The sequence below is a fragment of the Archocentrus centrarchus genome, chromosome 19 (genome assembly GCF_007364275.1).
Source record: "Archocentrus centrarchus isolate MPI-CPG fArcCen1 chromosome 19, fArcCen1, whole genome shotgun sequence".
Lineage (NCBI taxonomy): Eukaryota > Metazoa > Chordata > Actinopteri > Cichliformes > Cichlidae > Archocentrus > Archocentrus centrarchus.
The window spans coordinates 19,094,323-19,234,186 of NC_044364.1; the positions used below are offsets into that span (position 1 = coordinate 19,094,323).

Below are 139,864 nucleotides of genomic sequence, written 5' to 3' on the forward strand. Positions count from 1 at the left end.
TCCAATAGAAAATTTTCCAGCCAGACACACGTCTTGGTTTTAATAAATAAATAAATTTGATCAATAGCCTAATGCTATAGGGCAGTTTTACGTTTCCTTCATCACTTAAAATCCTTTTCTCACTCATTTCAACTCTTATCACTTATTTTGTTTCTTTTACCCATTATTTATTTTTCTTTAATGTCAATCCCTTTTTGTTTTTCTGACACTTTAATATTTTCAAGCTTTAAACAGTTTAACAGATTCTCTAAAATTTGTTTTCTCAAGACCTTACCTCCTCCTCACTCACAAAAAATTTTAACGTCCAATTTTGCAGAATCCGGTTATTTAAAAACAACAGGTTTCTGCTTACCTTATTTATGAGGCCTCCTGTGAGTGTTTTGAGGAGTTAAAGTCCCAAGGTGAGTCCTGGAGAAAATATTCCCCTTTGTCCTCTTTTGCCAATCGCCCTCCTTCACAAATCACCTGTCATTACCTGTTATCAGTCCTTATCACGTCAAGGTCACCATCTGACAGGTAATCAGTTTTTTTGTGAAGGAAGACACCCGAAACACTTTGATCAAAAAAGTAAGACGTTTAATGTATTAAAGAATCAGAAAAAATACACATATGCATGTGGGGACTCAGAGGAGACAGGCCTGTGTGTGCTCTCTCTCTCTCTGAGCCCGTGTTCCTGTCTAACCATAACATTTTTATACTGACAGTCTCTTATCTATACATAACAATCTCTGGGTGCTACGAGTTGACCTTCGTCACTCAGTCTTGTTGACGCTGGTTTTCATGACTCATGATTCCTCAGCTGTGAAGTCATAAAGCACATCACCTTCCTGATGTTTTAATTATGCGTCCTTGTGGCCGGTGCTCAAGATAAGATGCACTGAAACAGAGAAGTTAGTCTACTACTTTCTGATCAGTTGCTCTCTTTCTAATGTATTATTTAATTTTTATTATTTGGTTGATCCACTGTTTATTAATTAATTTACTGGAGTTTTACCTTTAAACTTTTGTCCTTTATTCATTGAGTAAAAAATAATCCCTAACACTTTGCAGGCCATTACTTTGCTCAAAGGAAAATCTGAAATCTCCTTTTACAGGTAACTACAACCTGGTTTACGCCGTCATCCGTAAGCGAAATATCTTCCACCAGCTGGCCAACCTGCCGTCTGACACGGCGTCTATTCAGAAGGTCCTGCAAAAGAAGAAGAAGACCGGGATCTCCAGGACTAACTCTATAGAGCATGAGTCCATGGAGGGCTCCAGACCTGCTGTGCCTGCTGAGCCCGGCACACTTAAAGCCAGCTTAGAGGCCACTCCAGGTAGGAAGTAAGATTACTGCAAACCAGCAAAGGGTTCATGATGGAACTCTAACTCATTTTATTTTTGCTTTTTAGTAGATGTTAAGTAGATGTGGCTCTTTTGCTCTTCTGCATGTTGGAGTCCAGGGCCCTCTGCTTCTATTACCTGAAACAGGCAGGCTGTTTCACTCTGCCTCAAATCTTTATATTCATGTGTTCCTTTTACCTCTGAAGTTGGATTTTGGAGCTGGGAATGACATCACACCCAAGTTGACTGCTTGGAGTTGGATAAAGAAGCAGTGAGTGGTTTGCTCCCTAGCCAGGTGGAGTCATTCATGCATCACTGGCAATACCTGCAGTACATTGCAGTACTACCTGTTTGCACCTAAAACATACTGCATCTCCACAGATGGTGCCTATTCAGTGCTCTGTCACAAATACACAACAGTGGTAAAACAGATTCAACAGCCTTACTGCTCTTTACACGAGCTGCTGCCATCTTGATTTGCGAAGACACGATTGGTTTTGGTGGTCCGACTTTCTGTGCAGGAAGTCTGACTTCAGGTGCTGTTGCAGCTAAAAATTCAGACTGGGAAGCCAGGATATCTGCTTCCAAAGGAATGCAGTAATAGTTAGCACATTCGGATAAGACGGTGACTGCGGGCTCTTGAGCTGCCTGCCTTGCATGGTGGCAAGCCTCTGCTTGCAAACATAATAACATACAGTATATGGACAAAAGCACTGGGTCACGTACTTGTTATACCTACAGGAGCAGCTCAGCCATGGAAATCCATGCCATGAAGCTTCCAGAGCATCGCCTCAGCCCTCAGCAACCCTGCTCTGTGACTGGCTGTGTTGCAGTGGTTCCTAAATGCTTCCACTTTGCAATAATACCACTTACAGTTAATGCTGGAATATCTTGGAGGGAAGGCATTGCATAAAGTGACACTGTTGCAACAGTGGTTTCCTGTTACAGGACCACACTCAATTTCAGTGAGCTGTTTAGAACGACCCGCATTCCACAGACTGCATGGCCAAGTGCTGGATTTATACACCTGTGGCAGCGGGACTGTAAACAGACTGTATGGCCCAATACTTTTACCCATATAGGCTGACTCATTACTTCCTGGATTATCCAGGAATTTTTATGTTATATAGGTGTTATATAGGAGACTAACACTGACTTTTTCATACAATACAAAGTCTGTCTAAATGAATGAGTTTGTTTTTCCCCCTTTGGAGTGTTATGGACTTATTACCACTCTATATCTATAGTTCATGTCTACAATACAGATGTGAAAATACTGTGAGTGCCTTCATTTAACTCTCAGTGGGAAAGTGAAATACAAATTTCCCAAAAACATCAAAATATTCCTTTAAACCTGTTCATCACTTCATTGTGCTTCAGTGCTTCCAGTGAAATTCATCCTTGTAAAGTGAGATTGTGTTGTGTGCTGTAGGAATCGATAAGATCACCGAGAAGTCTCAGGTGAGTCAGGATGGAACGATGGTTGCTGTGCCACATTCAGACTCTCCACAGACGCCGACTGAAAGCTGCAGCACAGCTGGAGCCAGCGACACCGAGTCTCACTCAGAGAGAGATAAGGAGGTGAGCAGATGGCTCGTCTCACACACACAGCACACAAACACACAAATTTAGTTGTTTCCTGCTGCAGTTAAAGTGTTTTGTTATTCTGTCATCAGGCCAACCGCACACAATCAGAGTCAGCGAGGAGCCGACTGTCAAGTGTCTCATCGACGGCTGCGTGGAGCGCTAACTCAGACTGGGTCAGAACAAGTCTTTGATCTGTTTACCTTCTACCATCTGTTCTCTGTTTTCTGACATGTGACATCATCTACCTGCTCTCAGATCTCTTCGTGGAAGGCTAAACTTCCTCTGCAGACAATCATGCGGCTGCTGCAGGTGCTGGTTCCTCAGGTGGAGAAGATTTGCATTGACAAGTAGGAAATCATCTATATCTGGGGCGTCATCTACTTACAGTAAATAAACCCGTCTTTATTATTTGGGACATGAAGTGTGCACATAGCTAAACATGTGAACATCTTTTCATTCGGTGAGTTCGTCTTTGGGCTTTTTGTTTTTTTTCTTCTTACTTCAGCAACATCGATCCTCCAATCTGGTACGACACCGACATACGGCTGTTTGAGATCCAGAGGATTTAGAGGAGCTGCTGAGGATCCAACAACAACAAAAAGGCTCTGACACTTTATCCTCCTCACACCTGAACTGTGCTTGAAAATCAGAGGACAGCTCAGTCTTAATGCCAAATTATATAAAGATTGAGAATCTTTAAATGTGTCCATAAAAAGGAAAATGCCAAAATCTGATTTATTCATACTTATTTTTTTATTGAACATTTATTCATTTTGCCCAAAAATATCAGTGTTTGGTGCTCCAGTGAGTGACCGCAGGGAAAGTGTCATCATAGACAGCGTGGCCCTTAATCTGCCGCTCACACTGCTTGGATGATGGCTGCAAGAGCCTCCACTTTTTTAATGTGAACCAGTCTAGTGTAACCGGGATGAGTCTGTGCTCTTTATGCAGAGATGAGCAGCTCCATTAAAGCTCCCACAGAGTGCATCCTGTAGAAGACACAGAGCGGCTGACCCAGATTCACCATAACGAGCCAAGCGCTGAAGCCGAAAAACTGTTTTCCCGGGCTGTTCTCGAACTGTGGATGGACTCCGAACGCAGGAATCACCCACAGCTGTAAGAAGAGGGAACAGTTACACATTATATAAATACAGATCAGCTATGAATATTCCTTCATAACAAACTCATGATACTACCATGATGTTCGAGAGAATGAGGAAAGCACAGATGTCTTGTGTTGCTCTTCTGGTCCAGGATTTCTTCCCATCATGCTCTTCAACAGTGGGGGATGCTGATGTTTTGATCTCCAGGAATGAAATCTCTGGCTTCTTGTTCTCTTGCGCTGGCACAGCGACCTTCATCTTCAGCTGTTGAGCAGTTTTTAATGTAAACAAAACTTTTTAATGTCTCTTTGTACACCATTCATATATATACAGTGCAAAATATTTTTATTTATATTTTTATTAATACTTTTATTTAGCACAAGGCACAATGACAGTATTTCTGGATTGTGTTTTGCATCTCATTGAAACTGCACGAGAAGAGATGCAGGTACCTTTACATTCCTGCTCCACTGCTTTTCCTTCCTGATGAGGTTCGGGTGCCTGTGGAGGCCGTCGATGATGAAGATGTTCTGGAGGACGACCTCCAGCAGGCTCAAGAGGGAGTAGGACAGATCCAGGTCCCCCAGAAGATCGCGGTTTCCCATAGCCAGACCCGCTACAAGGGAAAAATAGGACAGTACAAGCTGGCCCAGGGACGCTGCCAACAGGAGGATCACATCCAGACTACGGGTGGGGTTGTGCCCCCCTTCGTGTGCCCTCGCCTCTAGTCTGTAAATTAGTATCCCGATCAGACAGCAAAGAGACATGAGGGGCATGACCACTGCATGGTAGCCATAAAATATGAGGAAGGCGGTGAGGCGAAGGTCCGGCTGGGTCACCCAGACCTGATAGAGAATGAAGGCAGTCACTCCTGCAACAAGGACCAGGCCCCCAAACACGAGGCCGAATGTGATCCCACCTCTGTAGAAGATGCGTAGAGTCAGCTTCTGAGCAGCGTGGTGGTGACCTGGACTTATCCTGCGGCCCACGTTCTTCCACATCACATAGATCATCCCGCCTGCCATCAGGTAGTACTCAATGTTGAAGGGATAAAGGATCTCAAAGCCCTTCCTGAAGGCGAGGCAGGCTGTACTCGCACTGCACCAACACAAAGTTAAATTCCCTGCAGGAAGGAAAATAAATACAGTATTCTTTAAATTCCTCCTGCTGCAGGAGAACGAGCTCAAACATAAAACCTCAGGATGTTCAGTGAGTGTTTCTTGCAGTACCTACTGATTAACTCCAAGCTGTCATCTTCAGATGAGCTTGTGGTGTTTGTTTTTTCCATCTCAATCTCCGTGTAGATGCTGTCGTCTGTCACAACATTCAGCCACAGCAGCAGGTCAGTGGAGAGGATCGCCATCAGTCCAAACCTGTAAAGCTGAAGTTAGAGATCTCTTTCTAAAAAACAACATGTATTTATGCATGAAAGTCATGCATGAACTATATAATATATAATATAGCAGTGTGCACCTGGTGGATATCTTGTGTGTGTGAATGCAGTCTTTGGAGTGACTCCACACTAAATATGTCTACAAAAGGAACAAAAGTGTTATTCAATGATGACACACCTGAAACAACATTACAAGCCTGTTTTTAAGTCAGGTAGAGTGGAGAGGGCGGAGACTGAGGAGGAGAGGTAAAGTTATTTAACATAGCTGACATATGATCTGAAATCTTGAAGTAAAAGCAACCGTGATCAGGTTGCTAAATTTTATTAATTTAGCTTCAAATTTGACCACTTTTTCTAAAGTGTCCCAATATACGCAAAAATTAAAATATTTAAAAATGTTTACACTGTTGTACAGATTTTGCTACTCTGGGGCTATTCCAGGTCAAATTTGACTCAAATGTATTGAGATGATGTTTAGATCCACCAGTGGGGGTCTAATCAAGGAAAATGGTGGTTTTAAGGAATCTTGAAACTAGGAAACTGTACGTGCCATGTCTGTGTGTTTTTTTTATGGGGCAGTGGTGACGGAGTTCAAGGGGAACGCTGACACTGTCACAAGAACCATCTGTGTTCACATCACATTTGCTCAGGTTCCTGCAGAGAGAACCTCCAGAGTCTGAGAGTAAAACAGCATATCAGTGATCGGCTCACAGCAAGAAAATTTCTGGTTCACATCCTGGCCCTGTGTGGAGTTTGAATGTTCCTCACACAGCCCAAAGAGATACACATCAGGTGACCTACCTCCTGTAGTTCAGGTGGTAGGTCACTTACTAATCGAAAGTTTGGTGGTTCAATCCCTGACTGCTCCTGTCGGGTCGTGGTGCGGCTCTCTCTCGCTGCCCCTCTTACCAGGTGGAGGTGAGACCAATGGAAACAAGTGCACTTGGATAGTAACTCCACACTTCACAAAAACTCACTGGAGATGAGCAGGTTTCGTTGCCATGATTTATTGAGGCACAAAGTTTAACAAAGTACAAGACAGCATAAAGCCCTCCCGGGAGTGAATGCCTTGGAGCCACTGCAAAGGTGATAGAGGAAGAGCAAAAAGTGTGCTCCCTCCTGCCTTTTATTGCCCAAACTCACACCTCCCCCTGCTGTTATCAGGGCCAGTGGGCATAGAAGGATGCTCCCAATCCACTATGAACCATACTAGTTCGATCCTCATGCAATGGCTCCATGACTTGTTCTCTGGGGGCTGTCAAGACAAACAACTTTCCCACATGAAAATACCTCCCACCGGAGCACTACCCCACCCTTCTATCCATATTTTGACATTACTAGAAACACTTCTAGGGCGGTCTTATCTTAGCACTCCCTTACATTATTACATTAGCTCAGGTGGGACTTCAGGACACACAACTCCCAGCTACTTGACCTTCACACTGGCAATACAGTATCAAAAGTGCACGGTGTACAAAGGTGAGCCTCTAAATATGAAGGAGTGCAGTTCTACTAGTGGAAAAAACCCAAGGCCCTGGGCTGAGCAGGCCTCAGTCCTTTCCACTCACCTAAAGCATGCAGTGTTCCAGTGTGTGAGTGACAATATAGGTGACAAACAATATATAATGTGACCATTAATCCAGTGTGTGTGATTAATATAGGTACTAATAAATTATATAGTAAAATACCAATATCAGAGTGATAAAAATATCCAACACTCCTGTCTGCAACGTACTGAACCCCAAGTTTCTCTCTGGTGTGTTCATTGGATTGTGAATGGGTGAATGAGGCATGTTGCATAAAGCGCTTTGAGTGCTAGTCAAAAACTCTATATAAGAACCGGTAAGGGTTAGAGTTGTTGTGATGAGGAGTCTTTGTGCTCACGTGTGTGTGGTGAGTTCAGAAAACCTCTTGTACACCCGGAAAAAGTGCCGCACCCACTTTTTACAGTACGCTGTTCAAACAGAGGTATTGTTTGTGTTTTTATCATGTTCTGGCTGAGCGAACATAACTGTGTAACTATGCATTGCTAGTGTGCCATGAAGGATGCTGTCTGTGTAGATTCTCAGTCATCCAGGTCATAGTAGTCTCTGGAGCTTGAAAAAGGCGACTGGACTTCTTTTTGTTTCTTGAAGACGTTTCACCTCTCATCCGAAAGGCTTCTTCAGTTCTCAACCAAATGGTGGAGAGACCCAGGTATTTAAACCCCTGTGGGCATAGTCCCCTGGAGGTGGTTATGACCCTCTATTGATCATGTGCGTGAACACATGTGCCCAGGTGTGAAGGGGGCGTGGGTCATATTTAATCAGTGGTTTCAGTTGAAACCAATTTAGGACTCCGCTCCATTGTTTCCTGTGGCCTATTGAGGTCACTGGAACAAAGGTGTGAATGGGGGTTGAGACGTCTGGGAAGGGAGCTCAGGACAGCACTGTAAGCGGGGGAAAGTTGGTGACGTAATCCACCTCCTCTGTTCAATGATGGTTGTTCACAGTGGACATAGATGGCTTCTTTCACTCCTCTTTCAAACCATCTGTTTTCCCTGTCCAAAATGTGAACATTGGCATCCTCAAAAGAGTGCCCTTTTTCCTTCAGATGCAGATGTACTGCTGAATCTTGTCCTGTCGAGGTGGCTCTTCTATGTTGTGCCATTCGTTTGTGAAGAGGCTGTTTGGTTTCACCAATGTAGAGGTCCGAGCACTCTTCACTGCACTGAACAGCATACACTACATCGCTGATCTTGTGTTTGGCGGGTTTGTCCTTGGGATGAACCAGTTTTTGTCTTAGGGTGTGACTTGGTTTGAAGTATACTGAGATGTCATGCTTGGAGAAAATTCTTCTGAGTTTCTCTGACAAGCCCGACACATATGGGATGACAATGTTGTTCCTCTTGTCCTTCCTATTCTCTGTAGTTTGTGTTTGGCCTTCATTCCTGTGCATCTTAGCTGATTTGATGAAGGCCCAGTTGGGGTAACCGCATGTTTTGAGGGCTTTCTTAATGTGTGTGTGTTCCTTATGCTTCCCTTTTGCCTTAGAGGGAACACTTTCCGCACGGTGTTGTAGGGTCCTGATCACCCCAAGTTTGTGTTCCAGAGGGTGGTGGGAGTCAAAGAGGAGATACTGGTCTGTGTGTGTGGGCTTCCGGTAAACTTCAATGTTGAGGCTTCCATCTTCCTCGATAAGCACCGCACAGTCCAGGAATGGTAACTTGTTATCTCTGGTGTCCTCCCTGGTAAAACGTATGTATTTATCCACTGAGTTGATGTGACGAGTGAAGGCTTCTACTTCATGGGTTTTGATTTTGACCCAGGTGTCATCTACATATCTGTACCAGTGGCTAGGTGCCATCCCTTTGAAAGAACCAAGAGCTTTACTTTCCACTTCCTCCATGTAAAGGTTGGCTACAATGGGAGACACTGGGGAGCCCATGGCACATCCATGCTTCTGTCTGTAGAATCCATCATTGTATTTAAAATATGTTGTGGTAAGGCAGAGATCTAAAAGTGCACAAATCTGATCTGGGGTGAGGCTGGTTCTGTTCAGTAAGGAATCGTCTTCCTGTAGTCGTCTTCTGACGGTCTCCACTGCCTCAGTTGTGGGTATGCAAGTGAAAAGTGAAACCACATCAAAGGACACCATGGTTTCATCTGGATCCAGTACAAGATTCTGGACCTTGTTAGTAAAATCTGTAGAGTTTTCAATGTGGTGGGGTGTGATGCCAACAAGCGGTGATAAGATGGTGGCGAGGTGTTTGGAAATGTTGTAGGTGACCGAGTTTATACTGCTGATAATGGGTCGAAGTGGGACTCCTTCTTTGTGGATCTTTGGGAGTCCATAAATGCATGGAGTGGCTTCTCCAGGGTACAGGCGGTAGTAAGTGGGGCGGTCAATGGCTTTTTCCTTTTCAAGTTGTTGCAGGCAGCAAACAACTTTTTTCTTGTAGTTGCTTGTGGGATCACGTCTCAAGACCTCATAAGTATTGTTGTCACTGAGGAGTGTAGTAATTTTGTTGTGGTAATCCGATGAATTCAGCACAACCGTGCACCTCCCCTTGTCGGCTGGCAGTATGGTGATGTTTTGATCCTTGCTTAGGGCTGTGATGGCCTTCTTCTCCTGAATGGTGAGGTTGGATGGAGGAAGTCTTGCACTGGAGAGAGTGGCTGAAACTTTCATCCTGATCTGTTCTGCTACAGGATGAGAAAGTTTGTTATTTCTTATAGCGGTTTCTGTTGCTGTGATGAGGTCTACTATAGGAAGCTGTTGTGGGGCTATGGCAAAGTTGAGTCCTTTGGCTAGCACATTTTCTTCTGGTTTGGTGAGGACCCTGTCTGATAGGTTCTTCACCCACTTTCCTTGGTTTCCATTGCTTATCGTGTCGTCCTGTTTGTTAACAGATGAATGGTATGCCTTGGTTTGCAGAGTTTGAAATTTACGTAGTTGTCTTTCCTTGCCTTTGATGTGTTGTGCGAGCTGGGCTTTGTCCACAAATGTAGAAACTTCTTCTGCGATGGTGTGAGGTAAGAGTGATGAGAGTTTCTGCTGAGTCTGGTGGATTTTGTTCTGGAGTGCATCTATGGTGAAATGGACCTGTCTTATCCTTTCACTCAAAAGGTGGTTCTGTGCTCTCCATAGAATTTGGTCAGCTCTATGTCCTTTTACTGTGGACCCAAGGTGCAAACTCTTGGGAACCAGTCTGGACTGTCTGCATCTCAAGTTGAAACGAAGGTGGTTCCTGTAGTCCGCTAGCTTTCTTGAGTCCCTTTCATACTCCCGCACCAATTGAAGGGTGTTCCTCCCAAAGTGCAAGGCAATATGTCTGTGTAGATTCTCAGTCATCCAGGTCATAGTAGTCTCTGGAGCTTGAAAAAGGCGACTGGACTTCTTTTTGTTTCTTGAAGACGTTTCACCTCTCATCCGAAAGGCTTCTTCAGTTCTCAACCAAATGGTGGAGAGACCCAGGTATTTAAACCCCTGTGGGCATATGGACTCCCAAAGATCCACAAAGAAGGAGTCCCACTTCGACCCATTATCAGCAGTATAAACTCGGTCACCTACAACATTTCCAAACACCTCGCCACCATCTTATCACCGCTTGTTGGCATCACACCCCACCACATTGAAAACTCTACAGATTTTACTAACAAGGTCCAGAATCTTGTACTGGATCCAGATGAAACCATGGTGTCCTTTGAGGTGGTTTCACTTTTCACTTGCATACCCACAACTGAGGCAGTGGAGACCGTCAGAAGACGACTACAGGAAGACGATTCCTTACTGAACAGAACCAGCCTCACCCCAGATCAGATTTGTGCACTTTTAGATCTCTGCCTTACCACAACATATTTTAAATACAATGATGGATTCTACAGACAGAAGCATGGATGTGCCATGGGCTCCCCAGTGTCTCCCATTGTAGCCAACCTTTACATGGAGGAAGTGGAAAGTAAAGCTCTTGGTTCTTTCAAAGGGATGGCACCTAGCCACTGGTACAGATATGTAGATGACACCTGGGTCAAAATCAAAACCCATGAAGTAGAAGCCTTCACTCGTCACATCAACTCAGTGGATAAATACATACGTTTTACCAGGGAGGACACCAGAGATAACAAGTTACCATTCCTGGACTGTGCGGTGCTTATCGAGGAAGATGGAAGCCTCAACATTGAAGTTTACCGGAAGCCCACACACACAGACCAGTATCTCCTCTTTGACTCCCACCACCCTCTGGAACACAAACTTGGGGTGATCAGGACCCTACAACACCGTGCGGAAAGTGTTCCCTCTAAGGCAAAAGGGAAGCATAAGGAACACACACACATTAAGAAAGCCCTCAAAACATGCGGTTACCCCAACTGGGCCTTCATCAAATCAGCTAAGATGCACAGGAATGAAGGCCAAACACAAACTACAGAGAATAGGAAGGACAAGAGGAACAACATTGTCATCCCATATGTGTCGGGCTTGTCAGAGAAACTCAGAAGAATTTTCTCCAAGCATGACATCTCAGTATACTTCAAACCAAGTCACACCCTAAGACAAAAAACTGGTTCATCCCAAGGACAAACCCGCCAAACACAAGATCAGCGATGTAGTGTATGCTGTTCAGTGCAGTGAAGAGTGCTCGGACCTCTACATTGGTGAAACCAAACAGCCTCTTCACAAACGAATGGCACAACATAGAAGAGCCACCTCGACAGGACAAGATTCAGCAGTACATCTGCATCTGAAGGAAAAAGGGCACTCTTTTGAGGATGCCAATGTTCACATTTTGGACAGGGAAAACAGATGGTTTGAAAGAGGAGTGAAAGAAGCCATCTATGTCCACTGTGAACAACCATCATTGAACAGAGGAGGTGGATTACGTCACCAACTTTCCCCCGCTTACAGTGCTGTCCTGAGCTCCCTTCCCAGACGTCTCAACCCCCATTCACACCTTTGTTCCAGTGACCTCAATAGGCCACAGGAAACAATGGAGCGGAGTCCTAAATTGGTTTCAACTGAAACCACTGATTAAATATGACCCACGCCCCCTTCACACCTGGGCACATGTGTTCACGCACATGATCAATAGAGGGTCATAACCACCTCCAGGGGACTATGCCCACAGGGGTTTAAATACCTGGGTCTCTCCACCATTTGGTTGAGAACTGAAGAAGCCTTTCGGATGAGAGGTGAAACGTCTTCAAGAAACAAAAAGAAGTCCAGTCGCCTTTTTCAAGCTCCAGAGACCATGAAGGATGCTGTTTATCATTTAATTTGTGGTGTAACCTGTTAAGGTTGCTTTTGTAAATCTGCATCTTCATCAATAACCAGTGATTCTGTAAATCAGCGGTCACTGAAGGCACAGTTGTGTACTTAAGTGACAGTATGCAAGGCTCTCTATCAGGCTTTATTAAAAATGCCTCCTGTCAAAGTCAAATCTGTCTTCTTGAGTCCTGAGTGAACCTAAATGCTTTTCCTTATTTCCTGTTTGTCCTGCTCTGATGCTCAAAGTTTCAAATAATAAGTCCATGTATGTACAAGCAATCCCTGTGTGCTAAAAGCTCAGGTTTCAGGCTGCTCCTGTCATGGTGTGCTGTGTGGCAAATGAAGGCAGACCCCAAAACACAGGACTTACAAACAAACTGAACAAAGGGTGGTTTATTGAGCAGTGTGACAGAGAATACATATAACTGGGCTGGTCAGGTGCCAAAACTAAGGGACACATGAACTAGATAGACACACAGCAGAAATCATAGATGACAACACAACAAAGAACAGAAGAAAACTGAGGGCTTAAATACACATCAGGTAATCAGGGCAAGAGGAAACAGCAGGACATGACAGGTGGAACACATGAAACTAATAACACAGGGGAAGCAAAACTAAACACAAAGTACAGGGAACACGAGACTGTCAAAATAAAACAGGAAACACCTAACAAGGTACACGCAGACTTAACACAGGGGACTGGCACACAGAGAAAACTAAACAGGGACCAAGGCACAGGGAAACAAAGAGAAACACGCACACAGGACAGAGATGCCGACTAGTCACAAGACTGAGAATACGAAAACACAGGAGGTCCGGGACCTGACAAAAGGACAAAACAGACACAAGAACACAGACGCAGGGGAGACGGGGACAAAGGGAACTAGAAAAGCACAACTGATAACACAGCCAGAACTAAGATGAACAATGAAAACCCAAATAAACTAGGAAATAATAAAACTCAGTGAAAACAGAACTAAACACAAAATGCTGGGCACACGGCCCAGGACCATGACAGCCCTAAATACTCGGTGTGTGACAGTTCATCCAGCTCTTGGCTCTCTGTAATGTCAGTGACTGCAGATATTCCTAATATAGCTCATTATATGGCTCATTATAAGACATATAAGGATTATTTTGAACCTAGAATCATGCAAAGCTACTATAGTAGGATTCAAGAATGAAAATATGGAGCTAGAAATGAACAGGATAGGTCTCAGAGTATTCAAATAAATATTCACTGGTATAACTGGGAACGTGGAAATTATAAGATGACAGATAGTTACTGCCAATATCTGCTGTCTTTGACACACATTTCCATCTGCTCACTGAAGGAGCTGCAGTCTCTTGTCTTAGTATAAGTTAATAAGTTTGTTCATTCAAAAGCCTAAATGAAAACTACATTTTGTGTTTTAGATCCAGCATTTTCCTGCACTCTCTTATGGTGTAGTAACTGCAATACTCTTTGGTACTGTGAGGTGAGACTACAAAATGGCAATAAATTTAGAGTTTTACAATTTTGTTAAATAGTTCTCCACTCTACCTTCAGACTTTACGGTGTGCGACAATTTACCAGAAATCAAACAGCGTTACCTGTACAGTGAGAAAAAGAGCCTCTATGAACGGAGAAAGCAGTGTGACAGCTGGCTTGCACTCCCTCATACTCATCAAATAACCAACCCTGCAGATGAACAGCAGCAGGCTGAAGGCAGAAAAGAGCACGAGGGCCACTGTGACACAGCATGAAGATGAAGATGTTAGAAACAAACAAACCCCGTGAACAGTCGGCTTTAATGATCAAACACAGGAACTTACAGATGATAGGGATTCCCCCAGCATGATGGTCTTTATGTGGGGATATACCCGACTGTTTCCTGGCCCACAGCAGGTACCAGAGCATCCAGATCAGGCTGACCCCCATCAGCACCAGCAGGAACACCTCAGGCTCCTGGTGGGTCAGGCCCTCTGGGTTGAAGGCTTGGCCGGCCACCAGAGCGGCCCCCAGCACCATCACATTGAGACCCAGTAAACCAGACATTATGCGTCTCCCACTGGGAACCCACACCAGCACTGGTTCCACCTCCTGGTCATGGATCTGATGATGCTCTGAACTGCTGAGCGGTTCTTCAGTAGTGGGATTTTTAGGCGTCTCACAGGAAGAGTCCAGCACTGAGAGTCTAACATCAGTATCCATGTTCATGCTTTTTCTTTTTTTTAGTTCCCTTTTTTTCTGTCTTTTTTACTCACTTTTTCTTTCCTTTTAGTTGAAATCCCTAAGTTCAGTGTCTGAAAAGCCCTGGCACTTGTCTGATCTGCCTTCCCACGCTGCTGCAGGTGTGGCTATCATTATAACACACCTTCACGGGAAATGCATCATGTTTGCAATTTGACCTTTTATACACCACTAATCAGTCAAAGTCTGCTTAATTTAAAAAAAACAAACACACTATAAGCCTCTAAGGAGTGTATGTCAGCCTGCAGCACTGAAATCACCAGAGTTATTTTACTTTAGCTTAAAGGTATCAGGAAATATCCCAATTTACAAACAAGTTGCAACAGGAACTTAAGCATGAAATTGTACTTTTCACTTCTCTGCTTTGAGTAGCAGCAAGTAGTTCAGTGAGACGTGGTAACCTGCTGCTGCTGTCAGGTATTATATTTTTGCCAAAGGTCACGAGCAAGAAAAAAACAAAATCATGAGCAAGTCGCTTCAAATTGATCTGAATTTATCTATTCTGTATTCTCTTTCCACATGCACATGTAAATAGCAGCTATACAGTTTGATATCAGACCTGTATGAGTGATATATACACTGCTCAAAAAATAAAGGGAACACTCAAATAACACATCCTAGATCTGAATGAATGAAATATTCTCACTGAATACTTTGTTCTGTACAAAGTTGAATGTGCTGACAACAAAATCACACAAAAATCATCAATGGAAATCAAATTTATTACCCAATGGAGGCCTGGATTTGGAGTCACACACAAAATTAAAGTGGAAAAACACACTACAGGTTGATCCAACTTTGATGTAATGTCCTTAAAACAAGTCAAAATGAGGCTCAGTATTGTGTGTGGCCTCCACGTGCCTGTATGACCTCCCTACAATGCCTGGGCATGCTCCTAATGAGGTGGCAGATGGTCTCCTGAGGGATCTCCTCCCAGACCTGGACTAAAGCATCTGCCAACTCCTGGACAGTCTGTGGTGAGGTTGTGGATGGAGCGAGACATGATGTCCCAGATGTGCTCAATCGGATTCAGGTCTGGGGAACGGGCGAGCCAGTCCATAGCTTCAATGCCTTCATCTTGCAGGAACTGCTGACACACTCCAGCCACATGAGGTCTAGCATTGTCCTGCATTAGGAGGAACCCAGGGCCAACCGCACCAGCATATGGTCTCACAAGGGGTCTGAGGATCTCATCTCTGTACCTATTGGCACCTGCGTTCACACTGAGCACATGAAGAGCACAGGGCGACAGTGGTGAATTTGCCAATCCTGGTGTTCTCTGGCAAATGCCAAACGTCCTGCACGGTGTTGGGCTGTGAGCACAACCCCCACTTGTGGATGTCGGGCCCTCATACCATCCTCATGGAGTCAGTTTCTTACTGTCTGTGCAGACACATGCACATTTGTGGCCTGCTGGAGGTCATTTTGCAGGGCTCTGGGAGTGCTCCTTCTGTTCCTCCTTGCACAAAGGCAGAGGTAGCAGTCCTGCTGCTGGGTTGTTGCCCTCCTACAGCCTCCTCCACATCTCCTGGTGTACTGGCCTGTCTCCTGGTAGCGCCTCCAGCCTCTGGACACTACGCTGACAGACACAGCAAACCTTCTTGCCACAACTCGCATTGATGTGCCATCCTGGATGAGCTGCACTACCTGAGCCACTTGCATGGGTTGTAGAGTCCGTCTCATGCTACCACAAGTGTGAAAGCACTCGCGGTAGCATGTGGGTGCCTTCTAGTTTCTAGAAGACACCCACATGTCAACTAGTCTACTCAATTGAAACTTGAGTGCACAGAATGGCCATGACTGGTCAATAGATGAACTTTTTATTTGGCCCTTTTACCTTAATACACCTGTCACACATAAGGACTGCACTCCCTTCCACTATACTTGAAGCAGCTAAAGGTGAGTTAATTTTCTTCCCAGTTAAATTATCAAGGAACCTGGAACACGGAGAATCCAACGTGAGCAGAAGGCATTTAACTCAACCCAAAGAACATAAGTGAGTCTGACTATAATACCTCAGTGGGTGAGTGAACGAGACAAAGACAAGTATTATTAGAAATCAAACAGGTGTAGTAGCCTGTGATCCACGAGGAATAGGTAAGCAGACATGCCCGAGACATGCTCTGACAGATACAGGGCGCCATATTACCACACTGAGACAAGCAGAAAAAATGGGTGATTAATACAGATGGTAATCAGAGACCACAACAAACCAAAAATAAAGTAATCACCGGATTAAGACTGAGCCAGTTGCTCCCCAGAAATGTTTTGGTGGGGGTCACCTGGCAAACTTTGTAGTGTAACATGTCATTTTCTTCACTTTGGTAATGAACCAGTTTGTGCCTTATCTGTATAAAATTTCATGTAAATATCAGATCTCTGTGTTTTATTTAAATCGTTGTTTTCTGTTAAATCTATTCACAATGTTTCCACAGCCAAAAACAGAAAAGCTGTTACTTTCTAGTGATAGGTCGGTCGCGAACGATCCGGCTCTAAGAGCCGGCTCTTTGAAGTGAACGATGGGAGTCGGCTCCTGATAGTGAGCCGTTTCTTTATTCTTTTCATTCATTTTTAGTTTTTTGTTTTTTTTGTGGAAGCCGCACGTGATTGGTTAAGAAGTGTGGCGGAATCTGCGTGTCTACACGGAGCAACAGGGCAGAGACACACCACACAGATCAAACACAGAGGGAGCGTCTCCTGCAAAGTTTGCTCAGAGGCTGGAAAGAGTAAGAGGAAGTTGCACTTTACATAGAGGCTACATGCAGGAATGGTGAGGAAAAGTAATTCATTTTACACATTTTTTTAACTACAATCTTTGGAGCCATTTGAGAGCCGAAAGAGCTGGGTCTTCTTTGGGTGCTGAGCCAAAAGAGCCGGCTCTCTGAAAAGAGCCAAACTTCCCATCAGTACTACTTTGAGGCTGTCAGCCTCTGAAATATTCACTACAGTATATTCACTGCAATGACTGTTTAAGCAAAACTATTCTGCATGAAAACACAAAAGGCTGATCAGTATGTTAAGTAACACTGATGTTACAGCCTTTAGGTTGGAGATGTGATTGTTTCAGTGAATATGCGGCTGAAAGTTCTTTGAAACTGTATAAAATTCTAAAGTTTTCATGTCAACTTTTCCAAATGTAAAATTAGGTAGGATCATAGCCTTATCTAATAAGGAAAACTTCAGTTTGGGTAAAAATAAACTGGAGGACAACACTGATTAAAATGACTGAGCTTCTGTTTTTTAAAATCAATATCATGCTCAGCACTGACTCATGTTCACATGCCTCAGCCCACTGGATTTAAATGGGTGCTTCATGTATACTTGGACTTGACTGAACTCACTCCATCTGTTCTGGAGCTGAAGGCTCAGTTGCCAATCTCAGAGTTAACCAACTCAGAATTTAAAGTTAGACTCAGAATTAAACCTTAGCTTTAAAGGAAACTGATGATTCACCACATAACAGTTTGGAAAGCCTCAAAATGAAATTTAAATTTGTAATCAAACAGACAAGATACCATTTATGAGCACACGACAGTAACACAATAATTGATCTTGCGACTTTCATAAGAAAACCTGTTTTTAGGTTCAAACTTTGACTTGTTGGCAGCTGTTGTACATTTGTTCAAGGGTTGGTCAACATCAGTTTGTGACTACTTCAAAGTCTGAATATCTTTCCATATGAAATCCTGTCAGAACACATGCAGAAATCTGCAGCCTGCATTCAAAAACGCACTTTAAACAATGTTTTGACAAGTTTCTTTTTAATAAATTCAAAGTTTGTTTAAAACCTTGGGTTTCTTCATTCCAGGGTTAACAAACTCAGATTTTTAGCTAAACCTCAGGTGCTGGGATAGGACCCAGGTTCAGTAAAATATAGCATCCAAATATCCACCGTACATAGATTTTTATTTCAGGCTGCACCCTCTGCCATAGGCTGGGGGCTGATAACTGACTTCAACCCTAAATGAGAAGAAGAGTCTATTACAAGATGCTTTCAAACAAGTTCAAGAGTCTTACTCATTAATCTGTAGGGCTTTCATCTCTTTTGGATGCCTCCTGATCTAATCATGTGGCCAGTCTCCTAGTTTCCTAGTTAGGATTCTGATAACTGCCTCTGAATAGCTTCATCAGCTTGCCTTGGCCGTGGTGCCTGACTTCAGTCTGGGGAAAACAACATGGAGACATTTTTAAATGAGGACAAATTAAAGTACTCATTAAGTAATTAGAGTCCTCATTTTATCAGCTTTTCTTGCCATTTTTCAGAATTTATTAATTGCTTGAACTGATTTATATTCAACTGCCCAACAGCTCATGAAATTTCCACATTGTGCTCGTTTTAATTAAAAATAGTCATTGAATCTTTAAAGCACATTCACAGAATGAAAAAGAAATTCACAAAAATTCCCTCAGATGTCAGAACGAGTTGAAATCCATGTTACTTCACATCCATATCTTACTTCATTTTTCCTGGTTGATCATCTTCCTCATCCATTAAGTGGCTGAAAAGAGAGAGGTCAAATCAATGAAATATTTTTATATGGTTCCCAATCACAACAACAGTCACCTTAAGGTGCTTTATATCGTGAAGTAAAGACCCCACAGTAATACAGAGAAAACCCCTATGAGCAAGCATTTGGCAACAGTGAGAAGGAAAAATAATGTACCACATTATTTTTTTTTTCCCATTATTTTGCATATGCTTTTACATCTATGGGCACTCTCTACATTCCAGTACAGGAAAACAGAAAACAGGACATGAAGAAGACGTTATGTTTTCAGCGATGAGGAGATGAGCTCACCCATCAGTCCCGTGCTGCCATCTACTGATGCGTGTGTGGAGCAACATTGGATGATTTCTGTGCTTGAAATAATTCCTTGTGTTTGATAATTAAAATGCACGTTAAGAGTAATTCATCCATAAATATAATGGCACACTGGTAACCATCTATTAAAAAATATATAATAATTTTCAGGCAACTCAAAACTGAAGAAAACTGAAAGAGACTGACTGCACCATCATTCACTAAACTTGTGTTAGACAGTGTGATCATTGTGACCATTAAACATTTTATGTTTTCTGTGTTCTGTTGTGAATCAAATATGAGTTTATTAAATTTACAAATCAACTCTGTTGTTATGTTTTTCACAGCAGTCCAACGTTTTCAGACCTGGGTTTGGATTATAGAGGGTGATCGCATGAAAGCTTTCCGGTGTCTTTTTCTGTGGCTGCAGAGCTGAATCAGTCTGCTAGAGAATTAAGTGCTGCAGAAGGTGGTCAGGAGTATCCATGATGGGTGACAGTTTGTTCAGTGCCTTCCTCTCCACCGCAGCTTCAGAAGTGCAGCCAATCACAGAGCCAGGTTTCTCTAAATGAATGAGTTCATTTTTTTCCCCTTTGGAGTGTTCAGGACTTATTACCACTCTATATCTATAGTTCATGTCTACAATACAGATGTGAAAATACTGTGAGTGCCTTCATTTAACTCTCAGTGGGAAAGTGAAATACAAATTTCCCAAAGACGTCAAAATATTCCTTTAAACCTGTTCATCACTTCATTGTGCTTCAGTGCTTCCAGTGAAATTCATCCTTGTAAAGTGAGATTGTGTTGTGTGCTGTAGGAGTCGATAAGATCACCGAGAAGTCTCAGGTGAGTCAGGATGGAACGATGGTTGCTGTGCCACATTCAGACTCTCCACAGACGCCGACTGAAAGCTGCAGCACAGCTGGAGCCAGCGACACCGAGTCTCACTCAGAGAGAGATAAGGAGGTGAGCAGATGGCTCGTCTCACACACACACAGCACACAAACACACAAATTTAGTTGTTTCCTGCTGCAGTTAAAGTGTTTTGTTATTCTGTCATCAGGCCAACCGCACACAATCAGAGTCAGCGAGGAGCCGACTGTCGAGTGTCTCATCGACGGCTGCGTGGAGCGCTAACTCAGACTGGGTCAGAACAAGTCTTTGATCTGTTTACCTTCTACCATCTGTTCTCTGACATGAGACATCATCTACCTGCTCTCAGATCTCTTCCTGGAAGGCCAAACTTCCTCTGCAGACAATCATGCGGCTGCTGCAGGTGCTGGTTCCTCAGGTGGAGAAGATTTGCATTGACAAGTAGGAAATCATGCAAATTGTAAAAATAATTAATTAATGATGGTCTGTGTTAGGCAATAAGCAACACCAGGCAGGGTTAATTTTCATCAATTAAAAACACGACTAAACATGGTTTCTTAATGCAAAGTCCTGATCTGTGACCTGGAATGTTTTGGGAATCTCACACTGCAGGTCCAGATTTCCTGAAAACAAAAAAAAAACAAACAAAAAAAAAAAGAAGGTAATTTCCAAAAAAAGTTAAATAAAATTTTAATAGTGCAAACAGGACAAAAATTTCTCTGGAAAAAAATGGACCGAAATACACTTTTAATAATTAAAAAACAGCAATATTTGTAGCATACAGGTTTAATAACTCAGACTTCAGTGTGACTCAGTTTATTGGGTATTGAGAGTTGTTGTCGTCCTCAGGGGTCTGACTGACGAGTCTGAAATCCTCAAGTTCCTGCAGCACGGCACACTTGTGGGCCTCCTGCCCGTCCCTCACCCCATCCTCATCAGGAAGTACCAAGCCAACGCCGGCACGGCCATGTGGTTCCGCACCTATATCTGGGGCGTCATCTACTTACGGTAAATAAACCCGTCTTTATTATTTGGAGCATGAAGTGTGCACATAGCTAAACATGTGAACATCTTTTCATTCGGTGAGTTCGTCTTTGGGCTTTTTGTTTTTTTTCTTCTTACTTCAGCAACATCGATCCTCCAATCTGGTACGACACCGACATACGGCTGTTTGAGATCCAGAGGATTTAGAGGAGCTGCTGAGGATCCAACAACAACAAAAAGGCTCTGACACTTTATCCTCCTCACACCTGAACTGTGCTTGAAAATCAGAGGAAAGCTCAGTCTTAATGCCAAATTGTATAAAGATGGAGAATCTTTAAATGTGTCCATAAAAAGGAAAATGCCAAAATCTGATTTATTCATACTTATTTTTTTATTGAACATTTATTCATTTTGCCCAAAAATATCAGTGTTTGGTGCTCCAGTGAGTGACCGCAGGGAAAGTGTCATCATAGACACTTTGGACCTTAATCTGCCGCTCACACTGCTCGGATGATGGCTGCAAGAGCCTCACTGATGGTGACTTGATTCCAGTTCATCCAGAAGATGTCAAATGCTCACACTTTTTTAAAAATCCTTACACACACATACATCACCAGTCTCCTGGAACATTATCAAAAAGGTCTGACCTAAAAATAACTTCACATTAAATCCACTTTTTTAATGTGAACCAGTCTAGTGTAACCGGGATGAGTCTGTGCTCTTTATGCAGAGATGAGCAGCTCCATTAAAGCTCCCACAGAGTGCATCCTGTAGAAGACACCGAGCGGCTGACCCAGATTCACCATAACGAGCCAAGCGCTGAAGCCGAAAAACTGTTTTCCTGGGCTGTTCTCGAACTGTGGATGGACTCCGAACGCAGGAATCACCCACAGCTGTAAGAAGAGGGAACAGTTACACATTATATAAATACAGATCAGCTATGAATATTCCTTCATAACAAACTCATGATACTACCATGATGTTCGAGAGAATGAGGAAAGCACAGATCTCTTGTGTTGCTCTTCTGGTCCAGGATTTCTTCCCATCATGCTCTTCAACAGTGGGGGATGCTGATGTTTTGATCTCCAGGAATGAAATCTCTGGCTTCTTGTTCTCTTGCGCTGGCACAGCGACCTTCATCTTCAGCTGTTGAGCAGTTTTTAATGTAAACAAAACTTTTTAATGTCTCTTTGCACACCATTCATATATATACAGTGCAAAAAAAAATCTTTTTTTTTTTTAATTATCTTTTATTTAGGACAAGGCAACAATATTTCAGAAAACGACAGTATTTCTGGATTGTGTTTTGCATCTCATTGAAACTGCACGAGAAGAGATGCAGGTACCTTTACATTCCTGCTCCACTGCTTTTCCTTCCTGATGAGGTTCGGGTGCCTGTGGAGGCCGTCGATGATGAAGATGTTCTGGAGGACGACCTCCAGCAGGCTCAAGAGGGAGTAGGACAGATCCAGGTCCCCCAGAAGATCGCGGTTTCCCATAGCCAGACCCGCTACAAGGGAAAAATAGGACAGTACAAGCTGGCCCAGGGACGCTGCCAACAGGAGGATCACATCCAGACTACGGGTGGGGTTGTGCCCCCCTTCGTGTGCCCTCGCCTCTAGTCTGTAAACTAGTATCCCGATCAGACAGCAAAGAGACATGAGGGGCATGACCACTACATGGTAGCCATAAAATATGAGGAAGGCGGTGAGGCGAAGGTCCGGCTGGGTCACCCAGACCTGATAGAGAATGAAGGCAGTCACTCCTGCAACAAGGACCAGGCCCCCAAACACGAGGCCGAATGTGATCCCACCTCTGTAGAAGATGCGTAGAGTCAGCTTCTGAGCAGCGTGGTGGTGACCTGGACTTATCCTGCGGCCCACGTTCTTCCACATCACATAGATCATCCCGCCTGCCATCAGGTAGTACTCAATGTTGAAGGGATAAAGGATCTCAAAGCCCTTCCTGAAGGCGAGGCAGGCTGTACTCACACTGCACCGACACAAAGTTAAATTCCCTGCAGGAAGGAAAATAAATACAGTATTCTTTAAATTCCTCCTGCTGCAGGAGAACGAGCTCAAACATAAAACCTCAGGATGTTCAGTGAGTGTTTCTTGCAGTACCTACCGATTAACTCCAAGCTGTCATCTTCAGATGAGCTTGTGGTGTTTGTTTTTTCCATCTCAATCTCCATGTGGATGCTGTCCTCTGTCACCACATTCAGCCACAGCAGCAGGTCAGTGGAGAGGATCGCCATCAACCCAGACCTGCAAAGCTGAAGTTAGAGATCTCTTTCTAAAAAACAACATGTATTTATGCATGAAAGTCATGCATGAACTATATAATATATAATATAGCAGTGTGCACCTGGTGGATATCTTGTGTGTGTGAATGCAGTCTTTGGAGTGACTCCACACTAAATATGTCTACAAAAGGAACAAAAGTGTTATTCAATGAGGACACACCTGAAACATTACAAGCCTGTTTTTAAGTCAGGTAGAGTGGAGAGGGCGGAGACTGAGGAGGAGAGGTAAAGTTATTTAACATAGCTGACATATGATCTGAAATCTTGGAGTAAAAGCAACCGTGATCAGGTTGAGGAAAAGCACCTCATTTAGAGTGGAAGAAACTTTTAAGGTGAAAAGTTTATTTTGACTTCCTAAACCCTTCCATTCTGCTCGGGTCAAATTTGACATGTTTTGATGTTTGACAGGAGCAAAAATATCATAAATTTCATTAATTTAGCTTCAAATTTGACTTTTTCTAAAGTGTCCCAATATACACAAAAATGAAAATATTTAAAAATTTTTACACTGTTGTACAGATTTTACTACTCTGAGGCTATTCCACGTCAAATTTGACTCAAATGTATTGAGATGATGTTTAGATCCACCAGTGGGGGTCTAATCAAGGAAAATGGTGGTTTTAAGGAATCTTGAAACTAGGAAACTGTACGTGCCATGTCTGTGTGTTTTTTTTATGGGGCAGTGGTGACGGAGTTCAAGGGGAACTCTGACACTGTCACAAGAACCATCCGTGTTCACATCACATTTGCTCAGGTTCCTGCAGAGAGAAGCTCCTGCTGGTGTTTGAAGGATCGTGAGCGAACCTCCAGAGTCTGAGAGTAAAACAGCATATCAGTGATCTTATATGGTGCAAATAAGAAATAATACCTCTGTGTGAGGTTAGATGCTGCCTTGACACAGACACACGATCAGAAAATAGGTGGTGGGGAATTTAAGGCTGTCGGCTCACAGCAAGAAAATTTCTGGTTCACATCCTGGCCCTGTGTGGAGTTTGAATGTTCCTCACACAGCCCAAAGAGATACATGTCAGTTGACCTACCTCCTGTAGTTCAGGTGGTAGGTCACCTACTAATCAGAAGGTTGGTGGTTCAATCCCTGGCCGTTCCAGTGTGCAAGATACTGAACCCTAAGTTGTTCTCTGATGCGTTCATTGGATTGTGAATGGGTGAATGAGGCATGTTGTATAAAGCGCTTTGAGTGCTAGTAGAAAAGTCTATATAAGGGTTAGAGTAGTTTTACTAATCAGTTTTAAGGCCATTAGTAATGTATACTAAAGACAAATTTGGGATTAACTAGGTAAATCATAAGCTTAAAAAATTATGAGGAAGAATGCCAAAGAAAGATGTTGTGATGAGGAGTCTTTGTGCTCACGTGTGTGTGGTGAGTTCAGAAAACCTCTTGTACACCCGGAAAAAGTGCCACACCCACTTTTTACAGTACGCTGTTCAAACAGAGGTATTGTTTGTGTTTTTATCATGTTCTGGCTGAGCGAACATAACTGTGTAACTATGCATTGCTAGTGTGCCATGAAGGATGCTGTTTATCATTTAATTTGTGGTGTAACCTGTTAAGGTTGCTTTTGTAAATCTGTATCTTCATCAATAACCAGTGATTCTGTAAATCAGCGGTTACTGAAGGCACAGCTGTGTACTTAAGTGACAGTATGCAAGGCTCTCTATCAGGCTTTATTAAAAATGCCTCCTGTCAAAGTCAAATCTGTCTTCTTGAGTCCTGAGTGAACCTAAATGCTTTTCCTTATTTCCTGTTTGTCCTGCTCTGATGCTCAAAGTTTCAAATAATAAGTCCATGTATGTACAAGCAATCCCTGTGTGCTAAAAGCTCAGGTTTCAGGCTGCTCCTGTCATGGTGTGCTGTGTGGCAAATGAAGGCAGACCCCAAAACACAGGACTTACAAACAAACTGAACAAAGGGTGGTTTATTGAGCAGTGTGACAGAGAATACATATAACTGGGCTGGTCAGGTGTCAAAACTAAGGGACACATGAACTAGATAGACACACAGCAGAAATCATAGACGACAACACAACAAAGAACAGAAGAAAACTGAAGGCTTAAATACACATCAGGTAATCAGGGCAAGAGGAAACAGCAGGACATGACAGGTGGAACAAATGAAACTAATAACACAGGGGAAGCAAAACTAAACACAAAGTACAGGGAACACAAGACTGTCAAAATAAAACAGGAAACACCTAACAAGGTACACGCAGACTTAACACAGGGGACTGGCACACAGAGAAAACTAAACAGGGACCAAGGCACAGGGAAACAAAGAGAAACACACACACAGGACAGAGATGCCGACTAGTCACAAGACTGAGAATACGAAAACACAGGAGGTCCGGGACCTGACAAAAGGACAAAACAGACACAAGAACACAGACGCAGGGGAGACGGGGACAAAGGGAACTAGAAAAGCACAACTGATAACACAGCCAGAACTAAGATGAACAATGAAAACCCAAATAAACTAGGAAATAATAAAACTCAGTGAAAACAGAACTAAACACAAAATGCTGGGCACACGGCCCAGGACCATGACAGCCCTAAATACTCGGTGTGTGACAGTTCATCCAGCTCTTGGCTCTCTGTGATGTCAGTGACTGCAGATATCCCTAATATAGCTCATTATATGGCTCATTATAAGACATATAAGGATTATTTTGAACCTAGAATCATGCAAAGCTACTATAGTAGGATTCAAGAATGAAAATATGGAGCTAGAAATGAACAGGATAGGTCTCAGGATAGTATTCAAATAAATATTCACTGGTATAACTGGGAACGTGGAAATTATGAGATGACAGATAGTTACTGCCAATATCTGCTGTCTTTGACACACATTTCCATCTGCTCACTGAAGGAGCTGCAGTCTCTTGTCTTAGTATAAGTTAATAAGTTTGTTCATTCAAAAGCCTAAATGAAAACTACATTTTGTGTTTTAGATCCAGCATTTTCCTGCACTCTCTTATGGTGTAGTAACTGCAATACTCTTTGGTACTGTGAGGTGAGACTACAAAATGGCAATAAATTTAGAGTTTTACAATTTTGTTAAATAGTTCTCTACTCTACCTTCAGACTTTACGGTGTGTGACAATTTACCAGAAATCAAATAGCGTTACCTGTACAGTGAGAAAAAGAGCCTCTATGAACGGAGAAAGCAGTGTGACAGCTGGCTTGCACTCCTTCATACTCATCAAATAACCAACCCTGCAGATGAACAGCAGCAGGCTGAAGGCAGAAAAGAGCACGAGGGCCACTGTGACACAGCATGAAGATGAAGATGTTAGAAACAAACAAACCCCGTGAACAGTCGGCTTTAATGATCAAACACAGGAACTTACAGATGATAGGGATTCCCCCAGCATGATGGTCTTTATGTGGGGATATACCCGACTGTTTCCTGGCCCACAGCAGGTACCAGAGCATCCAGACCAGGCTGACCCCCATCAGCACCAGCAGGAACACCTCAGGCTCCTGGTGGGTCAGGCCCTCTGGGTTGAAGGCTTGGCCGGCCACCAGAGCGGCCCCCAGCACCATCACATTGAGACCCAGTAAACCAGACATTATGCGTCTCCCACTGGGAACCCACACCAGCACTGGTTCCACCTCCTGGTCATGGATCTGATGATGCTCTGAACTGCTGAGCGGTTCTTCAGTAGTGGGATTTTTAGGCGTCTCTCAGGAAGAGTCCAGCACTGAGAGTCTAACATCAGTATCCATGTTCATGCTTTTTCTTTTTTTTAGTTCCCTTTTTTTCTGTCTTTTTTACTCACTTTTTCTTTCCTTTTAGTTGAAATCCCTAAGTTCAGTGTCTGAAAAGCCCTGGCACTTGTCTGATCTGCCTTCCCACGCTGCTGCAGGTGTGGCTATTAATATAACACACCTTCACGGGAAATGCATCATGTTTGCAATTTGACCTTTTATTCACCACTAATCGGTCAAAGTCTGCTTAATTTAAAAAAAACAAACACACTATAAGCCTCTAAGGAGTGTATGTCAGCCTGCAGCACTGAAATCACCAGAGTTATTTTACTTTAGCTTAAAGGTATCAGGAAATATCCCAATTTACAAACAAGTTGCAACAGGAACTTAAGCATGAAATTGTTCTTTTCACTTCTCTGCTTTGAGTAGCAGCAAGTAGTTCAGTGAGACGTGGTAACCTGCTGCTGCTGTCAGGTATTATATTTTTGCCAAAGGTCACGAGCAAGAAAAAAACTAAATCATGAGCAAGTCGCTTCAAATTGATCTGAATTTATCTATTCTGTATTCTCTTTCCACATGCACATGTAAATAGCAGCTATACAGTTTGATATCAGACCTGCATGAGCGATGTATATTTCTTAGTTTCTAGAAGACACCCACATGTCAACTAGTGTACTCAATTGAAACTTGAGTGCATAGAATGGCCATGACTGGTCAATAGATATATTTTATTTGGCCCTTTTCCCTTAATACACCTGTCACACATAAGGACTGAACTCCCTCCCACTCTTTACTTGAAGCAGCTAAAGGTGAGTTAATTTTCTTCCCACTTAAATTATCAAGGAACCTGGAACACGGAGAATCCAACGTGAGCAGAAGGCATTTAACTCAACCCAAAGAACATAAGTGAGTCTGACTATAATACCTCAGTGGGTGAGTGAACGAGACAAAGACAAGTATTATTAGAAATCAAACAGGTGTAGCAGCCTGTGATCCATGAGGAACAGGTAAGCAGACATCAGGGTTATTATAGTTAACGAAAACGAACAAAATACCGAAAACTGAAATTGAAACATTTTCGTTAACTGAAATAAATGAAAACCATATTTAAAAGGAAAAAACTAACTAACTAAAACTGTATTGTGAGTTTATAAAACTAACTGAAATTTATAGATAAGCAGGACATGAAGAAGACGTCCTGTTTTCAGCGATGGGGAGATGGGCTCACCTGTGTCGAATTATCCATGACCTGACAGAACGCCCAGGAGCACGTGCTTCTGCGTGACCTTACAAAGTTAATCCACAGTCCTGTGCTGCCATCTACTGACGCGTGTGTGGAGCAACATTGGATGATTTCTGTGCTTGAAATAATTCCTTGTGTTTGATAATTAAAATGCACGTTAGGAGTAATTCATACATAAATATAATGGCACACTGGTAAACATCTATTAAAAAATATATAATAATTTTTAGACAACTCATGACTGAAGAAAACTGAAAGAGACTGACTGCACCATCATTCACTAAACTTGTGTTAGACTGTGATCATTGTGACATTAAACATTTTATGTTTTCTGTGTTCTGCTGTGAATAAAATACGAGTTTATTAAATTTACAAATCAACTCTGTTGTTATGTTTTTCACAGCAGTCCAACGTTTTCAGACCTGGGTTTGGATTATAGAGGGTGATCGCATGAAAGCTTTCCGGTGTCTTTTTCTGTGGCTGCAGAGCTGAATCAGTCTGCTAGAGAATTAAGTGGTGCAGAAGGTGGTCAGGAGTATCCATGATGGGTGACAGTTTGTTCAGTGCCTTCCTCTCCACCGCAGCTTCAGCAGTGCAGCCAATCACAGAGCCGGCTTTCCTGATCAGCTGACCGAAGAAAACCTCCAACATCTTGACCTTTTTTTTGTATACTGCCTCTGTTTTGATCATCCAGTTCAATCTGTTGTGTATGTGTATGTGGGTGCCTGCATACTTGTACTCCTCCACTACATCACATTGAAGGGTTCACTGTGTTATAATTTTGTCAAGATAATACACACTGTAGCCCATTTCAGAAAGAAGTCATCTGGACATAACCAAGAAACAGTATTATTAATTTTATAACTTCTGACCTACATTATCTGACCTAGAGTGCTCAGTATTTTGTTTTCTTTATTATACTTAGAAAAATGTCAAAATGCATAGTGGGATTAATACATAAGTAAAGACTGTGGCAAGGATAACTACAGAATAGATCATAATGCAGGCCAAATCAAGCAATCACTTTGCAAGTGAATCTGTGATGAATTAGTGTGGTCTGAACTTCATCTTTTTGACTGGGTGATTGAAATTTAAATTAAGTGTATGAGACAACCATGGAGGAGGCATTGCATAATTTAGGAAAACGCTGTCATATCTGTCACTGAGCACCTGAAAAAGCAGCATTCAATGACCAGATATAACGACATTTTTCCCATCGCACATAAACAAGTGTTCCAGAGGTCAGAATGTTCTCACAGCTACAAAAAGAGGCATTAATCTCAGCGCTCAGCCGTGAAAATATGTCCTAAACAAGAACCTTGACAGACCCAGACCCCAATGATGCAATAATCTTGTTGTTCAGCTGTCATAACTTGGAAAACATGCCTGGTATTTATTTGACTGGGGTGGCTGTAGCTCAGGAGGTAGAGCAGGTCACCCACTGATCAGAAGATCGGCGGTTCGATTTCTGGCTACTCCAGACTGCATGCCAATGTATCCTTGGGCAAGATACTTAACCTCAAGTTGCTCTCTGACGCAAGCGTTGGAAAGCAACATTAGTAGTGAATGTTAGATAATAAAAAGCACTTAGCTCAGTTAATCATGGAAGTGCTTGTGTGAATGGGGTAAATGTAAACATGTTGTATAAGCACTTTGAGTGCTCAAAACAGAGTAGAAAAGCGCTATGTAAGAACTAGTCCATTTATCATTTTACTTTCATAACTTCATTCATTTGTTTATTTTGTATTTTGTGTAATTTGTGTATCTTTATTGGTCTTGTTCTGAATATAACACCATGTAGTGCAGTCAGGCAAAATCAAAGTCAGGTGAGTCTGAAATGTTATGGTAATTCTCGGGTCAGAGGTCATACTCACACTTCCCTCCTTTGTCGATCTTTTACACAGAGCTCACAGCAAAATTATTTTCTTTGATCATCTAACTGAAATCAAGACGTGTCCCTCCTTAGACTTCATGTCAAGAAAAAACAATCATTAGTGTTACCAGAAACAAAGCAGATTATATTCCTGTGGCCTTCCAATGATAAATTATTGAAACAAATTATGAGTCAGACTACTGAGAATGTTCAGACTGGAATTGAAACATTGCAGTCAGTTGTTATTTTTCCTGCAGTTCCTTGACCTTTGACCACTAATGTGTTTTAGTTCTTCACTGAGACCTGTGACTGAGCGTGCTTAAGGCCTAACACTCCCCACGTCAAAGAGGTCTCCTGTTGATGATCCTCCTCCTGGGCTCAGACTTTACACAGAGGTCATGGGTCAAGGAACTTACAGTTTACCTGTTCGTCTGACGTTGGGCCTTCTTATTGAGGTCGTGTGGAACCAGGAGCCTTTTTCCTGAGTCTTTAGAGCTGTCAGTCTGTTCAGGAGAGCTTGGTATGATCTTGAACACCTCGATCTGCACCAGTTTCTTTATTGGTAACTGATCAGTCCAATCTCCTGTTACAATGAAACTGAGAAAACTTTATTAGTTAAATCTTTAATTTTCTCCCAGTCTATATCCCTCCTTTTGAGACATAAACTCTGTTTGTGTCTCAATAATTTACCTTAATTTACCTTATTTATCTAAAGGGCATACTGATTTTTATATTATTAGCTTTTTGGATTTTTTTCTTTAATGCTTGATTTAATATCAAATTGTTCAGACATTCAAAATCCAAATATTCTCCGCTTCTCTCTTATAATCTTAGCTTTAAACAAATCTGCCAAACAAATAAATGTAAATGCACAAAAGTGTAAATCGGGTGATTTTATTTTATCCTAAATTTTCATAAATAGGTTTTTTAGTTCTCTGTGTTTTGCTTTGTAACAGAGCGGCAGCTCAAGGTTTGGCACTTTGTTTTGCGTCTTTGATTCAGCTGTGTGTCACAAAGTGTTCACACGCACTGATTTGTTTAACCTTTCTTCTTAAGCTTTCACTAAAACTGTGTTCCTCATGGAAACTGTTTCTTGAAATTTAACAACAACTTAACATAAAATACCTCAATTTGGGATGACTAAGGCATTAATCTGTTATACTGGCTTTTATTTTAGGAAAAGCAATTAAGTTTAGCTTTTCTCCACTAATTGTCTCTAATCTGATAGAGCCAGGGACCCACGAGTGTGCTTCCCCTTTAAAATAAAAGAAATAAAATTTATAGAGTAACGTTGAAATTAAGTCAAATAAAACAATAAGAAGAAATAATTAAATAAAGGAAAAATAAAGGGAAAAAATATCTGCTTATCCATGTTTATAAGGGGTTTATGTCAATGCTTGCAATCAATGAGATCATTGTTCTATATATTTATGTGCATATATGCATGTAGACACACATATGTTTATGTAGGCACACACACACACACACACACACACACACACACACACACACACATATATATATATATATATATATATATCCCCACCCCAAATTTTATTCAGGATTATTTATCAAACTACTCTGTTAAGAATGTGCAAAAAATAAAAAGAAAAGCAATGAGGGTGAAATAATAATATTTTGCTCCCCAGGGGAACAAAATAACTAAGCAAAGCCCTAGACAACCCAAAAAATAAGAGAGAAAAAGGAATAAAAAATAAAACACGTAAATGATAATCTCTGAAAACAATGAACTCCTGACTGCCCCCCCCCCTTTTTTTTCCTTCAATGGTAGGCAATATTCACTTTGTATCAGGGGTAAACCTTATCCCTGAGTGCTCTTGACTCCCACTCCCTAACTCTACCATCCATGCCAAAAACAAACAAACAAACAAAAACAAAAAGGGAAAAACAAAACAACAATTTATAGCACTCATAACTCATTTGTCTCTCACAGACACACACAAGCTCTGTGTCTCTCTGACACACAAACTTAGATTCACACGCACGCACACACAGCAACGCTGTAAGTGACACTCACACATACTGCACACATACCGCACTGCTCAGAGAGACGCACACACACTTCAGTTGCTAAACATTACAATCATTTTTCCTTTCTCTCTTTCTCTCTGTGTCTGTCTCTGAGCCACACACACTCACACAGATGCAAATACAAACACACAGCAACTCTCTGCGTCCCGTTCTCACACACCGACTCCAGTTGTTTTCTTTCTCTGCAAGGTGCACACACACTGACTCAGATACACACACAGACAGATAGTAACAGACACATGTTTCCTTTTCCTGTGTGATTCAGCTTTAGAGTTTTTCCCAGATTCCTGACTTTTTGTTTTTCAGTTGCATAGTTTAAAACAAAGAGTTTATTTAAGCTTTTGCTTTATCTAATAAATTAGCGGGGGACGTCTCCCTCATAATTGTTTATATTTACTGCAACCTTGATATTTGTCCTCTGGACTTTATTCACCCTTAATTTTGTCTTCACCGGTTTCTTTAGGATTTCATCCCCTTTTTTTTCACTGCAGTATCAGCCCACTTGTTCCCCCATACACAGATACACACATATACACACAGAGGCCTCTTCATTCACACTTTTAGTCGCAACTTTTACTAACAATTTCATGCCAATTTATTAGTCTCTATTTATTCTATAGAGGTTTGAATGACTACAGGCCAGTAGCACTCACACCAATTGTTATGAAGTGCTTTGAAAAGCTTGTCCGGGCTCACGTCATCTCCAGTCTCTCCCCCAGACTAGACCCCCACCAGTTTGCCTACAGAGCCAACCGGTCCACAGAGGACGCCATAGCCACGGCCCTCCACTCTGCCTTCTCTCACCTGGAGCAGGGGGGGAACTACGCTCGGCTGCTCTTTGTGGACTTCAGCTCGGCGTTTAACACCATCCTTCCTGGCAGACTGGTGACTAAACTGTCAGATCTGGGGATACCACGCTCCACCTGTCTTTGGATCAAGGACTTCCTGACAGACCGTTCCCAGAGGGTAAGAGTAGGTCCCCACCTCTCTTCAGCCATCAGCCTCAGCACCGGCTCTCCACAGGGCTATGTGCTGAGTCCCCTACTCTTCACCCTCTACACACATGACTGCACCTCCATACATGCCAGTAACTGCATCATTAAGTTTGCGGATGACACCACTGTGGTGGGGCTCATATCAGGCGGGGATGAGTCAGCATACCGGGATGAGGTGCAGCGGCTGTCAAGGTGGTGCAGTGAGAATAACTTGATCCTGAACACCACTAAGACAAAGGAGATGGTAGTAGACTTTAGGAGGACAACACATGTCATTCAACCTCTGTTCATCGAGGGGGATGAAGTGGAGCTGGTTTCAGATTTTAGGTTCCTGGGAGTACATCTGCAGGATGATTTGACCTGGAGTATCAATACGACCAGCATTGTCAGGAAGGCCCAACAGAGACTGCATTTCCTGAGGGTTCTTAGGAGCAACCATCTGACCCAGAATCTGCTGGTGTCCTTCTACCGTTGCTCTGTAGAGAGCATCCTGACCTACTGTCTGTGCGTGTGGTTCAACAGCTGCACAGCAGCAGACAGGAAAACACTCCAGCGAATCATCAACACGGCTCAAAAATCATAGGCTGTCCCCTGCCCTCCCTCCAGGAACTGTTCAATGCCCGCTGCCAGAGGAGGGCACAGAACATCCTCCAGGACCCCTCACACCCTGGACACTCCTTGTTTCAGCTACTGCCATCAGGCAGACGTTTCAGGACAATGAAGGCCAGAACAAACAGACTGAGGAACAGCTTTTATGCCAGGGCTATCATTGAACTGAACTCTGTGTGGTTTGGACAGTGATGTGGGGTGGTAGTGCTGACTGTGTGCGTGCGTTGGTGTGTATTGGGGCTAGATTCGTCTGTTAATTTACTATTGTGCACTGTATTTTAGTAATCATTTTTATCACTCATATTTTTATTATTTTATTATTTATTGTCTGAGGCACCTAGAAAGGAATGCATTTTAAATTTCGTTGTGCAACTTCTGTGTACAATGACAATAAAGATTCTGATTCTGATTCTGATTCACAACACTTTTGTTAGAATTTTTATTTTCTGCCAACGAAAAGATCGCCCGAAATATTTGTTACGTTCAATTTTATCTAAAAACAGCCATGAGTCTGTATCAAACAAGCAAGTCATTGTTCTCAAGTCTTTAATCCGGCATCATGCTCCCGGTCAAGCCCGACATAAAGATTAGCTCTATTTTGTCTGCAGCGGTTTCAGCACGCCACCGCTTACGGCGCGACTCTAGAATAGACAAAACTCTTTAGACTTTGCTGCACAAATGTCACTACTCGTCATGTTTCATGGTATAAAAGTCAATTCTCACACACCATTCTTCATGCTGTGGATATTAGGAGTTATCTCTATCCAATAGAAAATTTTCCAGCCAGACACACGTCTTGGTTTTAATAAATAAATAAATTTGATCAATAGCCTAATGCTATAGGGCAGTTTTACGTTTCCTTCATCACTTAAAATCCTTTTCTCACTCATTTCAACTCTTATCACTTATTTTGTTTCTTTTACCCATTATTTATTTTTCTTTAATGTCAATCCCTTTTTGTTTTTCTGACACTTTAATATTTTCAAGCTTTAAACAGTTTAACAGATTCTCTAAAATTTGTTTTCTCAAGACCTTACCTCCTCCTCACTCACAAAAAATTTTAACGTCCAATTTTGCAGAATCCGGTTATTTAAAAACAACAGGTTTCTGCTTACCTTATTTATGAGGCCTCCTGTGAGTGTTTTGAGGAGTTAAAGTCCCAAGGTGAGTCCTGGAGAAAATATTCCCCTTTGTCCTCTTTTGCCAATCGCCCTCCTTCACAAATCACCTGTCATTACCTGTTATCAGTCCTTATCACGTCAAGGTCACCATCTGACAGGTAATCAGTTTTTTTGTGAAGGAAGACACCCGAAACACTTTGATCAAAAAAGTAAGACGTTTAATGTATTAAAGAATCAGAAAAAATACACATATGCATGTGGGGACTCAGAGGAGACAGGCCTGTGTGTGCTCTCTCTCTCTCTGAGCCCGTGTTCCTGTCTAACCATAACATTTTTATACTGACAGTCTCTTATCTATACATAACAATCTCTGGGTGCTACGAGTTGACCTTCGTCACTCAGTCTTGTTGACGCTGGTTTTCATGACTCATGATTCCTCAGCTGTGAAGTCATAAAGCACATCACCTTCCTGATGTTTTAATTATGCGTCCTTGTGGCCGGTGCTCAAGATAAGATGCACTGAAACAGAGAAGTTAGTCTACTACTTTCTGATCAGTTGCTCTCTTTCTAATGTATTATTTAATTTTTATTATTTGGTTGATCCACTGTTTATTAATTAATTTACTGGAGTTTTACCTTTAAACTTTTGTCCTTTATTCATTGAGTAAAAAATAATCCCTAACACTTTGCAGGCCATTACTTTGCCCAAAGGAAAATCTGAAATCTCCTTTTACAGGTAACTACAACCTGGTTTACGCCGTCATCCGTAAGCGAAATATCTTCCACCAGCTGGCCAACCTGCCGTCTGACACGGCGTCTATTCAGAAGGTCCTTCAAAAGAAGAAGAAGACCGGGATCTCCAGGACTAACTCTATAGAGCATGAGTCCATGGAGGGCTCCAGACCTGCTGTGCCTGCTGAGCCCGGCACACTTAAAGCCAGCTTAGAGGCCACTCCAGGTAGGAAGTAAGATTACTGCAAACCAGCAAAGGGTTCATGATGGAACTCTAACTCATTTTATTTTTGCTTTTTAGTAGATGTTAAGTAGATGTGGCTCTTTTGCTCTTCTGCATGTTGGAGTCCAGGGCCCTCTGCTTCTATTACCTGAAACAGGCAGGCTGTTTCACTCTGCCTCAAATCTTTATATTCATGTGTTCCTTTTACCTCTGAAGTTGGATTTTGGAGCTGGGAATGACATCACACCCAAGTTGACTGCTTGGAGTTGGATAAAGAAGCAGTGAGTGGTTTGCTCCCTAGCCAGGTGGAGTCATTCATGCATCACTGGCAATACCTGCAGTACATTGCAGTACTACCTGTTTGCACCTAAAACATACTGCATCTCCACAGATGGTGCCTATTCAGTGCTCTGTCACAAATACACAACAGTGGTAAAACAGATTCAACAGCCTTACTGCTCTTTACACGAGCTGCTGCCATCTTGATTTGCGAAGACACGATTGGTTTTGGTGGTCCGACTTTCTGTGCAGGAAGTCTGACTTCAGGTGCTGTTGCAGCTAAAAATTCAGACTGGGAAGCCAGGATATCTGCTTCCAAAGGAATGCAGTAATAGTTAGCACATTCGGATAGGACGGTGACTGCGGGCTCTTGAGCTGCCTGCCCTGCATGGTGGCAAGCCTCTGCTTGCAAACATAATAACATACAGTATATGGACAAAAGCACTGGGTCACGTACTTGTTATACCTACAGGAGCAGCTCAGCCATGGAAATCCATGCCATGAAGCTTCCAGAGCATCGCCTCAGCCCTCAGCAACCCTGCTCTGTGACTGGCTGTGTTGCAGTGGTTCCTAAATGCTTCCACTTTGCAATAATACCACTTACAGTTAATGCTGGAATATCTTGGAGGGAAGGCATTGCATAAAGTGACACTGTTGCAACAGTGGTTTCCTGTTACAGGCCACACTCAATTTCAGTGAGCTGTTTAGAACGACCCGCATTCCACAGACTGCATGGCCAAGTGCTGGATTTATACACCTGTGGCAGCGGGACTGTAAACAGACTGTATGGCCCAATACTTTCATCTATATAGGCTGACTCATTACTTCCTGGATTATCCAGGAATTTTTATGTTATATAGGTGTTATATAGGAGACTAACACTGACTTTTTCATACAATACAAAGTCTGTCTAAATGAATGAGTTTGTTTTTCCCCCTTTGGAGTGTTATGGACTTATTACCACTCTATATCTATAGTTCATGTCTACAATACAGATGTGAAAATACTGTGAGTGCCTTCATTTAACTCTCAGTGGGAAAGTGAAATACAAATTTCCCAAAAACATCAAAATATTCCTTTAAACCTGTTCATCACTTCATTGTGCTTCAGTGCTTCCAGTGAAATTCATCCTTGTAAAGTGAGATTGTGTTGTGTGCTGTAGGAATCGATAAGATCACCGAGAAGTCTCAGGTGAGTCAGGATGGAACGATGGTTGCTGTGCCACATTCAGACTCTCCACAGACGCCGACTGAAAGCTGCAGCACAGCTGGAGCCAGCGACACTGAGTCTCACTCAGAGAGAGATAAGGAGGTGAGCAGATGGCTCGTCTCACACACACAGCACACAAACACACAAATTTAGTTGTTTCCTGCTGCAGTTAAAGTGTTTTGTTATTCTGTCATCAGGCCAACCGCACACAATCAGAGTCAGCGAGGAGCCGACTGTCGAGTGTCTCATCGACGGCTGCGTGGAGCACTTACTCAGACTGGGTCAGAACAAGTCTTTGATCTGTTTACCTTCTACCATCTGTTCTCTGTTTTCTGACATGTGACATCATCTACCTGCTCTCAGATCTCTTCGTGGAAGGCCAAACGTCCTCTGCAGACAATCTTGCGGCTGCTGCAGGTGCTGGTTCCTCAGGTGGAGAAGATTTGCATTGACAAGTAGGAAATCATCTATATCTGGGGCGTCATCTACTTACAGTAAATAAACCCGTCTTTATTATTTGGAGCATGAAGTGTGCACATAGCTAAACGTGAACATCTTTTCATTCGGTGAGTTCGTCTTTGGGCTTTTTGTTTTTTTTTCTTCTTACTTCAGCAACATCGATCCTCCAATCTGGTACGACACCGACATACGGCTGTTTGAGATCCAGAGGATTTAGAGGAGCTGCTGAGGATCCAACAACAACAAAAAGGCTCTGACACTTTATCCTCCTCACACCTGAACTGTGCTTGAAAATCAGAGGACAGCTCAGTCTTAATGCCAAATTATATAAAGATTGAGAATCTTTAAATGTGTCCATAAAAAGGAAAATGCCAAAATCTGATTTATTCATACTTATTTTTTTATTGAACATTTATTCATTTTGCCCAAAAATATCAGTGTTTGGTGCTCCAGTGAGTGACCGCAGGGAAAGTGTCATCATAGACAGCGTGGCCCTTAATCTGCCGCTCACACTGCTTGGATGATGGCTGCAAGAGCCTCCACTTTTTTAATGTGAACCAGTCTAGTGTAACTGGGATGAGTCTGTGCTCTTTATGCAGAGATGAGCAGCTCCATTAAAGCTCCCACAGAGTGCATCCTGTAGAAGACACAGAGCGGCTGACCCAGATTCACCATAACGAGCCAAGCGCTGAAGCCGAAAAACTGTTTTCCCGGGCTGTTCTCGAACTGTGGATGGACTCCGAACGCAGGAATCACCCACAGCTGTAAGAAGAGGGAACAGTTACACATTATATTAATACAGATCGGCTATGAATATTCCTTCATAACAAACTCATGATACTACCATGATGTTCGAGAGAATGAGGAAAGCACAGATCTCTTGTGTTGCTCTTCTGGTCCAGGATTTCTTCCCATCATGCTCTTCAACAGTGGGGGATGCTGATGTTTTGATCTCCAGGAATGAAATCTCTGGCTTCTTGTTCTCTTGCGCTGGCACAGCGACCTTCATCTTCAGCTGTTGAGCAGTTTTTAATGTAAACAAAACTTTTTAATGTCTCTTTGCACACCATTCATATATATACAGTGCAAAATATTTTTATTTATATTTTTATTAATACTTTTATTTAGCACAAGGCAACAATGACAGTATTTCTGGATTGTGTTTTGCATCTCATTGAAACTGCACGAGAAGAGATGCAGGTACCTTTACATTCCTGCTCCACTGCTTTTCCTTCCTGATGAGGTTCGGGTGCCTGTGGAGGCCGTCGATGATGAAGATGTTCTGGAGGACGACCTCCAGCAGGCTCAAGAGGGAGTAGGACAGATCCAGGTCCCCCAGAAGATCGTGGTTTCCCATAGCCAGACCCGCTACAAGGGAAAAATAGGACAGTACAAGCTGGCCCAGGGACGCTGCCAACAGGAGGATCACATCCAGACTACGGGTGGGGTTGTGCCCCCCTTCGTGTGCCCTCGCCTCTAGTCTGTAAACTTGTATCCCAATCAGACAGCAAAGAGACATGAGGGGCATGACCACTGCATGGTAGCCATAAAATACGAGGAAGGCGGTGAGGCGAAGGTCCGGCTGGGTCACCCAGACCTGATAGAGAATGAAGGCAGTCACTCCTGCAACAAGGACCAGGCCCCCAAACACGAGGCCGAATGTGATCCCACCTCTGTAGAAGATGCGTAGAGTCAGCTTCTGAGCAGCGTGGTGGTGACCTGGACTTATCCTGCGGCCCACGTTCTTCCACATCACATAGATCATCCCGCCTGCCATCAGGTAGTACTCAATGTTGAAGGGATAAAGGATCTCAAAGCCCTTCCTGAAGGCGAGGCAGGCTGTACTCGCACTGCACCGACACAAAGTTAAATTCCCTGCAGGAAGGAAAATAAATACAGTATTCTTTAAATTCCTCCTGCTGCAGGAGAACGAGCTCAAACATAAAACCTCAGGATGTTCAGTGAGTGTTTCTTGCAGTACCTACTGATTAACTCCAAGCTGTCATCTTCAGATGAGCTTGTGGTGTTTGTTTTTTCCATCTCAATCTCCGTGTAGATGCTGTCGTCTGTCACAACATTCAGCCACAGCAGCAGGTCAGTGGAGAGGATCGCCATCAGTCCAAACCTGCAAAGCTGAAGTTAGAGATCTCTTTCTAAAAAAACATGTATTTATGCATGAAAGTCATGCATGAACTATATAATATATAATATAGCAGTGTGCACCTGGTGGATATCTTGTGTGTGTGAATGCAGTCTTTGGAGTGACTCCACACTAAATATGTCTACAAAAGGAACAAAAGTGTTATTCAATGAGGACACACCTGAAACAACATTACAAGCCTGTTTTTAAGTCAGGTAGAGTGGAGAGGGCGGAGACTGAGGAGGAGAGGTAAAGTTATTTAACATAGCTGACATATGATCTGAAATCTTGAAGTAAAAGCAACCGTGATCAGGTTGCTAAATTTTATTAATTTAGCTTCAAATTTGACCACTTTTTCTAAAGTGTCCCAATATACGCAAAAATTAAAATATTTAAAAATGTTTACACTGTTGTACAGATTTTGCTACTCTGGGGCTATTCCAGGTCAAATTTGACTCAAATGTATTGAGATGATGTTTAGATCCACCAGTGGGGGTCTAATCAAGGAAAATGGTGGTTTTAAGGAATCTTGAAACTAGGAAACTGTACGTGCCATGTCTGTGTGTTTTTTTTATGGGGCAGTGGTGACGGAGTTCAAGGGGAACTCTGACACTGTCACAAGAACCATCCGTGTTCACATCACATTTGCTCAGGTTCCTGCAGAGAGAACCTCCAGAGTCTGAGAGTAAAACAGCATATCAGTGATCGGCTCACAGCAAGAAAATTTCTGGTTCACATCCTGGCCCTGTGTGGAGTTTGAATGTTCCTCACACAGCCCAAAGAGATACACATCAGGTGACCTACCTCCTGTAGTTCAGGTGGTAGGTCACTTACTAATCGAAAGTTTGGTGGTTCAATCCCTGACTGCTCCTGTCGGGTCGTGGTGCAGCTCTCTCTCGCTGCCCCTCTTACCAGGTGGAGGTGAGACCAATGGAAACAAGTGCACTTGGATAGTAACTCCACACTTCACAAAAACTCACTGGAGATGAGCAGGTTTCGTTGCCATGATTTATTGAGGCACAAAGTTTAACAAAGTACAAGACAGCATAAAGCCCTCCCGGGAGTGAATGCCTTGGAGCCACTGCAAAGGTGATAGAGGAAGAGCAAAAAGTGTGCTCCCTCCTGCCTTTTATTGCCCAAACTCACACCTCCCCCTGCTGTTATCAGGGCCAGTGGGCATAGAAGGATGCTCCCAATCCACTATGAACCATACTAGTTCGATCCTCATGCAATGGCTCCATGACTTGTTCTCTGGGGGCTGTCAAGACAAACAACTTTCCCACATGAAAATACCTCCCACCGGAGCACTACCCCACCCTTCTATCCATATTTTGACATTACTAGAAACACTTCTAGGGCGGTCTTATCTTAGCACTCCCTTACATTATTACATTAGCTCAGGTGGGACTTCAGGACACACAACTCCCAGCTACTTGACCTTCACACTGGCAATACAGTATCAAAAGTGCACTGTGTACAAAGGTGAGCCTCTAAATATGAAGGAGTGCAGTTCTACTAGTGGAAAAAACCCAAGGCCCTGGGCTGAGCAGGCCTCAGTCCTTTCCACTCACCTAAAGCATGCAGTGTTCCAGTGTGTGAGTGACAATATAGGTGACAAACAATATATAATGTGACCATTAATCCAGTGTGTGTGATTAATATAGGTACTAATAAATTATATAGTAAAATACCAATATCAGAGTGATAAAAATATCCAACACTCCTGTCTGCAACGTACTGAACCCCAAGTTTCTCTCTGGTGTGTTCATTGGATTGTGAATGGGTGAATGAGGCATGTTGCATAAAGCGCTTTGAGTGCTAGTCAAAAACTCTATATAAGAACCGGTAAGGGTTAGAGTTGTTGTGATGAGGAGTCTTTGTGCTCACGTGTGTGTGGTGAGTTCAGAAAACCTCTTGTACACCCGGAAAAAGTGCCGCACCCACTTTTTACAGTACGCTGTTCAAACAGAGGTATTGTTTGTGTTTTTATCATGTTCTGGCTGAGCGAACATAATTATGCAACTATGCATTGCAAGTGTGCCATGAAGGATGCTGTTTATCATTTAATTTGTGGTGTAACCTGTTAAGGTTGCTTTTGTAAATCTGTATCTTCATCAATAACCAGTGATTCTGTAAATCAGCGGTCACTGAAGGCACAGTTGTGTACTTAAGTGACAGTATGCAAGGCTCTCTATCAGGCTTTATTAAAAATGCCTCCTGTCAAAGTCAAATCTGTCTTCTTGAGTCCTGAGTGAACCTAAATGCTTTTCCTTATTTCCTGTTTGTCCTGCTCTGATGCTCAAAGTTTCAAATAATAAGTCCATGTATGTACAAGTAATCCCTGTGTGCTAAAAGCTCAGGTTTCAGGCTGCTCCTGTCATGGTGTGCTGTGTGGCAAATGAAGGCAGACCCCAAAACACAGGACTTACAAACAAACTGAACAAAGGGTGGTTTATTGAGCAGTGTGACAGAGAATACATATAACTGGGCTGGTCAGGTGCCAAAACTAAGGGACACATGAACTAGATAGACACACAGCAGAAATCATAGATGACAACACAACAAAGAACAGAAGAAAACTGAGGGCTTAAATACACATCAGGTAATCAGGGCAAGAGGAAACAGCAGGACATGACAGGTGGAACACATGAAACTAATAACACAGGGGAAGCAAAACTAAACACAAAGTACAGGGAACACGAGACTGTCAAAATAAAACAGGAAACACCTAACAAGGTACACGCAGACTTAACACAGGGGACTGGCACACAGAGAAAACTAAACAGGGACCAAGGCACAGGGAAACAGACAAAGAGAAACACACACACAGGACAGAGATGCCGACTAGTCACAAGACTGAGAATACGAAAACACAGGAGGTCCGGGACCTGACAAAAGGACAAAACAGACACAAGAACACAGACGCAGGGGAGACGGGGACAAAGGGAACTAGAAAAGCACAACTGATAACACAGCCAGAACTAAGATGAACAATGAAAACCCAAATAAACTAGGAAATAATAAAACTCAGTGAAAACAGAACTAAACACAAAATGCTGGGCACACGGCCCAGGACCATGACAGCCCTAAATACTCGGTGTGTGACAGTTCATCCAGCTCTTGGCTCTCTGTAATGTCAGTGACTGCAGATATCCCTAATATAGCTCATTATATGGCTCATTATAAGACATATAAGGATTATTTTGAACCTAGAATCATGCAAAGCTACTATAGTAGGATTCAAGAATGAAAATATGGAGCTAGAAATGAACAGGATAGGTCTCAGGATAGTATTCAAATAAATATTCACTGGTATAACTGGGAACGTGGAAATTATAAGATGACAGATAGTTACTGCCAATATCTGCTGTCTTTGACACACATTTCCATCTGCTCACTGAAGGAGCTGCAGTCTCTTGTCTTAGTATAAGTTAATAAGTTTGTTCATTCAAAAGCCTAAATGAAAACTACATTTTGTGTTTTAGATCCAGCATTTTCCTGCACTCTCTTATGGTGTAGTAACTGCAATACTCTTTGGTACTGTGAGGTGAGACTACAAAATGGCAATAAATTTAGAGTTTTACAATTTTGTTAAATAGTTCTCCACTCTACCTTCAGACTTTACGGCATGCGACAATTTACCAGAAATCAAACAGCGTTACCTGTACAGTGAGAAAAAGAGCCTCTATGAACGGAGAAAGCAGTGTGACAGCTGGCTTGCACTCCCTCATACTCATCAAATAACCAACCCTGCAGATGAACAGCAGCAGGCTGAAGGCAGAAAAGAGCACGAGGGCCACTGTGACACAGCATGAAGATGAAGATGTTAGAAACAAACAAACCCCGTGAACAGTCGGCTTTAATGATCAAACACAGGAACTTACAGATGATAGGGATTCCCCCAGCATGATGGTCTTTATGTGGGGATATACCCGACTGTTTCCTGGCCCACAGCAGGTACCAGAGCATCCAGATCAGGCTGACCCCCATCAGCACCAGCAGGAACACCTCAGGCTCCTGGTGGGTCAGGCCCTCTGGGTTGAAGGCTTGGCCGGCCACCAGAGCGGCCCCCAGCACCATCACATTGAGACCCAGTAAACCAGACATTATGCGTCTCCCACTGGGAACCCACACCAGCACTGGTTCCACCTCCTGGTCATGGATCTGATGATGCTCTGAACTGCTGAGTGGTTCTTCAGTAGTGGGATTTTTAGGCGTCTCACAGGAAGAGTCCAGCACTGAGAGTCTAACATCAGTATCCATGTTCATGCTTTTTCTTTTTTTTAGTTCCCTTTTTTTCTGTCTTTTTTACTCACTTTTTCTTTCCTTTTAGTTGAAATCCCTAAGTTCAGTGTCTGAAAAGCCCTGGCACTTGTCTGATCTGCCTTCCCACGCTGCTGCAGGTGTGGCTATCATTATAACACACCTTCACGGGAAATGCATCATGTTTGCAATTTGACCTTTTATTCACCACTAATCGGTCAAAGTCTGCTTAATTTAAAAAAAACAAACACACTATAAGCCTCTAAGGAGTGTATGTCAGCCTGCAGCACTGAAATCACCAGAGTTATTTTACTTTAGCTTAAAGGTATCAGGAAATATCCCAATTTACAAACAAGTTGCAACAGGAACTTAAGCATGAAATTGTTCTTTTCACTTCTCTGCTTTGAGTAGCAGCAAGTAGTTCAGTGAGACGTGGTAACCTGCTGCTGCTGTCAGGTATTATATTTTTGCCAAAGGTCACGAGCAAGAAAAAAACAAAATCATGAGCAAGTCGCTTCAAATTGATCTGAATTTATCTATTCTGTATTCTCTTTCCACATGCACATGTAAATAGCAGCTATACAGTTTGATATCAGACCTGTATGAGTGATATATACACTGCTCAAAAAAATAAAGGGAACACTCAAATAACACATCCTAGATCTGAATGAATGAAATATTCTCACTGAATACTTTGTTCTGTACAAAGTTGAATGTGCTGACAACAAAATCACACAAAAATCATCAATGGAAATCAAATTTATTACCCAATGGAGGCCTGGATTTGGAGTCACACACAAAATTAAAGTGGAAAAACACACTACAGGTTGATCCAACTTTGATGTAATGTCCTTAAAACAAGTCAAAATGAGGCTCAGTATTGTGTGTGGCCTCCACGTGCCTGTATGACCTCCCTACAATGCCTGGGCATGCTCCTAATGAGGTGGCGGATGGTCTCCTGAGGGATCTCCTCCCAGACCTGGACTAAAGCATCTGCCAACTCCTGGACAGTCTGTGGTGAGGTTGTGGATGGAGCGAGACATGATGTCCCAGATGTGCTCAATCGGATTCAGGTCTGGGGAACGGGCGAGCCAGTCCATAGCTTCAATGCCTTCATCTTGCAGGAACTGCTGACACACTCCAGCCACATGAGGTCTAGCATTGTCCTGCATTAGGAGGAACCCAGGGCCAACCGCACCAGCATATGGTCTCACAAGGGGTCTGAGGATCTCATCTCTGTACCTAATGGCACCTGCGTTCACACTGAGCACATGAAGAGCACAGGGCGACAGTGGTGAATTTGCCAATCCTGGTGTTCTCTGGCAAATGCCAAACGTCCTGCACGGTGTTGGGCTGTGAGCACAACCCCCACTTGTGGATGTCGGGCCCTCATACCATCCTCATGGAGTCAGTTTCTTACTGTCTGTGCAGACACATGCACATTTGTGGCCTGCTGGAGGTCATTTTGCAGGGCTCTGGGAGTGCTCCTTCTGTTCCTCCTTGCACAAAGGCAGAGGTAGCAGTCCTGCTGCTGGGTTGTTGCCCTCCTACAGCCTCCTCCACATCTCCTGGTGTACTGGCCTGTCTCCTGGTAGCGCCTCCAGCCTCTGGACACTACGCTGACAGACACAGCAAACCTTCTTGCCACAACTCGCATTGATGTGCCATCCTGGATGAGCTGCACTACCTGAGCCACTTGCATGGGTTGTAGAGTCCGTCTCATGCTACCACAAGTGTGAAAGCACTCGCGGTAGCATGTGGGTGCCTTCTAGTTTCTAGAAGACACCCACATGTCAACTAGTCTACTCAATTGAAACTTGAGTGCACAGAATGGCCATGACTGGTCAATAGATGAACTTTTTATTTGGCTCTTTTACCTTAATACACCTGTCACACATAAGGACTGCACTCCCTTCCACTATACTTGAAGCAGCTAAAGGTGAGTTAATTTTCTTCCCAGTTAAATTATCAAGGAACCTGGAACACGGAGAATCCAACGTGAGCAGAAGGCATTTAACTCAACCCAAAGAACATAAGTGAGTCTGACTATAATACCTCAGTGGGTGAGTGAACGAGACAAAGACAAGTATTATTAGAAATCAAACAGGTGTAGTAGCCTGTGATCCACGAGGAATAGGTAAGCAGACATGCCCGAGACATGCTCTGACAGATACAGGGCGCCATATTACCACACTGAGACAAGCAGAAAAAATGGGTGATTAATACAGATGGTAATCAGAGACCACAACAAACCAAAAATAAAGTAATCACCGGATTAAGACTGAGCCAGTTGCTCCCCAGAAATGTTTTGGTGGGGGTCACCTGGCAAACTTTGTAGTGTAACATGTCATTTTCTTCACTTTGGTAATGAACCAGTTTGTGCCTTATCTGTATAAAATTTCATGTAAATATCAGATCTCTGTGTTTTATTTAAATCGTTGTTTTCTGTTAAATCTATTCACAATGTTTCCACAGCCAAAAACAGAAAAGCTGTTACTTTCTAGTGATAGGTCGGTCGCGAACGATCCGGCTCTAAGAGCCGGCTCTTTGAAGTGAACGATGGGAGTCGGCTCCTGATAGTGAGCCGTTTCTTTATTCTTTTCATTCATTTTTAGTTTTTTGTTTTTTTTGTGGAAGCCGCACGTGATTGGTTAAGAAGTGTGGCGGAATCTGCGTGTCTACACGGAGCAACAGGGCAGAGACACACCACACAGATCAAACACAGAGGGAGCGTCTCCTGCAAAGTTTGCTCAGAGGCTGGAAAGAGTAAGAGGAAGTTGCACTTTACATAGAGGCTACATGCAGGAATGGTGAGGAAAAGTAATTCATTTTACACATTTTTTTAACTACAATCTTTGGAGCCATTTGAGAGCCGAAAGAGCTGGGTCTTCTTTGGGTGCTGAGCCAAAAGAGCCGGCTCTCTGAAAAGAGCCAAACTTCCCATCAGTACTACTTTGAGGCTGTCAGCCTCTGAAATATTCACTACAGTATATTCACTGCAATGACTGTTTAAGCAAAACTATTCTGCATGAAAACACAAAAGGCTGATCAGTATGTTAAGTAACACTGATGTTACAGCCTTTAGGTTGGAGATGTGATTGTTTCAGTGAATATGCGGCTGAAAGTTCTTTGAAACTGTATAAAATTCTAAAGTTTTCATGTCAACTTTTCCAAATGTAAAATTAGGTAGGATCATAGCCTTATCTAATAAGGAAAACTTCAGTTTGGGTAAAAATAAACTGGAGGACAACACTGATTAAAATGACTGAGCTTCTGTTTTTTAAAATCAATATCATGCTCAGCACTGACTCATGTTCACATGCCTCAGCCCACTGGATTTAAATGGGTGCTTCATGTATACTTGGACTTGACTGAACTCACTCCATCTGTTCTGGAGCTGAAGGCTCAGTTGCCAATCTCAGAGTTAACCAACTCAGAATTTAAAGTTAGACTCAGAATTAAACCTTAGCTTTAAAGGAAACTGATGATTCACCACATAACAGTTTGGAAAGCCTCAAAATGAAATTTAAATTTGTAATCAAACAGACAAGATACCATTTATGAGCACACGACAGTAACACAATAATTGATCTTGCGACTTTCATAAGAAAACCTGTTTTTAGGTTCAAACTTTGACTTGTTGGCAGCTGTTGTACATTTGTTCAAGGGTTGGTCAACATCAGTTTGTGACTACTTCAAAGTCTGAATATCTTTCCATATGAAATCCTGTCAGAACACATGCAGAAATCTGCAGCCTGCATTCAAAAACGCACTTTAAACAATGTTTTGACAAGTTTCTTTTTAATAAATTCAAAGTTTGTTTAAAACCTTGGGTTTCTTCATTCCAGGGTTAACAAACTCAGATTTTTAGCTAAACCTCAGGTGCTGGGATAGGACCCAGGTTCAGTAAAATATAGCATCCAAATATCCACCGTACATAGATTTTTATTTCAGGCTGCACCCTCTGCCATAGGCTGGGGGCTGATAACTGACTTCAACCCTAAATGAGAAGAAGAGTCTATTACAAGATGCTTTCAAACAAGTTCAAGAGTCTTACTCATTAATCTGTAGGGCTTTCCTCTCTTTTGGATGCCTCCTGATCTAATCACGTGGCCAGTCTCCTAGTTTCCTAATTAGGATTCTGATAACTGCCTCTGAATAGCTTCATCAGCTTGCCTTGGCCGTGGTGCCTGACTTCAGTCTGGGGAAAACAACATGGAGACATTTTTAAATAAGGACAAATTAAAGTACTCATTAAGTAATTAGAGTCCTCATTTTATCAGCTTTTCTTGCCATTTTTCAGAATTTATTAATTGCTTGAACTGATTTATATTCAACTGCTCGACAGCTCATGAAATTTCCACATTGTGCTCGTTTTAATTAAAAATAGTCATTGAATCTTTAAAGCACATTCACAGAATGAAAAAGAAATTCACAAAAATTCCCTCAGATGTCAGAACGAGTTGAAATCCATGTTACTTCACATCCATATCTTACTTCATTTTTCCTGGTTGATCATCTTCCTCATCCATTAAGTGGCTGAAAAGAGAGAGGGCAAATCAATGAAATATTTTTATATGGTTCCCAATCACAACAACAGTCACCTTAAGGTGCTTTATATCGTGAAGTAAAGACCCCACAGTAATACAGAGAAAACCCCTATGAGCAAGCATTTGGCAACAGTGAGAAGGAAAAATAATGTACCACATTATTTTTTTTTTCCCATTATTTTGCATATGCTTTTACATCTATGGGCACTCTCTACATTCCAGTACAGGAAAACAGAAAACAGGACATGAAGAAGACGTTATGTTTTCAGAGATGAGGAGATGAGCTCACCCATCAGTCCCGTGCTGCCATCTACTGATGCGTGTGTGGAGCAACATTGGATGAGTTCTGTGCTTGAAATAATTCCTTGTGTTTGATAATTAAAATGCACGTTAAGAGTAATTCATACATAAATATAATGGCACACTGGTAACCATCTATTAAAAAATATATAATAATTTTCAGGCAACTCAAAACTGAAGAAAACTGAAAGAGACTGACTGCACCATCATTCACTAAACTTGTGTTAGACAGAGTGATCATTGTGACCATTAAACATTTTATGTTTTCTGTGTTCTGTTGTGAATCAAATATGAGTTTATTAAATTTATAAATCAACTCTGTTGTTATGTTTTTCACAGCAGTCCAACGTTTTCAGACCTGGGTTTGGATTATAGAGGGTGATCACATGAAAGCTTTCCGGTGTCTTTTTCTGTGGCTGCAGAGCTGAATCAGTCTGCTAGAGAATTAAGTGCTGCAGAAGGTGGTCAGGAGTATCCATGATGGGTGACAGTTTGTTCAGTGCCTTCCTCTCCACTGCAGCTTCAGCAGTGCAGCCAATCACAGAGCCAGCTTTCCTGAAAAATGAAGTCTCTCTAAATGAATGAGTTCATTTTTCCCCCTTTGGAGTGTTCAGGACTTATTACCACTCTATATCTATAGTTCATGTCTACAATACAGATGTGAAAATACTGTGAGTGCCTTCATTTAACTCTCAGTGGGAAAGTGAAATACAAATTTCCCAAAGACGTCAAAATATTCCTTTAAACCTGTTCATCACTTCATTGTGCTTCAGTGCTTCCAGTGAAATTCATCCTTGTAAAGTGAGATTGTGTTGTGTGCTGTAGGAATCGATAAGATCACCGAGAAGTCTCAGGTGAGTCAGGATGGAACGATGGTTGCTGTGCCACATTCAGACTCTCCACAGACGCCGACTGAAAGCTGCAGCACAGCTGGAGCCAGCGACACCGAGTCTCACTCAGAGAGAGATAAGGAGGTGAGCAGATGGCTCGTCTCACACACACACAGCACACAAACACACAAATTTAGTTGTTTCCTGCTGCAGTTAAAGTGTTTTGTTATTCTGTCATCAGGCCAACCGCACACAATCAGAGTCAGCGAGGAGCCGACTGTCGAGTGTCTCATCGACGGCTGCGTGGAGCGCTAACTCAGACTGGGTCAGAACAAGTCTTTGATCTGTTTACCTTCTACCATCTGTTCTCTGACATGAGACATCATCTACCTGCTCTCAGATCTCTTCCTGGAAGGCCAAACTTCCTCTGCAGACAATCATGCGGCTGCTGCAGGTGCTGGTTCCTCAGGTGGAGAAGATTTGCATTGACAAGTAGGAAATCATGCAAATTGTAAAAATAATTAATTAATGATGGTCTGTGTTAGGCAATAAGCAACACCAGGCAGGGTTAATTTTCATCAATTAAAAACACGACTAAACATGGTTTCTTAATGCAAAGTCCTGATCTGTGACCTGGAATGTTTTGGGAATCTCACACTGCAGGTCCAGATTTCCTGAAAACAAAAAAAAAACAAACAAAAAAAAAAGAAGGTAATTTCCAAAAAAAGTTAAATAAAATTTTAATAGTGCAAACAGGACAAAAATTTCTCTGGAAAAAAATGGACTGAAATACACTTTTAATAATTAAAAAACAGCAATATTTGTAGCATACAGGTTTAATAACTCAGACTTCAGTGTGACTCAGTTTATTGGGTATTGAGAGTTGTCGTCCTCAGGGGTCTGACTGACGAGTCTGAAATCCTCAAGTTCCTGCAGCACGGCACACTTGTGGGCCTCCTGCCCGTCCCTCACCCCATCCTCATCAGGAAGTACCAAGCCAACGCCGGCACGGCCATGTGGTTCCGCACCTATATCTGGGGCGTCATCTACTTACGGTAAATAAACCCGTCTTTATTATTTGGAGCATGAAGTGTGCACATAGCTAAACATGTGAACATCTTTTCATTCGGTGAGTTCGTCTTTGGGCTTTTTGTTTTTTTTCTTCTTACTTCAGCAACATCGATCCTCCAATCTGGTACGACACCGACATACGGCTGTTTGAGATCCAGAGGATTTAGAGGAGCTGCTGAGGATCCAACAACAACAAAAAGGCTCTGACACTTTATCCTCCTCACACCTGAACTGTGCTTGAAAATCAGAGGACAGCTCAGTCTTAATGCCAAATTGTATAAAGATGGAGAATCTTTAAATGTGTCCATAAAAAGGAAAATGCCAAAATCTGATTTATTCATACTTATTTTTTTTTATTGAACATTTATTCATTTTGCCCAAAAATATCAGTGTTTGGTGCTCCAGTGAGTGACCGCAGGGAAAGTGTCATCATAGACACTTTGGACCTTAATCTGCCGCTCACACTGCTCGGATGATGGCTGCAAGAGCCTCACTGATGGTGACTTGATTCCAGTTCATCCAGAAGATGTCAAATGCTCACACTTTTTTAAAAATCCTTACACACACATACATCACCAGTCTCCTGGAACATTATCAAAAGGTCTGACCTAAAAATAACTTCACATTAAATCCACTTTTTTAATGTGAACCAGTCTAGTGTAACCGGGATGAGTCTGTGCTCTTTATTCAGAGATGAGCAGCTCCATTAAAGCTCCCACAGAGTGCATCCTGTAGAAGACACCGAGCGGCTGACCCAGATTCACCATAACGAGCCACGCGCTGAAGCCGAAAAACTGTTTTCCTGGGCTGTTCTCGAACTGGGGATGGACTCCGAACGCAGGAATCACCCACAGCTGTAAGAAGAGGGAACAGTTACACATTATATAAATACAGATCAGCTATGAATATTCCTTCATAACAAACTCATGATACTACCATGATGTTCGAGAGAATGAGGAAAGCACAGATCTCTTGTGTTGCTCTTCTGGTCCAGGATTTCTTCCCATCATGCTCTTCAACAGTGGGGGATGCTGATGTTTTGATCTCCAGGAATGAAATCTCTGGCTTCTTGTTCTCTTGCGCTGGCACAGCGACCTTCATCTTCAGCTGTTGAGCAGTTTTTAATGTAAACAAAACTTTTTAATGTCTCTTTGCACACCATTCATATATATACAGTGCAAAAAAAAATCTTTTTTTTTTTTTAATTATCTTTTATTTAGGACAAGGCAACAATATTTCAGAAAACGACAGTATTTCTGGATTGTGTTTTGCATCTCATTGAAACTGCACGAGAAGAGATGCAGGTACCTTTACATTCCTGCTCCACTGCTTTTCCTTCCTGATGAGGTTCGGGTGCCTGTGGAGGCCATCGATGATGAAGATGTTCTGGAGGACGACCTCCAGCAGGCTCAAGAGGGAGTAGGACAGATCCAGGTCCCCCAGAAGATCGCGGTTTCCCATAGCCAGACCCGCTACAAGGGAAAAATAGGACAGTACAAGCTGGCCCAGGGACGCTGCCAACAGGAGGATCACATCCAGACTACGGGTGGGGTTGTGCCCCCCTTCGTGTGCCCTCGCCTCTAGTCTGTAAACTAGTATCCCGATCAGACAGCAAAGAGACATGAGGGGCATGACCACTACATGGTAGCCATAAAATATGAGGAAGGCGGTGAGGCGAAGGTCCGGCTGGGTCACCCAGACCTGATAGAGAATGAAGGCAGTCACTCCTGCAACAAGGACCAGGCCCCCAAACACGAGGCCGAATGTGATCCCACCTCTGTAGAAGATGCGTAGAGTCAGCTTCTGAGCAGCGTGGTGGTGACCTGGACTTATCCTGCGGCCCACGTTCTTCCACATCACATAGATCATCCCGCCTGCCATCAGGTAGTACTCAATGTTGAAGGGATAAAGGATCTCAAAGCCCTTCCTGAAGGCGAGGCAGGCTGTACTCGCACTGCACCGACACAAAGTTAAATTCCCTGCAGGAAGGAAAATAAATACAGTATTCTTTAAATTCCTCCTGCTGCAGGAGAACGAGCTCAAACATAAAACCTCAGGATGTTCAGTGAGTGTTTCTTGCAGTACCTACCGATTAACTCCAAGCTGTCATCTTCAGATGAGCTTGTGGTGTTTGTTTTTTCCATCTCAATCTCCATGTGGATGCTGTCCTCTGTCACCACATTCAGCCACAGCAGCAGGTCAGTGGAGAGGATCGCCATCAACCCAGACCTGCAAAGCTGAAGTTAGAGATTTCTTTCTAAAAAACAACATGTATTTATGCATGAAAATCATGCATGAACTATATAATATATAATATAGCAGTGTGCACCTGGTGGTTATCTTGTGTGTGTGAATGCAGTCTTTGGAGTGACTCCACACTAAATATGTCTACAAAAGGAACAAAAGTGTTATTCAATGAGGACACACCTGAAACATTACAAGCCTGTTTTTAAGTCAGGTAGAGTGGAGAGGGCGGAGACTGAGGAGGAGAGGTAAAGTTATTTAACATAGCTGACATATGATCTGAAATCTTGGAGTAAAAGCAACCGTGATCAGGTTGAGGAAAAGCACCTCATTTAGAGTGGAAGAAACTTTTAAGGTGAAAAGTTTATTTTGACTTCCTAAACCCTTCCATTCTGCTCGGGTCAAATTTGACATGTTTTGATGTTTGACAGGAGCAAAAATATCATAAATTTCATTAATTTAGCTTCAAATTTGACTTTTTCTAAAGTGTCCCAATATACACAAAAATGAAAATATTTAAAAATGTTTACACTGTTGTACAGATTTTACTACTCTGAGGCTATTCCAGGTCAAATTTGACTCAGTTTTATTGAGATGATTTTTAGATCCATCAGTGGGGGTCTAATCAAGGAAAATTATGGTTTTAAGGAATCTTGGAACTGGGAAACTGTACATGCTTCTGCTTATCCTATTCAGGGTCACGGGGTGCTGGAGCCTATCCCAGCTGACATAGGGCAAGAGGCAGGGTACACCCTGTACAGGTTGCCAGCCTGTCAAAGGGCCAACACAGAGAAACAGACAACCATTCACACTCACATTCACATCTATGTAAGGGAGAACAAGCAAACTCCACAGAGAGAGAGGCCTGGGCAGAACTGAACCCATGCCTTCTAGATGTTATTCTAAGTGTGAGGCAGCAGTGCTAACCACCACACCACCAGGCTGCCTGTAAATGCCATGTCTGTTTGTGTGTATGTGTTTTTTTTTTATATGCAGTGGTGACCGAGTTCAAGGGGAACTCTGACACTGTCACAAGAACCATCTGTGTTCACATCACATTTGCTCAGGTTCCTGCAGAGAGAAGCTCCTGCTGGTGTTTGAAGGATCGTGAGCGAACCTCCAGAGTCTGAGAGTAAAACAGCATATCAGTGATCTTATATGGTGCAAATAAGAAATAATACCTCTGTGTGAGGTTAGATGCTGCCTTGTCACAGACACACGATCAGAAAATAGGTGGTGGGGAATTTAAGGCTGTCGGCTCACAGCAAGAAAATTTCTGGTTCACATCCTGGCCCTGTGTGGAGTTTGCATGTTCCTCACACAGCCCAAAGAGATACATGTCAGATGACCTACCTCCTGTAGTTCAGGTGGTAGGTCACCTACTAATCAGAAGGTTGGTGGTTCAATCCCTGGCTGTTCCAGTCTGCAAGATACTGAACCCTAAGTTGTTCTCTGATGCGTTCATTGGATTGTGAATGGGTGAATGAGGCATGTTGTATAAAGCGCTTTGAGTGCTAGTAGAAAAGTCTATATAAGGGTTAGAGTCAGTTTTACTAATCAGTTTTAAGGCCATTAGTAATGTATACTAAAGACAAATTTGGGATTAACTAGGTAAATCATAAGCTTAAAAAATTATGAGGAAGAATGCCAAAGAAAGATGTTGTGATGAGGAGTCTTTGTGCTCACGTGTGTGTGGTGAGTTCAGAAAACCTCTTGTACACCCGGAAAAAGTGCCGCACCCACTTTTTACAGTACGCTGTTCAAACAGAGGTATTGTTTGTGTTTTTATCATGTTCTGGCTGAGCGAACATAACTGTGTAACTATGCATTGCAAGTGTGCCATGAAGGATGCTGTTTATCATTTAATTTGTGGTGTAACCTGTTAAGGTTGCTTTTGTAAATCTGTATCTTCATCAATAACCAGTGATTCTGTAAATCAGCGGTCACTGAAGGCACAGTTGTGTACTTAAGTGACAGTATGCAAGGCTCTCTATCAGGCTTTATTAAAAATGCCTCCTGTCAAAGTCAAATCTGTCTTCTTCAGTCCTGAGTGAACCTAAATGCTTTTCCTTATTTCCTGTTTGTCCTGCTCTGATGCTCAAAGTTTCAAATAATAAGTCCATGTATGTACAAGCAATCCCTGTGTGCTAAAAGCTCAGGTTTCAGGCTGCTCCTGTCATGGTGTGCTGTGTGGCAAATGAAGGCAGACCCCAAAACACAGGACTTACAAACAAACTGAACAAAGGGTGGTTTATTGAGCAGTGTGACAGGGAATACATATAACTGGGCTGGTCAGGTGTCAAAACTAAGGGACACATGAACTAGATAGACACACAGCAGAAATCATAGATGACAACACAACAAAGAACAGAAGAAAACTGAGGGCTTAAATACACATCAGGTAATCAGGGCAAGAGGAAACAGCAGGACATGACAGGTGGAACACATGAAACTAATAACACAGGGGAAGCAAAACTAAACACAAAGTACAGGGAACACAAGACTGTCAAAATAAAACAGGAAACACCTAACAAGGTACACGCAGACTTACCACAGGGGACTGGCACACAGAGAAAACTAAACAGGGACCAAGGCACAGGGAAACAGACAAAGAGAAACACACACACAGGACAGAGATGCCGACTAGTCACAAGACTGAGAATACGAAAACACAGGAGGTCCGGGACCTGACAAAAGGACAAAACAGACACAAGAACACAGACGCAGGGGAGACGGGGACAAAGGGAACTAGAAAAGCACAACTGATAACAAAGCCAGAACTAAGATGAACAATGAAAACCCAAATAAACTAGGAAATAATAAAACTCAGTGAAAACAGAACTAAACACAAAATGCTGGGCACACGGCCCAGGACCATGACAGCCCTAAATACTCGGTGTGTGACAGTTCATCCAGCTCTTGGCTCTCTGTGATGTCAGTGACTGCAGATATCCCTAATATAGCTCATTATATGGCTCATTATAAGACATATAAGGATTATTTTGAACTCACAATCATGTAAAGCTACTATAGTAGGATTCAAGAATGAAAATATGGAGCTAGAAATGAACAGGATAGGTCTCAGGATAGTATTCAAATAAATATTCACTGGTATAACTGGGATCCAGCATTTTCCTGCACTCTCTTATGGTGTAGTAACTGCAATACTCTTTGGTACTGTGAGGTGAGACTACAAAATGGCAATAAATTTAGAGTTTTACAATTTTGTTAAATAGTTCTCCACTCTACCTTCAGACTTTACAGCATGCGACAATTTACCAGAAATCAAACAGCGTTACCTGTACAGTGAGAAAAAGAGCCTCTATGAACGGAGAAAGCAGTGTGACAGCTGGCTTGCACTCCTTCATACTCATCAAATAACCAACCCTGCAGATGAACAGCAGCAGGCTGAAGGCAGAAAAGAGCACGAGGGCCACTGTGACACAGCATGAAGATGAAGATGTTAGAAACAAACAAACCCTGTGAACAGTCGGCTTTAATGATCAAGCACAGGAACTTACAGATGACAGGGATTCCCCCAGCATGATGGTCTTTATGTGGGGATATACCCGACTGTTTCCTGGCCCACAGCAGGTACCAGAGCATCCAGATCAGGCTGACCCCCATCAGCACCAGCAGGAACACCTCAGGCTCCTGGTGGGTCAGGCCCTCTGGGTTGAAGGCTTGGCCGGCCACCAGAGCGGCCCCCAGCACCATCACATTGAGACCCAGTAAACCAGACATTATGCGTCTCCCACTGGGAACCCACACCAGCACTGGTTCCACCTCCTGGTCATGGATCTGATGATGGTCTGAGCTACTAAGCAGTTCTTCAGTAGTGGGATTTTCAGACGTCTCACAGGAAGAGTCCAGCACTGAGAGTCCAACATCAGTATCCATGTTCATGCCTTTTCGCTTATCTTCAAAAGCTTTTCAATTTTTTTTTTTTTTGGTTCCCTTTTTTTCTGTCCTTTTCACTCACTTTTTCTTTTAGTTGAAATCCCTAAGTTCAGTGTCTGAAAAGCCCTGGCACTTGTCTGATCTGCCTTCCCACGCTGCTGCAGGTGTGGCTATTAATATAACACACCTTCACGGGAAATGCATCATGTTTGCAATTTGACCCTTTATTCACCTGTGCTACTCGGTCAAAGTCTGCTTAATTTAAAAAACAAAACAAAACAAAACAAACACACTCTGAGCCTCTAAGGAGTGTATGTCAGCCTGCAGCACTGAAATCCAAGTTTTAAAATCCAAGTTATTTTACTTCAGTGGAGCTTAAAGGTATCAGGAAATATCCCAATTTGCAAACAAGTTGCAACAGGAACTGACTCAAGCATGACCTTGTTCTTATCACTTCTCTGCCTTGAGTAGCAGCAAGTAGTTCAGTGAGACGTGGTAACCTGGTGCAGCTGTCAGGTATTATATTTTTGTCTAAAGTCACAAGTGAGGAGACACAAAATCACGAGCAAATAATTTCATTTCACAGGTGTAAGTATTTGCTTCAAATTAATTTGACTATTCTGTGTTCTCTTTCCACATGCACATGTAAATAGCAGCTATACAGTTTGATATCAGACCTGCATGAGCGATGTATATTTCTTAGTTTCTAGAAGACACCCACATGTCAACTAGTGTACTCAATTGAAACTTGAGTGCATAGAATGGCCATGACTGGTCAATAGATATATTTTATTTGGCCCTTTTCCCTTAATACACCTGTCACACAGAAGGACTGCACTCCCTCCCACTCTTTACTTGAAGCAGCTAAAGGTGAGTTAATTTTCTTCCCACTTAAATTATCAAGGAACCTGGAACACGGAGAATCCAACGTGAGCAGAAGGCATTTAACTCAACCCAAAGAACATAAATGAGTCTGACTATAATACCTCAGTGGGTGAGTGAATGAGACAAAGACAAGTATTATTAGAAGCAGGAGAGCAGCTATATACTTTCTGAGGTGTATGCAGACACATTTTTAGGTGCCCCCCTCCCTCTGCCCCCCAATCCCCCAAACACACACACACATACAAAACGCACCCTCTCAATATAACTTATATTGTAACTACGGCACACAGTTGCAGAACATTGACGTGTTATTTTCCTACTAGTAACTTAAGCTAACCTGAGTATTTAAAATCCTCTTGATACAAATAAAAAAACAACTGCGATCGAGCGCGTTCTCGAAAGCGCGCGATCGAGCGCGTTCTCGAAAGCGCGCGCTGGAGCGCCTTAAGGAGCACAGGTGCGCCTAATCAGCGCCGTGCCTCTGTTATTGATCATATCATATGCACAGCTGTTAAATACTGAAAATGCCCACTAGAGAAATGATTTCCCCTCATCCCTTTGGCGCCCCCCTGTGCTGCGCCCCTATGCACTGCATATAGCTCATACCCACTTTTTGCGCCACTGCAGGCATATCTGTTGCAAGACGCCCCTCTTCACATTAAGGATCAGAATGGGAAGTGCTGGCACAGCTGTTAGGGAGAACCTCAAAGTTACTGCTGTTTGCAGTTGATCTTCAAATGGATACTTTTAAATGTTGTTCAAAATAAATTCAATGAATAAATCAAATTTAAACTGTTTACAATAGCTGTTCGGTTTTTTTCATATTACCTTCCCTTTAAATTATTAGTTTAAACTAGATATTTTTGTTGGCTTGACATTTACATTTGCGTTATTATTAGTATTTGCATTGAACTGGTGGGGGCAGCGTTATGAATGGATGTTTCCACTATCCCATGATAACTGTTTCAACGAAATATATTCCTCAGAAACGTAGAATTGTTTGGAGGATGCGGGCATCGATCCCGCTACGTCTCGCATGCTAAGCGAGCGCTCTACCATTTGAGCTAATCCCCCGCGTGTGTGTGTGTGTGTGTGTGTGTGTGTGTGTGTGTGTGTGTGTGTGTGTGTGTGTGTGTGTGTGTGTGTGTGTGTGTGTGTGTGTGTGTGTGTGTGTGTGTGTGTGTGTGTGTGTGTGTGTGTGTGTGTGTGTGTGTGTGTGTGTGTGTGTGTGTGTGTGTGTGTGTGTGTGTGTGTGTGTGTGTGTGTGTATAGTGAGTGACTGAAATGTGCTGTGAAAAGCCCAGGACCAGGATGGCTGCAGATCACTTGTTGACAGCCTATGCCCGAGCAGGGGTAGCAGGTAGAAGCCATGTTTGTAGGGTTTTCCCTTTCATTCTGCAAAATTTCTGGAGCAGAACATGGGTTTATGGCAATTTGCTGCAAGCTGGGCTACATTTAGCTCTGATAAAAAGCATGTTTAAAGCACTACCAGCCAGAATTGTTAATACAAGGTAGGATGGATCCATACTTTAATGTTGTTTATACCAAATTCTGAACCTACCGTCTGATTGTCGCTGCAGAAATCAAGACATAAGACCAGGCAATGTTTTGTATCTTGCGTTATCCAGTTTTGGTGAGCCCGTGTGAATTGTAGCCTCAGTTTCTTGTTCTTACCTGACAGTGGCACACAGTGTGGTCTTCTGCTTCTGTAGCCCACTTGCTTCAAGGTTTGATGTCTTGTGCATGACCTCTGCCATCAGCAAGAGTTTCACCTGGAGAACTGCTGCTCACTTTGTCTGTTCAACTATTCAATTATCATTGTGTGCCTTGATGATCTGGTTTGACTTCTCATGTCCCTTAGCACCAAACAGGTTGAAAACAGTATGAGGCTGTGAGCAGGTTAAGAGGATAATAGCAGTCCTTAATGATTCATTCTTGTACAGGTCTTTCTATTTAGCAGATAGTGAGCAAATAGACATGACAGAAGATGATGGAAGAGAAGAGAGAAAGGAAAATGAAGGTTACCCTAAGGGTGATGGGAAGAATGAAGAGTGGACAGATTTGTTCCATTTTAATGATTTATCTTTTCTTTGTTTTGGGCCTTTATGCTTTTGAACCACTGCACTATGTGTCAAGAAAGCTGGTCGTGTTCGTGTTCACTTGGATATAGTTGATGTCTTTGTTATGCAGCACAGTAGCCTACGCATGTTCCTAATGTGTTAGAAAACTAAGAATATCATTTTTTACTTAAATGAAAATGAAGAAAATAATGCACTATTGTGGGGAGATTTCAAACTGTGCAGACTTATGGGCCTATCCTAGATTTATTAGATATGGTAAATGAATAGTTCATCACTGGCTACCCTAAGGACCACAGCAGATTATTTGTTAAAATAAGTAAATTGAATAAATAAATAAAATCAAAAAATAAAATCAACAGACACTGCTTCTACATAGGGCCCAGAGTTCTGTGCTACACCCCTGATTATTATTGTTGTTTTGAGAGTATTATAAGTTATTTTAAAGCCCAGATCTATATGAATGAGAAGAAAGCCGTAACTTTCATTTCAACGGTTAATCGAACAGAAGAACTTTGCATAGAAAATGATATAATGTAAGAATGGATTTTGATGATATGATTGACATCTGAAGCTCAGCTCAAAGAACAAATGCCACGCTGATTCACATTATGGATACAATAAGACAAGAAAAAGTTACCAAAAAGAAAAGAAAATCTGCACTTACATATTTACTGAGACACCTGCCACCACACAGCTGAAACTGTTGTGAATGCTGCATATCAACAACTACCCTTTTTTACCATTTTAGATTTGTGTGAGTGCACTTTCTCTATGCTGTTAAGTCCCCGCTGAGATGTGTGTGTGATGGTTGATGGATGTGTTTGATTATGTTTTGTTGTTTCTTTGTTTCCAGGCGATTCAAAACCCCAGCCTGCAGGAGCGAGCGTGGACCTCTGTCTGCCCGTTGGTCATCAAACTCGAGACGTTTTACAGCTTCTCTCTCAAACTAGGTGCAGTCACACTGCTGAACGAACGTGTTGGGACACGATTATTACTTCCTTTTGTTAGTCAACAGGTTATGCTATAGGTTTCATCTTAAGGAGTCACTTTTTAGATGATGAATGAAGATTGAATTTGCTTTTTAAAATTAGTTAATGTCTCGCACGTGCACGCGCGCGCGCGTGTGTGTGTGTGTGTACAGAGGAGGCTCTGCAGAGCTTGACATGTCCATGCCATGTCCCTTAAATGTCCCCCCCTCACGCCCACTCAGCACCTGGAGAGGGAGCAGGCACTGGGCAAACAGATCACTGAGATCCTCCACGTCACTCTACGCTTTGATGAGCTCGAGGTCTGTGGAAACACTCGAGTTAAACTCATACACTCAGTCTGTCCCGATAAGTCACAACTCATACTGTATACAAAATATTTGTGTATGCATATGTAACCCAGTTAGAAAATGTGTTTGGTTTAGTTTAAAAACAATTGTTAAAATCAGTTAATATATAAATGTGTCAATTAAAAACTGTCATTTATGTAATGAAAGGTTTAAATACATTTAATACTGTGATTTGTTTGTTTGTTATGTTTAAAAAATGGAAAGTTTGACTAAAAACTGTTTGAATGAGCATTTATGGGGTTAATGCGTCGGGAGCAGACGGTAGAGGGAGTGTCAAGAGTACGTCAGCAGAGAGAGAGAAAGAGAGGCGCTAAGAACGAGCGTGTCGGAATAGGACAGGAGCGAGTTTTAAGGCTAAGTACACAGAAGCGGGGATTCTTGTGTTTCTTATGGGACTGTCTGCTCGACAGTCTGTCGTTAGAGCACAAGTTCTTCCTGTTGCGAGGACGAGAGGGATTGCCAATTCTTCTGTCACAGACTGTGTATGACCGTGGCACGAATGCTAATGTTAGCCCGAGCGTTAGCGCGTGTGCTACGGCTAAGCTAACGAGCTTGATAGCAGTGAGTCAGCACACCACAAGTGTACAGACTTTTTGCATATAGTTGGACTAACCCAGTTGAACTGTGCGAGAGGGGAAAGACTATTTTCAGCACGGGAACGGAGTAAATACCCTGCTCGAGGATTGACAGAGCCTCATCTGTACCTGTTCTGGAAGCGAGGTGAGCGGGGAGGCAGTGGACTCTGCTGTGCCGGTGAGGTGAGAGGGATCTGCTTCAGAGCGCTTACCTGCCTGTTGGATTACAACCCAGCAACCAAAATACTAAGGTACCACCCATTTATTTTGGCTCATTAAAGAGTGAAGCGGCCAGTGTGTTTTGGGCCTCCACGTACACTAGCCACGAATAGGCCTGCACCGTTTTTTATTTGGTTTTAAGTCCTTTTGAGTTTGCCGGCATGGTGTGTGTGTGTGTATGTGGGCCCACATATTATATGGGTTGTCAATTTACACAAATGTGTTCAAGTCATTTAAATGTTGAAGACAGTTTAATGTAATTGTGTTTGCTTTTTTCTATCTTTTGATCAAAACTAATAATTTTAAGTAAATCAGTTCATATTGTTTCTTAAAACTTGAGTGTTGTGAGTTTGTTTATAGCTTATAGATAAATAGAAAGCATTTCATCTGGAAAGTGTGTTTACAGGTTTTTTGATTAAAACTCTTGGAGAGACAGAAACCCTTAAAGGTGAGTTCTAAAAAGTGTGTTTCGAAAGGGTTTATTGATACCGTGTAACCTAAATCCAAGGCTTAAATTGACACTGAATTAATCAGGGTTAAAACAACGAGAATACATCATAAGAACCCAAAAGCCCTACCCCTGTTAATATTTCTATTTACGGGGAGCGCTACACATATGTGATGGCTAAAGGATAACTTGCCCACTTGTTTTCTCTTAGATGAGAAATCCTGCCATCCAGAATGACTTCAGCATCTGCTGAAGGACCTTCAGTAGAAACCAGATAAACAACATGAACGTGAGCTGTGAGCTTTAATGTTTTAGATCTATTTGTGTTCTAAACAGGACACACATGAAGAGAGTGGGGACACTTTTTCTTTTTTTTTAATGTTAAACCAGAGTCAGGAAAAAGAACAACCTGATCAGATTTGGGTTTTCAAACTAAACCTGGTGACTGATCTGACTCAAAGTTGCAGTTTTGTTTCCCAAAACTGCAACTTTGAATCATTTTCATTTAAAGAGAACATCTTAAAGTTTGGTTGAGAGCCCTGATGACGTATAAAGACTACAGAGACACTGGTTCAGTCTTCACACACAGTATGAGCACACCCATTCATAAAACTGCACACCAGCTTAGACACATATCTCCACAGTGTAGACGTACATCTGTGTAATATTGTGTTTCTCCTCTAATCTCGTTACTCTGTCTCTTTCTGTGTATCCAGAGAGTATTCAAGCCATTTCAGCATTGAGGACACTCTCTTATTTTGCATGAGAGTCATGGTTGGAGTCATCTTTCTGTATGACCATGTTCACCCCAACAGCACCTTCAACAAGTCCTCCAAGTAAGACACACACACACACACACAGTAGGATTTGCAGCTTTTGAATTGCTGACAATATTGATTTGTTTTCAGATGAAAGGCTGCATAAAAGTGCTGAAGGACCAGCCTCCTGTAGAAGGCCTCCTGAATGCACTCAAGTAGGTTAAAGAACTCTGCTTTGGATTCTGAATGAGTATTCTTGTGTGGGTTTGCTACTTAAATCTCAATGTTCTTCTGCCAAGGTAAGGACAAACTGTAACCATGATGGACACTGGCTGGTCTTTAACCTCCCAGCTTCCTTATGATGATATCACACTGGGTTGATTAGAAACTGATGTTACTCTTCTCAGTTTAAAAGTCAGGCCTATTTAACAAAAAAATGAAGACCTCATGGGGTGTGAAATTTGGACCTGATGTTGGTGGACTTTTTGCTCTTCAGACTGCATTGTTGTTGTTGCACTAATGTCCACTTTGATTTTCTTTTTTCTCCTCAGATTCACCACAAAACACCTGAATGGCGAGAATACTCCCAAGAACATCTGAGCGCTGCTCCAGTAATATTTGTTCCTTCTTATATGAATTTATACATAAATAGATATGAAGAGGATCACAGCTCTGACCTCAGATCAGATGTCTATGTTTACATTATTTAAACAGAGACCTTGAGCTGCTCAGGTATTACTTGTCTTTTGACATTGCTCCCGTTTTTCAAACAGTGACACTTTAAGTTTTATGACCTGTTCAGACGGTTTCTGAAATTTGTATTGGAGGCTTTTAGAGTGGTGACCTCATCACTCACTGAAGAATTTCAGCTCTTTTAGTTTTTTAATTAGTTTCCCTTTCAGCTCTTTTTACTCCCACAAATGTTGTTGTACCCGCACAGTTTATACTTCAAATTGTAGCTATGGTTGTGCTCTTTAAGAAAATGTCCTTTTCAAAGATCTGACATTTAAAGAATTTACACTAGGAGCCTCAGAGTGTCAGGTGTACCCTCGCCCCATCGCCCAGACGCCAATGTTAACTTTTCTCCTCGCTTTTTTTTAAACTGTCATTTCTCAGTCACTTTTAGTGATATAGAGATTAACAAAAACAAAAATGTCTTCCTTCAGTAAGCTCTCCTTGTGCTCACAGTGTAAAAGGTTTGTGACTGGAACGTACAGTTTCTGAGTGACAGCCGTTTGTTTGGGGGTCAGTCAGCAGGGGTTTCTTCTCCCCAGCCTAGTTTTGGGAGTGAAAAGGACTGAGCACATCCACTAATAAGAAGCCAGTTGCTCTCAGGACCACAGTACTGGTGGTTTAGCTCTACCAGTTAAGAGTTAGGCTGGAGATATGAAGGTCATGAAGGTCAACTTTGATGACCATTTTCCTCAAATGTCTGTTTTTGAAGTTTTGGGATAGAAACACATTTACCATATTTTGCTGTAAAACATGAATTCTTATACAGTATAAATGAACACATACACATTGACACAGATATTTAGATTTTTTTTTTTAATTATTTTAATTTGATTTCAATGTCCTAGAAATTGTATTTCTACCAAACCATGTTTTACTCAGCAAATATGTAAATACATGATTCCTGTGAGGAATCATGTATTTACATATTTGATGCCAGTGAACTTATCAGTTTTTGGTTTAAAGAGCCCCCCCCAACAATCAGAAGATCCCCTGTGAGCGAACGCTTGGCGACAGTGGCGAGGAAAAACTCCCTTTAAAAGGAAGAAACCTCGAGCAGAACCAGGCTCAGGGAGGGGCAGCCATCTGCTGCGACCGGTTGGGGGGCGTGATGGAAAAGAGGGATGGTGTTTTAACCTACCACTGATAAGTTCAATGACATATTTAGTTCTGTATAAATGTGATGTTTAGGGCATGCTGTTGGTGAATGCTGTGGCCAATTAGGTGAAGCAGCCTGTGGTGCGTTGAAGAGATGGGAGAGGGGAAAATGAAGGAGATGGAGGAAAGGTGGAGGAAGAACAGCCTATTTTTCTCCAGGTTGAGCCGGAGAAGCAGCAGAACCCCAGTTGAAAAAAGAAAAATGCTTTCTCTTCTTTTTCTGGCGGTATTCCTCTAATGCTTTGTTTTGGAGGATGAGTCTTTGGACCTCACTGAAGATTTGTGTATTCTCTTCTTCCAGTTTGGTACATCTTTTCTGGAGTTCCAAGTTTTGGTGCTTGTGTTTTGTCTCTTCATGCACTTCTTTCAAGTCTTGAAGCTTCTGCAGAGCTTCATCAAGCTTTTTCTGCAAAATTTCATTTTTTTCCTCGCTTTTTTCAAACAGGCCTGCCATGTCATCAGCTAAAGCTTCCACCTGTTTTTTCTCCTCAGCTATGCCCTTTAATTCTTGGAGACTCTTTTGCAATTTTTTGTTTCCTACCAACAGGCCTGTGATATGCTGCTGAGATCTCTTGAGCAGAATTTCCAAACCTTCATTCAAGACCTTGTAGTCAGGCTTGTACTGCAGATCACTACCTTGTTGGTCCTGCTGGGAAATTTCTCCAGGGTGTTTCATTTGGGCCTCCAGCTCTCTGGTCTTCTCCTCCAGCCTGTGTTTTGTCTCTTCATGCATTTCTTTCAAGTCCTGAAGCTTCTGCTGGGTCTCTTCATGCTTCGCTTTCATGTCTTGAAGCTCACACTCCATCTCCCTGTGTTTGGCTTCCTGTTGTTGCTTCTCTTTTATCATTTTTTGATTTATCTGCAGAGCTTCGTCAAGCTTTTTCTGCAAAATTTCATTTTTTTCCTCGCTTTTTTCAAACAGGTCTGCCATGTCATCAGCTAAAGCTTCCACCTGTTTTTTCTCCTCAGCTATGCCCTTTAATTCTTGGAGACTCTTTTTCAATTTTTGGTTTTCTACCAACAGGGCTGTGATATGCTGCTGAGATGTTTTAACCAGAATTTCCAAACCTTCATTTAAGACCTTGTAGTCAGGCTTGTACTGCAGATCACTACCTTGTTGGTCCTGCTGGGAAATTTCTCCAGGGTGTTTAATTTGGGCCTCCAGCTCTCTGGTCTTGTCTTCCAGCTTACTTTTATCCTCCTGCATTTTTTTAATTATATTGTGCAGGTCTTGGTTTTCCTTCTTCGTGCAATCTAATGCCCTTCTGAAGAATTCATTGTCAGCATAATCACTTTGCCTTGGGTGCTGAGACATGTTGTGATCGTGGTACATTGTTTCCAAATGTGTTGAAGCTGATGGTGAACGTTTGAACGCTGCGAAAATTGAACCTGCGAGCAAATTGTGTCAGCTGTGTAAATGCTTCTTTTTTATAAGTTCGAGGTTCGAAAAAAGCGCCTGTGGTCTTTTGATCTGATGAAATAGAATGACGTCAAGGCAAAGAAGACGTTGAATCGTGCCGCAAAGGGGGCGTGCCCAAATGAAGCCTGTGCGGAAGCACGTATCGGGTTTCAGAATATCACGTGACAAAAGCCGAAGGAGGCCCCGTGTTCTTCTCTGCAATCACGTGACTGACTCATTGTGTGATTCGAGTTGCTGAAAAAGACGTGGGAAATAGAGGAAGTGTTCTGGGTGATCTGAGGTCAGTCTGATCCATTGTTACAGCAGCATAATCAGAAGCACCTGGATCCTTTAGAACTTCAGTTTGAGTGCACCCCTGCCATCATCAGTGGCACCAGGATTCACCATGGCAACGGTGAAATAAAGAGCAGCGCCGCTATTTGAATCCGATGGATGGAGGTGCGCACGTGTCAGTGTGGAGCATGATGAGTGACTTTATTCATCTTGACCCACGCTGTCATCATCATAGACAGAATAAAAGTTTGTTATAAAAATTTCTGACTGCTGTCGTCATTTACACAACTTGAATTTCTATCAGATGAAGCTAAATCCTGATTTTACATTTATTAATTACTAATTATTGAGCTGCAGCCTGACGGACAAAATGCAGGAGGCAGAAAGTGAAGATAAAAATGCGGAGTATGTGCTGTTTATGACAGTTCATTTTATGGCCATTTAATTGTTTATTCAGTATGGAATCTATTGCTGGAATAGCAGCCTCGCTTTATAATTTTTTTTTTTTTTAATGGAGCATTTCATTTCATTATACCGTTACTGGATAAAAATGAGATTTACAGAAAAAAACTACGTTTCCAGTTTAACCGAATCAGATCTAAGGTCAGCTTCACATATGCACAGCTGTTAAATACAGAAAATGCCGACTAGAGAAACAATTTCCCCTCATCGCATTGGCGCCCCCCTGTGCGGCGCCTCTATGCATTGCATATAGTGCATACCCACTTTTTGCGCCACTGATTAGAAGTCAAACAGGTGTAGCAGCCTGTGATCCACGAGGAACAGGTAAGCAGACATCAGGGTTATTATAGTTAACGAAAACGAACAAAATACCGAAACCTGAAATTGAAACATTTTCGTTAACTGAAATAAATGAAAATCATATTTAAAAGGAAAAAACTAACTAAAACTGTATTGTGAGTTTATAAAACTAACTGAAATTTATAGATAAGCAGGACATGAAGAAGACGTCCTGTTTTCAGCGATGGGGAGATGGGCTCACCTGTGTCGAATTATCCATGACCTGACAGAACGCCCAGGAGCACGTGCTTCTGCGTGACCTTACAAAGTTAATCCACAGTCCTGTGCTGCCATCTACTGACGCGTGTGTGGAGCAACATTGGATGATTTCTGTGCTTGAAATAATTCCTTGTGTTTGATAATTAAAATGCACGTTAGGAGTAATTCATACATAAATATAATGGCACACTGGTAAACATCTATAAAAAAACATAATTTTCAGACAACTCATGACTGAAGAAAACTGAAAGAGACTGACTGCACCACCATTCACTAAACTTGTGTTAGACAGTGTGATCATTGTGACATTAAACATTTTATGTTTTCTTTGTTCTGCTGTGAATAAAATACGAGTTTATTAAATTTACAAATCAACTCTGTTGTTATGTTTTTCACAGCAGTCCAACGTTTTCAGACCTGGGTTTGGATTATAGAGGGTGATCGCATGAAAGCTTTCCGGTGTCTTTTTCTGTGGCTGCAGAGCTGAATCAGTCTGCTAGAGAATTAAGTGGTGCAGAAGGTGGTCAGGAGTATCCATGATGGGTGACAGTTTGTTCAGTGCCTTCCTCTCCACCGCAGCTTCAGCAGTGCAGCCAATCACAGAGCCGGCTTTCCTGATCAGTTTTTTTTCCAGTGTGTTTGTGTCACCAGGGGCCTATTCCAAGAAGCAGGTTTTGCTAATAACTCAGAGTTTGTTCCTAAAATGAGGGAAACTCGCGTTTTCAGTTCCAGAAAGAGAGCTAACTCCAACTCTGAGTCAGTCACCTGGGTGACAGACTCTGTGAACCTAACCTGCTCGCTGGCAGGTTTTATCCAACAACTCTGAGTGTCTCTCTGACTCCTCCCCTCCTGCGGCACCTGAGCCACCTGTCCGACACTGCGATTCGTTTCTTCAATCATAAAGACGCTGCAAAGCTTCAGAGGAGCGAATTCAGCCTCTGTTTTGATCATTCACTTAAGTCTGTTGTGTATGTGGGTGCCTGCATACGTGTACTCCTCCACTACATCACATTGAAGGGTTCACTGCTTTATAATTTTGTCAAATACACACTATAGCCGATTTGTATCTGCGGTTATCAGAAAGAAGTCATCTGGACACAACCAAGATAGAGTATTATTAATTTTCTGACCTACATTATCTGACCTACAGTGCTCTGGAAACAGAGAATTCTGTCTTTTTTGCTTTGTTATACTTAGAAAAATGTCAAAATGCATAGTGGGATTAATACAGAAGTAAAGACTGGCAAGGATTACTACAGAATAGATAAAGTAGGCCAAATCAAGCAATCACTTTGCAAGTGAATCTGTGATGAATTAGTGTGGTCTGAAGCGGCATTCATTGACGGGATAAAACGGTTTTTGGCCTCTCAGAAGCTGGAGTTCAAAATGCGACTGGCTGGCAAATCCGGGTTTTCACCAACTTTTATGGTGTTCTGACCTGTTACATCTTTACCAGACAGGCTGAAAAGAGCTCTATGGCCGTGGCATAGAGCAGTGCGCGCAAAAGGAAACTCTCGCGTGCGCAGTGGCAGCTGTTGTACTTGTACCACATCTGTGGGGTAATCATTTTCCCGTAGACTTCAGTTCAGAAGGGGGTGTGCCTGACGTCGTCTCGGCCCCGCCCCCTGCTTGACAACCAGCACGCTTTGTGTCCGTCTCCCAGCAACCGGCCAGTACGCCGCTCTATGCCGCTGCAGGCCGTCCGGACACCCCACCGTCCTGGAGTGACAGTTACGTCCACACCCGGGCCCTTCCGGGGCTTCCATGGAACCCGACTGGGAGTGAGCCGAGGTGTCGCCATGAACGACCGGTACCACCGGGCGGCCCGGGACGGCTTCCTGGACGTGCTGAAGGAAGCCACACGGAAGGACCTGAACGCCCCGGACGAGGATGGGATGACACCGACCTTATGGGCCGCTTACCACGGCAATCTGGAGGCGCTCCGGCTCATCGTGGGCAGAGGGTGAGTCCAGAACGATCACTCTGCTTTTTATGTAGAGGGGGAGATTCAGCCTGGGTGTCCTCGCCTCTTTGGACAGTTTTATGAAGTTGTCGGAGTGGAAACTAATAATTGGATAGTTACAAATTTATGGAGAAATTATGGGGGAGAAATGATACTTAGGATTTTTATATCTTTAATAAAAGTCATTCTATCATAGAATATTGTATTTTATTTTTTCTTGTCTGTTTTTATCTACTTCATGTCTATGAATTGATTATCTATCTATCTATCTATCTATCTATCTATCTATCTATCTATCTATCTATCTATCTATCTATCTATCTATCTATCTGTAATAGCTGAGCTGTTTTCAGTCTCATTGTCTCATTGTGGTCATTAAGCATCTTACTCAAGGCTTCTGCAGCAGTAAAATTTTGCTGCTCTTGGTCTGTTAGCCATAGTTCACTGCAAAACATCCCAATATAGTGATTAAAAGTGAAAAATTACAATAAAGTCCTGTAGAAAATATCAAAAGTTGAAGTAATGCCAAATCCGTGGTAGAAAATATTTTTGTACTAAAAATATCACAACAGCTATTATAGCAAGAAAATTGTGTGCACATTTGACAAGACAGCAAATTAGACAGTATTTGGAAACATTATCTTATCCAGTGTGAAATCCCGGCACATTTCTGCCTTTTTCAGAGTCAGTGACCGTAGGTTCAGTAAATGCACAGCAGTGCTGTATAGAGAGTGTAGCATTGTAATCAGCTGTTATTTTCTGTTATTCTGCATAAACTGCAGTTAGTTTCTTTATAATTTACAGAAACATGTAATTGTGTAGTAATTTTTCTTTTTTGTTCCTGCTCAAATTAACTGAGAAATATGAGGGCCCCAGCCCCCATCACTAATCTAATCAGCACTTCAAGTGATGGAGGGCTTTACATTTAAACAGCATAATTACAGAGAAAGGTCACTTGTGTGTGCTGATGTGTGTGATAGCCATATATTTAATCTCACAGAGGCTTGGGCTCATCCATTACACAGCAGAGCGTGTTCAGGTGCAGGTGTTAATGCTCTGAATCTGATTCAGCTACAATACACAAGTCATTACTATACAGATCAGTTACTAAAACTGACCAGAAGTTTGGAGAGAACTGAAACCATCACTCCTCAGGTGAGATAAGTTAGAGGGAGACATCAGAGCGCACTCTGTGGAAGTTTTAGGGCCCAGACCGAGCAGTGTGTTCGCTGCTGGCTCTCTAAGAGGGAGCAGATTAACAGCAGGGTGTAGTGCAGTGTGTCATGCAGCTGGCAGCTTTATAAAGCGTGCAGTGAAGTGCTGCGAAGTACTGCAAAGGTCAGAGTGATGGATCGAGTGGATGTGAAGCAGAGAAAGAAAGCTGAGCGGCAGAGCAGGCACCAAAGCAAACGGTACACTAAAAACAGCAAGAGGGTAAGATCATAAATCTGCACTCATCAACCCCAGCATGGAAATAGAAGTTTTTAGATTTTATTTAGATACTTAAAACATTTCTTCTTATTACCAAAAGGCATAATTGTGTATATTTACATGCATAAGTTGTTAATGGTGCAATTTAAAATTAAAGCTACAACACAATAACATATTCCGCTGATGTTTTTAAACTGTGCTAACACAATATAATTTGATTTCAGACACTGAAGAATATAATTTTTCATTCACTTTAAAAAAAAAAAAGTGAGCTTTAATTTGAAATATTATCTTGATACAAGCAGCTTACAGAAGAGCTGTACTGAAAAGTGGGCAAAATTCAAAAAACAAAAAGGACTCAAGTTAACTGATGCAAACATGTCTGTACAGTATTGACAGGACCAGAGTTTGGGCCATTAAAGCTAAAGTTGTATTTAAATCTGGATGGATTTTTTTTCTTTTTCATATTTGTCACATTTAAAATTTTCAGATCATCAAACAAATTTTAATATTAGACAAAGATTATTTCATTTATTAAGCTATCCAAACCTACCTGGCTCTGTCTGAAAAAGTAATTCCCCACCACCCCCTTTGTTAAATTATGAATTAACTCTGATTAACTACGTTTTTCATCATCCACCCCAAAGCCTGATTACTGTCAAACCTCTTGAATCAAGGAATCATTTAAATACAACCTGTCTGACAAAGTGAAGCAGGCAAAAAGCAGTGCATCATACCAGTCACTGACATCTATCAGTCTGCAAGGGTTACAGAGATATTTCTAAGGCTATGAAACTTGGAGAAAACGTGGAGAAAACTTGGAACAGTGGGGAACCTTCCCAGGAGTGGCTGGCTACCAAAATTACTCCAAGAGCGCATCAACTATTCCTCCAGGAGGTCACAGAAGAACCCAGAACAACATCTAAAGAACTGCAGGCCTCACTGGGCTTGGTTAAGGTCAGAGTTCATGATTCAGCAATCAGAAAGGGACTGGGAAAAATGGCATCCATGGGAGAGCTCCAAGGAGAAAACCACTGCTGATCAGCAAGAACACAAAGGCTCATCTCACATCTGCCAATAAACATCTGGAGGATCTCCAAGACTTCGGGGAAAATATTCTGTGGACTGACGAGACAGAAGCTGAACTTTCTGGAAGGTTCCCTTTACATCTGCATAAACTAACACAGCATTTCATAAAAAGAACATCAGACATGGTGGTGGTAGTGTGATGGTCTGGGGCTGCTTTGCTGCTTCAGGGCGACCTGCTGTAATTGATGGAACCATGAATTCTGCTCTCTACCAGAAAATCCTGAAGGAGGACATCCGCCCATCAGTTCGTGCCCTGAAGCTCACTTATGCAGCAGGACAAATGGCTCAAAAACAAAAAAAAAATTTAAGTGGCCGAGTTGAGATTCATTGGTATGACCTTCCAAATCCTCCAATGTGGCCGAATTCAAACAATCCTGCAAAGAAGAGTGGGTCAAAGTTCCTCCACAAGGATGAGAAAAGACTCACTGCCAGTTAGCACAAACACCTGACTGCAGTTCTTGCTGCCAAGGGTGGCACACCCAGTTGTTAGGATTAGGGGGCAATGACTTCTCCACACAGGGCTGGTAGGTTTGGATTGTTTTTCCCTTAATAAATGAAATCATCATTTAAAAACTGCATTTTATATGTACTCTCGTTATCTTTGTCTAATATCAAAATTGGTTTGATGATCTGAAACATGTACAGTGGTATGCAAAAGTTTGGGCACCCCTGATAATTTTCATGATTTTCCTTTATAAATCATGGGTTGTTTGGATCAGCAATTTCAGTTAAATATATCATATAGCAGATGAACACAGTGATATTTGAGAAGTGAAATGAAGTTTATAGGATTTACAGAAAGTGTGCAGTAATTATTTAAACAAAATCAGAGTATGATTGTCATGTCATATCTGTAAAATGGGACAGTTATCCTTCAGCTGCCAGGATTACTGCTAATGTGTCAGAGCACTGATACCAAATGAGGAGACAGAACACATTATATTATTATGTGCCGGGAAAGGCCGAACTCTTCCTCCAGCCGGGGATATTCTGGTTCAGGCAGCACCTTGATTCTTGTCTTTTCAGCCATTCTGCTGTAGGTTTGCTGCTGTGCTTTGGTTTGTCTGGTTGCATGACCCTTTTTAGGCCAAGCATTAGCTGTCAGACAGGAGGCCTCACATTTGACTCTAGAATACTTTGGTATACAGAAGAGTTCATGGTCGACTCAGTGGCTGCCCCAGATCATCAGTCCTCCACCACCACGCTTGCTTTGTAGTAAGTTTGTAGAGCAGAATTGTTTCATGCCATCCTTATGAGAACAAAAGAAATCAAAATCTTCTCAGATGTGAGAAACACAAGAAACTACTTGGTACTTGTGAACGCTCCCTGAACGCACCAATAAAGTAGCGATGCGTGTTTGTAATGCTGACTTTGGGGTGCAGAGAGGCAACAACTGTAACTGTCCAGGCAAGAAAGTTAACAATGCAAAGAATTTACACCCAGATATACATAAATATGTTGTTTATATGTAAAGAAATGTGAAGTGGGTATTTGGTCATCTGTTCACAATAATTTATTTACCAAATTAGATGACAACCAAATGTATTTTGATTAACAATGCAAAGACACATGCATAATGCACAACGTTTCTTGCTTTAAAAGAGACCAGACACGTCCGACTAAACCTCTGTTCTACACGGAAACATCCAGTTGTGACTGGGGCGATAACGTCATGTTTCGGCCGTGTTTGCCGGGCTTTTTCTAGTAAACTCTGACTCACTGCTTCAGAGAATCGAGTTACTTAAGTGTGATTCTTCCTCTGTGTTTCTACAGTGATGGATTTCTCAATCTCATTATGCGAGCTGTTAATTGGTCTTTCAGCAGACAGGGAAATAAACACCCACATGGTTTGTCTCTGAAATGTCATTTCAAATTCACACTCTGTGTGTCGGGGGCAGCACCGCAGACACAGACTGAAATCAGGGTCGGTGCCAATGCGGGTGCTGACCCTGTTGTGGTGTGTGGTGTCTGGGTGTGGGAGATAAATAATGCAGAGTCACCTCTGTCATGTTTTCACCTGCTGTGTTTCAATTATTGATCAGGACTCGTCCATGTGGGAGGAGGGAAAACAGGAAGAGGAGAGTTTACTGCAGATTAACGCAGGTCATCACTGTAGCAGCTGCAGGAGGTGGTGTTGCTGTTGGCCTGCATTAAGGGTTGTGCTTTACAGATGCTTCACTATTATTTATATGAGTGGTATTTTCCAGTGAAATACTGGAAGAGCTAAAGAACTAATATGGTGGAGGCCTCCAGCTGATATTACTACAGAATGACAAGGTTGGAAAAAGACTGCAGATTCATTTGTAATTTTCTTCCTTTTTTAAACATGAACATTGTGGCTTTACCTATTTTCTGTCATGTATATACGCTGTTATACTGGTGGATACTTGTATAAAAATGGCCTAGAATTCAAATAATGAAGTCCTCTAACCACTCGGGTTCATCCAGTGCTTTTTTACTCATGTCATAGAGAGAGGATATCCCTAATATGGTCATCTTTGGTGGAAATACATGGAACCTGTTCTAGATTGGGCACCAACACAAAATTGTAAAAGACTAGAAGCTATCTAAGTAAGTCAGCTCTGTGTGTAAATACAACATGGTTTCTCCTCTGTTGTTTTCCAGAGGTGACCCGGACAAATGTGACATCTGGGGGAACACGCCGCTCCACCTGGCAGCTGCCAATGGCCACCACAATTGCCTGCACTTCCTGGTGGCTTTCGGTGCCAATGTGTGGTGTCTTGACAACGATTACCACACGCCACTGGACATGGCTGCCACCAAAGGCCACATGGACTGCGTTCGCTACCTGGACTCCATCGCCGCCAAGCAAATAACCATCAACCCAAAGCTGGTCAGCAAGCTCAAGGACCGGGCGTTCCGCGCCGCAGAGCGCCGGATCAAAGAGTGCACGAAGCTCCAGAAGAAGCACCATGAACGCATGGAGAGGAGGTTCATGAAGGAGTCGGTGGCTTTAGACAACCTGGATGCTATTAGCTTTTCTAGCTACACCAGCAGCAGCACGCTTAGCCGCAAGTTCAACACTGTCACCTCCAACATGCCATACTCACAGGTGCTTGCCTATTATCTTCAATCTGAACACAAACGTAATCAAAGCCCTGCTTTAGTATTAGTTTCTGCTTTACTTTAGTTTTGAGTTAACAGGGAACATTTATTATAGATCAACAAATGTCCTTTGACACAGTTGAGTTGTGACACAGTAATTATTTACATTGTCTAAAAGACACTTGGGTGATTCATGATTTCTGATTTGTTACTTTCAGGCCACCCTGCATTCAACAGCCAAGGGCAAGGCTAAGATACAGAAGAAGCTCGAGAAAAAGAAGCAGGTTGATGGTACGTTTAAGATCTACGAGGATGGGAGGAAAAGCGTGCGCTCACTGTCTGGCCTGCAGCTCAGCAATGACGTCATGTTCCTCAAACAGGGCACCTACGCCAACCCCAGAGAACGGTCACGGCTCAACATCCGTGATATGTTCCCCCGTGACAGTGATGATGATGCTGACACCGTCTCCCGTGCCATGAGTGACCCGGGCCTCCATGAGGCTGCTTATTCGGAGATCAGCGCAGACTCTGGGCGTGACTCACTGTTCACTCGGCCCGGGCTTGGAACCATGGTTTTCAGGAGGAACTACATGAGTCGAGGCATGTTTGGGATTGGCGCACGGGATGAAGAGAGTGTTGCAGGGAGTGAACCTTTGGGGAGAGCACCTAACGTCCGACTGCGAGGAAATCTGCCTCGACGTTCTCCCAGTTTTGATGAGGACAGTATTGGCAGCGCCTTGAGTCTGCAAGAAAGAAACATGCAGGAGCTTCCCTGGGAGGAGACTGACATCGGGCTGGATGATGACATGGAGCCAGACAACAGTCCTCTGGAGACTTTCCTGGCCTCTCAGAGCCTCAGTGAGTTCATGCCCATCTTCAGGAGGGAGAAGATTGACTTGGAGGCTCTACTGCTATGCTCAGATGCGGACCTCACCAGCATCCACATCCCTCTAGGACCCAGGAAAAAACTGCTGGATGCCTGTAATAGACGTTTGGATACTCTAGATGAACCAGAGGCCATTGAAGACACTGAGCTTTGAAGCTCAGTATTGTCCATATCTTGTCTTAGATGAGGACCACTGCTCTGTAAAAAGAAATATCTAATGTTTCACTCAATAGTAAAAAAAAAAAGCCCATCTTTATCAGTTTTTAATAAGAGCAGTTCTATAAGTTGTGGAATTTCTCTTCATATTTTCACCCCAGAAAAACCTGAGCAGAAATTCACTCAACATTGAATCAGGCCAAACTGCATTTTTATTACTGAACAGCACCATCTAGTGGTGATTTATTATAGCAATATAATTTAAATCTAGGGACCATTGAGAAATGTTAGTAGGATTACACATGTAACTGAGTACAGTTGTACATGATGTGGTTTTCCTTAATTATTTATCTAATTAAACTTATAGTAAGAAGTTATATATGGAAATAATGCTGGTAATTTTCCCCCTGTACACTCAGTGGACTTCAGACATTTTTGAGTAGTTCAAATTTCATGTGAAAGTTCTGCCACACAGACAAATATATGGGCACAAAGTCTCAGCTGAGCCTCACTATGACTATAACACCTTTATGTATTAGCAAATGTACCTAAACCTCAACCCTAATATATACATTTTTTTTATTATCGTACAGTTTTCTTACATATATTTGTTATTTTACCCTGCGGCACATGCACAGTGGTGACTGAACAGTATGTTTGTGATGGATGAAAATAGCCGCAGATAGACAAACAGTGTCGCAACAGTAAAACAATGAGGTGTCAGAGTGAGGTTATGTGAGTGTTAGATAACACCGCTATCTCAGGTTACTCCGGGAGCTATTTGGTTTCAGGTCTGCTGCGGGCTGCACAAGAGTACGACTGTGCATGAATGTACATTTTTATGTTGGCAAAAAAACTTTTTGTAATGATGAATTCTTAAACATTGTCATCTTTTATTAAAATAAAGGGAATATTGTTACTTCTTTGTGTGTGAATTTATTCAAGGTTAATGACCAAGGTGGGCTGAAAACTTGGACAGATTATTATGCAGCAGTTTATCATTTTTAAGTAGTATGGCATATCCCTGTGGTTGTGTTTTTGTCTCTTTTTCCATCACTGTTCAGTCAGTTTGTCTGTTTTGTATCTTTATGGGATGTCTTTGTAGTTCTTCTTTGTCTCTTTGTGGTTCCTTTGTCTTTCTTCATTGTAAATTTGTGTCTTTTGAAGCTGTTTGGCATTTCTTTGTGTTCAGTTTAGCTTCCCTTGTCTTGTTTGTTAGATTCAGTTTAGCAGTTCTCCCCAGCTGTCTCCACTCTTCCTGATTACCTTGTGTGTGTATTTAAGCTCTCAGTTTTCCTCCATCCTTCGTTGTGTTCTTCCCTCACTTTCTTGTTCTGTGGTTTCCTGTTTGTCTTTGAGTTTTCTGGCTCCATTCCAGCCTTATTTTCTATTTTTGTAAGACTTCAGCATTTCTGAGGTTAAGTCCTGCATTAGGGTCCTCTCCTGCCTGCCGTACAGCTGTTACTTGACAATTTGTCTTTTATGTCTAGTTATCATCTGTTTGGAGATGTCTTTTTATAGCTAGTTTTGTCTTTTTTTGGGGGGGGGGGGTGTCTTTGTGGACCCTTATCTGACAGTTTATTACTTTCACTCACCTGTTTATAGCCAGTTTTTCTGCATCTTTTGTTGCTGCTAGCAGGCTCTTTGTAGCCATTTCATGCACTTTCTAGTCATCGTACTTTGGTGCAGTGATTCTGTTACTTTTTGGATGTTTTCCACTTGTGTATGTTTACATTTTTTAAAATTATTTGACTGGCTTTTGTTTAAAAAAAAACATTTATGGTTTTTAGTCTGCTTATCTGCAGGTGTCTCCCTAGGTATTTTCTCTCTGTAGATTTCTTTGATAGCTCCTTGGCATCTCTTTGTCCTGCGTTCTGTCCCTGCATCTGCCTCTTTGTTTTCATTTTGTCGTTCCCCATTTTCACCTGTTTGTGGTCATTTTCTGTCTTTTTCTCACTTTCTTCTAGTTTGTACCTTTTGTACTTGTAACTACAGCTGCAGTTTAACTCACCTCACAACTTGAAATTTTAGGAACTAATTAAACACGCCACAGACCAATAAAATAAACCAGAGAAATGCTATATTTTGCATCCCTGTTCAGTGCTTTGTGTCTGTACTTATAATATGTGTCGTCCTCTGGTGCGAAGGCTGACTCCAGTAAGTGCATCAGTAAAGCACCAGGCTGAGGCTGTGAGTGGAGCCACAGACAGCCTGGTGCTCTTATGTTCCCTTTGCTGCTGTTTAAAAAATACTTGCGCTGTTTCTTTTAAAGAGTGTGGCTTCAAGCCGAGAACTGTGGCCTCTCTCCAGAGAAAAGCAGCAGTGATACCAGATACACACACACACACACACACACACACACACACACAAGTCATCTGCTCTCACCTGCGCAGCACTTGAACACACACCAACTAGCCACACAAATTCTTGCACATCAGCATCTTTCCATTTAAGTCTGACACCCCCCCCCCACTGTGGAGAAACAACTGAACAGCCTCTGTTAATCACCCCTCCTTTCTCCCTCTGCTTTCCCAGGACATTTGCCAAGGTGGAGGGAGGGGAGGAGGAAGAGGAGCTCACACAGAGAGAAACAGAGCAGGGGGGTGAACGGCATGCAGAATATATGAGAAACCAGAGAGGAGAGTCGACCACGAGGTAAGCAGCAGCAGCAGTTTTGATTTGCTCTATGTGTGAGGAGGATTTTTGGATCAGTTCCATCGCAGGGCAGGCTTACATCTTTGGGCCGTGGGACAATAAATTCCACTGCTGCTGAGCTGCCTGAGGAGTCAGCTGACAGGGTGGAACAAGAAGAAAGAAATGAGGAGGAAAGGAGGGTCCACAATGCACTTGAAGCAGCAGTAAGGAGGCTGGGCTTCTCTGACAATACAGAGACAGCAACGCAAACTTTGACCTGTGTACAGTGTGCTGAAGCTGCAGTGCTTATCAGCAGCTGCTCACAAGAGGACACAAGCTGCATGGTGACTTTGTTCTAAGCCGGTGTTCAGGATGCAGAGCGTACCAGAAGAGTGGAGGGAAGGTCGGGATGACAGAGGAGGAGATGGGCAGATGTTAGTCATGAAGAGAGGGGATTCACAGGTGAAGGATGGAGGGGCAGGAGCTGGAGAGGCAGAGAAGGAGTCTTACATGATGGAGCTGACGAGGCTGGTTCAGAAGGTGGTGAAGGAGAGCAGCTGGTGGGAGAGGAGGGGGGTCGATTGCAGTATCCTGGCAGCAGCGTTCCTCTGTCTCCCACCTGGTAAGGCACAACTTCATACAGCTGATATCATGGCAACTGTCTTCAGTGGTCACAAGGTCCTGGATGTTGGTACATAGATACAAAAAGGTGTCTATGAGTTATTTTTGCTGCAGACAGCTAATTTGTGATGAATTTGTTATTCACTTTAGAGAAAATTTATTTAGTCAATTTGAGCTCACTTTGTGTCATTTTGTGTTTCTGTAACTATTTGACAAAAAAAATTAACAATTGGCTCAACTAGTAGCTCAAAGCCTGGGAGGGACTTCCATTAGTGTAACATTGTCTTTTGTTAATGGCTGCATTTAGTCCTGAAAATACCCCCAAAAGGTAATTTATTTGTCATAGATGGTATATAAAAGATGGACACAGCCACTGTGATGTCACCCATTGGTTTGTGAATTTTCACTTTAAACCCTCAAATGTGACATTTTGGCTGTTCCACAGTGGGTTTTTGGATGGACAGAAAAGGCCACATTTGGAGAGTTATCATTTAATGCTAGTTAGCCTGGTTAACAGGGTGCATCACACAAATACAGATACCAGCTAGTTAGTAAAATAAAACCATGCCACAAACTTCAAGTGTTAACAAAATTCAATACTAATATTGCATAATATCCCCATCATATTATAATGACTGAATATTTACAACTCTAATGGTCTCATTTATAATTTTTTTGTCATCTGCAACAACTTTCCAGAAATACAAATTTAGTGTTTTCCCACCTCATCCCTCAGTCTGGATTTCCACATTCATGGTGTCCCATTTTATGTGGGTCACTGGTGGTCAGCTACTGACCTCATTCTGGACTGCTGTCTATTGTGACTCATGTCACTTGATCATTGGATCTGACAGCTTTAAGGTTCAGGCTTGATTCCAGACTTGAAGACATAGCTGTAATTAACATGGATTAGCTCTGCAGCAGCAGCAGCAGGCCTTTGTAACTCTTTTTTTTTTTTTTTACTGAGCTTTCACTAAAATATAATTCCTTGAAGTGCATTTCATGGTGTTTCTGAACTGTAGTTGCAGAATGAGGCTGAGGGAGTATCTGTCACTGTGTAGCACTGAACTTGTGACTTATCACTTTGAAACAGGCTGCTTTGAAATTGGAGGTGCGTCATATTAGCAGTTTTATTGGGTTAGGAAGAGAACGTGCCAAAGCCAGCCAGAGAAGTATCAGTAGTAGGTAAAATTTCCAATGTGTTATTATGAAGGAGTTATTTCAACTTAATTAGGTTAAATCGGTCTATGCATAAAACAGCACTGAGTCTTAGATGAGTGCATTTAAAGCTTCTTCTCATGTCCATCATAAGCCAACTTCTATTCAGACTCTAAACTACAGATAAATGTAAATAACAGTACTCAGTGATAGTGCAAGGAGGCATGTGTGGTGACAGTGTCAGCATACAGTGATTCCAGCATAGAGTTTCATTTTTTACCTGAGCTTCCTGCCCGTCATGCTGATTACAGTGGCTTTCACATTACATAATCTGACTCACGATAAATGTAAAGATATGGATTGCAGCAGCTTTATTTCCTTTTCTAAGTTGTAAAACCTTAATAAGCCGATGTTAGCTTAGAGTTCATTTTGTGTCATTATTATGCAGTCAAACAGAAATAGGTAGTAATCCAAAGAGCTACATATTCAAATCCTGTCTTATGGAAGCTGCATCAAGCTGCATGGAGCAGACGAAGAACACAGGAAGTCAAATGTGGGAATTTCATGAAAAATTCCAATTATTTCAGAATTAAAAACCTACTCCTCTGTGAATCACCACCATCGTGGTGGAGAGGTTTCTGTGTCCCAGTGATCCCAGGACATATGTCATTCAGAGGCATTGCTCCCTGGTAGGGTCTCCCATGGCAAATTGGGTGAGAGTCCAGACAAACAGTGATTCCAACAACTCCTGTGGAAAACACATTAAGGGAACAGTTTAACCTGCCTAAGATAAGGTTACCTGGGCCCCACCCTGGAGCCAGGCCTGGAGAGGGGGTTTGAGGGAGAGTGTCTGGTGGCCTGCATTAGCCCGTGGTGCCCGGCCGGGCACAGCCTGAAGAGGTGGGCCTATGGGGTGGTGGCCCCCATAGGCCCACCACCCACAGGTGTCGTAGGGGTTAGGTGCGATGTGTATCGGGCTACACCCAAAGGTGAAGGCCCTGGCAGACTGATCTCCATCCATTGAGGCTGGCATTTGGGACATGGAATGTCCCCTCTCTGGTGGAGAAGAAGCCTGAGCTAGTGCGTGAGGCTGATACTGACTAAATATAGTTGGGCTCACCTCAATGCATGGTCTGGGCTATGGAGCCAGCCTCCTGGGAAAGGGCTGGACTCTGTTCCAGTCTGGAGTTGCCTTCAGTGAGAGGTGGCAAGCTGGGGTGGGTATTCTTGCATTCCTTCGGTTTGCTGCCTATACGTTGGAGAAGGTTGAGTCCCTTTGCCATCGGGCTGGGGAATGGGTCCTGACTGTTCTTTGCACTTATGCACCAAATGATAGTTCAGAGTACCCAGCCTTCTTGGAGTCGCTGGGCTGGATGCCTGATGACCTGTCTGGTGACTCCATTGTCCAACTGGGAAACTTCAGTGCTCACGTGGGCAATGACAGTGAAACCTGGAAGGGTGTGATTGGGCGGAACGCCCTGCCCGATTTGAACCCGATGGTTTTTTGTTGTGCTTTGTTATTGGACTTCTGTTCAAACCACAGTTTGACCATAACAAACACCATGTTCAAACACAAGGATGTCCATCAGTGCATGTGACATCAGCACAGCCTGATGATCAATTTTGTAATCGTATCACCAGATCTTCAGCTGTATGTTCTGGACACTCAGGTGAAGAGAGGAGTTGAGCTGTCAACTGATCACCACCTGGTGATGAGTTGGATCAGGTGGCGGAGGAGGATGCTGGACAGACCTGGTGCACCTAAACGTATAGTTAGGGTGCGCTGGGAACACCTGGCAGAGGCCCCAGTCTGCGAGATCTTCAACTTCCACCTCCGGCAGAACTTTGGCAGCATTCCAAGGGAGGCTGAGGAGATTGAGTCCAAATGGACAATGTTCCACACCTTCATTGTTGAGGCTGCTGCTCAGAGCTGGGGCTGCAAGGTGGTTGGTGCCTGTCGTGGTAGTAATCCCCAAACTAGATGGTGGTCACCAGAGGTGAAGGGAGCCATCAAGCTGAAGGAGTCTTATTGGGCATCGTCTGCCTGTGAGACTTTGGAGGCAGCTGACTGGTACCAGCAGGCCAAGCGAAACATGGCTCTGGCAGTGGCTGAAGCAAAAACTTGGGTGTGGGAGGAGAAAAAGACTTTCGGACAGCCTCAAAGCTATTCTCGCAAACTGCCAGGCAACTCAGGAGGGGAATGCGGTACTCTACTCACATGATATATTGTGCAGGTGGGGTGCTGCTGACTTCAGCTGAGGCTATAGTCAGGCAGTGGAAGGAATATTTCAAAGACCTCCTGGATCCCACTGACATGCCTTTTGTAGTGGAAGCACATCTGGGGACGAGGGGACGACTCACCCATCATTGGAGGTGAGGTCACTGAAATGGTTAAACAACTTCTTGGTGACAGGGCCCCTGGGGTGGATGAGATTCACCATGAGTTCCTGAAGGCTCTGGATGTTGTAGGGCTGTCTTGGTTGACACGCCTCTGGAACATTGCATGGAGATCTGGGGTGGTGCCACTGGATTGGCAGACTTGGGTGGTGGTCCCTATCTTTAAGAAGGAGGACCAGAGGGTGTGCTCCAACTATGAGAGGATCACACTCCTCACCCTACCCGGGGGGGCCCGTGCTAGGGTGCTGAAAAGGAAAGTCCATCCATTCCTCAGATTCAAGAGGAACAATCCAGTTTTCGTCCACATTTTCATTGGCTGCAGAATGCTGGACCAGCTCTTGTCCCTCTTGATGATATTTGAGCATACGTAGGAGTTTGCCCATTCAGTCTACATGTGTTTTGTGGACTTGGAGAAGGTATTCGACCATGACCCTTAGGGTATCCTGTGGAGGATGCTGCAGGAGAATGGGGTGTCATTCAGTCCCTGTACAACCACAGCAAGAGCTTGGTCCATATTGCCAGCAATAAGTCGGAATCATTTCCTGTGGGTGTTGGACTTTGCCAGGGCTGCCCTTTGTAACAGATTGTGTTCAGGATTTTTATGGACAGAATTTCTAGGCGTAGCCAAGTGGCGGAAGGCCACTGTGCCTTGGTGGCCTCAGAATCTCATCCCTGGTTTTTGCAGATGATGCTTTATTAGGTGGTGGCCTCCAGTTTGCAGTGGAACAGTTTGCAGCCAAGTGTGAAGCGGCTGGCATGAGAATTAGCACCTCTAAGTCTGAGGTGGTCCTCAGCCAGAAAAGAGTGGAGTGCCCACTCTGGCTCAGGGATCAGTTGCTGCCCCAGGTGGAGGAGTTTAAGTATCTCGGGATCTTGTTCACAAATGACAGGAGAAGGGAACGGGAGATTGACAGATGGATTGGAGCTGTGTCTGCAGTGATGCGGATGCTGTACCGGCCCGTCACAGTTAAGAGGGCTCTGAGCGTGAAAGCAAAGCTGTTGATTTACTGGTCAATCTACATCCCCACCCTCACCCATGGGTAGTGACCGAAAGAACAAGATTGCGGATACAAGCAGCAGAAATGAGCTTCTCTGAAAGGTGGCTGGCCTCTCCCTTAGGGATAGGGTGAGGAGTGCTTTCATTAGGGAGGGGCTCAGAGTAGAGCCACTGCTCCTCCACATCAAAAGGAGGAGGAGGAGGAGTTGAGGTGGTTCGGGCATCTGACTAGGATGCCTCCTGGGCGCCATTTGAGTGAGGTTTTCCGGTCATGTCCTAATGGGAAGAGGCTCCAGGGCAGACCCAGGACACACAGGAGAGATTATATCTCTCAGCTGGCTTGGGGATGCCTCAGTGTTCCCTTGGATGAGCTGGAGGAGGTGGCTGGGGAGAGGAAGGTCTGGGCTTCTATGCTTAGGCTGCTGCCCCTACAACCCAGCCCCAGATAAGCAGAAGAGGAAGGAAGGAAGGAAGGAAGGAATTTTGGATTCACATTTTATTCATAAATTTCCTTTACAAAAAAATATGAATGATGTATTATTAGTAATTTTGCTCTCAACTCTATTTTAGGAATTATAAGCCTGTCCTGTTCTGTTAAACAACAAAGACAAAAGCAAATCTTTAAACACTCATCTTCCTGTACTTGGTGGCTATGAGAATGATCACCCACTGCAAATATTCAGTGATACCAAGCCTCATGTAGCTGCTATCAAAGGCTTACTGAACAATGAAAGTCCAGCAGAAACATCCAGCATCCTTTCAGAAAAGAAAAACTCTTAAGTGATGACAAGAAATAATGTGTGTGAGTAATAACAGTGACTGTATAGAAACAGTGCAGCAGTACTGTAGTGTGTCCAAGGGTAAAGGGGTTAGTATGTTTCTGCATTTATAAAGGTCAGCAGCTGCCTTTATTCCCTGCGTTCTGTCTTGCAGCCTTCTTGCTGCTGGGCTCCTCGAGGCTTCTGTGGTTTTTGGCGGGCATGCTGCTGATGGGCGTGGCTCACGCTGTCATCACCGTCAAGGGGACACATCTGGCCAGCCACGGGGCGCTGAGCGAGTCGCAGGCCTGGGGAAAGTTCTGGGCCGTCTTTTTCATTGAGGTGAGATGTGCAGAAATAAACTGAAAGACTGTCATTAAATACCCGCGAGGCAAAGCTCGCTGTGGAGCTGCGTCTTTATTCTCACATACACATCAGTAGCTGTGTGCTTAAAGCAGTACTTGGACATTTTGGGACATTTGCTTTTTCCTGCTGAGAGTCAGAGAAGATTGATATCACTCTCATGAATATGAAGCTACAGCTGTTTTATCTTATACTGCACCAAGGCCCTGTATAAGATTATTTACAGTTTATCACAAAAGTGAGTACACCCCTCACATTTCTGCAGATATTTAAGTATATCTTTTCATGGGACAACACTGACAAAATGACACTTTGACACAATAAAAAGTAGTCTGTGTGCAGCTTATTTAACAGTGTAAATTTATTCTTCCCTCAAAATAACTCAATCTACAGCCATTAATGTCTAAACCAGCGGCAACAAAAGTGAGTACACCCCTTAGTGAAAGTTCCTGAAGTGTCAATATTTTGTGTGGCCACCATTATTTTCCAGAACTGCCTTAGCTCTTCTGGGCATGAAGTTTACCAGAGCTTCACAGGTTGCCACTGGAATGCTTTTCCACTCCTCCATGAGGACATCACGGAGCTGGCGGATATTCGAGACTTTGCGATCCTCCACCTTCCGCTTGAGGATGCCCCAAAGATGTTCTATTGGGTTTAGGTCTGGAGACATGCTTGCCCAATCCAGCACCTTTACAGCAGTGGCTGTCTTAGAGGTGTGTTTGGGGTCATTATCATGCTGGAACACTGCCCTGCGACCCAGTTTCCAGAGGGAGGGGATCACGCTCTGCTTCATTATTTCACAGTACATATTGGAGTTCATGTGTTCATCAATGAAATGTAACTCCCCATCTGAACCAAACAAATTAATCTTGGTCTCATCAGACCATAGGACATGGTTCCAGTAATCCATGTCCTTTGTTGACATGTCTTCAGCAAACTGTTTGCGGACTTTCTTGTGTACAGACTTCAGAAGAGGCTTCCTTCTGGGGTGACAGCCATGCAGACCAATTTGATGTAGTGTGCAGCGTATGGTCTGAGCACTGACAGCATTGCAGACAGCACTCCTGTGTCTATCTTTCAGAGACAGCATTTGGATGTGACGCTGAGCACGTGCACTCAGCTTCTTTGGACGACCAACGCGAGGTCTGTTCTGAGTGGACCCTGCTCTTTTAAAATGCTGGATGATCTTGGCCACTGTGCTGCAGCTCAGTTTGGTGTTGGCAGTCTTCTTGTAGCCTTGGCCATCTTCGTGTAGCGCAACAATTCGTCTTTTAAGATCCTCAGAGAGTTCTTTGCCATGAGGTGCCATGTTGGAACTTTCAGTGACCAGTATGAGAGAGTGTGAGAGCTGTACTACAAAATTGAACACACCTGCTCGCTATGCACACCTGAGACCTAGTAACACTAACGAGTCACATGACATGGAGGGGAAATGATAAGCGGTGCTCAATTTGGACATTTATGGGTGTAGTCTCTTAGAGGTGTACTCACTTTTGTTGCTGCTGGTTTAGACATTAATGGCTGTATATTGAGTTATTTTGAGGGAATAATAAATTTACACTCTTATATAAACTGCACACAGACTACTTTTCATTGTGTCAAAGTGTCATTTTGTGAGTGTTGTCCCATGAAAAGATATACTTAAATATCTGCAGAAATGTGAGGGTGTACTCACTTTTGTGATACACTGTATTTTAACAAATTAAACATAAATATCTGTACTTAAGGTAAATATCTGGCTGCAGTTGTAGTCTTTTCCAGCACGCTGTTGTATATGTCTCTGAGTGACTGTGTAGTAATTTCAGGCCTGATTTCCTGGCAGTGTGGTGTGTATTTCCATGTACTGTAAATCTATGTTTAGCCTGTGTTTCATTACAAACACAAACTCAGCTTTGCGTGCTTTATGATTTACTGGGTAAGCCATCACTGACCACTAACAGGAATCACCGTTAGTATAATTTTGTCCATTAAGTGGTGTGGGACAAACTTCCCACTTATCTCTGTACTTTTCTTTGTTCCAGCAGTTAGCAGCTACACTTCCCCAAACTGCTGTTTTTCTACCGGGGCCCAGGATTCGACAGAGCAAATACTTATAAGCGATATATTTAATAACTTTTAAAGATTTGTGGATGATTACTGATTGTAAAAAAATATCCGAACCTCTTCTGACCTTCGCCTTTTCCAGCAATTAGCTGCTATCAGTGCAAGCAGAAAAAAAGTATAGTATAGTGAAGGTGCAGGCAGTAACAGGAGCTGGGATTTCCCTGCTTGACCGTTTTCAGTGATTGTTTCATGTGCTGCATCATTGCTGGTTTAACACCTCCACTTGTTCTTCATCCCCTCAGATCTGCGGTTCATTCTCAGCACGAGCCGGCATTCAGGGCCACATTAAGATGCATCATGCTCACACTAATGTCATTGGACTGGGTGACTCCAGTGTGTGGAAGGTCCCCTTCCTGCCTCGCATCATCTACCTGTTCATAGCCCCCCTGGCCGTGCCAATCATCACTCCGCTTGTTGCACTTGGTAAGAAGTGCCAGAGGACCAAAGACAAGCTGATGGTTTCTGTGTTTACCTACCTAACTTTCTGTTCATGCATACTCTCACGGTCTTGCAGCTCAGATCAAAGGACACTCTTTGGTCCACATCCTCAGGACCGCCATGATGGTAGCGCTGGGCCTGTATTCACAGTACTGGCTGCTCATCAATGTCTCCGAGTTCAGGTCGCCTTATGGGGCCTTGGTCTGTATGCTCGTGTGCAGGGCGATGTTTTCCGTGCCGTACATCCACGTCAACATCTTCCAGGTGAGAACATGGTTAGTTAGATTCTGTTAGTATCCTAAAAACTCTTAAATTTGACATGTGACCTCTCTTCAACTTAATGACAAATATAAGATGTAAATACTTATATTTTAATGTTAAAACCAGCATGCTTCACACAATGACACAAAACAAGCAGATGCAATTTGCCGGACTCAAAGGAAGGTAACATAATTCAACTATGACCACATAATGAGCACAAAATGACTGAGACTAAAACCTCACTAGAATACTGTATGAAAGGGTCACATTTTGTCCATATATATTCATCTCTCACAGATTTATGTGTGCCGGGTTCATGTGAAATGGTCATGAGGGTGTTTCTTGTAACAAGGTCTTTTGAGAAACTTCAATGCAGCATTGTGTTCTCAGAGCAGTCGGTGAACTAAAGGGATAAAAAGAAACAATTCATGCATGATTTTCCCAGATGGAGTCCAGCAGGTCATTGTGCATTGTTCCGATCAAAGTGTGTGAAGGTGGATTAGAAAACACAGGTTCAGCAGTGTGGCAGTGGAAACTGTTTGTTCTTGCTGGGGGGCTTTGGACTGAAAACCTGTCCTCCCAGGTCTCCTGCAGTGTTGTTGGCCAGCGTCTTGTCCTGCTGCCCCCCCCCCCTCAGAACTCAGTTTTTTTCTGTCAAATTTGGATTTGCTTAACTTTTCATGATGGCACTACACATGAATCACACTCTGCATTGAACCTGAGCTTAATTTAAGTATATTTTAGTGTTGCTGGTGTTTTATAGGCACAAATCCAGTGGTGACCTTTAGGGCCAAGAGGGGCCAAAACTGCAATTCCTCTAGTGAACACTTGAGGCAGACTCCAAAAAAGGGCCAATCCCTTTCTTAAAATTCAGCCATGAAATAAATACATTTACTGTCTGCTACAAAAATATCTCCTTCATTACAATCATACGGCAGGCTTTTTTCTTCTTTTTTTATAACTCATCTGTTTTGTTAAGACTTTAAGTTAGAGGTGTGGCTCCTTTGACTGACAGGTGGGTCTTCTATTAGGCCTCACGTTCACCGATTCTAGTCACTAAACTGGACCTCTTCACAGTGTTTGTATTATAGGTGCCTTTTGGAGCATTTTAATGGAATTATCTGAGAAACAATATTTTGGTAAGTGAAGTTCTCGTATTTAATTTTCATATTACTTAGCACTAATTAGACTGTATCAGCCTCCTCACCAAGCTTGCTACCCTTAGCTGCTAAATTTGCATCTTCCAAATATGATCACTTCTGGCTCTAAAAACCAGGAAAGTGGTGGCCAAAATGCCGTCATTTTGGATTCATATATTAAATTCTACCTATGCTAACAATAATGAGTTGGGTTGTCCACCAGTCGCAGGGCTGACAGTTTGACCCTCTGGTACCAGCTTGCACTGGATTTTTCCTTGAAACACAAATATGCCATTATTGTTCTTTGATATTTTTACGCTAAGCTTAACTTTACTGGCCAGGTCTAATGAAGCCTACCATAATATGCACTTGGTGGCCACTTTGTTAGGTACACCTTACTGTACCAGGATGGACCCCTTTTGCCTTCAGAACTGGTTTAATTCTTTGTGGCACAGATTCAACAAAGTGCTGGAAACATTCCTCAGAGGCTTTGCTCCATATTGACGTGACGGCAGCACACAGCTGCTACAGATGTGTCAGCTGCACATCCACGATGTGAATCTCCTCTTCCACCACATTCCAGAATACTCATAAAGGGGTGGACATGGTCAGAAACCGACTGTGCATTTAAGCGATTCTCAGTTGGTAGTAAGGGGCCCAAAGTGTGCCAAGAAAATATCCTCTGCATCATTATACCACCAGCAGCACCCTGAACCTGCAAGGCAGGGTGGATCTATGCTTTCTGCTGTTTATCACAAATTCTGACCCTACCATCCAATTGTTACTGCAGAATTCAAGGGTAATCAGATCAGACAACTTTTGTCCATTTTGGGTGAGCCTGTGAGAATTTTAGCTTCAGTTTCCTGTTCTTAGCTGACAGGAGCTCCAGCTGGTGTGGTCTTCTGCTGCTAAAGCTCATCTGCTTCAAGGATCAATGTATTTTGCATTCAGAGCAATACCTTGGTTGAGTTACTGTTGCCTTCCTGGATATTTTCTCTTTTTTTGGATCATTCTCTGTAAAGGCTAGAAATGAAAATCACGGTAGATCTGCAGTTTCATTAACACTCAGACCAATCATCTGGCACCAACAACCATGCCATCAACGTCAGCATTTCTTCCTCTGATGTTTAGTTGCAGTGAGAATAACTTGATCCTGAACACCACTAAGACAAAGGAGATGGTAGTAGACTTTAGGAGGACAACACATGTCATTCAACCTCTGTTCATCGAGGGGGATGAAGTGGAGCTGGTTTCAGATTTTAGGTTCCTGGGAGTACATCTGCGGGATGATTTGACCTGGAGTATCAATACGACCAGCATTTACAGGAAGGCCCAACAGAGACTGCATTTCCTGAGGGTTCTTAGGAGCAACTATCTGACCCAGAATCTGCTGGTGTCCTTCTACCGTTGCTGTGTAGAGAGCATCCTGACCTACTGTCTGTGCGTGTGGTTCAACAGCTGCACAGCAGCAGACAGGAAAACACTCCAGCGAATCATCAACACGGCTCAAAAGATCATAGGCTGTCCCCTGCCCTCCCTCCAGGAACTGTTCAATGCCCGCTGCCAGAGGAGGGCACAGAACATCCTCCAGGACCCCTCACACCCTGGACACTCCTTGTTTCAGCTACTGCCATCAGGCAGACGTTTCAGGACAATGAAGGCCAGAACAAACAGACTGAGGAACAGCTTTTATGCCAGGGCTATCATTGAACTGAACTCTGTGTGGTTTGGACAGTGATGTGGGGTGGTAGTGCTGACTGTGTGCGTGCGTTGGTGTGTGTATTGGGGCTAGATTCATCTTAATTTACTATTGTGCACTGTATTTTAGTAATCATTTTTATCACTCATATTTTTATTATTTTATTATTTGTTGTCTGAGGCACCTAGAAAGGAATGCATTTTAAATTTCGTTGTGCAACTTCTGTGTACAATGACAATAAAGATTCTGATCTGATCTGATCTGATCTAGTTTGTCTAAATGCACTAAATCCCTGGCAGGTAATTGACTAAAAAGAAATTTGCATTGACCGGTAGTTGAACGGGTGCACCTAATAAAGTGGCTGGTGAATGTACAGTTGTCCACATAACTTGTGATGATTATAAACTTATTGAAGCTTTTTCTAATTGCAGCATATTGGCCTGCCCATGTTTTCTTCAACTCGCCGACCGAAGAGGATTTACCAGATGACCCACGGAGTCCTGAACCTGCCGCGAAACCCTCTGCTGGACTGGATGTTTGGACACTCGCTAATTAACTGCCACGTGGAGCACCATCTCTTCCCCTTTCTTTCAGACAACATGTGTTTAAAGGTGACACTTCCAAATGAAATTCTTACCATAAATCAGTATATTTACCTGCTTGTTGCAGAGCTGTTAGATTGCAGCCTATTGGTGATCATTTAATTGCTAAATATATTTATTTCCTACTATGGTTACTTTATTCCTCTGCAGGTGAAGCCTGTTGTGTCCAAATACCTGACTGAAAAGCAGCTTCCATATCAGGAGGACACCTACCTGTCTCGCCTGAATCTGTTCTTTCACAAATACCAGGAACTGATGGTGTTTGCCCCGCCCATCACAGAGCTGGTGGGGGTGCAATGATGGAGGGAGGGCGACAAGAAAGAACTGTTCGGACTAATGACTGCTGCCGCTCAAAAGCACAAGCATTTCTGCTGCAACCACCACAGTTTGAGCCTCTAACACACAGGATAGATTCTAAATAGATATTTACTTTAATATTAGGAAATTAACCCCACAACATAATGATCATATCAACTGAATGAATATCCTACACTTTTAGAGATGATTTAACACAAAGAAAAACAAAATGCTGACCTGACTGTGGACACTGGAAGCTGGATTAAAAGTGACAGATTAAATTTAGCTGTGGAACTGACCTGGGGCCTGCCTCATGAAGCATTTCCACCCTGTGAGCGTCATGTGAGCGTCATGTGAAGAAATGGTTGATTGCTGTCAGGGAAAGCTGAGAAAAACCAAGCTGCACTTAGGCTATTTAACCAGATGAGTGACACTGCAGAACAGACCAGAGGAAAACAGCAGCATAAAAAGTGATGAAAATAGAATCAGTTTATAATAAAACAACAATAAAAAAAAGAGGGTCCTGATCTGATCTGTTATCTGATACTGTGTGTGCAACAGGATGACAAACACCTCATCTCTTAATACTTAAGGTAGGACTCCAAAAAGTTGGCCAATCAGAAGAAAGTGTACTTTTAGGTAGGGGTGTTTAAAGAGACATGAGATAAAAAGAGCCTTTTTCAATCAGAGGATGAACCGTGGGTTTATTAAAGGGTTAGTATAGGATCAATAAGGATTATATTGAATTGTGAGTCTGCAGTGCTGCTCCGGTGGAGCCCCACAGCAAAATTTTGTGCTGGAAGCTGTTTTGCCTCTCAGTGCATGTTAGATTCCATTGAGAGGCAACAGTCACAACAAACAGACGCCTTCAGGTGACTGTTCAGGTGTGATTTGGCGCCATATAAATAAAAATGGAACTGAATTGAGAAAGTTTGCTAATTCAATAGTCTGTTGGTTTGAAAACCTAATTTAACAGTTGAGTGAAGTCTCAGCAGTACATTCATTTAAATCAGGTTATTTTTAGGTTCGAACACAGCCTGAAAACAACTCTTTAAATCAATGAAACTTCTGTTAAGGAAGAAACTGCTGATTGCAGCCAACGTGCACAGGATTTTCTGCATCAAAACCCTGCTGGAGGATGCACATCTGTAATAGGGCATAGAGAGGATGGTGGATGGTCTGGGACTCAGAAGCCTGAGTGAAAAATGAAGATGATATAGTATGAAGAGTATAAAGCATGATGATGTGTGAAGAGGTAATCAATCACAGTCATGAGGCAGGCCTCTGATTTCATGCACTGACAGATGACAGTTATTTTGTTCTTGGTCAACTGATTATTTCTGGCTTTGTCCTCGTTTAAAAGGCACATCTGTAACTACTGGACTGGATGTAACCCAGTGTGTGCGTATGTATGTATGTGTGTGTTTTCTGAGAATAAATTATAACCTGAAATTACCGAAACAAAAATTATGCTGCTGCCTTTTATTCCTGCATACGAGCCCCTCCTTTATCCCCATGCTTATTAAACACCTAGGCTATAATCAGGGTGAAAATACAACTTAAAAATCTATGAATAAAGGCTGTTTCATACTCTAAGTAACTGTTTCTGGGGTAGCAGAAGCCATCAGCCAGCCCAGTGTTCAATGTTAGTAAATGTTTGAAAAGTAGCATTTATTCTGAGGTGCTCTGGGCCACATGTAACCTCTGCTCTCTGATCACATGCAGCGTTCATGCTTATCTTGTGCTTTATGTGTGGTAACCATTTGCAGGTAACTGAAAATGACTTTATTCAAAGTGGAGCTTGGGAACGCCCTGAACTTCATAACTGCTAACGGAGATGTAAGAGATCCCAGAGTGCTGCACCTCGGAAGAAAAGCTGATACAGGAGAACACCAGAAATGCATCAGTGTAACTTTAAGCCTCATCAATAATACATGGTCTGACAAAGAAAAAAAAGGAAGGACAAAGGGGCAATGGAGCAGTCCCAGGTTTCACAGCACAAAGCTGTAACAATGCAGCCCCATTAAACAGCCCGGGATTCCCCTGAAGACCCACAGAGTGCTTTCTTAGACACACAACCAGTAAAACAAATCTTAAAATATTCAGCTGTCAGAAGTGGACTTTATTTTTGAAAGTGTTAAAAGCCACAAAGGACATTAACCACATAAAATGGCTTATATAAAATAGACTGCTCAAAAAAAATAAAGGGCACACTCAAATAACGCATCCTAGATCTGATGAATGAAATATTCTCACTGAATACTTTGTGCTGTACAAAGTTGAATGTGCTGACAACAAAATCACACAAAAATCAATGGAAATCAAATTTATTAACCAATGGAGGCCTGGATTTGGAGTCACACACAAAATTAAAGTGGAAAAACACACTACAGGCTGATCCAACTTTGATGTAATGTCCTTAAAACAAGTCAAAATGAGGCTCGGTATTGTGTGTGGCCTCCAGGTGCCTGTATGACCTCCCTACAATGCCTGGGCATGCTCCTGATGAGGTGGCGGATGGTCTCCTGAGGGATCTCCTCCCAGACCTGGACTAAAGCATTCGCCAACTCCTGGACAGTCTGTGGTGCAACATGACATTGGTGGATGGAGTGAAACATGATGTCCCAGATGTCCTCAATCGGATTCAGGTCTGGGGAACGGGTGGGCCAATCCATAGCTTCAATGCCTTCATCTTGCAGGAACTGCTGACACACTCCAGCCACATGAGGTCTAGCATTGTCCTGCATTAGGAGGAACCCAGGGCCAACCGCACCAGCATATGGTCTCACAAGGGGTCTGAGGATCTCATCTCGGTACCTAATGGCAGTCATACTACCTCTGGCGAGCACATGGAGGGCTGTGTGGCCCTCCAAAGAAATGCCACCCCACACCATTACTGAGCCACTGCCAAACCGGTCATGCTGAAGGATGTTGCAGGCAGCAGATCGCTCTCCACAGCGTCTCCAGACTCTGTCACATCTGTCACAGGTGCTCAGTGTGAACCTGCTTTCATCTGTGAAGAGCACAGGGTGCCAGTGGCAAATTTGCCAATCCTGGTGTTCTCTGGCATTCTCTGGTGTTGGGCTGTGAGCATCTGTGGATGTCGGGCCCTCATACCATCCTCATGGAGTCGGTTTCTAACCGTTTGTGCAGACACATGCACATTTGTGGCCTGCTGGAGGTCATTTTGCAGGGCTCTGGCAGTGCGCCTCCTGTTCCTCCTTGCACAAAGGCGGAGGTAGCGGTCCTGCTGCTGGGTTCTTGCCCTCCTACAGTCTCCTCCACGTCTCCTGGTGTACTGGCCTGTCTCCTGGTAGCGCCTCCAGCCTCTGGACACTACGCTGACAGACAGCACACCTTCTTGCCACAGCTCGCATTGATGTGCCATCCTGGATGAGCTGCGCTACCTGAGCCACTTGTGTGGGTTGTAGAGTCCATCTCATGCTACCACGAGTGTGAAAGCACCACCAACATTCAAAAGTGACCAAAACATCAGCCAGAAAGCATAGGTACTGAGAAGTGGTCTGTGGTCCCCACCTGCAGAACCACTCCTTTATTGAGTGTGTCTTGCTAATTGCCAATAGTTTCCACCTGTTGTCTATTCCATTTGCACAACAGCATGTGAAATTGATTGTCAATCAGCGTTGCTTCCTAAGTGGACAGTTTGATTTCACAGAGGTTTGATTTACTTGGAGTTATATTGTGTTATTTAAGTGTTCCCTTTATTTTTTTGAGCAGTGTATTATCCAGTAACAAAAACCTCTTGGATTAAAGCTGAAAGTCTGCACTTCAATCACATCCTCTGTGGTGCTGCACAAAGGCCAAACTGTCACTGTCCAAATACTTCAGGAGGTTACTGTACAACATCCATTCCTTCATATTTCAAACCAGCAATTTACTTTGCTGCAAAGAAGCTGTAGCATAGAGACAACTGTCCAAACAGTAGCGGATAAATCTGAAAGCAGCAGAGCAAACTTGGACGTCTGAAGGCTCTGCTGCTGCTCGGTCCTCCTGATGGGCAGATTCTTCTTCAGCATCTCTCTCTGCAGGGGCTGCATGCTCCCAGCATTCCTCATCTCAGCGTCGTATGGACGAATCGAAGTATTGCCGGTCTCAGCTGCAAATAAAACTAAAAACTTTTCAGAACTGAAAATGGTCCAAAAGAGACAAACAGCATAAACATGATGGGAAGGTGTAGTTCAGTGACTTGGATAAGCCTAGGTGAGGTCCAGCAGGCTCACCGGTCGGTGTGTCAGGACACCTGTCGATCAGTTATGTTTTAGTTTTTTCGTGTATCCGGATGTAGCGTGTTTATATCTGCTGTAAAGTTGTAGCAGAATTTCTAAGTTTGTTCAAACACAATGCATGCGGGGGAATGCAATCCTACACCTGTGTTCCTGGTTTTCATCGTGAGCTCCACCCTGCACCTCCTCCCTCCTTCAGTAATCGTTATGCGTGTGGTGGATGTTTGCATGTGAGTGCTGAAGGGGCGGGTCGACTTTAGACCGAAACTACGAACCCTGACTGCCTCGCACATCACCTAGGTGTGGCTTTCCAACCTGCTGCGATCAGGAACTGTTCAAAAGCAGTTCACCCAGTTATTTCCACAGAAGATTAAGAGCGAAGCTGAAGCCAGGCAGTCAGAGACGCGCTGGAGACATGGCAGAAACAGCAGCTGTAGAGGCAGCTGCCCTCTCCACACATCAGCAGCAGCAGCTTTGCGGTGTCTGCTCAGGTAAGCTGAGCGGAGAGAAGCCGGCCGTCTGTGGTCATTCCGTCTGTGAGTCCTGCAAAACTGAAGACTGTCCCCAGTGTCCCGCAAGGCCTGGCAGTCCCAAACAGAACGGAACAGCTGAAGCTCCCGTGACTAAAAGCAATGAGAAGCAGAGTCAAGACTCAAAGACAGCAGAGGAGAGCAAGATCCAAGAAGACCTGAAGGAGTCTGAGGACCCCACGAAGCCTGAAGAGGAGAAGAAGGATGCAGAGCCACAGACAGATCAGGGGTCAAAGGAGGAGGCGGAACCTTTGGGCCCCGATGATGTGGTGTGTGACTCTTGCATCGAGAGCCCCCGCAGGGCCCACAAGTCCTGCCTCACCTGCTTGGTGTCGTACTGCGAGGCGCATCTTCGGCCTCACTTGGAGAACCCGAAGTTTCAAAACCACCGGCTGGTGGATCCGCTCAGGGACATCGAGAGGCGGACCTGCGAGAGCCACAAGTGGCCTCTGGATGTTTTCTGCCGCGCCGACGCCTGCTGCATCTGTCAGGACTGCCTGAAGGAAGACCACAAGGGCCACAACACCGTGCCCGCGGTGGAAGCGCGTAACCAGATAGAGGCAAGTCCCCCCCCCCCCCCCCCCCCCCTCCCCTCCCACTGTACTCACGTTCTTTTGAATGAACTCAAAACAAAGGATTAAAAAAAAAGATACATTTCATAGCAACTTTCAGAATTAATTCAGTGCTGAATACCCAAATCATAATATCCAGTATTTAACACGTGTATACTCACGTGGCGCCTCCTCGGGAGTTCCTGACCTCCATTTAAACATTTAAACCGCTGCTTTAAATGTTTGATCAGCATCATGTCAGTCTGTGAGAATCAGCTGCTTTTCTTGGTTTTAGACGATTCTGAATTGAAAGGCTTTCATTTTGGAATCAATGTGAGACAAAATGAGGCAATTAAAGACTCAAACCTTTCATAAATATTTGAGTTTTTTAACTAGACTGTAAACTGCCTCTCAAAAAGACGTTCTCAAAGAAAATAATACTTAGTAAGTAAGCCCTCTGAATTTCACATCAGGGTTTCTTATCTCATATCTAGCTTTGCTGAATGTGTGTCAAAGGGCTCACAGATGGTGAGTAAAGTCCTGAGTAAATAAAAGAACAGAGTAAGACCTCAGTCATGTCATTCATTTGAAATTTGAGCTCATAAATAATCCTTTAAGATTATTGCTTCGCTTTGCTGAAGAGGATACTAAGAATATTATTGATCCAGTCGAAACAGTTCCTCGGATTTTGTGTCCACTCTGGAGCTCATCAGATCAAATGTGGTTTTTCAACTAAATCTGGAGCTCATCTCTCTCTCTCTGACAGCCCTCATGTACAAACATTCAAGCTTAGATCCCTGCAGAGATTTGCAGCTTTTAGCCGACACCTGTCATTTGCAAAGTTGTTGCAAAGCCTTTGACTGCTTTGTTAGTAAAGAAAACAGTGGAGGAAATGCTGACTGGAAACCTAGATGCAAATCCCACCACTGCTGCTCAAATGCTGCTCATTTACTGACCTGCAAAACTTGATTTTAAATACTTAGTTTAAAAAAAAAAAAAAAGATGGCAGTCATGACCCCCCCCCCCTCCCTTTCCTGCTCCCCAGTGGAGAGACACCAGAAAAACAGAGAGCGCACAATATGATGAATTCTTCCTGTTCCTGTTTGGAGCTCCTGTTACGCATTTGCACAATAGACACTTTATTACATAACTCACTTGTGTTTAGTTTATTCCTGCTGTTCATTCCAGGAGAACCAAACCACATTCATAGTTTCCCAACACACAGGAAAGCTTCAAGATTAAAAAAAATAACTGACCTGCGGCACATTAAAACAGTCTTCTCTCAGCTCTTTTGTAAAGCACAAGAAAAGCATTAACACATTATTTTTGTTTGAAGTCATAAAATGAAACCATTCTTTAAGTTTCTTGTCATACAGACAAGAGTTTCTTCTTTTTTTTTTTTTTCTTTTTTTTTCTTTTAAGGATTTGAGGATTATGGAGAAAAGAGTTCTGAGATGTTAAACCGCCTTCTTTCAGTGCAGAGATGGTAGAAAACGACGGAAAATCAAAGTGATTTTCTGTCACGTTTTGGGAAGATTCTGGCAACAAACTGAGGTGGCATTCAAGCTGTTAGTCAAAAGAAATGTTTAAAACTTAGTAGAAATGATCTTTGCTTACTTGTTTAATACATAACAAATGTATACAACATGTATAAATATATGAAATATGGTAAAAGTGACACAAGACATAAATATTACTCATTAAATAACAGAAGCATGAAGCTGAGCTGTCAAAGTAAACACTGAGCTAGCAGGAATAATTTCCAGTGGAGCAGCTGGACTTCACTGTGACTCCATCCTGATCAGTTTCAGTAGAGAACAAACGCTGGTTAAATACATTTAAACAAGTAAATACAGAAGCTAATTCCAATCATGCTGCACTGAAAACAAGAAAATTAAAACTGTAAACAGTTTACCATTATTTCTATTTTTCTATATAAATACTATTAAAAATTATAAACATTATTTATCACTTTAAAAATATCCTCGAGGGCCTTCTCTTCCAAGAACAATGGTAATGCAAAACTTCCACATTGGTGACTTTGGCTGTCCGGGGCATCTTCTGCCTGTCCTCCAACGTTGCTAATCTATAAAAAAATATATAATCTAAAAGAAAAGAAATGCAACATAGAGTTGGGAATTCAATTAAACGTAGACTTAAAGTAGTAAGTAGTAAGAAGACCCTCACAGGAGATCCTCCACCTGTAGTTTGTATGCTGGTCCACACAGGCACAAAAGCTCACAAATATTATTTTAACTAATCTGAGTGAGGTAGGCTTCAGTTTGTACAAACCAGTTAAATATCACAATACATACAGTAGCCCTCTGATCTGTGGGACACAATAAATGGGGACATAATGAACATTTGTAGCTTTGTGTCATGTTTCAGGAAGTGATGCATAAAGGAGTCAGGAAGGAGGGCACCCCTGTACTAACAGTAAATGATCAAGTACTGATATAAATTTTTATGTTGATTAATTTTAAACCTGCACTGGCATGCTGACTCTAAAAAAGAGCTGCTTTGTTCCCCTCGGGGTCTAAAATGTGTGGAAATTAATATCAGAGGAGCTGCTTCGGCTCCAGAGTCGCCTGGACCTGCCTGAGGAATTTAGAGGTAACTCGACAGACTGAAAAGAAGCCAGCGCTTCGAAAACCACAAATCTGCGAGCCTAGAGTCAGATGTTGGAGCCCTTCAGAGTAAAATAAACCAGGAAATGAGCTAAATGCAAATTTTTCTCGTGTTCTGTTAACAGAAGGAACTGAGGGAGAAGCAGACGGAGGTGGTGAAGATGGTGACGGCAGCAGAGAATGCTGTCAACAAACTTCAGCTCAACACAGTCTCCATTGAGGTAAACACAACATTAATGATTCACTGTGTGTCACACAGATGTCATAATATTTAATTAAGAATGAGTCAGCTATTTTTGGCTTATGAACCCAATAGTTTGTAATCCAGGAGCTTTCAGAGCCAAACTGGTTTCTGAGGCGTGAGAGGAAATCCATATTTTTCATGTAGTAGTGAGGTAATGAAGAATTCCTCAGGTTACTCAACAGGTGTGTAATGTTATGTGGTTCCGCTAGATTTTCTTCATGTTTCCTGTTGTAGCTTTTGGAGTAATCCCCTGATACCTCAGAATGTGAAGAAGAGTCCGTCCACACAAAGTGAAACTAAAATTAGTATTTTACAGCAATCTGTGAAGGACGTACGGGACATGATCGAGAGCCAGTTTGAGGAGCTGCAGGCGGTGGTGGAGAAAGCAAAGAAAGAGGTGACGGAGATCCTGGAGGGTGAAGAGAAGCAGGCACTGCAGCAAGCCGAGGGCATTCGGGTTCACTTGGAGCAGAAGTGCACAGATCTGAAGAAGACTCAGGTGCTGATGGAGAAGATCTCCAAGAACAAAAATGACGTGGACTTCCTACAGGTACAAATTCAAGACAGCAGTGTCACAGCTCAGAGGGATGACCTTTTTTCTCAACCAAAACTAGTGCCATAAATGCCTAAACCACACAGGGGATTCTGGAGGTGAACCTGAATACCCCCAGACCCAGTGTGAGATCTGTTTGATTTATAGCGCCACAGTCGTCTCAAGGCGCGTTATATTGTAAGGTAAAAACCATGCAATCATTACAGAGAAAACCCAACAGTCTAAACGACCCCCTATGAGCAAGCTTGATCAAAAAGGAAAGTTTTAAGCCTAATCTTAAAAATAGAGAGGGTGTCTGTCTCCCGAATCCAAACTGGGAGCTGGTTCCACAGAAGAGGGGCCTGAAAGTCAGGGGTGTTGTACTGATCCCTGCCAGCCCAGTGTGATGCTGGCCAAATTTTATGATACTTTAAAATACTCAACAAATGGAAATTAGGAACTGTGCTGCATTTAGCATTCATAAACAAAACTTCAAATACAGCTAAGTAAATGTGAGCCTGGTGCTTTGTTTGCTCACCACCACCCCACACCTCCTCCTGCTGACTTTGTAATTCATAAATGTGCCGACTCATTCAAACTCTGACTACTGAGCAGTAACACTGTAGCTCAAACTAACTGGGAAAACAACTTAGTTATGTAGGACAGGGTAGTCTCATAGAAGGAAAATTATTATCCATAATTTGCTATAATGAGAAAGCTTCGGTATTTCTCAAGGAGACCAAAAGTCATTCATGCCTAAAGGCTCCAGAAATGCCCCCGTTTTAATTTCTGAATGGCATCGTGTTTATTTTACAGGAATATGCAACGTGGAAGAAAGAAGCCACGGATATCTCTCTGCCTGGGATCTACATTGGCCTGATGGACTGTCTGGATTCCTTCAGCTGTGTGATCGTTGACTCCACAAAGAAGCTCTGTGCTATGGTGGAGTCCTCATACATCAAGAAGGTCAAAGACACGTGCGGAAACAGTAAGAAACGGCTCCACAACCAGCTGCAAATCAGAGATTCATAGTTCGGTGGCTGCCGGGGCATGTTCATACATGTCAAGAATTTTTTTACCTGTGCTTGAGCAAGAGCAACATGTATGCTTCATGACTCATTTGCTTTTTAGGTCATTAATATGCAGCCGCCTAAAGGAGCAGAAAGACTACACATACTGGTTTCCCTGGAGAGTGTTTCTGTGCCTGATCAAGACAACTGTGTGTTATTACAAATGTCTTCTTTTATTACAGACAGAGTGGGAATAAAGAATACAGTAAAGGCCATCATTGCAGCAAAACACATATCAGCTCCAGATCCGGTGGTACGGGCTGACTTCCTCAAGTGTAAGTCTTCAAATAGTCGAGGAGAATTACCAGTGGGAAGGTTTTCCTTCTTTTTAACACCATTTTATTGGTCTGGAACCTAAATAGAGGCCTGAGTGTGCTTTTAATTTGAAGTTATAATGAAATATGGGGCATTTGGCTATGATGGAGGATTTTAGGAGCCTGAACCTTTTTTTTTTTTTCCTCAGAGATTACCTGTACATTCACTGACTTAAGTATTTGAAACTTTGGCCATGTTCAATAATAGCATTCACCATTGTAACAGTATGCATATGGCAGAAAATAAGGCCAAGCCTATAAATATACTCTGGTGGCAGATTGTTTATCACCTGATTATCGGAGGATCTTTTCCTCATGATTTCCCAGCGTTCCTTTCTGCTCGCCCTGCTCCACACAGACACACACGCTCATGTTCAAACAAAATAGTTCAAGTTAAAGAAAAATAATCAGTTTAATTAACTCAAAAATGAGATGATTTTAAGTTTACGCAACATAATGAATTTAATTGCTTTAAGTGTCTGAGTTTACAGACAAGTGATATTCATTCATGTAGCTTCTGCCACTGTATACCCAATGCGATTATGAATGTACTGTACTCTTAATTTCAATGAGACTGCTGGATTAAGATTAATATCAGTTAATGCCTGTAGTGTTGCTCCACAACGCTCCCTGATGGGATCTGCAGGCTGTAAGACGCACTTTTACTTACAGTCACCAACAAAGGCATTTGGCTTTTCTGCTCTTTGTGACTTCACTGCTATTTGCACTCCTGCCTGTCTTGTTGCATAACCTAACTACACTGGCTTGTTCAACAATCCTTTGCAGATACCGCTCAAGTGACCTTTGATCCCATCACGGCACATAAGTTCCTCCGCCTAACAGAGGATAACAGAAAGGTGACAAACACCACACCCTGGCAGCATCCTTACCCCGATGTGCCCGAGCGCTTTGAGAAATGGCGGCAGGTTCTGGCCGTGGAGAGCTTCTACATGGGCCGGCACTACTTTGAGGTGGACATTGATGGCGATGGCATCCATGTGGGCCTCACCTACAAGAGCATTCCCCGCAAGGGCAACGAGAGCAACAGCTGCATCACGGGGAACTGCTTCTCCTGGTGCCTCCAGTGTAATGGCCGCACCTTCTCCGCCTGGCACTGTGACGTGGAAACACAGCTGAATCTGGAGAAGTTCAACCGTATTGGGGTTTATCTGGACTACACGCGAGGCCTCCTGGCTTTCTACGGGGTGGAGGACAGCATGACGCTCATCCACAAGTACAAGACAGAGTTCCATGAGCCGCTGTACCCGGTGGTCTGGCTGCCCAAGAAGGAGAGCATCGTTCTCCTGGTGGCGCCTGGGGAGCCTTTGACTCCGAAAAGGCCATCTCCTCCTCTCTCACCTATACACGGAGCTGGTGCTTCATAAAAAGCTTTTCTTGGAGTACTTAATAACAGGAGAGGACTGTACTTTTACAAGAAAATAAAAAAGGCAAATGTGAAAACTCCCGAACTGGTAAACAGATTATTAAATCAGCTGTAAACAAGTTTATCTCTGGTACATGTGGGATCACATCATATTTATACTCCTGTCCAGTGTGCCTTTGGGACTACTGTTACTGAAAATGTTTCTAATTTCCATATGGAAATAAAAAGGCGTGTCTACATTTAGAAAACAAATGTGTGGTTTTGTTCACAGTTTGAGCTCTGTCATTTCTTCAAATCAACAAAAGCATTTGTGAGTGTACATTTCTGTGGTGCACAAACTGAATGGATTATCTGTGGGATCATTTAGTCATAAATATATTGGCTTAGTTTCCCAGACATGGATCATGCTTTATACTAGAATAATACTTAATCCAGTGGAGAAATTCATTGAATTTTTCTTTCAGTTTCAGACTATCCTAAATCCATGACTGAGAACCCATCTGACAAAAGTCTGAGTCTGTTCTGTCACCAGGATGCCACATTTGTATACCTAAAATATTTTTAATTAAAGCTGGAAATGGAGTTTGAAGATTTTAAAATCTTTCCTTTGTATGAAACATTAGATTTCCTCCAGTCTAGCAAAGTTCAGATGAGGCTTGTTCAAGTAAATCGGCCTGCAGCCACATGTTCTATGAAGATGTCTGCAGTTTTTGGCAGAACATTGCTGACAATGGGAGACATGATGCCACAAGTAAACTGAAAGATTCAGAACTAAGTAATCAGGTATTTGGAGCAATGAGAAGCTTTCTTAGCTTCAGATCATGGCCACACATGAAGTATTTAAAGGGGGACAGTGCATAGAGTTTCAAAATCCTCTGTGGAAACTGGTTCAGTTTCATGCAAATCTAGTTCAGGCAGCTCAAAAGATCAGGTGAGCCATTTCAGAGGCATGTGGTAACTCAATGTTTAGCACTGGTACCTGGTTAAATAAAGGCTAAAAAGAAAGATCACTGCACCAAGCTTTGTTCACTCAGAGAGAGAGAGAGAGAGAAAAAGCACACCTCACCATAGATGTTAAAAAAAAATGCAAAAATTGCCCAAATAACTACACATATACATTAAAAAAATAAAAGATCTGCAAAGTGAGCAGAAAGAGTCACAAAACTGAGACAAAAAGATACCAAATATCAGAAAAAAAGGATTACAGGCTGCATGGTTTGTAGTTTTCTTTCTGTGCCTGGAGGCCTGTTTAATCCACATCAACCATGTAATGGATAAAGGACAAATTGACCAACTGACTAAATATATAAATGAAAAATACAGCTGTGCACCAACAAAACTAAATATATTTGCTAATTACTTTTTCTATTAATTATTCTATAAACTATTAAACCGCACATGTAATTTCTGAGTGATGTATGCAATAAATACACAATTCAAAAACCCAGATAATGTCTTTGTCTTTAAAGCAAAGAAAGAAAATCAAAAATGCGCCACAGTAAAAGAGAGCCGATAAAGATAAAAAGTGGAATAAAAACATCAGGAAACAATAGAATGCAAAACATGCATTCTTTCAGAATGTAAAAAATTACTGCAATGAGCAGTAAATCATGGTAAATTAGTTGAAATGATTAAATATAAGACTTTATCATAATTTTATGAGGCACAACATGTTAATTTCAAAAATGAAATAATACATCAAATGCATATATCATGAAAACACATGGGTGTGACACATTTTTAAAAAATCATAGCTTCTTTAAAGAAAATAATATTGCAAGAGAGCTGATGAATACAAAGTGTAATAAAAACATTAGAAAATAATAAAATGTAAAAAAACAAACAAAGAAATTGCTATGATGAGTGGCAAATTTGATCTCAAAATCCATCCATCCATCCATCCATCCATCCATTCACTTCCGCTCATCCTATTCAGGGTCGCGGGGGGGGGGGGGGGGGGGGGGGGGGCTGGAGCCTATCCCAGCTGTCGTAGGGCGAGAGACAGGGTACACCCTGAACAGGTCACCAGCCTGTCGCAGGGCCAACACAGAGAGACAAACAACCTTTCACACTCACATTCATACCTATGGGCAGCCAATTAGTGTAGCCAATTAACCTAACCCCAGTAAGTGCATGTCTTTGGAATGTGGGAGGAAACCAGAGTACCCAGAGGAAACCCACGCAAGCACAGGGAGAACATGCAAACTCCACACAGAGAGTGGGAGCGGCCTGGGCCAAGGTGGAATTGAACCCAGGCCTTCCAGATGGTATTCTAACTGTGAGGCAGCAGTGCTAACCACTGCACCACCGTGCTACCTTGAGCTCAAATTATTAGATTGAAAAAAATTTGATATATCTACACACATATATACATATATATACATACATATATATACACACATATATATATATATACATATATATATCAAAATAAAATCAAGTCATACATGTTTGTCATGAAAACAGGTTGCTTCGAGTGACGTGGCACGTTTTGGTCACCTGACTATAGTGACGTGTAACTGAGCATGTAACCAGGAAGAGCTTGCCCAAGTTTCAAGATGCTAGCAGGAGTAAGTAAGAGCAAATTTTCATTTCTAATTTTTTTATATATATATATCTTAGTGTGTTAAACAGTTAATATGGTGTCATTTAAACAGCAAATAACGGCGGTAAAATTATTTAATCAAGCTATATTTCCCAGCTTAGGTGGTTATCTTTTTTGCTAATATTGCTAAGTGTACTAGTTAGCATGCTAACATTTTTGCTCCGCTAATGTTAAATTAAGGTTTTTAAAACCTTTCAAATCGCGAAGTTTCCTGCTTACAGTAAACGGCGATCAGAGTGCTCGCTTTAGACTTACAGGCGTCTGGTTTGAAATCAGCTGGCAGCTTCTGTCTTTCAGTGTCACCTAACATTACAGTTAGCTTAAACCTGTATTATGATCAGTAAACAGAATAAAACGTGAAATAAAGAGATCCGCGAATACATCCTGCTAACGTGGCAGCGTCGGTGCTGATTAACACGAGCAAATAAAGGTCTGAGTAGCGGCAGCGTGAGCTTCAATGTGGGCCCACGTAAGCTAAAGGAGCCCAGTTCACTCTGTATTATCAGCTGCCTTATCGTTAAGCAGTAGCTCAGTGTCTGATTTTCCAGTTTACTGAGAGCTGTGAACATTTAGCAGTAGCAACTTTACTAACACGAGTGCTCCGTGTGAGGACTGTGTCATGTTGGATCTGACAGTGAATGAGGAAGGCACAATGGCACAGTAATTATAACAATTACGGTGAAAACATTAAATGGAAAATCTCTTTATTTTAGTATTTGACTGGTTTTAGCTTCTCGAATGTCAGCCTTTGATGCTTTTCTTTGTCATGCATGTCAATGAAACTGACTACATTATATACCCTAACTGCAGTAATGCGTTTGGAGTCATTCATATGCTGCTTGTAAATGCAAACTGTGGGGACTGTGAGAATATTTCATTTATGATGTTAAAGAGCTCAGAGTTTCTGGATAAATAGCCTATTGCAGCACTCAGATTTCTGGTTTAAATGTATTGTTATCACTCGCACTCCTATGATGATCTATGAGCTGAGGCTTTTAGCTGACATGGTTTTATGGCTCCGGGGTTCAAGCCTCTTCTTTATTGATCCCTCAGGATACCAACGATGAAGACGTGTCGCTGTTTGACGCTGAAGATGATGCAGGGAAAAGGTCGAAGAAGTCGGCCGTTAAGTAAGTTTCACACTTTCTTTTACCAGGGACGCACTGATCTGTCAGCATCAGTATCATCTGATATGGGCCAAGTTGACTGATATAGGTGATATTTTAAAATGACTGTTACTGGATTTTTACGGCAAGTGTTTATCTGATTTACACTGTGTAAAAGTTAAAAAAAAAAAGAAAAAAATTCTGTGGATGCTCCGCGTCATATTACATTTGTTAAAAATATGTCACCAGGCATCCGGTAGCGGCCTTCTTCCACCTCTTCTTCAGAGTCATCGCCATCATCGTGTACCTGCTCTCTGAGATTGTCGGCGGGAGCTTCATCGCCTGCATGGTCACAATAATCCTTCTGCTCTCATGTGATTTCTGGACAGTAAAGGTGCGTCTCTTGTTACTTCAATATTTCCTCTAACATGATGAGAGGAGTTGTTGTTTTTGTATTGATTATAATAAAAAACCTTGATGGGACCTCTGTGCTTATTTTGACGGATTCCCTAAAGCCAAAGCTCCGAGGAACACCGGACCAGGTGAGATAAAGGTTTGTAGTTTTATCGGAAGCTTAAAAGACAAGTTTCTGGGATGTGATGATGAACAGTTGTGGGAGAAACGCAGTGAAATGTTTGGTCATAAACAGTTTGAAGCTTTGGAGTTCAAATAAAATGTTTCAAATGTGTGACGGCTGCTGCTGTCAACATCCGGTCATAATCATAATGAAGTGAAGCAGCCTGACATTTTAATGTTTTCTTTATTTAGTCACAGGACCGTCATTACCGTCACTGCCTACAATAACATAAAAAAAAAAACCTGGATTCTAGTTTCTTGAAGTTCCAGTACTGGCGATGTTCATGTTGGGATTAATTGGATTTGTTTAAACAGCCACATTTTAAGGACATGAATCCCTTTTGGGGACAAAATAAGTCCACATCAACTAGACTTAGTGTTGAGGTGAGGATCAGGGTCAAAGTTCGTTCCACCAAAAGCCTTCTAGAAGTGACTTTTGCAACAAAACTGCCATCTTGGAATGAATTGGTTATTCTGAAGCCCGCTGTGGCGACCCCTTGTTGCAAAGAAGCAGCCAAGAGTAGCTTTTTAGCACCTCTAGAATCAGCAATCAGATCTATGACTGCAGTGACTCATCGAGTAATTTTGATTCTTCGTTTAATCCATGAATCTGTCACGCTCATGTGTCACCATGTAAGCTCGAGCGTTTCAGCCACATTTGCAGCTATAAACAGACCTGCAGCTGAAACATATTTAGGAGCTCGTGTGAATAAAAAGTATTACAACATTAAAACTGTGTAGACCCCAGTGTTTCAACAAAAACACTGATAACACAACAGCAGCACTGACGATGATGCTCTCATTGTTTAACGAGGAGCCAGAATCTGTTGGGTATTATTATTAATATTAGCCCATGTCCTATTGGGAGGAGGCCCCAGGACACGCTGGAGAGATCATATTTCTTAGCTGGCCTGGGAAACGCCTCAGTGTTCCCCTGGATAAACTGGAGGAAAGGGAGGGCTGGGTTTCTCTGTTAAGCTGCTGTCCCCACGACGGACGGATGGATGGATGATTAACATTAATGTTTAATATGTACACCATCAGAACGTCTGTTTTCTGCAGCAGGAAATGTTGCATCAAAGCACAGGGCAAACCCAACTTCAGAGATTGTTGCTATACTTGTTTTTCTTCATGCTCCTTTAAAGGCTCACAGCCGGACATACTGACTCATTCACTTGCACACTTAAACAGGCAGACACACACACACGCATGGAAATACCTACACAAGAACACACACTAAATTTCCCTTTTTTCCCCCTCAGGGAGTGAGAATGCTGTCAGAACTTTTTTTTTTTTTTTTGCTTCCTACTAATGTAAGAATCATTAGTAGGAAGTAAGAGGACAGAGTAAAGGCTATTTTATTTTATGCCTTAGTTTAGATTGTATGAATTGCCAGTGAGCGCCTGTTAAAGGAGTTCAAAGAATTGGAATCTCCCTAATGAATCTCTCCATCTGCAGAACATCACTGGGAGGCTGATGGTTGGTCTGCGGTGGTGGAACCAGGTGGATGATGATGGACGAAGCCACTGGGTGTTTGAGTCGAGGAAGGTGAGGCGCTCCTCTGCTGAATCTGCTCTGGCTCAGCCGTGGGTCTTTAACCCCACATGATGGTGACCTCTTGCTCTGTGTGGGGTTGATACACACAGATGTTTACAGTCAGCGGGCCTTATCGTGTTTGCAGATGTCCTAACTGTGAGAATATCGTGTTTTCTTCTTCAGGGTGCAGGGAAGCAGCAAGCATCAGATTCAGAGTCCAGAATCTTCTGGCTTGGACTGATCGTGTGCCCCGTCCTCTGGGCCATCTTTGTCTTTAGCACCCTGTTTTCATTCAAGATTAAATGGATGGTAAGTTGTTAACTTTAAGGGATAGGGCAGATGCTCCTTTGTAATTTTCTTACTATCGACAAATCTCATTAAACCTCAATGTTGCATGTATTTGTCTCTCAGTACTTTCTTACTAGCCACCCAGTCTGTGGTTCTCAGCCCACTGGTCCCCACTAGTTCTTGGTAGTTTATGTATTTTCTTTTATAAAATTAGACAATATTTTCTCGGGAAAATTGTCCCATTGTTTGCTTGCTCTCACCCTGAACCTGCATGAAGGGAGATGCGGTGCCAAATAATATCTGTTTATCTAAGTTTTAACTTAGTGTTAAAACTAAAGTTAAAACAGCTGACAGAAGTTGAGCCACCAGAGCCTTTTGACATAAACGATGATTTTCAGCTCACAGGAGATGGGAGTCACAGGTCCCTTCATGTGACTTTTGTATTTTTAAGTGTTAATTTAAATCCAAACTAACCCAACAAACAGCAGATAATAAGAGAAATATAAAATGTCACCGGGGTTTATTTCAAAACTGTCCTCGTCCTCTCAGCCCGTTGTGATCATGGGGGTCGTGCTGCAAGGGGCCAACCTGTACGGATATGTGAGGTGCAAAGTGGGAGGAAAGACCAGCTTAAAGAACATGGCTACAAGCTATTTTGGACGACAGTTCCTCAAACAGGTGAATTCTGAGTAAAACGCACAATAACGAGCCTTTTTAGTTTATTCTTCCTCGTGTTTCTAAGAAGTCCTCTTTGTGTTTTCCCTCCTCAGACGCTGTCAAAAGAAGAGGAATCGTAGAGTGCAGCTCTGCGATGTTAACACATCTGCATTATTCTCAATGCTCTGATATATAAACGTTCTTTTTTAAGTGGAAACGGGCAGGAAAGCGTTCTCAAAAAGAACCGAAAAGGGCAATTTGAAAAGACTGTTTTATTTTTCTTTAACTGACTGAGCAGACTCGTCTTTATCTTCCACACAGAGGTCTGTTTTCACCACCTGAAGCAAAGCAATAATCCCTCTGAGTGTGAAAAGGTTGATGTGTTGGGGTGACTGTAGTTTGTGCCGTAGTTTCACAGCTCTATCAGATTTCTACTCCAGTTTTCCATTGTCTCTAATAACTTTACAAAATAACAGTAATGAGAAGACTGAGAAGTGTAACAGGAGAGTTGTAAATATGTAAGAACAGATCGTGTGAAGCATCTTCTTTTGTGCAAATACATTTGTAACATTTTTCCGACCTGGGTGACGTTTTTATTTATGCCAAGAGTCTCATTAGTTCTAACTTTTTCTTTTTAAAATATGGAAACTTGTAAAAAAAAAATTTTTTTGGAAGAATCTCATGAATTAAGTAATAAAAAGTACTAAATAACATTATGATGCCATGAACTGAAAGCATGTTGCTGGTTTTTGTTTATTTCAAGTTTCTTTGAAACCACAAAATATTTTTCTGAAACTAGAAATAAAAAATATTACTTAATGACCTGAGGTTAAACATTTAGTCCGATTAATTACTGTTTGTGTTTGATCCTTGTTTACTGATGGCTCTTTCATGCTTTTAATGCGTTTTAGTATTGAACACAGCGACCCCTCCTGGTTGGTTCTCGGCATTGCATGTCTATGATTTTTTTCATTTTTTTCTCAAAAACTTTGAGAACTCTCAATTACGTTTTAAAAATAATATAAACACTTGGTCATTTGTTTGCCTCATCAAACAGGAAGTTAATCTTGTTCCAAACAAATGCTTGGAAGACTTTAATTTTATTTAAATGCTAAAAACTATTAATAATTATTGGTATATATTAATATTCACAGAAGACTGACGTGTACGAAGGCCTTGTTCATTTTTCTCTTTGTCGTTTGTAAATAAAGTTTTGAGAAAAAGGTGCCACAGAGATGGACACACCTTACCGGAAGTTGGGCAATTTTACTTTCATAACAAAAGTCAAACATTTTGTCCAAGAAAAAAAAAAAAAGGTAAGCGTGATGAATGTGGGCAGGAGCGCAGCTATATACTTTCTGCCCCCCCAATCCCACACACACACACACACACTAAACGCACCCTCTCAATATAACTTATATTGTAACTACGGCAGTGGCGCAAAAAGGGGGTATGCACTATATGCAATGCATAGGGGCGCCGCACAACAGGGGGGCGCCAAAACGATGTGGGAAAATATTTCTGTAGTTGCATTTTCTGTATTTAACAGCTGTGCATATGACATGATCAATAACAGAGGCGCGGCGCTGATTAGGCGCCCCTGCGCTCCTTCACCTCCCCTCCTCCTGTCCCCAAGACAGTCGTAAGTTATGTCATAGAAGTCTTGTATTTTATAAGTCCATGAATAAGTGATCTGCACACATGAACACAGTAAATGTTGAGAGGATGCGGCTGGTGTGTGTGTGTGTGTGTGTGTGTGTGTGTGTGTGTGTGTGTGCGCGCGCGCGCGCAGTGTTCAGCTAGCGCTGGTCTGAGACGCCCTTTAGTCGGGCTGAGGATTTCACCGCTTCACTTTCGGAGCTCTGCTGTCACTGCATTTAGCAAACAGGAGCCCGCCACGCGGACTCCGCACCGGCTAGATCGCTGCTTTGATCGCTGCTTGCGCCTTTAGTATTTCACTGCAATTTACAATCTACCACAGCAGGGAAAGTTCACAATGTGCACGTTTGATGTCCCTAAGGTCATGCGCGCACTTGATGTCGCGGCTACAGAAATCGAAATGACAACCAGCATGAATGAGAAGTAAGAAGAAAAACGAAGATCAAATGAAAATTTCAGGCATGATCGCTGACAAGTTTTTTTCCACGCCTCCATTGTCTGTGTCTTTTTACTCACTGTGCAGAGAATAGCAGCTGTTATTTTTTTCCTTACATCAGCTGTAGCCACCAGAACGATCACTATAACCACGATCTGGTGGTAATCACACTATTGTGGTTTGGTTTGGTTTGGTTTGTGCGATTGTTTGGTGCCGTTTCCTTCACTTTCTATGAAGTGACAGATTTCCTGAGGCAGCTCATCCCACCTGTGTCACTGTAAAAAGTGCTGACTGATGTTTTATCCGCTGATCAATCGGCAATACGCAAAACTGGTGCACAGTTCTTGGCCTGCCGGCAGCTGTTGCAATGAGTGGGATTTGTAGTATAAGTGGTGGCAGCACATTTACCCACTGGCTATTAATAATAGCTATATGAAATCATCTTGCTGGCCGTATAAAATTAGATCGTGGGCCGGAAGTAGCCCGCAGGCCTTGAGTCTGACACATGTGACAGAGAAAAACTGCAGTACGGAAGTTAAAATGTGCAGATGAAATTTCTGGCTAGGGTTGGGGGGGGCTAAAAATGTGTCCGCATACACCCCAGAAATTATATAGCTGCGCCCCTGATCAGAAGCACCTGGATCCTTTAGAACTTGCGCACGTGTCAGTGTGGAGCATGATGAGTGACTTTATTCATCTTGACCCACGCTGTCATCATCATAGACAGAATAAAAGTTTGTTATAAAAATTTCTGACTGCTGTCGTCATTTACACAACTTGACTTTCTATCAGATGAAGCTAAATCCTGATTTTAAGTTTAACATTAATTACTCACTAATTATTGAGCTGCAGCCTGACGGACAAAATGCAGGAGGCAGAAAGTGAAGATAAAAATACGGAGTATGTGCTGTTTATGACAGTTCATTTTATGGCCATTTAATTGTTTATTCAGTATGGAATCTATTGCTGGAATAGCAGCCTCGCTTTATAATTTTTTTTTTTTTAATGGAGCATTTCATTTCATTATACCGTTACTGGATAAAAATGAGATTTACAGAAAAAACTATGTTTCCAGTTTAACCGAATCAGATCTAAGGTCAGCTTCACATATGCACAGCTGTTAAATACAGAAAATGCCGACTAGAGAAACAATTTCCCCTCATCGCATTGGCGCCCCCCTGTGCGGCGCCTCTATGCATTGCATATAGTGCATACCCACTTTTTGCGCCACTGAGTGTAATGTTTATTTGGGTAAAAACTGGGGGACTGATGAGCAGTTCAGTAGCGATGGTTATTTTATTTTGAAATTCTAACCGGAAGCACTTAGCCTTTAATGCTAAACCAGCCTAGCTTATCGTCGCTGTTCTTAGCTATCCATGACAGTGGCTCCGGGGCGTTGTTTTTTGTTTTTTTTATCATCTAAACCGATAAATTAGTCACGTTTAAGCCGCCGGAGAGCGTCCTTTGCTGGGAATTTCCTTCAGGATGATTCCTACGGAGGATGCGTCCGCCAGGAAGCGGGAAATCGAGGAGAAACTCAAGCAGGTCAGCTGGAGGCTGGAGAGGAAGGAAGCTTCCTTGCGAGCTTTAATACCGTTAAAACCCACCAAATGGATTAACCCTCGCGTTTAAAATGATGGTTATTGACAGACAGGGCGCCTTTAATCGTTTGAGAGTGAGATGAGTGAGTGGTTGGTTTTCTTTGTGATGTTACAGGAGCAGGAGACGCTGTCGTTCATCCGGGAGAACCTGGAGAAGAGCGATCAGCTGACCAAAAACATGGTACGACGGTGCAAACACACCCAGCGACAGCTCAGGCTGACACTGGTTTGCAGATAGTGCACCGTCAAACACCGATGATGAGGAGCAGTTCAGTCTAGTCCAGGTTTGCCGCACTGGGTTTAATCCAGACCCAGCTTGTCCTTCTCATATTGTGCTGTGAGTCGGACAGACTGTCGCATCTCCATTTTTCTCTTTTCCTGAACCCCAAACAAGTTTTAACTAGTTTAAATATAGCATTTTCCAACTAGACCTGGTGTGTTTTTTTGTTTTTGTTTTTGTTTTAAATGTTTACACAAGAGGAACACATTTGAACAAAAGACAAGTTAATGTAGAATGAGGATCATCTGACAGATATTATTTCTTACATTTTCTCCTAATTTTCTAATTCGAGATGGTGGATTGAAGCTGGCTTCGGTCATGAAAGAAGTCTCTGTTCCACAGTACCGTGACCCAGAAGTCTTTTACTTATAGTGTCTGTAGATTTATACTATGAACATGACTGTAAGATGATGGAAGCCGCTTGTGAAGCCCAGCCCCACCCCACTTTCATGCTGTTTCTGACTTAATCAGTATCATACCTGTGTGTGGAAGGGTGGGTAGGTCCCAGAACAGAGCCATACAGCCAAAAATAAATGACAGCAACTAGAAACAAACTGGACTGCAGTGATTCTGACTGAAAATACTTGTGGAGTCTGTTTTTGACCTGTGCTGCCTTCCCTCTCATCCCGAAAGGTTTCCATCCTGTCTTCGTTCGAGAGCCGTCTGATGCAGCTGGAGAACTCCATCATCCCGGTTCACAAGCAGACAGAGAACCTGCAGCGGCTGCAGGAGAACGTGGACAAAACTCTGTCCTGCATGGACCACGTCATCAGCTACTACCACGTGGCCAAAGACACCGACAGGATCATCAGAGAGGGGTGAGGACGACCTTCATACGATGATGTTTTGTGGTTACACAAACAGCGTCATGTGTAATAATTTTCTTTCTCTGTCTCAGGCCTACAGGCAGACTGGATGAGTATCTTGCTTGTATTGCAAAGATTCAGAAAGCTGTCGAATACTTTCAAGACAACAACCCAGACAGCCCTGAACTCAACACAGTGGTAAAGTATCCACCTCTCTCTGAAGATACAGTTGTGGTCAGAAGTTTCCATCCACTCACTATGGACATGAATGTCGTTGTAATTTTAGGTTTTCAATGATTTCTTTGAACTGTTTGATTTCGAGGGTGGAGTAAATGGACAGCATACCCCTGTAATTACTTTAAGAAACAAGAACTGGGTGCACAAGTTTGAAATCATTTTGGATTTTCTGTTCCATACACGGTCAAAAGTACACTTTGAGTGTATAAAGCACTTTGAGTGCTTTATACAACATGACTCATTCACCCATTCATACAAGTACTTTTTTGTACACCCAAGTGCTGTCTAACATTTACACTCCAATGAACATGTCAGAGAGTAACTCGGGGTTCAGTATCTTACCCAAAGATACTTTGGCATGCAGCCTGAAGCAGCTAGGGATTGAACTACCAACCCTCTGATTAGTAGGTGACCGGCTCTTCCTCCTGAGTTGCAGCTGCCCTTGATGTTGTTTGGGATTGTAGTCCTGTTGGAACACCCAACTGTGTCCAGTGTACCAGTACCACTGGCAGCAAAACAGCCCCACAGCATGATGCTACTGCCACCATGCTTGATAGCTCACCTTTACTCCTCCAAACATACGTCTTGTCATTGTGACCAAATAGCTCAATCTTTGTCTTGTCTGACCATAAAATTTTCCTCCAGAAGGCATTTGGCTCGTCCGTGTGGGCAGCTGCAAATATCAGTTGGGCAGGGGCCTGTTTCTTGGTCGGCACCCCTTGTTCTGAGTATTAATGCTGTCAAACAAATGCTTTTATGCTGCAAAGAGAACCTACCAGTTGTAGTCATTCATGATCACTAACGAGAAGTTAACAGGCCTTGGCCTCGTCGAGTTTAAATACACTGTAGAACCTTCAGCACCACTTATTAAAAGATTTACGTGAGTGTATGTATCTGTGAGCCTATACTGTCCTGCTGTCCTGTGCAGAAAGTCCAAAATAAATTTAAATGCTGTAGTTTTAAGTTCATAGTTGAAGATGGATCTCTTTATTTTTGGAGAGGAAAACAAATCAGTTTAATTAATTAAACGACAAACGAAGAGGCTGCTGCTGGTCTGTGCGACTGTCTGAAACGTTTAAAACTGCATTTTAGTGAAATAACTTCCTGCTTTAGTTCAGGTAAACAAAAAATGATGCGACTGCCACCGCAGGTTTTATCATATGATGCCATGTCAGTGAAGCTGTACAAGCTGAATCAGTATTTAAGCAACAAAGCAGAAAGAAATGAGAGAAATGACACAAGTGCAACTTCTGGACATGAGCTAAAATCGAAACCAGTGCAGTGTTGAGCTGTTCAGGCTTGAGGAAATCAAAAAATGCTAAAATAAGTTGTCAAATATACCAATATACAATCTTTAATGAGTTTTCGTGCTCTTGTCTTTCTAGGAGCAAAATACATAAAGTATGAGCCTCTGATGCATACAGTTTATTTCTGTTTGCAGCTTTTTTCTGTGGACATTTTTTTGCATACATGTACCGCAGCCCTGTGCGTTTCTACATGACCTGATAACAGTGCATGTGAGCTTCTCTGACTCATCGACTCCTCTCACAAAGTTTTACAGCCTCTTCCAGAGTAAATAAAGGTGGATGCTTCTCACCCACCACTGACAGCTGAGGTAAACGGTGGACTGACAGCATACAGAGATAGGGGAAAAACTCTGGGACAGATCCGGTCCAAACATGCCGGCCAGCCGTGACCGTTATGGGTTGCACTCTAAATGTAATGTTTTTGATCTCTCTTGGCTGACTAAAGCATGTTTGTCCTGCAGCAGCCACCATAGCTGCACTTGAACTGGGAGGGGGGAGAAAACAGAACTCAGCTGACTGCGATCTGTAATCTGCTGACATCTAGTGTTGAAAGTTTTACATACTGTAACTCAGGCTGTGACTCTCTGTGTTAATCATGCCGTTATTCCTACATTATTTTATGTATACATTTCATTCAAGAATTCAATAGTACAAATACACTTTATCCTCACTGCAGACCCCTGGTTCAGTCTTTGAGCTGTTCAGAGTACGACTCAGTAATTCCCTGACCTTGTCTTCTTCTGTAGAAAGCGCGCTTTGAGAAGGGGAAGGAGCTGCTGGAGGCAGAGTTCCGCAGCCTCCTGACCCGCTACAGTAAACCTGTTCCCCCCATCCTCATCCTGGATGCCATCAGCGTGGATGAAGAGCTGGAGGTCCAGGAGGAGGTGGTGCTGGAACACCTGCCTGAGGCCGTTCTTCAGGACATCATCTGCATCGCCGGCTGGCTGGTGGAGTACGGGCGCAACCAGGGTACGGCTGTGTTTGTTTGTTAGCTGTAGGTAGCCTGTGGGGTGGTGCTGCCATTCTTCATGTTGGCTGATCTCCTGTAATTTCCCTCTCTTTGCTTCGTTTAAGTCATTTAAGGTAATACGCAGAGAGATGATTTAGTGTGTATGTGGCAAAGATGGCTGCACCTCTGCGAGCCTGGTTCTGTTGGAGGTCTCTTCCTGTTCTTCCTTCCCACAGTCACCAAGTGTTGCTCATTCTCTTTAATTTTGTTGGGTTTTCACTTTACAATACAGAAAGCACCTTAAGACCATTGTTGTGAATTGCTGTGAAATTAATGAAATTAAATTAAACCTTAAAAGCACACTTGGATCTGTGCACTACAAGCAGTGCCAAGAAACTGGAAAGTGATGCGATATAAACTAAATCATTGCTTTTTTTGCCTCTTAATTTCACTCTCCTTTTCCTTTCTGTCTTCTATGCAGACTTCATGAACGTCTACTTCCAGATCAGGTCCAGCCAGCTCGATCGCTCCATCAAAGGCCTCAAGGAGCATTTCCGCAAGAACAGCGCCTCCTCCGGTGTCCTCTACTCGCCCGCCGTCCAAACCAAACGCAAGGATACGCCGACTAAAAAGGCCCCGAAGAGACCAGGTCAGCAACCGACGCGCCTCATTCAGACCGAACCCACAATCACTCCATTTCAGTCTGTAATCTCCGTCCAGTCCCTCTTCTAACAAACAAGCATGACCCTGCATAGTGATGAGTATTAAATGCACTCTTCAGTACATTCAGTCTGTTTCTGTCTCAAGTTATCCTCCACGATCTCTCTGTAATTACTCTGTTCACGCCACACACTGTGTTTCTCTGTGGTATTACACTCTGCTCTAACCAGACCTCCATCCTCTCCTCTTTCATAATCCCTATGTTGTGATGACAGTCTACATCCCAGGTAAACATGAAGCGCTAGCGTGTGCCTCGTGCTTGCTTTTGTGTGTCAGATGCCACATTTCACGGCAAATCAGAGACAGCATGAGGTTTCCTTATTTTCTTTTTTCTTTTTAGCAATTGAGACAGCAGAGGTTTATTTGTCCTGTTGGAAGGTGTAGCAGGTTATCTTCAGTGGTGATGTGTGAGCCTCTAGTTTCATGGCAGTGCGCTGCAGTGATGGGATGAGTAAGGTGGAGAGTTTTAGAGCTAATTTGATCAATTTAATCACAATCAGAAACGCAGAACTTAATAAAAGATCTTTACAGTTTCCGTTCACTGTGAGCAGTTTAAAGTGCTCACAGTGAATGCAGGTGTGTGAGGATCGCTGTCATAAACAGTGTTTGTAAAAGGTCATTTTTAAAGGAGGGGATTTTGATATGGAAGTCGATGACAGCGCTGCTGTTCAAAAACAATCCCTTCAGTTAAACGCGTTCAATCTCTGTTATGCTGCTGCAAAGTGAACAGCACAAACACACCTCTATGGAGGAAACTGCTGTACTAACAGCAGGTATGCACTCATTTATTTAACCCTCAGGTTGTTTTAGAAGTTAAATTATGCATTGCTTAAAAAAATGAAGGGAACTCTCGATAAACATTTATAACAAAGTCAGTTAAATTTCAGCCTGACAGGAGTGTAGAAGGGCATCGAGCAGCAGCAGCAGGACCGGTATCTGCTCCTTTGAGCTAGGAGGAAGAGGAGGAGCACTGCCAGACCTTCAGCAGGCTGCTGTCAGACATGGGCTATGTGAGGTCCTGATGTCCTTTAGTGGGGTTTGTGATCACAGCCCGAGAACACCAGAACTGGCAGGTCTGTTACTGGCGCCCTGTTATCTTGACACAGGAGAGCAGATTGATGCCGAGCATATGTGACAGACACCATGATGTCACCAGACTCTTTCATGTTGGACGCCAGACCTGCTGTTGGGCTGGTGCCAGCTCTTCTCGTGTAACAGCCCATCTCCCGGTGTCTCCTGCATACTCTTGAGACTGAGGTGTGCTGGGATGTGCCATCCTGGAGCACCCTGAAAGGGCTGTAGGTGCTGTCTCATGTTTACCAGCAGTGACAAGAACATGAGCAAAAAAAAAAAAGCAACATTAGAGGGAAAATCAGTCGAATAAGTAGAGCGCAGCAGTTTGTGGCCATCAGCTGCTAAACCGTTCCCTTTTTTGGGCTTTTCTTGTTGTTGCCTCTCCGGTGCACCTGTGGTCACTTTCATTTCCACCAAAGCAGCTGAAATGGACTCGCAGTGGTTTATGATTCCTAACTGGACAGGTTGATATGCCTGAAGTTTAACTGACTTTGTGTTATAGTGTGATGATTGAGCGTGCGCTTCATTTTTTTTGGAGCAGTAAGTCTCGCTACTTAGCCAATATTCCAGTGTAGTGATTAGAACTGGAAAACCACAATAGAATAGAAGTTTCTATTGGACCAGCTCCTGCAAACAAAACAAAAAAAACAACAACAAAAAAAAGATTGTAGAATTACTTTGATAAATTCATGTTAGGAAGCTTCTTTTATCATCAAAAAAATATCACAGCAACTCACAGGAATGTACAGCTGGGATCATTCAGTCACTGCAAAGGTAAGATTGTAACAAATAAACACACAAATGGCGATTCTTTGAAAGTGCCCTCACTGCCGCCGTGAAACTAAAGGCTGTGGAGTTTTCAGTGTTTGTGTGAAGCTGCCGTGCAGAGCAGACGTGTGTGCCGTGACAGCAGAACTGTGCGTAGTGCTGATTGAAGGAGTTCGTAACTAATAAACAGCTGGTCACCTGCTTTTTCCTGCACACACCTGGTTAAACAGTTTATTTCTTTTGCTTGAATGTGAAATAACTCCAGCTGTGCGGCATCGCTGTTGCTTGTGCTGAAATGCATAACGACACTAAAACTTTTACAAAACAATAACACAAAAAAACCCCCCAAAGTTGAGCTGAAGAAGAGCTACGCCGGGTTTGTGACAGTGAAAGCACAGATGCGTCCTGCAAGAAAGACGATCGTGGAGCAGAGCGAGCTGAGGTTACAGGTGAAGCAGGTGGAGATGCTGCTGACTGATCTGTGCTGAGGTTATGCATGTGCAAAGATATTGATACTTCCTGTCACTGCTATGGTTTAAAATTAGCCTTTTCTTGCTGTATTGGATTAAAATCTGTATTAGGGCAGCTTGAATATGTGAATTCTTTTTGAGCATTAATTTTCATCTTGATGAGTTAACAGGATTATTGTTATTCTTAAGCATTATTGAAAGTTACTGAAACTGTCTTTATAGTGGAGATTTCCCTGAACTTAAATTAAAGTTCAGATTCCTGTTGCTTAAATAAGTGGAGGTGGTGGGGAAGACTGGGTCATCCAGTAGGGAGTCTGAGGCCTTGACAAGTCTGGCCTTCAGCCTCCCAAGCAGGATGTATTCAAGTGCAGATGGAGTAGCAAGAAGCCAGACAAAGAGATATGAAGCTAACGATCAACAGTCATTTCAGTTATGATCTGCTGCATCCGTGTTAATAACCCTTCCACAGGGTCACCTGTGGGAACAACATCTTTACAGCTTCCTCTAGATAGATCTTACTGACCAAAGGCTCAGCTTCAGCCATCTTGGCTCAGGCTGGAGTGTCTGAGCTTTTAGGGAGCACTGCGGTAACGGTGAGGGGTGCGTTTGATTCGCAACAAAGGACAAAATAAAAGCTTACATAAGTAATCAAACCAAAGACGGACTTTTATTTAAAATGGCAAAATCTGCGTTATTGCTTCTGTAAGCTGTTTGTATTAGCTGCTCTGAGAGTGCAGATGTATAATTTCCATGGCTTTAACTGTGAAAGGTAATGAAAGGAAAGGAATGAGCCTTTTTTTTTTTTTTTGCACATGTAGAACAAACCAGAGTTTTGAGTATGGCTCGGGCAGTGACAGAGGCCGAACCCGAGCCGCACAGGAAGTGAACATTCAGCTTAAAACCGCTAATTGGATTCAAACGAGGTGACAGTGTTGCTCTGCGTTTGCTGCACATCTAAAGAGTGTCTGCTGGCTTGTTAACCCTTACAGCTTTGTGTGAGTTTGATACAGTAAATACGTGACTAATAACCTTTCATGCAGTAATCAAAGGAAAAAACTGAAGCAGCTTTTATTGTCCTACTTGCTTACTAACTCACTAATAGTCCAACACTTTGTGTTTTATGCTGTAAATATTAATATTCTGCAGATTTTGCGTCTCTAAACCATGTGACAGACTGTTTATTAGTTATAATAATAATGTGAGTGTTAATTGTATTAATTGTGATGGCTGTTTATAACTGACCTAACCTGTTTATTCTCTTACATGACCCCGGCAGTGTGCGTTTCAGCACACGTGCCCTGTAGTGCTGTAGTTTGTCTCTCGTGGTGTTAGGCTGTGCCTCCCCCTCCTCCCTCGAGTATGAACCTCTGCTGGCTGCCTCAGTGGTGGAGGGATGTGGTGTCTGTGTTTCATCACTCACTTCCTAGCTCTCCCTTCTTCCTCCTTCTTCTTCCTTCTTCTGTTTCTGGGCTGTCTGGACCTCGCTGCCCTCCCCCTCCTCTGGACTCTGTCTCTGTGTTTCTGGGACCAGGGACCATTCGCAAGGCTCAGAACCTTCTGAAACAGTACTCACAGCATGGGCTGGATGGGAAAAAGGGGGGCTCTAACCTCACTCCTTTGGAAGGTAAAGCACCTTGGTGTTCTCAATGCTGACAGTGTACTGTTGTTTCAGGCACACAGAAAATCCCCTCAGTCACAACAGCTAGACACTGCAGATGTTTAATAAATCATAAATAATCTCTAATGAATCTGGAATACAGGCAGCTTAATACAGCTGATTATTTTTGCATGCAACCAAACCTATATTTAAAAACAAGCACATCCATCCTAATAAACGACTTCACTGTTAAAATTAATATTTAACTGGAAGGGTTTAAACTATTGTATATCAACTAAATGTGACGAAGCAACTGCTGTGACTTCATGTCAGAAATGGTGATGGATTATGATTATGCTGAAGAGATGTTAACTGAAGTTTAACTGTGCGCCCATGTAATACCAGTTTTTACCACAAGGTGGTGCAAAGTGTAACCTTTATTTAACCAATCAAGTCATTAAGAACAAAAGACAAAGCCTCTTGATAAAATAGCGGTAGAGCTAAAGAAAAATATCAAAGGTGAAAAACATCTCATCACACTGCCCCCTGGTGGTGAAAGCTATCGGGTCGTTACAAAAAGTAATTTTTTAAAGGCTGACAGTCAACAAACCACTGATATTTGTAAGGCCACCAAGGTATATGAAGAAAATCAACATCCATCACTCTAATGAGCTTCAGTTTATAATAATTTTAAAGAAAAATGTCCATAAATGTAGTAATGTGCAATATAACTACCTAAAATTACACAGACACAAATGTCATCCTCACAAAGTCCACCTAATAATAATAATACTAATAATAATAATAATAATATTCATTCAGTGATATAAGAAATTAAAATTACAAATCAGGAAACAAAAGAGATCCTACAGATAAAATAAGATTTATGAAATTGTGGCACCCGCTATGTGGATGCAAGCTGCTACACATTATTATTTATTTAATTATAACTGATGGTTTATTTCTGGACAAAAAAGTTTGAGAATTAGGAAACAATATTTTAAAAGTTTTACACTTTGTCAGCTGATAATTCTGACAGAAGTCTCCTATTGAGTTTAAGCCATCAGCTATGGTTTCTGTGATGCTTACACTCATTTGAATAAAGATTAAATAATTCAAATTAGGCAGTAATAGGCCCATTAGAGTAAAAAAAATAGGAATATTGTTCTGAAGGCATCATGGGAAATGTAGGAGCAGTTCACCTGTGTGGAAGTGTGTCAGGATGGGATTTACTCTGAAAAACTGCGATGAATCCAAAGCTGTTGTGACTTTTTTCTGTGTTAGCTGATTTCTCTCTTGTACTTTTAACACACTGACTGATTCACACATGTGGAAAATGAACCCTTGTGGGTCTTACGGCCTCCTCCCCACCCGTCTTTGGTGGGTGCCCCCTGCTTCTTTCTCTCGCCCCCTCCTCCGCTGGTGCTTGGTGGTGGTTGGTACAGCTGCTATAGGTTCAGGTTTGCCCCCTACCCCCACCCCCAAACTCTGACCCGCTGGCCTAGTCGTGACCCTGGTGGTTTGACTAGGCCTGTCTCCTTGCTGTCCCGCCCCCACCTACCAGGTTACGATCATGACCTGCGGGTCAAACACCACTCTGACGCCCTGACCGAGAAGCATGGGGCCACCACAGGTGAGTGAGGGGAGCGTTTGGGAAAGAGAAGAAACACAGGCTGATTAAAGAGGTGGTTTTTTAGCTTTAGCACTGCTTATTTTCTTTAAATACAGTCGCAGCCTGCAGCCAGAACACATAGTCTGGAGTTTAATGGCCTTCATCTGAACACAAACTACTTTTTAGCTTCAGTCATGTCTAATGTCAGATGTGTTTATTTGCTGGCTGACTGAGCTTATCCTCATGTACCACCCAGGAAAGGATGATGTCCTGGACATCGAGATTGATTCGTACATCCACTGCATCAGTGCCTTCGTCAAGCTGGCTCAGAGCGAGTACGCGCTGCTGACTGAGATCATCCCCGAGCACCACCAGAAGAAGACCTTTGATTCCCTCATTCAGGTCTGGGAGAGTGTTTGGAGGTTTGATCAGGATTTAATGGTGGAACGTGAGCCTGATATTAGCCTAACTCCCTCATCACCACACCAAAGTATCTAAAATGGCTGAATGGGTTAAAAGATATTCAATAGTTCAGTTTTCTTTTTTGTCAGACCTCCAAATGATGACATTGAACCAAAAAAAGAGGAGGTCACAAGACCAGCTCCTTCAATAGAAGACCACTTTCATTTTGGTGTTTGTCTGCAGGAGGCGCTGGACAATCTGATGCTGGAGGGGGAGAACATCGTGGCTGCAGCTCGCCGGGCCATAATGCGCCACGACTACTCGGCCGTCCTCACCATCTTCCCCATCCTCAGACACCTGAAGATGAACAAGTCTGAGTTTGATACAACGCTGCAGGTCCCAGCTGCACCCACATCATACTTTATTCTGCTCATTTCCACAACCATGCTTTTATTCTTGGACTATACTAGAGTAACCTTTGCATGATTCACAATTAAAAATAATCCTTATTTATCTGATACTGGGTCTTGGTGCAGCCCTTAAAGCTTAACTTTAAGGCTGCTTTCTTCTGATTGGCTGCCCCTCACAAACAGAAGGCGGAGCTGTATGCCTGAGATGACCATGAGCTTTTAGAGAAAACGGAAGCCTGAACTTTTGGTTCACAAGAATTTCTTGTGTATATAGTGATCATGTGTAACATGAGCATCCAGCATTGCATGAGTGTGTGTGTATAGATAGATATGACAGAAAAGAAGTAATAATGACTTTAATGAATATCAGCTGTTTGTTTTCTGCTGTCTGCAGGGGACGGCGGCGAGCACCAAGAACAAGCTGCCCACCCTCATCACCTCCATGGAGACAATTGGAGCCAAAGCTCTGGAGGAGTTTGCAGACAGCATCAAGGCAAGAAGCTCTGTTTTCAATGTGTCACCAATCACTGCTCAATAATTCAACTATCATTCATGAGTTTTTCCTCCTCTGACCACAGAATGATCCTGATAAGGAATACAACATGCCCAAGGATGGAACAGTCCACGAACTGACCAGCAATGTAAGCTGATGCTCCGTTACCTCCTGAGTTATATAACACCAGTAATTTATTTGCTCTTCCTACATTTTAGAGTCAACACCTTCCTGCGAGGCCTGTGCTGTTTGTCCATCTCTGTGGGAACAGCTAACACCTCAGGCCGGAGTGTCTGTGTCTAATGATTAATCTGAGCCGACCCTGAGCTCTTCTGTGCTCTCCTCTGCAGGCCATCCTGTTCCTGCAGCAGCTGCTGGACTTTCACGAGACTGCTGGAGCCATGCTGGCCTCACAAGGTACAGTCACAATGACGCAGGCGTTAGCCTCTCGTTAGCGTAGCCCTCCTGCTGCCTGGCCAGGCTGTGATGGTGCTGAGCACTAATATCAGCAGTATTACCGTCACTTATCTGTCATCTAAACAGAGTACTGGGACAGTTATGAGCCTTTTTTTTTTTTTCCTTCTTTTTTTTTAAGTTCTGCTATAAAACCATAAAGTTAAATAATTGAAGCTATGACTGCTTGATTTAGTATAGCAAAAAATGTTAATTAGTGAGTATTCTGGTCAGTACTGAGATCAGACTTTTTTATTTTACTTCAGTGTATTAGGGCCACCCAGCCTTGTGATAAATAAATAGCATAAAATTTTAAAGTCAGTTTGAAGGTTGACATCAGGTTTCAAAAAATTAAAATTGTGAAGGTGAAAACACTCAGCTCAAGGCTTCAAAAACAGGACAGGTGAATGACATCACGATGGCCACACCCATCTTTTAATTACAGTCCTGTGTAGCTTTTTCCCCCCAGAAGTCTTTTTTTTTTGTTGTTGTTGTGCACAGCAATAGCAGCCCCACAGTGTGGTTGCATACCCTGCTTTATCCTCTTTTTTTTTTTTTTACCCCAGTTGGGACCATAATTTACAAAAACAGCATAATTGACGTATTCAGCAAGACTCGTCGCTCTCCTGGTGTGTGATGAGTGAGGGGTGGATCTGACCATGAAATTGAGGGACACTGCACACCTGCTGGCTAATGTAGGCCTTGCAATGAACAAGTTGTTAGACAATAACTATATGCTGGTTTATCCTCCTTTCTGATTCTAATTATTTATTCAATAAGCCTTGAAACTAGCGACTCTGACTAGGGAGCTGTGGGCCATTTTGTTATATTTATATAGACTTCTATTCAACCAGAAGAGTTGCCCCCTGCTGGCCATTAGAAAGAATGCAGGTTTAAGGCACCTCCACGCTGCCTTCACTGTTAAGAACTGGAATCTGTGTCCATCTTTTATATACAGTCTATGTGAAATAGCTAATCCTATAGTTAGCTAGCTAGCCTCAGCCTTGAAAGTCTTCTTTGTGTGTTTAGAGTCTAATTATATAAAACGTGTTCATGAGTCCTTCACCGTTTACCCACTGCACATGAGAAAAGTCTTAAACTGAAGTGCGAACTAGCTATCTAGCTGCTTTATTCTTTTTGTGGTGGGTGGCAACTAGCTTTAAGATGTTGCCGTCGGCTATGTTGTGTATTATCATGTTATAATATATAGCACTGGTTTACAATAACAGGCGTTTTATATCCTAAGGTAAAGACCTACAATATTAGAAAGAGAACTCCAACAATCAGACAATCTCCTATGAGCAAGCTCTTGGAGATGGTGTGGAGGAAGAACTCCACAGGAAAAGACCCCCACCAGACTCAGGGAGGGGCAGCCATTTGCTGTGACTGGGTGGTTGGTGAGGCAGGGAAAGAGGAGCACAGAGAGACCAGTTTTTCTGTAATAAGAAAAGGATCACGAGTCCTGGTGCAGTGCCGAGCCAGAACTACAAGAAATGACTGTCCAAATACTCCACACTGCAGTGTAATTGTTGCTTATGAATCCAGATTCAAAGGGTCACATTACATTTCCACATTTTCAGGATCCTCCTCCTTTATCTGAGGTCGTTTTCACCTTCAGCCTTCTTCCTTTTCCTTCCCCTTCTAATTGCACCTCTCCTTTCACAGGGAGCTTCTGTGGCACACTTTAATCCAGCATGTGTTCAGCCTTTAAAAAGTTTTATAAGCGAGTATTTGTGGCTCCCTCCTGTTCTTTGATTAGCGCAGCTTCGCTTTGCCTCCTTTTCCAGCATCCGGCTCTTTTCACTCGCTGCCTGGCTGACTGTTTGCTTACTCTGCACTAACTAATCTCTTCTAACCTTTTTGCACTTGTGCCTCTTTCTCTTCTCTTCTGCCTTGCCTCGGCCCTTTTAGTACTGGGGGACACTTACAATATACCTTTAGACCCCCGAGGTAAGCATTAAAAAAAAAAGAGACCATATAGGCCCCATATGACTGCAGGTTTGACTGTTTTCTGTTTTTCTGATATAAAATTCAGCTGTCATGTGCTTATTCAGGTGTGTACCTGTAGCTTTTGGCGCTAATATCTCCTGTATTCCTTTTAGAGACGAGTTCAGCCAGCAGCTACGCCTCCGACTTCAACAAAAAGCTCCTCAGTACCTACATATGTAAGTCGAGATACTGTGCACCACCTCTTTGTTTGAAGAAGTCCTCGTTTCATTCTGGAAACTGATGATTCTTTTTTTGTTCTTTCAGGTAAGGTTTTGGGGAACTTGCAGCTTAACCTGCTCAGTAAATCCAAAGTGTACGAGGATTCAGCTCTGAGCGCCATCTTCCTGCACAACAACTACAACTACATCCTCAAGTCGCTGGAAAAGTAAGCGTTGCTTTCTGTCTTTAACTCACCACCCTCAGCGCTGCAGCATAGAGCAGTTCTGTGACTCCACCTGTAAGAAAATCAGAAACCGGACATGCATTTGATGCAGCGCTTTTCTGCTTCAAGGTCGTCTCCGAGTGCAGCTCGTTAGACTGTTCTCTGGAAGTCCCTCTCCAATTATGGCTGCATTTATGGTTTTATCTCTTGTGTTCTTAAACTTGTGCAGAGAACAACCATCAGCTTCAGTGCCAGAGTGACCTGACCTTTGTGTGTAGGACCACTGCAAACTAGACATAACATCTAGGTCTCTGAACAGTTACCCAGATGTTGACCCATTTACCCAAACCTCAGTTTCCAGTGCATCATATGAAGAGCACAGCCATGTGATGTGCAGTGTGTCCTTAATACATTTGAGGAAATTAGACGAGTAGAGGACAAAAGAAAAGGCTGCTCTCACCAGAGACCGCAGTCTGAGTCCTTCATGGGACAGAAATGTGTAGAACTTCAACACTTCACACTTTTCATGATAAAATATTATTTTTAAGATTTTTTTTTTTTAACCTGTAATTTTCCCAATAAATTGAGTGTCCACTGACTATAAATGATTTTTGGACAAATGCATTTCCTCCTCTTCAGGTCTGAGCTGATCCAGCTGGTGACGGTGACTCAGAAGCGAGCAGAGAGCTCCTACAGGGAGCTCATAGAGCAGCAGATCGACACGTACCAGCGCAGGTGACCGAATAAAAAGCTTCACGCCTCAAACACAAACACACAGTCGCATTTGCACTGACATTAAAACCTGTCGTCTCTGTTTGTGATGCAGCTGGGTGAAAGTCACGGAGCACCTGACCGACAAGAACATGCCTGTCATACAGCCCGGCACCAAGGTCAGGATTTAGCATCCAGTAAACCAATCACCTTCACTCTGGTACCGCTGCGTCAGCTTTAACACACCTGTGAGATTTTTAACACCGAATAAAGACGTTCAGCAGAGCAGCAACAAAAACGGCACTCAGCAGACATGTTCAATTTCAATTTTATTCATATAGCACCAAATCACAACAAACAGTCGACTCGAGGTGCTTTATATTGTAAGGTAAAGACCCTACAATAATACAGAGAAACCCAAACAGTCAAAATGACCCCTTATGAGTAAGCACTCGGGAACAGTGGGAAGGAAAAACCTTTTTAACAGGAAAAAAGCTCCAGCAGAACCAGGCTCAGGGAGGGGCAGCGACTGGTTGGGACTGAGGGGAGAGAGACAGAATAAAAGACACACTGGCCGCTTTTCCACCGACGGGGTGCTGGTGCCAGTATTTGAACCGTTAGGCAGTTTTTCCACCGCGAACACACTCGATGCTCGGCCGAAAAATGGGTTCAACTCCGGCCCAGCAAACTAGCTGGTCTCGAACCAAGAACGCGTGACGAAAGCGGCAGAAGGGCGCGACTCTGCTGTCTCGACATCAAGTTTTCTACCATATTACATGTGTATTACATGAGAAAAGCATTGAGATTTTCAGGGCTGTGAATTAGGTTGGGCTCTAAGGCTGAACTTGCTGCTTTGTATCAGTTCATATCACAGATAAAAGGACACACAGTGCGTACTTGTCGTCTTGCTCTAATCGCTGTCTGTGTTTACCTCTGTGCTGCACACAGATGCTGCAGTAGTTTGGTTTGGACCGTAAAACGTATTTGCAGCACAAGAAAGGGGAGCGTGTTCTCCCACATTTGCACTCTTCGGTTTCCGTGGCCAGACGAGGACCCGCCCACACTCGTAGGTAAAGGAGCAGTTCACAGAGACGCGGGCCCGTTCTTAAGCGTTTCGCCGGTTCATTGAAACCGGCACCAGCACTGGCACCTCTGCGGTGGAAAAGAAGCAACTGTGGAGGAGAGCCAGAGATTAATAATAAATGCAGAGTGGGGTATAAACAGAGTGAAAAGAGATGGAGAAGAAACACTCAGTGCATCATGGGAACCCCCCAGTGGCCTAGGTCTATTGCAGCATAACTAAGGGATGGTTCAGGGTCACCTGATCCAGCCCTGTCTATAAGCTTCATCATAAAGGAAAGTTTTAAGCCTAATCTTAAAAATAGAGAGGGTGTCTGTCTCCTGAATCCAAACTGGGAGCTGGTGCCACAGAAGAGGGGCCTGAAAGCTGAAGGCTCTGCCTCCCATTCTACTCTTAATTATCCGAGGAACCACAAGTACGCCATCAGTCTGAGAGCAAAGCGCTCTATTGGGGTGATACGGTACTATGAGGTCTTTAAGATGAGAGAGCGCCTGATTATTCAGGACCTTGTATGTGAGGAGAAGAATTTCAAATAACAAGGAGCCAATGAAGAGTATGGAGTGTGGTTACTAATGGTCATAGTGCTCAACAGGTTTGACAAACAACAAAGACACACAGGACACACAAATAAAGAGGTTAAAAACAGAACAGGCTGAAAGCAGCACAGCTGGATTCTCCTTGACTTCCTGCCTCATCATTTCTGTACTAAGTTGGGTCAAAGATTTTGAGGATTTCTTAACTCAAAAAACATTAAAGAAGTTTTTAGGTTTTTGGCCTGGTGACTCAATGTATTCACAATAATTGTGTGTTTTTTTTTTTTTTCTTCTTAAACACGTTTTGTCTTCTTACAGCTGAAAGATAAAGAGCGACAAGTGATTAAAGACAAATTCAAGGTGAGGCCAGGATTCGAATGAAGTCAAACACAGCTGCAGCCCGAATGTTTAGAAAGAAACTGACCTCCGTCTCTCTGTCAGGGGTTTAATGATGGCTTGGAGGAGCTGTGTAAGATCCAGAAGGGCTGGGCCATCCCGGACAAAGACCAGAGAGACTTCATCCGGCAGGCTCAGAAGAAGGTGGTGTCTGATGCCTACAGAGCCTTCCTGCAGAGGTCAGAGACGCTCTCACAGAAACAAGTCTAGAGTCGATAATATGAGCCTCAGTATGTAAAACAGCACCAGAGCCACAGTAATCGAATGTTCTGAGCAAGAAGATTTCTAATTATGGAAGCTTTCTGTGCTTTTCTGACTTCAACTTATTTTTGATAAAATCAACCAAATTTAAATAAAAGATTCATTTGACCCACCTGAGAGTCAGCTGATGGGTTTGTTGTACAATAACTTGAGAATATTTAATGAAGCCATGTAAAATACTTTGGAAATTGTCTGAGTTATTGGCTCTTAAATATATCGAGGTGTATCAAAATTTGGTGCTTTTTAATCTTAGTTTTTACAAGCATCGAGTCTCCATGACTTCTTAAGCATAGGACCTAAGTACTTTTGGCCACAGAGGATCGATCCAACAACATTTTTCCGCATAAATATTATAATTATTTGATGTAGAGTAACAGGAACAAGCGTGTGTTTCACTGGAGAAAACTTTAAAAGTGCATTTTGGTTAAACTCTGAAGGGTCATGTGACAGTGTAGGACAGATGCTTGGTCAAAACAAATTAAAGAATATGAAAGATCTTTTTTTTTTTTTTTAAATCTGCAGTTTTCTGATGACCCTTCACAGTGAGACCCTTCACTGATCTCAGGATCAGTGAAGGGTCTCTTAGCTTGTCTCCTTAGATGATGGCTGCTTTCACTCACATTACTAAACTTTAGAGAGCATCAGTGCGGTGTCCTCACCTGCTGCTCATGCTTAGATGTTATCATTTTAATTTATATCCACAAAACTTTCATTATGCATAGTATCTCATGACATCATTAAGCTTCCTAGCAACCACCTGACAGCTGATTCTGAGGGGTCAGGTGGGAGGCACTGATTTATTTTTCATGAAGGGACCCAAATGGACAGTTTTAAGATAACAGATGTTTTGAATGTGGAAAATATCAGAAGACTGAAATTCTTTTACCCATCTCACAGTCCTGATGTGAGAACTGGAAATGCTAAAATGACGTGCTCTGATTTCTTTCACGCTGATGTTTCTTTCTTCAATATTTCCCCCAGATGTGCCAACATTTCCTTCACCAAGAACCTCGAGAAGTATCACAAGTATCGACCGGAGGAGGTGGAGGAGATGATCGAGAAGCTGTTCGACACATCTGCCTGAGGAGGAGCCTCTTCCCCCACGTGCACCTCCACCCCCAGAGAAACACGAGCTCCTTCGGCCAAAGGCCCTCCCCGCGCTGCCGTCACCCTGTGGCTAAATAATGTTTTGTACAAAGATGTGAACATGATGTATTTATGTAATTTAGCCACTCCAGCTCAACATTTCAGACAAATAAAGGGAACTCTGAATTAACCTGCGAACTAGTTTTTGGTGACATCTATAGTGACACATACAGACACACGTTTGAGGTCTGTGGTGAAATCGTCACATTACAGCTGGTGATAACGGGACCCCCAGGGAGAGATTAAAAAAAAAACAGTTGAATGAGAAGTTGTGATTATGCACAAAGATCATTATGAAGGGAAGTTTGGCCAAATTTACACATCGTCTTTGATTACGCAATGTTTTGATTGCACCTAGAGGATCATTAGGTGCTGCTCCAAGGTCCAGCATAAAATAAGGATTATTTATTTATTAACATTTTACACTGCTCAAAAAACCCCAAATTGAACACTTTTTAAGCAGTTTAGCATCAAGTCAGTTAAACTTGTGAGACATTGATGTGGTCAGTAAGTAGCAGAGGGGGTTACTAATCCGTTTCAGCTGCTTTGATGTTCATGAAATTAACAACAGGTACACTAGAGGGGCCGTTACTCTAGGAGAACTGGACAGGGCCGTAGACGGTCTTTAACCCATCAGCAGGACCGCTATCTGCTCCTTTGTGCAAGGAGGAACAGGATGAGCTCTGCCAGAGGTACAAAATGACCTCCAGCAACCACTGGTGTGAATGTCTCTGACCAAGCAATCAGAAACAGATTTCATGAGGGTTGTGCTCACTGCCTGGCACCGTGGAGCCTGATTGGCATTTGCCACAGAATATCAGAATTGGCAGATCCACCACGGGCGCCCTGTGCTTTTCACAGTTGAGAGCAGGTTCACCGTGAGTACATGACAGACCTGAAAGGGTCTGAAGAAGCTGTGGAGAACGTTACGCTGCCTGTAACATCGTTCAGCACGACTAGTTTGGTGGTGGGTCAGTGATGGTCTGGGGAGGCATATCCATGGAGGGACACAGACCTCTACAAGCTAGGCAAGGCACCCTGACTGCCATCAAGTATCATGATGAAATCCTTGGACCCATTGTCAGACCCTATACTGGTGCAGTGGGTCCTGTGTTTCTCCTGGTGCACAACAATGCCTGGCTTCATACAGTGAGAGCATGCAGGCAGTTCCTGGAGGATGAAGGAATTGATACCATTGACCTGCCCCCCACGCTGCCAAGCTGCACGGTCCAGGAGCATAGCAAATTTTCAGGCCTCTGTAGCAGCATTTTTATTTTTTAAAATTTTTATTTTTAAAGGCAACTAGTGACTTTTCCTGTTACTGGAGACTTTTGTAGAAAAAGCATCCACACACGCGCTCGATCGTGACTTTTTTCATTTGAATCGTGCTATCATCTGACGACATGTAGCTAAAGATGGAGAGGCAAAAAAGAAAATTCTCAAAACACAAAACGGAAGAGGGAGAAGGATAAAAATGTTGGTGGGATGAATGTGTCCGGATACACCTCAGAAAGAATATCCACAGTTTTCTATAAGGCTGCCATGACAGCCTGCTACTTCCACTGTACGGTTTTATACTTCGGTTACCGAAAGTCAAGTCAGAGCCAGAGTTAATGACAAAATTGTGTTACTTTGTGCTGTAACGGGCAGCTTTATTTGTTGGAACATGAGCGCGGCTTCAACTTGTGCTGTTGCCGGTTGTCACTATGCCAGTCTGTACATTTTTTCAAATTATTTTATTCTGAAAATGTGTTTTTTTTCCCCAAAATTATACTACTCAGTTGCACATACTATTAATGTATTTTTTTCCTTATGTTTTACGTTTTCCTTTAATGTACAGCCTCTTATTTATTTTTATTTATAGTGTGACACTACAGCATACGGCCTAAACAAAGCTTTAACACTGCGTGGCTTCCACATGTAAACACTAGCAGTTAGCAAGATGACAGCTGCGTGTCTCCCTGATCACAACCTTCGGCCAGTCCAGTGTTTCTGCTGCAGTGATCTGAACAGTCTGATATCCAGATAAGTGATATACCTTCCACAGAATAGCTGCCGCATCACTACATGATTTCCCTAATCAGTCGATACAGGAACAGCTGACTGTGTCCACCACTCCACTTTCCCTTAGCATGACCCATGCTAACTGCTTAGCTTAGCCAATGCTGTGGCTCGGCTCTACAGCTTCTTTAAGGAAAATAATGTTGCCTTGTTTGTTCAGCATTACTTTATCGATTTTATTGCTTCAGAGGTATCCAGATGCTCTTATAATTACGTGATTCATCGGCATCAACACCTTCGGGAAAAAACAAGATCATTGATAATGTGGATGTAGCTGACTTCCGGCCATAATTTCATGTCATCTACCCAGTCAGTGAGCAGTGACGGGTGAGGTGCTGTTACTGAATTGTCCTCGCTGCTTTTTAAAACATCCTTGCATTGTATCCACCTCCGATGTGGTACCATTTACGCCAGGTAAAAGAAACCGCAGAGTCAAAATGTTTCAATGAACGGCAAGTGTGTAACCCTGCAACCGTAGACAACAGCGCAAACGGAAGTAAAATACACCTCGCGAGCGTGCGCGAGGTGTTGTGCACGCGTTCCTGGTTGCGCGCGTGGGTGCGCGATTACACACTTAAAGGGTTCAAAGGAAGCTACGTCATTCATAAGTATATACACACACACACACACACACACACACACGCACACACACACACACACTTGTCTGTAAGAAGGAAGCTGACGTCAGCATTTGAAAAACTTGCAGAAAATGTTAAATTCTGCTTGAAATTCACGAACAGCGAATACGAGGAAACAAAAACACAGATTATTCAAAATGAACGAGGTAAGATAAAAACTTTGACAAATTTTTTTTAGACCATGTGTCATGAAAATAAGAAAACAAATATTGTAGAAATCTTTCAAAAACCTGTTTAAAACTAAAACTTATATTGTTACTTATTAGTAAATGACAAACTTAATTTTTGTACCCAAATTTGAGCTGACACGCTGGACTTCAATGAGAAGCCAGAAATTGATCAAGCATAACATTCAACCACTAAACTAATTTCTCTGTTCAGAAATACAAGTAAATAACTAATTCGCCATCTTAATCAAAAGACAAAACAACACAAAACAAAACAAAAAACAATCATTTAAACTGTTTTTTGAGCTTTTCTGTAAACCAGTAAATTTGTAAATTCATGGATAACAAAAATAATTATATTTTAGCATTAAATATATTTCGATTAAAGAGCTTGCACGTGGATTAAGCATTACAGAAACATAAAAATGATTTTGTAATTACCAACACTGTTAATTTAGGGCAGCTGCGGCACAAACCTTAAATTGGGTGATGGTCTAATAAATTTGTTATGTGCTGTATAACTCACGCATAGTTTCAAAGAAGATACAAAATTACTATATTTTGATGAATTGCTTGAATTATTTGTAATGAAGCGTTCTGTTGTACTATGGGAACATTATAGAAAAATATTCTTTCCACACATTGTTAATATCTAAGTTTTCTCATGTAACCTTAATGCTTCAAGTTACATATTTATCTGTTGTGTTTGGATGCAGACAGCTTTCATGATTTTAAAATGCCATCATGATGAGAACTTTTTGTTGATGCGTAAAACCTGCGTCCTCACTAACACCTGTCTGTCTTTCTAGATCCCATCAGATGAATCTGATGAAATGAGGCACAGCCATATAAACTTGCCTTTGGTCACTTATCCAGTTATTGCAGAACTACTCGAGAAGTTTAGAAACAATTTATCAAATGAGTAAGTCATAAGTTTAATGTCACCAAGCAAATTATCACCATATACACACACACACATACAGTGGCTATTTATTTTTTTTGTCTAATCATTTTCAATGTTTTTCTTTCAGAGTTCAGCTGAATTTAGCCAGTGGTGTGACTGACAAACATGTGGTTAATCTGCTGTCCAGGATATGCTACAGACTTGTATATGACATTACCGTCTTTCTTCTAAAGAGCTTAGAAAGGCATGTTCTAAAATACGCACATATGCATCTTCCCAGGGACGAAAACAACTACATCATCTATGGCAATGCAGTGCTGTAAGTCTAAAACTTTCTCAAACAGTTTCACGCACTCATATTTTCTTCTTCTTAAATAAATAACATTATATGATCATCGGGTATTCCTGGTGATTATTAGACTTTAAAGAACAACAGAATTGCTTCCTGTTGCCTAGTAGAATATTTTCTATTATGTTTAAAATCATTCATGTGTTTTGGTCTAATGAAGCCCTCATGTTATGGCAAAATAGTGATATGCCATGGGGGTCTGAATACCTGACTAAATTCTCTTTTCCTTTTTTTTTAGGATGAATAGACGACCTCTGTTTGATGGGTGCAGTTACTGCAGGGTGACAGAGAGTGATGTTTACTCCAGCTTAGGAGACATTCTTGATACCTGTTTTGGTCAGTTCCTGGGAACTGTACAAAGGTGGTCCTCTGACTCAGTCAGGCTCCGTACTTTACTTTCGGTGGAGATTGCTAAGCTGATGAACTCAAACCTGTGTCGTATTAATGGGTCAACATCTGTGGAATCAGATAAGCCCAGACCACCACCAAGAACCAAGGCAATGGTTTATCATTTGATGAACATTTTAGGTGATTGCTTCAATGCCAAGGATGCTCCACTTTGGGCTCAGAGCAGCCAGGATAATGATGCTGAGATTCCTGGCTCCAGAGAGACTGCATGTCCACTTCCACAGCATCCTAAGTGTTCAATTGATGAGACCTTTCTCACCTTGTGTCTTGCAAAGTTAATTGATCACATTGCTGTCAAAACCCATACATCAGTTGCAAACTTGGATTTCCATCACATACTGACTCGTGTGAAAGAGAGGATTGTGGAAGATCAGAGTTACACTGTACCACAAAGTGTTAAAAACTTGCACGTCACAATCTACAACAAACTATGTCGCAAATTTGGATCCAAATATGTGCTTCAGTCTGTGATGGAACAGGGCGATGAAGCGTTTGTGGAAGCCTTTGTGGAGATGTTAAAAGCACAGCTTAAAAAATCAACAGAAAAAACAAGCAAGTCTAAGAAGATGTGGAGAATTTTTAGGAGGAACAACAAGGTTGATCCTGTCTGTAATAATAAAGCAACAGAGTCTCACATTGAAGAAAATGAAAAGGAGAATGTGAGACAGCAGAACAGACAGTGCAGCGGTATCAAGAGGGCCTGCTCTTCCATATTTATTGCTTTGAGGAAGGCATTCATTTGCTGCTTAACCAAGCAGTCAGAAACAGAAGAATCTTTGAAAAATGATCACAAGTTCATTTTACAAGTTAATATTTAAAATGTCTAAAGTTTCGCATAAAGAAGACAGCCTAGGGTGCTAGCTTGACAAAGTAGAGCTGGGGCTCTACTTTGTCAAGCTCTTAATTAAAAAAAAAAAGATCTACATAATGTCAAGTTATAACCCTCTTTTCAAACAATCTAGAACAGTTTCAACAATTTTAAAGTAGCTTAAACTAATTCATAGGCCATGGCAGCTGGCTGTCCCTCTCTGAGCCTGGTTCTGCTGGACGTTTCTTCCTTTTAAAAAGGGAGTTTTTCCTCCCAACTGTCGCCAAGTGCTTGCTCGCAGGGGACTGATTGATTATCAAAAACCCTACAGTATTAGGGTCTTTACCTTGCAGTTTTGATCAATCAGGCTACAGGACTGTTTTTAAAATCTGACTCTGTCCACCATAGATTGATTCTTTACAACGAGGGTTGTAAAACCAGCATGGTGGCTCTGTGGAGCCTTTGCTTTCCCCTCCAATTAAGAGGAGTTAGCGAAATGTCAAAAAAAGTAACTTGAAGGGCCAATTTGTCTGATATTTTTCACATCAAATCGTGGGCTGGAAGTATGGGGCGGGGCTGGAAGCGTAAATGTTTTATAATGTTGTTGAGTGATTATTTTGTACAGCTTGTTTATTTAAAAAAAAAATCCAGAAAATTAGTGAATTAAGGGATATCTTTTATTACATTTTTATATTATACTTTCTAAACAAGTTTTAATTTGTTCTTTAATGATCATTTTGTATACTTTATTTAAGAAAAAATCCAGACATCACAATGTATGGGGAAAATTGTTTTGTTACTATTTTGGTGAGGGTGCTATGAAGGATCATTTGATCCTTAAGTTCTCTACACACGCAGAAACACAAGCTATTTTCTTGGGGGGGTGCTATGACTTTTCCAGGGGGAGCTATAGCACCCCCCCCCCCGCGGCATTGCCACTGACACAGAGGCATTCATGACGTGGGCTTCATAGATAATTGGCAAAGTTTCTGGGGAAAACCTGGTCTTGTTAGGAGAGACGGCATCCATCCCACTTTGGATGGAGCAGCTCTCATTTCTAGAAATCTGGCCAAATTTATTAACCCTCCTAAAACCTGACTACCCAGGGTTGAGACCAGGAAGCAGAGTTGCAGTCTTACACGCCTCTCTGCAGCTTCTCTCCTCCTGCCATCCCCCCAAAACCCCATCCCCATAGAGTCGGTGCCTGCTCCCAGACCACCAAAAACCAAAGCTAAAATCAGCAAAAAGCTATTTAAGCATAAAAATTCAAAAACAATAAATAATACAGCTTCATCAACTGCACCAAAGAATAAAACAATTAAATGTGGATTGTTAAACATTAGGTCTCTCTCTTCCAAGTCCCTATTAGTAAATGATTTAATAATTGATCAACGTATTGATTTATTCTGCCTTACAGAAACCTGGTTACAGCAGGATGAATATGTTAGTTTAAATGAATCAACACCCCCGAGTCACAGTAACTGTCAGAATGCTCGAAGCACAGGTTGAGGAGGAGGATTAGCTGCAATCTTCAATTCTAGCTTATTAATTAATCAGAGACCCAGACAAAGTTTTCATTCTTTTGAAAGCCTGACTCTTAGTCTTGTCCATCCTAATTGGGAAAATCAAAAACCTGTTTTATTTGTTATTATCTATCGTCCACCTGGTCCCTACTCAGAGTTTCTGTCTGATTTCTCAGACTTTTTATCTGATTTAGTGCTCAGTTCAGATAAAATAATTATAGTGGGTGATTTTAACATCCATGTAGATGCTGAGAATGACAGCCTCAACACTGCATTTAATCTATTGTTAGATTCAATTGGCTTCTCTCAAAATGTAAAGGAGCCCACCCACCACTTTAATCATACTCTGGATCTTGTCCTAACATATGGCATAGAAACTGAAGACTTAACAGTATTCCCTGAAAGCCCCCTCCTGTCTGATCATTTCTTAGTAACATTTACATTTACTTTAATGGATTACACAGCAGTGGGGAATAAGTTTTATTACAGTAGAAGTCTTTCTGAAAGTGCTGTAACTAAGTTTAAGGATCTAATTCCTTCATTGTTATGCTCTTCAGTGCCATGTGCCAACACAGTGCAGAGCAGCTACCTAAACTCTGCTCCCAGTGAGGTTGATTATCTCGTCAATAGTTTTACATGTACATCCTCACTGCGTATAACTTTGGATACTGTGGCTCCTCTGAAAAGGAAAGCTTCAAATCAGAAGTGCCTGACTCCGTGGTATAATTCACAAACGCACAGCTTAAAGCAGATAACCCGAAAGCTGGAGAGGGAATGGCGTCTCACTAAATTAGAAGATGCTCATTTAGCCTGGAAAAAGAGTTTGTTGCTCTATAA

General features: G+C 42.6%; 12 protein-coding genes, 1 long non-coding RNA gene and 1 other non-coding gene across 22 annotated transcripts; 9 read left to right on the forward strand and 5 right to left on the reverse strand.

Annotated features, from left to right (window-relative positions):
• Positions 1-3,853: 3,853 nt before the first annotated feature.
• LOC115798448 (proton channel OTOP3-like) lies at positions 3,854-14,347 on the reverse strand. Its single transcript, XM_030755294.1, has 7 exons — positions 13,969-14,347; positions 13,747-13,883; positions 5,487-5,545; positions 5,247-5,386; positions 4,466-5,136; positions 4,107-4,277; positions 3,854-4,024 (listed from the first exon to the last, which is right to left on the reverse strand). Exons 1-7 carry the CDS (start codon positions 14,345-14,347, stop codon positions 3,854-3,856), a joined length of 1,728 nt encoding a protein of 575 aa, XP_030611154.1.
• A 5,329-nt stretch (positions 14,348-19,676) lies between these two features.
• On the forward strand, positions 19,677-21,252 carry LOC115798449 (protein HID1-like). The gene is made up of 6 exons (XM_030755295.1): positions 19,677-19,746; positions 20,006-20,154; positions 20,252-20,335; positions 20,411-20,502; positions 20,911-21,069; positions 21,189-21,252. Exons 1-6 carry the CDS (start codon positions 19,677-19,679, stop codon positions 21,250-21,252), a joined length of 618 nt encoding a protein of 205 aa, XP_030611155.1.
• A 213-nt stretch (positions 21,253-21,465) lies between these two features.
• Positions 21,466-28,970, reverse strand: LOC115798451 (proton channel OTOP3-like). Its single transcript, XM_030755297.1, has 8 exons — positions 28,887-28,970; positions 26,716-27,049; positions 26,494-26,630; positions 23,413-23,471; positions 23,173-23,312; positions 22,392-23,062; positions 22,021-22,191; positions 21,466-21,938 (listed from the first exon to the last, which is right to left on the reverse strand). The coding sequence occupies exons 1-8, from the start codon at positions 28,968-28,970 to the stop codon at positions 21,768-21,770; spliced, it is 1,767 nt and encodes a 588-aa protein (XP_030611157.1). The 3' UTR covers positions 21,466-21,767.
• Positions 28,971-38,462: 9,492 nt separating this feature from the next.
• LOC115798453 (proton channel OTOP3-like) lies at positions 38,463-44,274 on the reverse strand. Its single transcript, XM_030755298.1, has 7 exons — positions 43,896-44,274; positions 43,674-43,810; positions 40,095-40,153; positions 39,857-39,996; positions 39,076-39,746; positions 38,716-38,886; positions 38,463-38,633 (listed from the first exon to the last, which is right to left on the reverse strand). The coding sequence occupies exons 1-7, from the start codon at positions 44,272-44,274 to the stop codon at positions 38,463-38,465; spliced, it is 1,728 nt and encodes a 575-aa protein (XP_030611158.1).
• Positions 44,275-49,604: 5,330 nt separating this feature from the next.
• LOC115798454 (protein HID1-like) lies at positions 49,605-51,309 on the forward strand. Its single transcript, XM_030755299.1, has 6 exons — positions 49,605-49,608; positions 49,950-50,098; positions 50,196-50,279; positions 50,355-50,446; positions 50,851-51,009; positions 51,129-51,309. Exons 1-6 carry the CDS (start codon positions 49,605-49,607, stop codon positions 51,190-51,192), a joined length of 552 nt encoding a protein of 183 aa, XP_030611159.1. The 3' UTR covers positions 51,193-51,309.
• A 399-nt stretch (positions 51,310-51,708) lies between these two features.
• Positions 51,709-57,266, reverse strand: LOC115798455 (proton channel OTOP3-like). Its single transcript, XM_030755300.1, has 7 exons — positions 56,791-57,266; positions 56,569-56,705; positions 53,355-53,413; positions 53,115-53,254; positions 52,334-53,004; positions 51,962-52,132; positions 51,709-51,879 (listed from the first exon to the last, which is right to left on the reverse strand). Exons 1-7 carry the CDS (start codon positions 57,173-57,175, stop codon positions 51,709-51,711), a joined length of 1,734 nt encoding a protein of 577 aa, XP_030611160.1. The 5' UTR covers positions 57,176-57,266.
• Positions 57,267-59,055: 1,789 nt separating this feature from the next.
• On the reverse strand, positions 59,056-59,128 carry trnaa-agc (transfer RNA alanine (anticodon AGC)). Its single transcript has one exon. It is a non-coding gene; the product is annotated as a tRNA-Ala (tRNA).
• A 2,651-nt stretch (positions 59,129-61,779) lies between these two features.
• On the forward strand, positions 61,780-64,991 carry LOC115798669 (uncharacterized). Its single transcript, XR_004021492.1, has 4 exons — positions 61,780-62,297; positions 63,430-63,549; positions 63,622-63,686; positions 64,023-64,991. It is a non-coding gene; the product is annotated as an uncharacterized LOC115798669 (long non-coding RNA).
• A 4,777-nt stretch (positions 64,992-69,768) lies between these two features.
• Positions 69,769-77,509, forward strand: ush1gb (Usher syndrome 1Gb (autosomal recessive)). Its single transcript, XM_030755552.1, has 3 exons — positions 69,769-70,037; positions 75,183-75,630; positions 75,842-77,509. Exons 1-3 carry the CDS (start codon positions 69,874-69,876, stop codon positions 76,661-76,663), a joined length of 1,434 nt encoding a protein of 477 aa, XP_030611412.1. The 5' UTR covers positions 69,769-69,873; the 3' UTR covers positions 76,664-77,509.
• A 2,162-nt stretch (positions 77,510-79,671) lies between these two features.
• Positions 79,672-93,530, forward strand: fads6 (fatty acid desaturase 6). Its single transcript, XM_030755261.1, has 6 exons — positions 79,672-79,921; positions 85,406-85,572; positions 87,939-88,119; positions 88,211-88,398; positions 91,665-91,844; positions 91,986-93,530. Exons 1-6 carry the CDS (start codon positions 79,672-79,674, stop codon positions 92,133-92,135), a joined length of 1,116 nt encoding a protein of 371 aa, XP_030611121.1. The 3' UTR covers positions 92,136-93,530.
• A 3,155-nt stretch (positions 93,531-96,685) lies between these two features.
• Positions 96,686-103,867, forward strand: trim16 (tripartite motif containing 16). The gene is made up of 6 exons (XM_030755330.1): positions 96,686-97,466; positions 100,210-100,305; positions 100,645-100,878; positions 101,677-101,848; positions 102,113-102,205; positions 103,031-103,867. The coding sequence occupies exons 1-6, from the start codon at positions 96,792-96,794 to the stop codon at positions 103,627-103,629; spliced, it is 1,869 nt and encodes a 622-aa protein (XP_030611190.1). The 5' UTR covers positions 96,686-96,791; the 3' UTR covers positions 103,630-103,867.
• A 2,264-nt stretch (positions 103,868-106,131) lies between these two features.
• Positions 106,132-110,971, forward strand: tvp23b (trans-golgi network vesicle protein 23 homolog B (S. cerevisiae)). Of its 2 annotated transcripts, XM_030754945.1 has the most exons (8): positions 106,132-106,198; positions 107,287-107,363; positions 107,589-107,733; positions 107,855-107,881; positions 109,374-109,463; positions 109,635-109,760; positions 110,289-110,417; positions 110,510-110,971. In XM_030754945.1, the coding sequence occupies exons 1-8, from the start codon at positions 106,187-106,189 to the stop codon at positions 110,534-110,536; spliced, it is 633 nt and encodes a 210-aa protein (XP_030610805.1). In that variant the 5' UTR covers positions 106,132-106,186; the 3' UTR covers positions 110,537-110,971. The 2 variants fall into 2 exon arrangements, with proteins under 2 accessions (XP_030610805.1, XP_030610806.1); XM_030754946.1 differs by lacking the exon at positions 107,855-107,881.
• A 2,848-nt stretch (positions 110,972-113,819) lies between these two features.
• Positions 113,820-132,303, forward strand: exoc7 (exocyst complex component 7). Of its 7 annotated transcripts, XM_030754625.1 has the most exons (22): positions 113,959-114,036; positions 114,208-114,273; positions 115,006-115,190; positions 115,271-115,376; positions 117,469-117,691; positions 118,153-118,320; positions 118,607-118,618; positions 122,235-122,327; positions 123,865-123,933; positions 124,169-124,314; positions 124,558-124,710; positions 125,119-125,217; positions 125,303-125,365; positions 125,568-125,634; positions 127,582-127,620; positions 127,773-127,835; positions 127,924-128,044; positions 128,681-128,776; positions 128,868-128,931; positions 130,685-130,726; positions 130,808-130,941; positions 132,005-132,303. In XM_030754625.1, exons 1-22 carry the CDS (start codon positions 113,977-113,979, stop codon positions 132,105-132,107), a joined length of 2,172 nt encoding a protein of 723 aa, XP_030610485.1. In that variant the 5' UTR covers positions 113,959-113,976; the 3' UTR covers positions 132,108-132,303. The 7 variants fall into 7 exon arrangements, with proteins under 7 accessions (XP_030610479.1, XP_030610481.1, XP_030610483.1 ...); XM_030754619.1 differs by lacking the exon at positions 123,865-123,933 and having other exon boundaries at positions 113,820-114,036; XM_030754621.1 differs by lacking the exon at positions 122,235-122,327 and having other exon boundaries at positions 113,820-114,036.
• Positions 132,304-134,877: 2,574 nt separating this feature from the next.
• On the forward strand, positions 134,878-138,097 carry LOC115798773 (uncharacterized). Of its 2 annotated transcripts, none has more exons than XM_030755729.1 (4): positions 134,878-135,014; positions 135,845-135,957; positions 136,067-136,258; positions 136,527-138,097. In XM_030755729.1, exons 1-4 carry the CDS (start codon positions 135,006-135,008, stop codon positions 137,512-137,514), a joined length of 1,302 nt encoding a protein of 433 aa, XP_030611589.1. In that variant the 5' UTR covers positions 134,878-135,005; the 3' UTR covers positions 137,515-138,097. The 2 variants fall into 2 exon arrangements, with proteins under 2 accessions (XP_030611589.1, XP_030611590.1); XM_030755730.1 differs by having other exon boundaries at positions 136,067-136,253.
• Positions 138,098-139,864: the final 1,767 nt, after the last annotated feature.

Excerpts from the sequence above, each read along its gene's own strand:
- LOC115798448 (XM_030755294.1), bottom strand. The coding sequence starts at position 14,347 with ATGGATACTGATGTTAGACTCTCAGTGCTGGACTCTTCCTGTGAGACG. Across the intron at positions 4,278-4,465 it reads AGTGGAGCAGGAATGTAAAG|CTGAAGATGAAGGTCGCTGT; the intron begins GTACCTGCATCT and ends ACTGCTCAACAG. Across the intron at positions 4,025-4,106 it reads TCATTCTCTCGAACATCATG|CTGTGGGTGATTCCTGCGTT; the intron begins GTAGTATCATGA and ends CTCTTCTTACAG.
- LOC115798449 (XM_030755295.1), top strand. The coding sequence starts at position 19,677 with ATGGGTGACAGTTTGTTCAGTGCCTTCCTCTCCACCGCAGCTTCAGAA. Across the intron at positions 20,336-20,410 it reads GGAGCGCTAACTCAGACTGG|ATCTCTTCCTGGAAGGCCAA; the intron begins GTCAGAACAAGT and ends ACCTGCTCTCAG. Across the intron at positions 20,503-20,910 it reads GAGAAGATTTGCATTGACAA|GGGTCTGACTGACGAGTCTG; the intron begins GTAGGAAATCAT and ends TGTCGTCCTCAG.
- LOC115798451 (XM_030755297.1), bottom strand. The coding sequence starts at position 28,970 with ATGTTGGAGGTTTTCTTCGGTCAGCTGATCAGGAAAGCCGGCTCTGTG. Across the intron at positions 27,050-28,886 it reads AAGCTGCGGTGGAGAGGAAG|ACGCCTAAAAATCCCACTAC; the intron begins GCACTGAACAAA and ends TCTTCCTGAGAG. Across the intron at positions 23,313-23,412 it reads ACACACAAGATATCCACCAG|GTCTGGGTTGATGGCGATCC; the intron begins GTGCACACTGCT and ends TCAGCTTTGCAG.
- LOC115798453 (XM_030755298.1), bottom strand. The coding sequence starts at position 44,274 with ATGGATACTGATGTTAGACTCTCAGTGCTGGACTCTTCCTGTGAGACG. Across the intron at positions 40,154-43,673 it reads CTCTTTTTCTCACTGTACAG|ACATATTTAGTGTGGAGTCA; the intron begins GTAACGCTGTTT and ends TTCCTTTTGTAG. Across the intron at positions 38,634-38,715 it reads TCATTCTCTCGAACATCATG|CTGTGGGTGATTCCTGCGTT; the intron begins GTAGTATCATGA and ends CTCTTCTTACAG.
- LOC115798454 (XM_030755299.1), top strand. Across the intron at positions 50,447-50,850 it reads GAGAAGATTTGCATTGACAA|GGGTCTGACTGACGAGTCTG; the intron begins GTAGGAAATCAT and ends TGTCGTCCTCAG. Across the intron at positions 51,010-51,128 it reads TGGGGCGTCATCTACTTACG|CAACATCGATCCTCCAATCT; the intron begins GTAAATAAACCC and ends TTCTTACTTCAG.
- LOC115798455 (XM_030755300.1), bottom strand. The coding sequence starts at position 57,175 with ATGAACATGGATACTGATGTTGGACTCTCAGTGCTGGACTCTTCCTGT. Across the intron at positions 56,706-56,790 it reads TGGGGGAATCCCTGTCATCT|TGGCCCTCGTGCTCTTTTCT; the intron begins GTAAGTTCCTGT and ends GCTGTGTCACAG. Across the intron at positions 53,005-53,114 it reads TGACAGCTTGGAGTTAATCG|GGAATTTAACTTTGTGTCGG; the intron begins GTAGGTACTGCA and ends TCCTTCCTGCAG.
- ush1gb (XM_030755552.1), top strand. The coding sequence starts at position 69,874 with ATGAACGACCGGTACCACCGGGCGGCCCGGGACGGCTTCCTGGACGTG. Across the intron at positions 70,038-75,182 it reads CGGCTCATCGTGGGCAGAGG|AGGTGACCCGGACAAATGTG; the intron begins GTGAGTCCAGAA and ends GTTGTTTTCCAG. Across the intron at positions 75,631-75,841 it reads CCAACATGCCATACTCACAG|GCCACCCTGCATTCAACAGC; the intron begins GTGCTTGCCTAT and ends TGTTACTTTCAG.
- fads6 (XM_030755261.1), top strand. The coding sequence starts at position 79,672 with ATGCAGAGCGTACCAGAAGAGTGGAGGGAAGGTCGGGATGACAGAGGA. Across the intron at positions 79,922-85,405 it reads GTTCCTCTGTCTCCCACCTG|CCTTCTTGCTGCTGGGCTCC; the intron begins GTAAGGCACAAC and ends TCTGTCTTGCAG. Across the intron at positions 91,845-91,985 it reads CAGACAACATGTGTTTAAAG|GTGAAGCCTGTTGTGTCCAA; the intron begins GTGACACTTCCA and ends ATTCCTCTGCAG.
- trim16 (XM_030755330.1), top strand. The coding sequence starts at position 96,792 with ATGGCAGAAACAGCAGCTGTAGAGGCAGCTGCCCTCTCCACACATCAG. Across the intron at positions 100,306-100,644 it reads TCAACACAGTCTCCATTGAG|CAATCTGTGAAGGACGTACG; the intron begins GTAAACACAACA and ends AGTATTTTACAG. Across the intron at positions 100,879-101,676 it reads ATGACGTGGACTTCCTACAG|GAATATGCAACGTGGAAGAA; the intron begins GTACAAATTCAA and ends TTTATTTTACAG.
- tvp23b (XM_030754945.1), top strand. Across the intron at positions 107,364-107,588 it reads TCGAAGAAGTCGGCCGTTAA|GCATCCGGTAGCGGCCTTCT; the intron begins GTAAGTTTCACA and ends ATATGTCACCAG. Across the intron at positions 107,882-109,373 it reads TCCGAGGAACACCGGACCAG|AACATCACTGGGAGGCTGAT; the intron begins GTGAGATAAAGG and ends CTCCATCTGCAG.
- exoc7 (XM_030754625.1), top strand. The coding sequence starts at position 113,977 with ATGATTCCTACGGAGGATGCGTCCGCCAGGAAGCGGGAAATCGAGGAG. Across the intron at positions 122,328-123,864 it reads TAACCTCACTCCTTTGGAAG|GTTACGATCATGACCTGCGG; the intron begins GTAAAGCACCTT and ends CCCACCTACCAG. Across the intron at positions 124,315-124,557 it reads CCTTTGATTCCCTCATTCAG|GAGGCGCTGGACAATCTGAT; the intron begins GTCTGGGAGAGT and ends GTTTGTCTGCAG.
- LOC115798773 (XM_030755729.1), top strand. Across the intron at positions 135,958-136,066 it reads AGAAACAATTTATCAAATGA|AGTTCAGCTGAATTTAGCCA; the intron begins GTAAGTCATAAG and ends TTTTTCTTTCAG. Across the intron at positions 136,259-136,526 it reads ATCTATGGCAATGCAGTGCT|GATGAATAGACGACCTCTGT; the intron begins GTAAGTCTAAAA and ends CTTTTTTTTTAG.